General features: G+C 36.5%; 4 protein-coding genes across 6 annotated transcripts; 2 read left to right on the plus strand and 2 right to left on the minus strand.

The window, feature by feature from the left end:
- Positions 1–36141: 36141 nt before the first annotated feature.
- Positions 36142–54960, minus strand: znfx1 (zinc finger NFX1-type containing 1). Of its 3 annotated transcripts, none has more exons than XM_023325110.1 (19): positions 54819–54960; positions 53218–53314; positions 50924–51648; positions 50559–50793; positions 50125–50474; positions 49852–50031; positions 49524–49630; positions 47833–48071; positions 47445–47573; positions 47078–47226; positions 46801–46944; positions 46556–46673; positions 45908–46137; positions 43865–44004; positions 41992–42124; positions 41666–41833; positions 39575–39685; positions 39333–39428; positions 36142–39138 (listed from the first exon to the last, which is right to left on the minus strand). In XM_023325110.1, the coding sequence occupies exons 2-19, from the start codon at positions 53261–53263 to the stop codon at positions 36691–36693; spliced, it is 5748 nt and encodes a 1915-aa protein (XP_023180878.1). In that variant the 5' UTR covers positions 53264–53314; positions 54819–54960; the 3' UTR covers positions 36142–36690. The 3 variants fall into 3 exon arrangements, with proteins under 3 accessions (XP_023180878.1, XP_005805326.2, XP_023180877.1); XM_005805269.3 differs by having other exon boundaries at positions 45908–46140; positions 54819–54959; XM_023325109.1 differs by lacking the exon at positions 54819–54960 and adding an exon at positions 53565–53583 and having other exon boundaries at positions 45908–46140.
- A 1608-nt stretch (positions 54961–56568) lies between these two features.
- On the plus strand, positions 56569–63794 carry tbc1d20 (TBC1 domain family member 20). The gene is made up of 8 exons (XM_014471095.2): positions 56569–56993; positions 57167–57352; positions 57563–57643; positions 58670–58856; positions 58963–59064; positions 59947–60088; positions 60880–61058; positions 61275–63794. Exons 1-8 carry the CDS (start codon positions 56942–56944, stop codon positions 61537–61539), a joined length of 1194 nt encoding a protein of 397 aa, XP_014326581.1. The 5' UTR covers positions 56569–56941; the 3' UTR covers positions 61540–63794.
- Positions 63795–65560: 1766 nt separating this feature from the next.
- On the minus strand, positions 65561–73008 carry rbck1 (RANBP2-type and C3HC4-type zinc finger containing 1). Its single transcript, XM_005805249.2, has 12 exons — positions 72708–73008; positions 72221–72365; positions 71931–72027; positions 70016–70214; positions 69600–69724; positions 68035–68208; positions 67681–67841; positions 67480–67579; positions 67022–67201; positions 66828–66926; positions 66180–66323; positions 65561–66050 (listed from the first exon to the last, which is right to left on the minus strand). The coding sequence occupies exons 1-12, from the start codon at positions 72748–72750 to the stop codon at positions 65970–65972; spliced, it is 1548 nt and encodes a 515-aa protein (XP_005805306.2). The 5' UTR covers positions 72751–73008; the 3' UTR covers positions 65561–65969.
- A 1122-nt stretch (positions 73009–74130) lies between these two features.
- Positions 74131–107907, plus strand: LOC102235229 (N-terminal EF-hand calcium-binding protein 1-like). Its single transcript, XM_005805250.2, has 13 exons — positions 74131–74460; positions 82729–82753; positions 87661–87769; positions 89137–89162; positions 90191–90288; positions 93124–93260; positions 95465–95586; positions 96732–96811; positions 98711–98764; positions 100652–100764; positions 101518–101595; positions 101950–102041; positions 106891–107907. The coding sequence occupies exons 1-13, from the start codon at positions 74338–74340 to the stop codon at positions 106917–106919; spliced, it is 1086 nt and encodes a 361-aa protein (XP_005805307.1). The 5' UTR covers positions 74131–74337; the 3' UTR covers positions 106920–107907.
- Positions 107908–116193: the final 8286 nt, after the last annotated feature.

The raw sequence follows: 116193 nt of genomic DNA on the forward strand, positions 1-116193 counted from the left end.
CATGAAAAGTGGTCTAAAGGCAATGATTTATTATAATATGGAAGATGTGACAAACATTGCACAAAACAAAAACATTTCTCTTAGGCTTATAAGACTTCAGTTCATTGAAGTGAATTGTTGAATTATTGACGTCATATCCCAGAAAATAAAAATAAAAATCTAGATTCCTCAGTATATTGTTACATTGTGCAAGCTCTGCTGTCAGCAAACAATTTAAATCATGTACTGCGCAATGAATCAGACCAAAGACTTCCAATATAGTTGCTTAATATGATTAATATGGAGATATTTCACACGAGTTTAATTTGCTATAATCCACACCCATATCTGATCTGATATTAAAGGTTTCACAATTATTGTTAAAATATTTGATTTTATAGACCTTACATCTTGACGTCCATTTTTATTTTTTACCTTGTAGTATTTGTTACACAAAAAGAACATTCTTTGCATCATGTGTTTTATATACCCTGCCTTTGGCAGATGGAGGTAGATCTCTAGACTCTGCAAGAATAAGCAAGTTAACTAGATGGATGATCTTTACTGTTTTAAAATTAGTGTGTGGCCATCTCCAGCTACAGTTGGAGTGTTGGAATGTTTGTAATCTGGAGGACTCAGATGTATGCTGACACAATAAAAAAAAAAAAAAAAACTTTTAAGAAGCATTTTTTTTTAATTTCCAAAACCCTGTGAAGAGTTTGAAGGCCTTTCTTCTTAAAAGAAGATTTTTCAAAGGCTGAAAACATTATATACAGTTACCAATCTTCCCAGAGGTTGGCACAGTAAATATTAAAGTAGAGGTATTATGTAATATCAACTTTTTTGAGATTTGTATCATGTTATAATGTCATTTCCTCATCATAATCATATGTGCAGTGTTGCTTTGATTCTTCCACGCATGTTTAAAGAAAGTTTTAAATCTCTCATTGCAGTCATTTGCTTAAGCATTTGCTCTGATAAAGCGCCATCTTTTTTCACAAATCTCCTCTCTGGGGCTGCAGTCTCCAGCTCAGTTTCTGCTGATATCCTTCAGTGTGATCATCAACACAGTACTGTAGGAGCACTGTTTGTGGGCTAAAATTAAATAAATAAATAAAAAAATAAAAATACTATTACAGAAACAACAGCAAGATTCGTTTTGTGTAACACCTCACTGCTATTGTTCAGAACATGTATTTTGAAGCAAAAAAGCATTAAGCAAAATATGTTTTCTCTGACTTAAATAGAAAGTCAGAAAATTGTTATCTGTTATCTGCATAACAGATAATTGGAATTCTGATGTATTATGATAGAAAAAAATATATTGAAAAAAGGTTGTTTCCAACTATTATCTGCACAGCACATTTTAACTTCACAATGGGAAACCCACAAAGCATTACTGACAGGGTGCAACTGCAGCAGACAAAGTGGCATTGATTTTAATAACTTTAATGTACTTAAAGTTTACAATTGAGTGCTGCTGGAAAATGCAAGTATAAAGCTGAGTCTCAGTATAGGCTGATACTTTAATGCTAACTGAATCCACTGAGTGTGATGTGTATTTGGGGCTCATGTAGTTTGATGGGGATATCTCTAATTGAAACAATATGTCAATACCAATTAAGTTAGGTTTAAAGAATTGAAGTTAAAGGTACATATCTACAATTTAAGATAACATAAATTACAGACCATATAGTCCCTAAAAACTACATAATTCATGATCACCATTTTTTTTTGACAAAAAAATGACCAGAAAAACCTTGTAATGTCAAAGTGAAAACAGATTTCTAGAAAAGAATGTCTAAATCCTCTTTTTTTAAGAATGTAGTTGATCTGTGTTCATTTAGATCAGTCACTTCAAAGGGTTTGAATTTATGCAGTCACGTGTTTTATGTTGAATATTTGCATTTAATTGTCAGTTTTCACTTTTACATTAAAGAAGGCATTAATTTCTTGTGTCATAAAAACCTACTTTTTTATTGATTTGTCAATCAATTAAAGGGTAAAACATCCAAGGGGGTAAGCACTTTTATAGTCACCATGTGTCATGTAAGAAGTAAAACTTCATATATTGAAACAACAGACTTATTTCACACAGGTTCCGAAGGTTAGGCGTCTTTAGACAGGGCTTAACACTTTGGACAACGGCCTAATTAAATGTTACCTGACTGAATACAGAGGGATATCTAACAACAGTGGGCTTAACAATTTATAGAAGTAGATTTTCCATGGTCAAAAAATAAAACATCTAAAATAATCCAAAGCTGCATGGAAACTCTGTGAAGTGAATCAGTTGATCTGTTTCTTCAGTATTGATTTCCCTCACAGGATTTATTTGCAGCTCTTATAAAGGTTTACAAATAAAACCATTTTATATATAAAGTACATGCTCATTGCAGTCATTTGCCTACGCAGGTATTTTATTATTGTGGCATCAGTGAATAAATTAGATGAAAGGCTGAATCAATTCAAAATTATGTATTGCACTGAATTGTACAGACATTTTAATTTTACATTGCATTACTCAACAGGTTTAATTTTATCAACCCAGGCCCTTGTTTTGCACTTTGCTTCTTATCCTTCAAAACTCCTCCCATGGTTCGCTGATTGGCCCAACTCGGACTGCTATTCTGCTGAGCTTATATTAACTACTTTTCAGTCCAAAGCTCCTAAGAGCTTGGCATTGGCAATGTTTGGCATTGTGGAGGAACACTATTGTGACTAAGTCCTGAAAGAAGCATGACAGAAAAAGCAAGAGTTTCTTAAAGAGACAGATGTCAGGTTAAAGGCTCAAATTGGAAAGTCAAACTTATTTTAAGCTATCTTTGATATATATAAAACATTTTATACCAACTGAAGGTAGCAGTTACTTGATTATGTTACAAAATGGCACTATGTGCCTGGAAAATACATAGCACTTTTTAAAATATTTCTCATTTAAATGATTCTGTGTTGTCTTAGATGTAGATTTTCAGAAGAGCATTTTTTTGCCCTGGATCAAAAAGGGTACAGGACACCCTGTTCTGGTGTGAGAAACGTTAGGCCCAAAGACCGTTCCTCCTTTGAATCTCACTTCTATCTTCCGCCCACTTTTGCCTCCTTAAATTATCCTTTGGTATTGGAACTCCAAATTAAACTGTAATTTATTCTTAAAATGCCAGAGAACAATCAAGTAAGCCTTTGATAAACCTTTAATAAGTTTAGTTTTAAATGCTCAAAATCTTTTCACTTCTTTGAATGTCTAAAGGAACTGTTCTATTCATCCAAGATTCATCCTTCAGACAAATTCATGATTGAGTATGTAATAAAGTCTAAATAAGACCATTGTTTTACTTACATCAATAAAGCAACATATCAATCTGTCACATTTACATGTCAAAACAATTGTTATTACAGCAGTGATGTTTTTTTGAAGTTATTCGAAAGTCCTTTAATTTTGTCAATATTTATGAACGATTTTTGTGATGTTCAAAACAAGAATAAGAGCAAGAGCAAAACCTTTTTCAGAGCTTAACGATAACTCAGCTTGCTTTCATAGGACCACAAACATGAAATAGAGGTTGAAGAATCCCCCTCTCCCTTTAAACGAGAGCAAGCAGAGTAGTATGGATGGCCATGTCAATACAACTAGCTCCTTGTTTTATGGGCATAACAGCCTCCCATCCATCCTTAGCTTACAGGTTATTGATTACAGCAGGCGCAACATCATGTGAATTCTATTTGTGCCATTGACTGTGATGTATTGTAAAAGCATAACTACCCATTAAATCTTTTTTTTTTTGAAGTCCAGAAAAATCTTACAGTGCCTTTGTACTATCTTCAATAAGACTATTTATTTAATTCTCAATTTACAACACAAAGAGCTGCAGAAAGCATTTATGCAGAGGGTATTACAGATTACATTTTAAGCATAAAATGCAAGAAAAATATATCAAAATGTATCATTTTTAAAGTGCTACAGCACTAAGCCACCACACTGTCATTAATGTGCAAAATATATTTAAATTAGAACTAATTGTAGACAACAGACAATTTGTACAGAAGGTAGAGCTCCTAACACATCTGATCTTCTCTTATAAAAATATCCTACATAGATAATGCTGCATCACATTTTCTGTGAAACTGATTTGCATGCCTGCAAATGGAATTAATATACTACATTCATCTAAAGTCTATGGGCCCACTAAAAGCCAAGACATTTTCTGGTGAACATCTTTTAAGGTATATATATATATATATATATATATATATATATATATATATATATATATGAAATCTTTTTTTATATTTTGTAACCAAACACATGCACATGACCTACTAAAGCAACAGTTGGCCATTCTTTGGATACTTTTTCTGGGTACCTTTTTCTTGGGGCGATGTGAGGTGGAGGAGGGGTGACAAGAAGACCATTTGCCAGCACTGTGGCATAGTTGCACATTCAGCAGCAACACAAAACCATGCACCAATAATTCACAACATACACAGATGCATCATCATGTCAACTAAGTCCCACACCCAGTGAAAAATATGCCACTGGAGGTGTAGAATCATTAAATATACTGCACTGCATGTGCATACATGCATACTATTAACATCTGCCAGTCTGCAGCCCCGCCCCCACACCCCTGAAAAGCAAACAACCTGCAAGAGAGCAAACAGATTTCCATACATCTGCACACATCATTGTAATGCCACGCGATGCCGGGCAGCCAGATGGCAGCGGGCGGCTGCATCCGAACATGAGAGATCAGGTTTTGAACCATAGCTCCTTCCTGTCTCACTAAGAATGGCAACATGGAGGCTCATGGGAAATCTCAGAGGCAATGGGGGCAGGCGAGTTTCTCATGAGGTTAGGAGCAGACCACCTGTGCCTGTGGGGTGAACAAATGGAGGCAGCAAGAGTGCATGTGGGTGCCTGTGTGGGTGGGTGCCTTTGTATGTGTGGGTTTGTTATATAAGGGGGAGAACGGGGTGATGGATGAGAAGATCTTACAGAATGTGGGAATACAGCCAACAAAACAGGAAATAAAATGATCTTTCCTTTTATTTATGCAGAGGACAGCAAGAAAATACAAGCAGAATTAAGATGACTTTTTTACACTTTTCTGTGCACAGCATGTTTTTGAGTGCACTACATCTCACGAGATTAACACACAAGAGATATCCACTACATTAAGAACTGCTGAATAAATTTAACAGGAAGCTATTTGATGTTAAGTCCAAGGGGGCTCTATGGTTCAAGGACCGCAGAGATTTATAATGTTATCAAGTGAGCAGGAGGTGTGTCTCACTTAATATTTGCGTATTCATGGAAGTAAGAGGTAATTTGGCACAACACACTCACACGCACAAGCTTAAACACATTCAGCAAATGCTTCATTAAACTGCATCCATCATCCCAAAAGACCCATGCCTTTCTGTGGAAGCTTATCTCAGAGTAAAGATGGAGACCCTTCAGGGAGATGAGAACAGAGGGGAAAGAGAAGAGGAGTTGGCATAGAAGAGTGAAGTTACCAGAAAGTGATGGTGTAGATGTTGAAAGAGAAAGAAGAGTGGCGAAGCAGGGAATAGGGACTTTAATCCAGCCAGTAAGAATAAGAGGAAAAAATATAACAGTGAGGGATATTTGAGATACTGGACCTTAAGCGACTTTCTGTCAGTCTCTTTAGCCTATGCCGTTTCTTTTATTTGGTGGTTTAAGTGGGAAGATTAGAGCTGTGAATCACAAATGTAAATCAGCTGGCGGGAAGATCAAATACTTTTAGCTTATTTTGCCCTTCGGTCTGCACACCAGCCTCTTATCAGAGCAGGATTTTTTATATTTCTCACTCAGTAAACCCTGGGAGAATAAAAAGGAGAGTTCTGCAGACTCCAGGAGACTCTAAATACGGCAAACTTTCTTCTTCTCCTCCACAGCTAAACTTTAACCTCAGACTTAAAAGGATGTTATGAGAATCTAAAAAATTAATATTGATATATTTAGCCATGGTGAATGTTTAGTTCTCCTTGTGAGCACAGTGTAGATATTAGTTATCAGTTATTTGTCTTTAAGATACTGGCAGAGGTGGCAGAGTGCAAAATAATACCATAACATAAATGATTGCAAAATATCCACTCCTTTGAGTCAGCATTTAGTAAATGCATCTTTGGCTGTAATCACAGGGACAGAGTTTGTGTGATTAGGTCTCAATCAGCTTGCACATCTGGACGCTGCAATTTTACTCCATTATTCCTCGCAAAACTTTTCAAGCTCTGTCAAGTTGTGTGGGGATCAGCTGTGCACATCATTTTCAAGTCCAGCTACAATCTCTCTATGGGACTGAGGTCTGAGTTTTTACTCAACCGCTCCAGAGCATCCGCCTTGCTGTCTTCAAACCATTTCTGTATACCTTTAGCTGGATGCTCCAGGTTGTTTTCTTGCTGGAAAATAAATGTTCTCAGAACCTGGAGTTCTCTGGCAGATGGAAATACATTCTTCTCCAGAATTTCCTGATATTTTGCTGACTTAATTTTACCTTCTAGTTTTACAAGCCTTCCATGGCTGAGAAGTGTCCCCACAGCATTATGCTGCTACCATTGTGCTTCACAGTGGTCTGTTTGCAGTGATGTCCACCAGATTTTGGTGACCACCAAACATATCTTCTTGTTTGAACACTTTTCCAAAATGTTTTGACTGGCAAATCACCTGTTGTATGCAGAGTCTCTCCATCTCAGCTGCTGAAGTTTATAACTCCTTTGGAGTAGTCATAGGTCTCCTGGTGGTCTCTCTCACACTGGTCACACTACTTTCTCGGTCACTCAGTTTGTGAGGACAGACTGATCGAGGCAGATTTACACATGTGGCATTTTCCTTATATTTCTCAATGGTATAGACATCCCATGCAGTTCAATGATATTTAATTGAATTGCATGGGATGCTTAGTGCCGTAGAGATGTTTTGTATCCATCCCCTGACTGTTTTTTTGTTTTGCCGAGAGTCTTCTTTTGTCTTCATGCTGTAATGGGAACCAGGAGTACTGATTAACCAGTGAACAGACCTTCTAGACACAGGTGTTTTATGCTACAGTCATTTGAAACACAGGCACTCAGATACCCTCTATGCCACTATTTGTGAGACTGCAAGCACCAATTGACTGGACCTCTGCTGTGGAAGGTCAGCCACTTAAAATTGGGGGTACATATATTAATGCATATTTTTATTTAATTGTCGTTTTATCAAAGTCAGGACATGAAGGTATTCAAACCTGCATGTCCCCAAAATACCATTAAAAATTAAGGTAACACTTTATTTGACATGGTGTACATAAAATTGGCATGACACTGTCATAAACATGACATAACACCTGTCATGAACATGAAGGAGTCTTTCTGAATGTCTATGACTGTTGTCATGAAGTGTCATTCGGTAAATAATGACATTTTTAATACAAAGTTGCTCTAAAGGTTGCATTGAAAGTCCATTATGGTCAACTTTGCACTAAAGTGTCATTGTTTGCAAAATCATGCAAAGTTGGGACTTTTAATGCAACTTTTAAATCAACTTTGCATTAAAAGTCTCATTATTTACCCACTGACACTTCATGACAACAGTTATAACCATTCATAAAGACTCATTCATGTTCATGACAGGTGTTATGTCATGTTTATGACAGTGTCATGTCAGTCTTATCCACACCCCGTCAAATAAAGTGTTACTGAAAATTTGAATATTACCTTTAAAAATTAGGCCAATTTAAAAAAAGGGAGTTAATATAGAATTACCTATTCCCTATTTGACAGTGTACAGATTAAATACTTGAAAATAGCAGGGAAATATTAAAGCTAGAGAAAATTTGTAGAGCCAAGCATTAGTAAAATTTTGGCAATTTTTAATTTTTAAAGTATCTTTCTCAAGCATAAACATCTTCCTTGAACATACACATATGCATGCAGTTAGAAATAAGCACATTTTAAAATAGTTACTTTTGGGTTCTGGTTTGGTTTCTCTATACAAGCACAGCTTAGGTTGTATATTAAAGCAGTTGCCTTCTTTCTGCCTGGATGGTTCTTTGAACGTAGTCTGCAGCATACATATTATTTTTTAGTTCCTCTTCAGGAACAATGTAATGGGATGGACCTGCACCTTTGGATCCTTCTTGTGTGTTTCCACTTGTCTTCAGTAGTTAATGTAATCTCACTTGTGCCCATTTGGCACCACAGGAGGTTCCAGTGTTGTATCACAAAGTAATGATTTGCCAGGATCATTTTTGGTGGCATGAAAGGACACATATTCAAGAAAAAATACAAAAAGCAGTACAAATGGGTTACAGTTGGCTACTGATTTTCAGAATCTTTTCAGAAAAGCATTTCTAAATTTCCAATTAGTTAGATATGTCAGGCCTGCTGTCAGAGTCTTAAGTTATGGGGTGGGACGTTATCCATTTGTTCTCTAAGGGGGCACAGCTCTCCTGCACATTCAAAACCCAGTACAATTGCAGTATTTTACAATACATATGTTAGAAATCCATATGGCAGGATATAAAAAACAAAAAGGCTGAATGTGTTCTATTTTTGTTAAGTGTGGTTAAATATATCTTTTTTCATCCAGGTAACCTTAACTATTTTTTTTTAATTCTGAATGTTTACATTTCATAGAAATTGGTTTATGTTTCTCAATAATCTAACAGTGCTCTATTTAAACATACACAAACAAATTATGGAAAGAAAATAAAATCTAAAGTCTTGTGTCAGTTGACAAGTTTGTTTTTAGTCTGTACGATTTCTTTGGACACAGATCCACCAGGTCAAGTAAAAGCAATATCACAAGGTGAGCTGTCATTTCTGAGAGTGGTGTGAGCACACCTATTTCATATGTTGTGTCCAATGGAACCTTTTCCCTCTGGCTGTTCCTGAATATACTTTATGGAAGACTAACAATAGGTCAGAGACAGGATTTATTTTACCAAATTTGGCACTTTTTAATGAAGTGATGCATAACAAATAATTTACTTAAACACTTCTGTGGTTATTATGTCCACTGTTCAAATGAAATCTCCATTCTGGTATGGAGCACATTTAGAAGAACATTAACTTGGACCAAAAACATCTGCCACTTATTATTTTAGAAGCAAACAAAGCATATTTTTGTCTTTTTTTTCTGCACATTTGCAACACTTTAAAAACTGAAAAGAACAGTGCCTTCACATTTTTAATCCCTCCCATTCTTACTCTTAAATTGGGAGATGAGAAGTTGCAACCTTTTGATTGTCTTTTACTAAGTTAAAGTTGTGGCAGACAACTTTAAAATAATCTGTGCAAAAAGCTCCTATCTGCAGATATACATCTCTCAGTCAGAAACATCCAATCAGAGCTAGAAAGAGAGTCTTAGTATTTTCAGTCACACTTGTGTACATGCTGCTCACACCTTCCCCTTTTTCCTGTATCAATGGTTTTTCCTCCACCTTTTGGGGCAACTGCAGCACCTACTTGAGCCATGCTGAGAAAAAAAAAATCCTCAATGGGGTTAAGAAATGAAGATAAGGGTGGGAGGAACTCCATCACTATTGCCTGATGATTTTAGAACAATGGAAACTGGCATGTCTTTGGACTGCCGCTTTCTCTGTTTGACCTTGTCCAATTCCTTGTCCTTTCCATTGTTTGAAATGTAACAGTGTTTTGTGCTCTCCCTATATAAGATATATACTTACCACTTGATAGTTCATGAGCTGCACCTTTGAGCTATTTTAGAAAACTGGTTGATCGTTGGTTCCCACGCCAGATGAGAGTGAGCATAGCAATTGTCAGAATGAATAAATACACACTTTGGTCCTCATATTCAGCAGATAACAGTTCTTTCCCTTTGTTCACATATTTTGCTGCAGTCAAAAAAAAGATGCCTTGTGAGAATCCCTGCCTCACCCTCCTCTTTAAATTTTAAATAATAAATGATTCCTCCTTCCTGAACCTCTACTGTGGGTCAAAGCCTGATATATGGAAGCCCCCGGGGGACATATGGAAATAATAGCTTGGTCCAAGCCTGCACAAATAGGAGGTGAGTAGAGGCATAGAATGTTAACATCTTTTGACATCTCAAACAGAAAAACAAGGCACTGACATTTAAGCCATTGTAAACTGGAAACCGAGACAGTTCATGCTAAAAGAAAGGAGAGACTACAACAGGGAAATACAGGCCAGAGCTCTTACCATGATACTATTTCTTGTTAAACTTTGGGCAAGCAGTGAGATGTTTTTACAATCACTAATCACCTCCTCTAAATATTGAATTTCTGTTCAATTGTTCCCTCTTTGCATAGTGTGGGCCAATTAATCCAACTTGACTGCTCCCACTTTGAGTGCTAATTCGAATAATGGGATTGTGACTGAACCTAACAGAAGGTGGGTGATCATGCTATTGCCAGGGGATAGAAGTTGTGCATAAAATACATCTTGTATATGTATGTACATTGCTTAGGTGCAATTTTGTTTGCCCTTTTTCCAAAATAACCACTTTCAAATCTTGAAGATGCTTTTCATGCACTATGATATTCAGTTCTTTCCATAGACATCAACTTGACATTTTAGCAGCTTTATTTTCTCGCTCTGAAACCAGTTGCGTTTCCTTTTTCTGTTACTCTGAAATCATTGTCTGATTGAAATATCAACACATGTTTCACGCCCAGATTCTGACATGGAATGTTCCAGTAAGTTTCTCTTTGAATCTTTCCTTCAGTTACATGAGTCCCTCAGTATCACTTCCTGTTGGGGCAACATGTTCTTCTCATCTCCAAGCATCAGTGCTTTGTACAGTGCCATTTTTCCTCTACACAAAGTGTGTGAAATGACATTCCAAAGAGACATTCACTTCCAGTTTCTGACCAGGGTAGTCTTTCAGTATTTCCGAAGCTTGTCCAAACTTTGGCAGAAGACTATAAATAAGCTTTATTTTCTTTGTCAGTAGAGTCTCATGTGCTTCACTGGATCCAATAGTCATTGCTTTCAGGTTTTCCTACAGGCCCTTACTTCTTGGACAATTCTTTTCATATTATTTTCAGATTTCCTCATCAGATCTCTTTCGAAGAAACTCTTGCTGTAGCTGGTTTATAGTTAAATGATGTTCTTTCCACTTCTAGATTATGAACCTAATGATGTCTGAAAACAATCAGTATGCTTTGCAACAATAAGTCTGCAAAGCTCTTGAGAGAGCCCTTTGCTTGAAGATGCTTGGTAATAAGAGACATTTTCACTGGTATGAAATCGAACTCAACCAGCTAATATCCATTCACACTAAGAAGGGAATGATTTTTTTTTTCTCATTTACTAAACAGTTTCAGCATTTTGTTGGCTAATTTGTTTTAATTTCTCTGTATATGTGACTTACCTTATCGACATCTTTTGTGAGTTTCATGTCCAGAAATGTTTAATGAAATATATGCTTGTGTTCAATACTTATCACTGTTGCATAAGGCGTCAGTTAAAGTCACTATAATTAAAAATTACATAACTTTGATGTTTGTATGTCAAATGTGTTCTTTTGAAATTTATAATGTAAAATATATGTTAATCTCTGCAGGAAAAGTGATGAAACAAATCTCCACTATGTCTTCCTTCTATGTGGTCAGTTCAGCAACCAAACACATCCTTCCCTCAGTGAACTTCAATGTTCAGAGGCCATTGCTCGAGGATCTGCAAAGCGGCTGAAAGTGTTTCAAAAATACGGAGACAAAAGGCAAGCAAAAGTGAGCAATTTAATGTTGGCTGCTTTGTGAAGGACCTCACAGCCCACACAGCAATATTCAGAGGGCTAAAACACAAGCCAGGATTACGCTTATCAAGCATCAACTGTTTGGTCGCACAGACAAAGGCTTATTGCTGTGGGACAACTTAATGGCCTGTGGCTGAGTGCAAAGAGTGCCTCTTATAACAGAGAAAGAAGAGCTGCGGGTGAAAATAGGGAGGAGGGGGCCACAGCAGCACAATCACTACTTTCGATAATGATGAGAGCAAATGAAGGGATGAGCAGTTAGGGTTTGTTGAGTGGTATTATCTCTTTGGACCATAATGAAAAAGAAGCAGCACATGAACCATAGAGTGAGAGACAGAACAATGGAAATCCCTCATCATCCAGGGGTCCCTGCGAGTTTTCAGAGCTAATAATAGCTGTGTGGATAAAAAGTCAGCTGGAAGCTTGCTATGAAGTATTGAGATATTGTTGGCATGTCAGCAACACACTACAAACAACACAAGGAGCTCTTGAACTTGGGTTACAAATGGTAGCTAAAAGTGGTACAAACCTTAGGAATCTTTGGAAACTGGTGACTGTCTTGCTTTCATTTAAATTATTTTTCATCTAAATTAACTTTTCCTCCAGACTTCAAATTTCTAACCTCTTTAAAGCTATTTTATCACTTTCTCTGTTTTCTTTTGAAGTTTATTTCATGTACCTTTTGAAGTTTGGCACTGAAACAACTTTATTTAGAAGTCTTTGTTTCACTTTTCAGTTCTACAGAGACATTTTCATGCTCATTAGAGGGTGCCTCACGTTGTTTTATAAAGAGTTAAAGGAAAAGTGTGTTGAATTTATTTACATCTGTTTTCATAGCTGCAAAAGACTTAATCCTCACAATTTCTTGTATTCCTCACCTTGCATTTGTTTTTCACAAGAACAGTAGGAGGTTGTTGAGGACCCAAATGTAAGCAAAAGGAGGCTGTGGAGCAAAAATAAAGCTGTTTAAATATATAAAACCCCAACTCATAAAAACAAAGTCCAAGGTTTTAAAATATGAACTGAATATCATGAAGAAATAATTAAATAAACAAAAACAGAAACATGGTGGGAAGGACAGACTGCACATGATTGAGGAGTTCCAACCGTGTAGAGGAGATGAACAAGTCAAAAACAATGAAAACTGGAGAGTTTGCATAGGGAAGAGTGGAGAATAACCTAACATAATAATAATAATAATAATAATAATAATAATAATAATAATAATAATAATAATAATAATAATAATAATAATAATAATAATCCTGGTTTGGGTGCTTTACAATCACCACGCATGTCAAGTAGCATAGCACCTGTTTTGTCGACCTGAATTTTATTTTATTTTAAATATTTGAGATATGTTCCATACAAAAAAAATCTGTGAATATGCAAATTTTCCCTGAATTATTTGAGGTTACATTCCACAGGGGAATCCACAAATAGGTGAATCTGCAAATACTGTATTTCTAAAAGGCTCAAATTACATCATATTTTTATTTCTAATGGTAACTAATATCCTGTTTGGAACTGAAGGTGTGAGTCATTTGTTCATGCTATAAAATATGACCTAAGATCATGACTCTTTGGGGTAACCCTGTTTTATACTCCACCATTACATTAAAAAAGTATTATTTATTTATTTCTTCCAGAGTTGACATACTGTATATTGTCAACTGTGGATTATTGTCAATCTATGAAGGTTAAAAAAAATACTGCAATGGCACTGAGAATTTTCTTTCTTTGTAATATATAAACATAACAGCTCATTTTTGTCATACGCAAACACAATACATCTAGATAACTGTGTAAGAGGCAAACATTTTGGTTTTATTGTAATGCACTTGGTGCTTTTGTTGTCAATAACTTCCAGTTAGCAGTTATAACATCCCACCACATTTTATATCTGTTGTTTTCATTTCTGCCTCTCCCTGCAGACAAGAAAGATCTCATAATCATCCACCTACCAGGAAAACCTAAATGGAATCATGTTTCAACTATGTTGATCTCATAAGGTATGTTCAAGGACATTATTGATGAAGTTATAAGATTTCTTGTATGTGCACGTCTCAGGTTCAGTGGCAATTCTGTGAAAAACAGTATTGCTCTACATAACAGTATTGCATAAAATATGCAAGACACTTTGTATAGCTTGCAAGGCGCCTTGTCATTAGTAGTTTGGTATAGTCAGAAAGCATGATAATTGTGGTTCAACTGATTGTATTTTATAAGATATTCAATCCCATTGCTTCATTTTGGAATATAGCCAAATTCATGTATTACATTTATCCTAGGATCAACATTACTCTGAATTCACCTATGTATTCTTCTAACAACCTAGGCGTGCTTCCAAATCCATCAGATATGGTCCCTCTTTGAAATCCATTCAAAACTGCAGTCTATGCAAATCCTCTTCCTCTCTTTTTTCTGTCAGTCTTATTTCTATAATCCTCAGGTCTATCTGTAGTATGCTCTCTCTGAATTTGTAAGTGCCACTTTCTCTCTTCTCCATATACTCTTCTGACTGGCAGTGGTTGCCAATGGAGCTGAAGAATGCTGAGAGAAGGACAATGAATTTGATACTGTTGCGTTGAGAACTCTGCATAGGTCATGGCCATGAATGTTAGAGGGTGTACTGATCAACACTGAGTACAAATATAAAGAATAAGGTTTACAAATGTGAATTTCTTTATCCTGAGACTACATTCAGACTCAAATTATCTCCTGATTATGATATTAAGACCAGAAGAAATTATAAGAAATTGCATTTCATTCAGAGGGATAATAACCGTAGTGTAAATCGAATAAAATAGATTAGGCCAATTATTGAAAACTTAAATAGATTGTACATGAGTTGATCAAAAGTCCAAGATCATAACTGTAAGATGTCTTATATATGTCTAAGTTTGGCTTTGTGTCATTTTTAATCAAGCATTTATATTTTCATGAACTCCTCATGATAAAGAAAAAAAGACTTTCTGTCTTTATGTGACAGGGATGCACGAGTAGCTCCCTTTGCAATAAGCTATTGATATTGAGGTTTGATATGGTAAGATAGTTATTTTAAATTTATTAAAATACCCTGATCCAATTGTGTTTTGGATCCAAAACAGAACTGAATAGAGGAAGCTTATGAAAATGCTCTTCACTTCTTTTGGGCAAAACAGCTAAACTGTTTAAGATCTTAAAATCAAATAAAATACTTAAAATGTTGGTGATGATTTCCTGTAAACTGCTGAAATCATCTCAATAGAAGTGTTACGACCTGACTCGTGAGCCGTAACAAAAGCCAGAGAAACACGGCCATCAAATAAAGAATATGTTCTTTATTGAACGACCCAAACAAATGAACAGAGCCAAACAGCGACAAGCGGGTATCCCCTTCGGTGGTCGACGGCATCTCTGAAGTCAGTAATAACCGAAGAAGTTCTGCAAAAGAAAAGAAAGGTCAAACAAACGAAACATAACCAGAACAGGGTGGCCAGACAGGTAAGGGAAGGGCCACCTCTGTAGAGCCTTATCCGGGTAGAGAAGCCGACTCCCTTTTATAGCGATGACGCGCTGGTCCTGGCGAATCCTGGTCCCGCCCACTCTGCTCCACCTCAGGACAAACACAATAACTGACGGATCTCTCCACATTAAGTGGAGGGGGACGTCACAAGAAGACATAAAAAGTCTTATTCATAATACCAGTTGAAATTTTGGTGACCTTCCAGACAACACTGCTGATCTTACTAGACTCTCTACCTGAATGTTTCCTAAAATAGTGTACATCTGGTCTTGGGTTTATTACAGTTTCCTTCCTTATGTCTACACTCTTATTGACACTGGAAATGGGTTAAACAAAGCATGCACAGCACAGTACATCCATATTATTGCAAAGCCACATACACAAATGAAAACTGATTAATTGTAAGTTTGTGCACACCAGTTTTCAAACTAAGGGAACATTTGCAGTCTTGTGTTTTTTCCTCATGTACCCTTGAGGGGTTACAGCAACTTGTTTGCGGTTATCACAAAAGCAAACTAAATGAAGTTAAAATATATATATAAAAATATTAACATGCTGTTAGAATGCAATAAGCAAAATAGATATGACGGGCAAATATGAGATAATGAAATTAAAAGCTCGTCTCAGTGCAAAGTCACACAAAAAAAGCTATTTTAAAACAAGGCCCCTCTCAGGGGGGCCCCCTCTCAGATTCCAGATTAAATCTTCAAGTCCTGATATGTGGATATATGGAGTTGATGTGTAACTTTCGTATAAAGTCTTTAATTTAATCTTTTTATAGATCTAGGTAGAAATACACACACACACAAAAACCCAAGTACATGCATATTTTCACATAATGAGAAAAGTAAGCTTGACTCAAAGTAGCACTATGTCATTCTGGTATGAGACAGATAATCTGTGAATAAGTCCAACCGTATGGACCTGCTGTCATCTGAACAAATACACCGCTCCATCAGAAACAACTAATCAGAGCCAGGAGAAGCACTCCTCACAACCTCCCCCTTGCTCTCTGCTATGCTACAGCTGGTTTCCTACAACAGAGGCTGCCCTGAATGCTCAGGCTAGTTAGCATGGCCACCAATGACAGCAAATAAATGGCTTGCCTGGAACCGTAAGTTATTTCTCCACCATTAACACATTTTCTCGTTGACAGCAATATGGCATTCCTCCTGGTTATGATTGGTTGTTTATGCCTCAAGAGCAAGGCAGAGCATTTTTTCAGGTACCTCAGGGAAGGGGAGGAGACGCTCAATATTTTCACAGATTATCTGTCTTATACTATATTGTCACAACATGGCGACAGTTTTAACGAATATGTAAAAACATATTTGTTGGGAAGTGAACCGGGGTTTTTGGTCCTCTTTTGTGGGGGTTTTCTGTTGCCTTGTCCCTGGACCAATTGGTACCGGGCCGCGGAAGAAATAATTAAATACTTCCTTCTCGGCGCGCAACCGAGACGGAAGTCTGTGCAAATTGTTGTTAAATAATAAGGAGATTATTCAGTGGTTTTCTCATATACTAATAAGCAGAATGGATATTCACAAGGCTAACACAGGTAAGTAGTTGTCAGTTTTTGTTGCAAATATGCAATGAACCAAAACCTTCCCAAAAACAAGCCATTACTCTGTATATTGATATTCAATTTTTAGTTCAAATTCTAATGTTTCTTCTTTTTTGGATCATGGCCCCTGACTCTTAGGTAAAAATCCTTACATGCACAACAGTAAAGACAAAAGAACCAACAAAGCATTGCATAACACAATGTAGTTCCACACAGAAACACTCAAAAGGAGGCAGGTTGATCAGCCATGCTTGATTTGTGTTTGTTCCCAACGTGACAGACTTTCCTGTGGAGTCTGTGGCAGCTGAATACTAAAGAGGCAGAAAGGCTGTGATCTGGAGAAGGCGCATAGGTCTAAGTCACCTCCTCAGAGACACCAGGTGCTTCGACGAACAAGGGATGAAACACAGACTTAGACGTTATTCATTGATACCGCCCACTGAGCTAAAGAGTTTCAAATGGGGGGGAATTACAGGATCAATAGTGTGATTAGCAGAGGCCTTGTAGCTATAGTGTGTTGTTGGCAATCCATTGCATCATGCTAAACCCAGGGGACAGGACAGCTGCTGCTCTTTCCAAGCATGAGAGCCTGAGGAGGAGGAGAGATAGGTGAGAAAGAGACTGAAGCAAGTCAAACTAGTGAAACCAGCAAGGCAAAGCATTTAAATCAGATGAACAGAAGATGTTTGCCCAAAAACTCTTTTAGTGTTCACAACTTCTTGTGATTCTGATGTTTATTTAATCTAAGGTTTAATGCTAAAATTGCCTGTTGCTATAAAGGGCTATTCAATTAAAAATAGACAAATGTCATTTATGTCTGTGATCTACTTAACCATTAGTACAACATAATGCAACTGGGTTTAGGACAGTCTTCTTCTTTACTCTCATCACCCTGATCATTACCTGAGTAAGAACCTTCTTTTTATTTATGAAGAAAAAATGCATGGATTCTAAAACACAAATGTTGGAATTCTTTATGGAAAAGCTCAGTATGTATGATTCAAAAATACATTTCTAACTGAGGTGATCAAGCAATGTGCTGAATCATTTCACTGTATTTCAACAATTTTAAGATGTGCTTCAGAAATATCAACAAGCTCCTTTGAGAAATGTCATGCTGAACATCACTGTTCCCTCATACAGTGATATGGTGTTAGAGTTTTGTGGAGCACCTTAGGATTTCCTATGTAAAGAGCAGTTTCTTTAAGGATACAATTTTCTCTTTCTCTATGTCACTTTTGTGACAGTGTTCTGTGGATAACCGTCATTTGATGCAAAGGTATGCAAATTGCTTACACCTGCTTAACTTGACAGGCAGTTGTGCAGTGGCATATAATTAGTGCTATATGCTTTTATAAATGATATGCTGAGATGGAGTAGACTGGGCAGCAAATGATGTGAAAACGTTTTGAGCCAGCAGTGGGATCAGAGACACTGTAATTTAGGGTGAGTGTGCAAGTAAGTAACATAAGCATATTCATCATTATTGTTAGCTGTAATCAATGCGAAGTCAAAATATAATTGTGTTAATGCAATAATGACACAAAATAAAAGATTTCACATTAAAGCTCGTATGTATATACGTTAAAAATATCGCTATGTCCTGACAGTAGAATATGACTGAGAAAATTAAGCTTCCCTGCCTCCTCCCTTGCAAGTGGTCTTACTGCCACTTGCAAAAATACCCTACAACACGGCACCATGTGCAAACAACCAATCATAGCCAGCAGGAGTGTCTTTGTACTGTCAGTCACAATTGTGTAGGTACTGCTCACATCATTTTTCTCTCAGAGTGCCCAACCAGCATTCAAAATGCAGATACCGCTGTGCTGCCGCTGTGGTAATGGCAGAGAAATATCAAATTTACTGGGAAACTGCTAATTTCCTGACAGGTAAACAAAATGCAGCAGAGCACAAGGTGGTATGACTTGTAAGATGTACTTGTTCAAATTTTCTATGTTTTTTCAAAATTCTCTACTGCAGTTTTAACTGGGCTGCATCAATAGATCAGTAAACACTACTGTCTTATAGCAGAAAGGTGATGAGTTTGAAACCAGGCCAAAGCCTTTCTTCATGAAGTCTGTGTTCTCTCTGGGTACTCTTCTTCACAGAGTCCAAAGGCATCCATCTGTATGCATGCATATGAGTGCATGTGTAGGTGTGTGAAGGCGTGCACGTGCATGTGTGTGTTTGAGCTTCTGTTTGTCCTGCCTGTCTTTGTATTGCTCTGTGATAGACTGTTGACCTGTCCTTGGTGTTTCCAACATTTCTCTCACTGACTGCTGAGGAGAGCTACACCAGCCACTCTGCAGTCCTACAAGAATTAAGTGGGTAGAGAAAATGGACTTTCATAATGCCAAAAATATTGGATTTTTGACATTCAAACAACTGCACATAGATTTAAAAAGAATTGTTTGGGAAGTTGAACATATTTTATTCATGGATCTCCAAGCATAAATAATGCTAGGTGAATCAAAGGTGAATCAAACATCTGCATTCACTTAGATTGCAGTTGCAAAGTATTGTTCCAACAAAGAGAACAGGTCCAGGAACAGCTTCCCTTAATAGGTTGTTGCTTGAAACATTTATGAGAAGGATGATAAGGCTGGACAAATCCATGCAAAGGCCAATTTTAATAACTGTGTTGCATGGGAAACTACTTGATGGAAAACTGTGTTTACAGTAATGTGTTTTCTGACAGATTAGTGTAAACACACTGAGCTGATGAAGCTGAGAGTCGGCGCCATCTTGTGAACAAAATGGAGTCAAATTGACAGAAAACTTTTAGAAATACAGAAACTTGTATGCTACATCAATATGGAAATAGAAAGACTTTGAGGGAACAAAAAATATGTTGGAGGAAATAACTCAGACTCTGTAAAGATAACATACTCTGCTGAGCAAAGTGGAAATACCTCAGGGAACATTTGAAATGAGAATTGTTGGAAGTCAGTATGCTATAAAATCTCAACCGCCCTTGGACAGTTTGTGCGGAGTTTGCCCGCCTGACAGAAAACCTACAGTTTTCCTGAGTATGTAGGAGCCTTCAGAGTTGGTTGTCACCAATTTTCTTAGTTTACAAAAGTGAAAGTAAACTATTAATGTTACAATGAAAAGTGTAAAGAAATCCAAAATAATTTTTCTTCTGGCTTAAAGCTAACTCTTTAATCATATATATTAAACCATTTTCTAACTTCGCAAACTTTACAGGTAATTTTTTTTTTTTTTATAAAATTTTAATTATATGATGTCCTAGTTCAGTGAGGTGCTGGATCCAAACACTGGGACATGGCAGACAGAAGCATTAACAGGGGAATCTATTGAAAGTAAAAATATTAAGCTACAAGTCGAAAAACATTGGTAGCAAAAAGGAGAGGTGAAGCAACAAACTATTACGGCACATGGAAAGTAAAAGTGTTGGAGTAAACAGACATAGCAACAGGTGAAGGAAGAGGTAAAGGAAATCTATCAGAGTTATGAGAAGAACTAAGAAGAAATTAATGAAAACTAGGAGCCATCCTGGGGTGGTGATTGTAAGTTGTAATACAGATATATTACTATATGAGGCGTCAACTGTGAGAGTGTGGAAGACTAGAGGCAACTGAAGAAATGTTTCAGAGGAGATGACAACATATTTTTGTGAAATAGCATTTTAGATTGTGTTCCAGGTACCATAGGTGGTGGTGTGCACTTTAAAATGAAAACGTAATTTGCCACTAAAGACATGAAAATAAAAAAAATGACTGAATTCATACAAGAAAATATAGGGAACCAAAGAAGAACCACTGCATTACAAATCGACCCCAAGAGAGATTCAACCTCAAAATATAAGGACTCACTCAGAGTACAAAACAAACACAAAATGAGCAAATCAGCAAGTGAGCCATATAATCACTACTATAAACAGTTTGTAATATGTTGTATTTTATATTTTAAAGAGAAAATTTGAGATCCCTCTCCAGTAGAAAAAGTAATTTCCACAATGTTTCGCACATACTGTATATTTACACTGAAAGTAAAATCATTGTAGTATTTTTAGATTCCACATTGCTGCATTGCTGGTGTTTGCTAAGTATTCTCTGAACCAAGCTGCTGAAAAATTTAGTTTGTCATGTTGCACCTGTCCTGGCTGAGAGTGCCAAAAAGTCCTATAAGACACAATGTGTGCAGTAATCAATTTGTATGCAGCATAGGACTTCTATGAATTGAAAGAATGGATGAGGAGAATAAACATGATGGTACATTAGTTTTAATTAAAGCTTCTCACTATCCCTTGTAAATTAAAAAAAAATAGTTGCCTCTGATGCACGTTGTTTTCATGTGAATCATCTGTATGTACAATGCCTAGAAAGATAGATAATTTTCCCCCTGTGTTTCCCTTTAAAATAGTGTTTGGCAATATTTTAAGGTCACAACTTTTATGTATGCCAGACCATCATCAATCTTAATTCTAAATGTGATATCAGAGTACTATGACATAAATCTTTAGTGTCAGGTTCAATGAGGCATAGGCACTTTCCACCTTTATCAAACTCCAAAATTAAAAGACACCTTTTAGACAACTTTTAGAGCCAAACACTAAATGGCTTTGGCCTTGGAAACCCAGGGAATAAGCCTCAGAGTAAGTGCGTCAGATATTTTCATATGTAGATATATAACTTTTTTGGGGGTCTAGTTTGGCTTCAGGACCATGCTTCCATTTGACTGCCAAAGTAAAATCCCAAACAAACAACGCTAAAACACAAGTTCATGACATTACATTAACTATAAAAAAATATCCTTGATGGGTCCAAACAGAGAGCGGTTTTACACCTCAGCAAATTTGCACCACTGTGGACAAGCACATATTTAAAGTGCTGAAGCATAGAAGCTAAGCTCCACTTAAATTGCACACCAGCAACGCTCTCTCCCCTACCCTGTCAGTATGGCACTATAGCATTGCCAGTGTACCTCAATTCACTCCAGTCTTTATGCATTTAGTGCTGCTGTCTCTGTCTCACTGACTGAATTTCATTATAGCGTACTATTACACAAGCAGGCTGCTGGGCTGGCCTCGGGATGAGAGGACCAATCAATACAGTCAGTGTGTGCCCCCTCTAATCTCTGTCGTCTGTGTCAGTTTGGCTATCTGTAATAGATCTTAAGGATTAAGGGGACCCTTCTTAAGACACTTCTTCACTGAGCACTGGCCGGTCAGCAGAACCCATAGGGGGTAGCCCCAGTCAACCTCATCCACTCCTTATGCAGCATGAGCTACATAAGAAATGCCGGGAAAATGGTAAAAGTGGCATACTAACATAAAGAGGAGGAGATGAGAAAACATGGACAAGGTTATGCCACTATTGATGGGGGTGGAGGAGGGCAAAAGAGCAGCTGTGACACAGAGTGACAGCCAAAGAGGAGGGGATAGGACGTCAGAGTGCAGAAAAACTGTGGATAAACAGAGAGTGAAGCGAAGTGCAGCAAATAAAGATAGAGGAAGAGGAAGGGAGAGAGATGAGCAGAAAGGAGGATAAGCAGCAGGCAGCAAACGCAAGAGCCTATGTAATTTCTCTAATCCTCCTGGCATTTATACTTTCACCAGACAGATAATAAAAATGAAAAATAAAATGGAAAACCTTCACCCTCAGACTGGGCACAGGATTTTTTAATCTGTTGCACTGCTTAACTTTTTTTCCCCCTTCTTCCACAATGCCTCAGTGGCTCTGTGCTGAGTCAGCAGAATTCTATTTGGGATATTACTTCATGTCAAGGCAGATGGCAGCGGTGACTCAGTACAGGCTTGCTACATTAATGACAACAGACAGACGTGTGGATAAATGGAAAGATATTATTCAAGCCCCTTTAGTAAATGAGTTTTTTGAGGGGACTGGGGTTAAAATAAACTAACTAGAATTTTAATATCTTAACATAACTATGGTTACAAATGGTTTCTCATAATGAAAAACAAAATGCTACTTTTACTATTGTAGTCTCAACATTATTCGGCCAGTGCATGGCAAGTGTCTTGGATTTGTCATAGCAACATCTCCATTTTCCTGTTAGGCTCTGCTGCAGAAGTAATGCATACTGTTGCTATACCCAGCAATTTGGTACTCCAGTTTCTTAGTATTCTTGTGTTTGCATCCTGTAATTACCTTTTTCCAATCCCACCAGATATTGTCAGTCAAGTTCAAGCAAGATGAGTATATGATAACAACTTTTCAGTTGCTTGTCTGACACCAAGCATAGGAAAGTTTCAACTTGCTTATAGGTGTCATGTCATTTTGTCCCAGATTTTCTGATCTTTGACTGAATCTAACTGTCCCTGTATGTTTTTAGAGACAGAGGAAGCAAAGCAGCTCTAGAGCATTACTGACCCACTGGCATAATCTACTGAGAGAGAGAGAGAGAGATAGAAAGAAATAAAAAATCCTGGAAAGTGACATATTTTATGTATTGTTCATCTCTTTACTTTAAGATCCTTTTTATGCCTGAATGATTGATAGGTCGGGGTAAAGTGGTTTAAAAGGGACAGCTGCTTGACTGAAAATAACTATAGTTAAATAGAGAACTAAAAACAAAGTTCAACCAACCTTCAGCAAACCAGGAATCATGTTGATCAAGATTTAGATGCAAATTATAATGCAATCTGACTTCTCTGAAGCCAAATATAGAAAAAGTTGGTACTTTGCAGAGTGTTTTGGTTTGGGGTTTGTCAGGTGTGACCAGCCCAAATTATTTTTAACACAGTTTTATGCAAAGGGAATTTAGTCTTTATGCTTACAGCTTGTAATAATCTTCTAAAAAATTTGTTGACATGTTCATTAATAATTTGCTAACTATTCAAGAGAAAGTTAATATTTTCAACTTCTTGTGAGGATTTAAATTCAGCTGTGTGCCGTGCCAATGGATCAAAAGGGCTTTTCCCTGTTGAGGGAAAAATTAAGATGAGAGAAAATTGAAGTACTTTTTAGGTGGTACATAAAGCCCTTCACAGCTACTTCTGGACTCAAACAAATGTGGCCCTCTTTTTTTCTAAGCACATCACAATTAACCCAGAGTACAAGGAGGTCAGAAAGAAGTTATTTCAGTCATTTTCTGCTGTTTCTACACCTCTGATGATGCCAGTGCCCTTAAATCTTCTTGAATACCCTTTGAGTGATTGGATGAGCAGAGAGCCAAATTAATGTGGGTGTATCTGGCCGCAGGCATGCAAATCTAATTGGAAAGAATAAATGCATTTAAGGTAAATGTACTCATTAGAATTTCATTCATATAAACTGGATGAAAAGCTGCAGCACTACACTCCATATTGTTCTGACCAAAATATATATATAAAAAATTCACAAGTATTGCAGTAATACTGAAAAAAGTAATTTGCTTATTTTTCAGATATTTGTCTGATTTGAGTAATTGTTTTTCTACTGCAGTGCAAGTTGCTCTCATATCCAAAAACAGAGTACTCAGCAAAAGAGCAGGACATTTCATCCAAAGTTTAATTTAGGGCACACTTTAAACTTAGACATCATTTTAACTAAAACAAGAAGGTGGAGGCCCTATTAAAGTAATTTTTCTAGGGCCAAGATCATCATATTTTAAAGCCATAAAAAAATATTTTTAAAGCAATAAAAGATAATAAAATAACAACCAATCAATTGTTCTTTAAAGCTGACACTTAATTTTAAAAGTACTTTTTAACAATATAAAGGCCTTAGGCACATTTCTCTATGAAATAAGAACCATATATGGACATTGATGTGTAATCTGGATCAACAGATATGCAACAGTGACTTTGACTTGAAATTCAAGCTGGAGAATATGCTGGGGATATATACTGTCATGCACAGATGCCTGAGTTTGACATTCAAAACTACTTGACAAAAACCTAATGTCTATGGAGTAACTAAAAATGTGACATTATTTCCACCTTCAAATTATTTTCTATTGCAAATGCTTTAAGTTAACACACAATGGTTACACAAGACAAAAAGTACAAAAAATAAGCACTGAGTTCAATGATTAAGTAAACTAAATGTAGCACTACAACTTGTACTATAAAATTTTTAAAATTCAGGGAAAGATTTTCAACTTTCCCAGAACCACTCTTTTCACCCTTTAAATTCATGTTGATTTGGTCACATAAAAACAATTTCACTGAGTTCAGGGATGATGTTGACAAAAGCAAAATTCTCAGCTTTGAATTAAAATAAGCAAGAAAGTCACATCACATTTTTTAAATCTTTCAATACAACTGGAATCTAATAGGAACAGTATGTCACCTTGATGGTGTTCCAGTAGCGATCAGGAGAGTGCAAGCTTCTTGTCCCTGTGGGGGCTGTACTGTCACTAAAAGCCCTGACAGAGTTTGTTTTTTTCATGACTTTTGCCCCCATTTTGCTGTTGCAGCATAATGCCTTTACAGCTATCCAAATCAGTCCTATCCAGCTATCCAGTTTGTTTATCCAGGGAGTAGAAAGATTTTCAATTCTAAGATTGAAGTTCATACTACCATCATGGATGTTAAATAATTCACTGCTCTTCTTTCTGTAACAGTAGCCACCCAGTGAAAGTAAAGAAAGCCCACTGCTTTCCATTGACAGAAGGTTTTTAGGGTATGCTCTGAGGCTTTTCTCATCTCTTCATTCAAGCTCTGTAGTCTTCTTTTATTCTGATTATGAGGAATAAATTCTAAACCACTTCCAACTCATGAAGCTCCATCAGGTGCTTATAAATAACTTCCAATTGGTCAATCATCCTTGGGTCATGCAGGTTTTCTAAGGGTGCATTCACACCAGCCCTCCTTAATCTGCATTAATCAAACTGTAGATCATTTGCCTAGGAAGTCTGCTACAGTTGGTTAGGAGTGCAATCAAACTCTGCTGCGGACCAACAAAGCTAACACTGGTCCACCTAAAAACTTAGATCATGGTTTGGTTCAACCAAACTAGTGTGGTTCAAATACATATGTAAACATCAAACGGACCACAGACTGCTCCAAAAGCAGGAAGTGGACTACAGCACCGGGTATTCTTATTTATATAACCCAAAGAAATTACTCATAGTTAAAATGTGAAAATGTAACAAATAGGAGTTTCTTTTGCATTGGAGAGGACATTGTATGATCATCCCCTGCTTTCTGTCATTCTTTTATTTATATGACATATGAGTTAAACAAAATGCAATTGGCTGAAATATATATCTATAACGTCATTGACTGACTGACCTGAAATGGTCAGAAAATTATATTCTCCGTGGTCTTATACGTCACAAATACATATTGAAAGAAAATTCATTTTGAAGAAGTCATGAGTTTATGAGAAGTTCAAAACATAAACTGTCATTTTCTGTTTTGAAAATGACAGTATAGTACAGTTGCAGAATGGAAATGTACATATTTTGCAGAGTTTGGCCTTCATTTCTGAAATGCTCAGACACATACAGTATGAACAGTACCAGTTGAGGTGCATGCTATTTGGCAAGAGAAATTAGTCTAGAAGATGTTTTCCAGTCCTAGACTGAGGTTTGAATATTTAGATTTTCTGGCGAGACTGAGTGCTCAGTTGGGTGAGCTAACACTTTGGAGTTCAGCAGCTGAAAGTATCCATGAGCTTTATTGAAAGCATTTCATCCTGATTAGCTGTAACAAATCAGTGAAAAGTCAGATGCACACAATACTTCCAATTCCATACATTCCTTCCTAAATTAAAAAAGGCTTTCTGACTGTGCATTTGCACACCTATATTTGACATGATCTGAATCACTGCTATCCTAGACATCTAGACAAATATGATGCAATATAGCACATTTGTTTGCCTCAACGTATGTTGTCATATCAAATTGTTTTTGAACAGAAAGAAAAAATAATTTTAAAAATCTCTATAGCTTAGCCATCAACATAACTCCAGCGGTATTCAGTTTTGCCATTATGTTGACAGTTTGCAATTTAACCACATGATTTTTTTAAAGGATGCCTTGGAATATTAGCCTCAAAGCTGGGCCACCATGAACAATGAACCAAGACACACATATCAAATCTTGTCTGTTGTAGCTGAAAGTTGAAAAAATGGGCTAAATGTGTTCAGCGGTCAAGCTGACTACTATGAGTACAACAAGGTACTTTCTCCCTTCTATGGATTGAAATGACAAAGCATAAACAGAAATTTTATATGACTTTGATTTAATATTACACATAAACATTGTACTTCTGCAATTTCCACTCTTTGATAAATGAGCAGCAGCTTTTCTTCAATTTGAGCTCAGAGTTTGTTGAGGAAGAAGATGTCTGACTTTTGTTTATGGAATTTTTCTTTGGATGTTTTCTTTGATTTTTCCCAACTCCAAGTTGCATGTTTACAAAAACTGTTTGACAGGAGGGTGTGTTTTCTGTAAAGGATGATGGAAAGATCTGTCACACTTTTAATCTGAATTAACCTAACTCCAAAAATCCTTATTTTGGCCAGAAAGTAGGCTTGCTGAAGTGCATCTTGAGCTTCTGTGAGAGCACTGGGAGATGGCCACTATCGCTGGCATCATGTTCAACTGCTGAGAGTAATTGCAGAAGTCATTATCAGGGCCTCCTCACATTAACTATGAGATTGACAGCTAGAGGTTGATCTAGGTAGATGGCTCCAATTTCCAGAAAACATTGTAATCACTCGTAGGCCAGATCAGTTTGAGTGACAGAAACGACAAAGCAAGTGTTAATGTTGGTATAGACTGTTCCCTGAGAAGAGCGATGGAGGTGGCCCTTGAGAGGAAGAGGGCAAGATAGAAGGAGCTGGTAGACAAATGCCAAATCAAGAGGTGGAGGACCTGGTGCTATCCTACGGAGGTGGTAACACACAAGCTACTGATCTGGAAATGTTGGCGACCCAGCCAGTGTCAGATCAACTCTGACTGAGTCACCTGGGAGCGTATGTGATGTTGTGAGATTTAAAACACTCAATGATCCTAGAGTACATCACTGACGACATGTCTGAGTGGCACTGTAGGTGCACCTTACAAACAAATCATTACTTATTTGTCCACAGGAATATCTCCTTTAAAAAGTGTTTCAATTGTGTCTAGTGTCATTGAACAGTCACTAGTCCTGGAACAATGCAGGGTGCAATAACAAAAATTTGGATAACTGCTGAAACACAATATATCCCAAGACTCTAGGCAGTGTGCTAATTAAGCACTGTGGGATTGGGCTGAAACACTGGACCTAAAATAACACGACATGTAATTACAGTAAACTGGAGGTAAAATATTATTTGTGACAACAGTCTGCCATGTTGTTAAATTATGCTGGAATAAATACATACTCAAACTTCCATTTTCACAGTTGCTGTAAGCATACATATAAAAACGTTCCATGCAATGTCACAAGTCAATACATTTACAGTCAAATGAGTTGCTTGGTGTCCTGGAAATCTGTAGTCAGCTATTCAATTTTTGGTTTTGCAGATCAGAGAAAATTATGCCCCTTGTGGTCTAAAAGTCAAGTACTTATTGGCAGCCATTCAGCAGGCTGCCATGTGATATGTTTTAGTGAAAAATGCATTTCAAATGAGCACTCCAAGTTCCAAATGAATGACTGTCAGTTTGCAGGTAAAAAATGTAGCTGATTTAACTTGTTTGCTGCCTCCATAATGATGTAATCAGTATGGGATAAAGGATATTTACGATATCCTATATATACTGTTTCTTTATCTTTTTTTATGCCCATTACAGTAGACTCTCAAAATGTAATTTTGAAATAAAGTGAAATAATTAAAAGCTTGGTCTGTTAAGATGAGATGTTAAAATTTTACATTTATTTGAACAATCCATCAACCTACATTGTCAATTATAAGATTCAAGTATTTCATATGGGTCTGTTTTTGGGCATGCAGTCTCTTCTGACATCTGTTGGAGCAGCAGAAACTGAACAAGGTGATAAACAAGGCAGTTTTTAGAAATGCTCTGGAGCTGGAGCAGAGTTTCATCAGTCAGATCCACAGACAAAAACAGGCAAGTAAGACTTTTGAAAGAAACTTGAATAGTTTAAGATACAAAAATAGTCCTCTGGGATTAATAAAGTTTTGAATTAAATTACTCATTTTTATTTTATATTTTTACTCTATAACCAAAATTATCTTATGTTATAAAGAGGACTTCATAATGGGAACCCAGCAAACTATTTTGGCTTAGCTTTGGTTAAAAAACTAAATAAAAATACAAAATAAATACAAAAACATTGAGTGGTTTGAATGTTATTTTCCAGACTGCAATCAGTCAATTCCCCCCTACTGGACATCAGACAAAATGCAGCATAAAGGCACTCGGATGGATTGTAATTTACAGTTGTACTGTGTATTTTTGTTATATGTTCATATTGGGCTGTGAAGCAAAGAATAAGCATCTTATTGCATTCTTTAATTTAATTTTATTCATACATCTCTTATCTCAAATACACATTTATTAAAATATGTGCCTTCCATTTGTGTCAGTTCTACTTTTCATTTACACTTGGATTAAAGTATATTATGTTATGACAACTAATGCAGTAAAACCTGCAGCTTTGTCTGCCCTAATACTGTTTCTTTGAATAAAAGTGGCTCAATTAACTTGGCCTTTCACAGATGATCTCCACAGGTCAACAAAAAGCTGAGGGGGAAGTAAGAGTGTCAGTCTGTGCTCACACAAATTCCTCTTCAGCTTTGCTGGCAGCTTCAGTTGTGTTGGGTTTGTGCCTAGGGGGAAGTACATCTTTGCTTAATGTCTTCCCTCGATGGAGCAGGAAGATAGTTTGTTTTACTCCTGTCATGGCCAGTTGGGGCTGTGCTCGATGTTGAGATGCCATAACACATAGCGATAATAATATAGTGATGGTAATAGCAATAAAACACCTTTGTCACACCACTCAGGCACATTAAAGTAGAATGGATTAGCCTGGGTATTATTTTTCCTTTTTTTGGCCATACTTCATTGCTTCTCTGAACTAAGCCAGGCTCATTGCATATTCTGCAACACGCATATGGTCTTGCATTAAAAATTTGGAGGTAAATCCAGAGTTATGAAGCAGCAAGAGCAGCACTTGGAGGCCCAGTGCAGCAAAACAACTTAATGTCAGTCACTAATCTAGTTGCAGGTGTTCATAGAAGCAGAGCTCAATTAAAGCAAATTGGCTTCCACACAGTTATTTAAATTAGTTTAGAATCAAACCCCCATAAACTAAATATGCTTACCTTGGCAAACCCCCCTTTCCCCCTCACTTACCAAGACACTGTCGAGAAGGGAGGAGCTGAAATAAAAATGAATTGACATTTAAATCAGTCTGGAATGTGAGCAAAAATGTGATCAGAGTCTGTACTCTCCCTGCTGCCTTAATCAAAGCTTGGATATGATGACACCCACTCCATACGGAGGTTCCTGGCTAGTATCTCAAGAGAACCCCAAGGTAATAAGGTATTAAATCACTACCCACACTGCAATTAGACATCAATTAAAAGCACCAGCAGTATCCTATCCAGATGGACTTTAAAACTTTTTTCAAGACTTCTAAACTTCATTTAGAAGTCTTGTCCTTAATGGATCACTGACCATTAAGGACAATCTTTTAATCTTAAGAAACTGGCAGAATCTGGGCATCGAGCATGTTACCATCAAGATCTACACTCTTAAAACTACTATGTGAAAAACAGTCCAGGTTGAGTAATTTATGGAATGTATAGAGTTCTGGAATGGTTCAACGCAACAGTCTTGGGTTATGAATTTCAAAAAGTGGGTTAATTTGTATCATGTATAACTAAATTATTATACATAAATAACTCATAAATTTGATTAAAATTATTTTATCCTCATGAGATAGCAAGGATGGGGTTAGGTTACAATGGGAAAGAGCACACCCTGGACAGAGCAATATATCCATAGACCCACACATAAAAGGTCTTTCAGAGCAGCTAATAGACTTAACATTGCATGTGAAATGCAAGAGAAAGCTTAGGGGAAGGTAATGGACCTAATTATAGCTGTTCAGATCTTTATTTTGATTGATTTTTATTTTGATTATTAAAGTGTTGCACAATTTTGTATACTTTGGGCAGACAGTTTAGCGCTTCTCATTTAGAGTATTTGTAGATCAGGCCATTAGCTAAAATGTTGCTGTTATATCAACAGACTCTTTCTCTTGTGTGCACTAAGATTATTAACACATGCCATTGTTTTATTATTTATAATTATATAAGACATTTTACTATTTTTCTGTTCTGTTTTCATCCTTTGGAAAGTTTTTACTGAAGGTATATCAAAATGTAAAAAAAAAATCTTTATTTTCCCACTGAAATACTGTAAAACAAAATTTGAAGTGCCATCCTGAGATCAAAGCCAGGTACTTGTAGTTGGAAATGGTGGTCAGTGAAAAATGAGTCTCTCCTCTACCACTACAAACTGGGTCACTATTTTTGACTAAAACTGTCTAACTTCTGTCCAGACAGAATGAACCCAGCATTCTGGGTAAAGAAATAAGCCAGAGTTTAGAACAAAAGACTACATTTTGCTGCTTTGTGATGACTAGTACATTCTTTACTTCATCCCACTGTTATTTAAAGTAAGCTTAGAGGTGAGGAAGCATGGTCTTCATTGCCAAAGTGATGAGGCGTGGTGATCTCAGGATCCAGCAGGTCTGAAAATCTTAACAGGAAAATGGCATGTTTTCCTGTCAAGCTTGAATGAATAATACAACCTGCAGTAGCAAATAATCAAATCACTTTAAAACCCATTGAATTGCACGTGCTTCTGTTGAAATATGAATTTTAATTCAGTTGTCCATGTTATGAATGTTCCCCAATGAATAATTTGTCTTTGCACAGCCAAGGCTGTAAAAGTATGAAGGAAGACTGACAATGTAGTCGAATCTGACAACTTGAAACTGAAATGTCACGCTTACTTCTTTTCTTTTCAATTCTTTTTTGTTTACTTGCTTTAACCTTCTCTTACATTTTATCTCCCATTCACTTTGTTTTTCTTTGGATATTGATTTTTCTCCTTTTGTCTGCTTGAATATCTCTCACCACATCAAATTCACTGGTCCAGTGGAGAGGAGGATCAGTCAAAGTACTCTATTCACATCATATCAAATCTGGCTTATTTTCTCTTCATATCATCTCTCTCAAACTCTGGACTTCTTCCCTATATCGCCAGAGTCTCTTGTGGCCTGAAAACAGATCAGTCAATCATACTACCACATCCCCTGCCCTCCCAATCTCTCTATTTTGCCCATGATTTTATCTCAGTCTCTGCAGACTCTGTCTTCTGAATGCCGGTGTGCCTATAGTTTCTGCTTGTTTTGTCTGTATGTCTCTTTGTGTGGCTCGCAATGTCTCTCTGTTTAAGTTGATCAGAGGATCAGTCAAATCCAGTGGGAAATGAACAGTGTGTTAACAGGCCAAAGCACCTGTGGGAACAATGACCACAGCCAACACAGGAGGCCAATTGTGTCTAAATGATGTCCACTGTTGGTTATGAAGGAAAAATAAAACAAGAGATCTGTGCAGTCAGAAACTAGCTCCTGAGGTTGCAGACAAATTTAGGAGAAAATTACAGCCGGTGGGAGTGTTGTGATATTTAATGAAGCTGTGATTGCTGTCTTTTCTTTCATCACAACTTGTGTTGAGCAAAGTTTTAGTTCCAAGAATAGTAGTGGCCCCAAACGAAGCTCCAGGTCGAATCAGAGCTTGTTGAATTATTGTGCTTACTAGAAAAAAAGAAGTGCAATGTGCTGTGCAGACTTCAAAGTACATATCTTGAAAGAGCAGTTTTTGTCTGAAATGATAAGATGAGATAAGGGAAGCTGCAATTGGTAAACTTATTTAAAGAAAACATCTAATTCCCTTCATTTGTAAAACATATCTTATAATTTTCATGCCGAGCCGAGCTGCAATTATTGCAGCGCAATAACTAAGTTAAAAGATAACTTCTCTGGAGGACAACCATGTAAACAACCTCTCATTTATAATTTAACATAGAGACATGGTTCGTAGCACATGAAGAAGCTTCAAGGTATTGCATGATACAAGAAGCTAATGTTTTTGTAACTTTGCTTCAGATCTTTTGGCAAACCAAAGGACAAAAAAGAAAAAAGAAAAAAAAAACAAAGTTGTTGTTTTATTTAGCTACAGTAAGACATATCAAATGCAGTTTCTGTTACAAAGAAAACTGGGCTGCAAACTGCTGTGCTGATAAAAATCCTCTAAGAGAAAATTAATGAGCAATTTTCTGATAGTAGAAACCTATTATCCTTAGCCAGCAAAATACCAACATTTCAGTTTATACATTGGTGATTTTTTTCCACAAAGAAAGCAGTACAGACCATTTTCACCTTTGGCTGAAACTTTCGATGAAAACAAGTGAAACTGACAAAATCTAAAATAGTTGGAAAGGAAATTATTACTTTATTTATTTATCTTTTAATAATTTAGTACCATGGCAACATGATTAAAAACATAAACACAAAATTGATAAAAGACATGAATGCACCACTAGAAGTAGGGAATCTGGTGGTTATGTAACACAGACATAACTTTTCTTGTTATTAGTCCTTGAAAATTTGACTTTTAAAAAGTTTTATAAAGAAACTTTTTTTTCTGTTTGTTCTCATGTTTACATGTAACCTTAAAGATTGTTTTCTGGCCATTGTCAATACTCTAGGTTGTCAAAAGAGACACACTTTATAACTTTTAGCCATCCATTTGAGAATACGTTTATGCATACATTAACTTGTTATTCAGACTGAGCTGAACCGTTTCACCAGCCACTGTTATTTCCCAATGTGATCAGGAGACAGAAAAAAATGCATAGTGGAAACCATATTATATTTTCACGTTACTGCATAAAGTTATATTCAACTCATTTTTGCCACAGCTTGATAATAAGTGACACTAAAAAAAAAAATCCTGTTTTAGGTCAGTTACAATTAACCCAAATTATTTACAGTATATCTCCTGTAAGCCAGAATAATGGGAGAGAATGTTTTTTGTTTTTGAAACATACGTAATAGAGTAGTAATGGTGCACAAAAATCTCTGGTTTGATATGTACTTAGATTTTAGCTTTAGGAAAGAAAACCGAATAAAAATAAGTGGGATTTGTTTTTTTTTAACTTCAATCTGAATTAAGTTTATTTTAAGTGTGATGGAAACCAGGGGTTCCATCCCTAATAAATGATGATTGGTATTATATTATGTTTAATTTATTTAGAGAACAAGTGCTTTATTTCAGTTCTTTATTTCAGTTACATTGTGACATTTAGTTAATCATTCTTTCAGGCTGAGGGACTGGCCATCCTTCCTGTACAGGGGAGAATGTGTGGGAAATGTCCATTTGTTTCTGATCATTTCTATTGGTTTAATTTGAGGCTAATTGTTTGAGTACTTACCTCTCTGGGTGTGTCTCCTCAGCAGGGTGGAGCAGCAAAGGGAGATAAATGTTCCAAGTGCTGCTAAAAAGCTCCTGGAGCATAGGGGTAATATTCTGAGGAGTTATATTAAGTTAAATTTATTATTTGACTGATCTTATTTTAGTCCTAAAGATTTGCATGCATGTAAATATTTATTGGTACCATTTATTGTTTTGTTAGGTTTGTGTAAATAATACTTTTTGTTTGTTTGTTTGTTTTTATCACCCCTTTACCTGGTATGAGTGTTGGAATTGCCCAAAGTATAAAAGCCGGCTTCTTCATCTGCGAAAATTGGTGTTGGTGTGATCTGCAGCTTCAAATAAAGCTACCGCGACTGCATTTTGTTGCCTTGCCTCCTTCCTAAACACAGAGCCTCTGCCGGTCAAAGTGACAGTAAGGTGTTTTAAGTGTAACAATAAGAACTGACTGGAAATTTGGTTGGATTGTTTTTAGTGAATAAAATTATTCCTGTGTGGGTGCCCCAAAATGGCTCTCAAGGACTCGTGTGGTTTCTGCAGCCTCAGGGCAGAACTCCAGAGTCAGTACCTGGGTACCCCTGGGTACTTGGCCTTTACTGGATTCCTGTTGCCACTTGGTCTCCCTCCAGACAAGCTCCAGTTCTGGGTGGTTGTGGCTTAGCAAGAAAGATTCTTAAAAAACATAATTATTGTGACTATATTAAAAGCAGGAACAAGCCTCCCTTGTGGCATTTTGAGTTATTTACACTTTTTTTCAATCCAAAGAAGGCCCACTACAGCCTATGCCTAGTTTGTTTAACCTGCATTTAACTGTATCTCATCAACCAACTCTACTACCTTGTCTCTGTTGTAATGGCTTTCTTCTTGCCATTTACATGAAGGCTGGATTTGTGAATACATCAGTAAAAGACGGCCAGTCAACAAATTCTCCCTTCTGAGCTGTGAGCACAACTCCTGCAGACTTACCCTGGGCCTTTCGGCTTCTTCTCAGAATAATACAATTCTGTAGGTACAGAGCAAGTTTGCAGTTCTGTCATTTCCTTTTGATTTTTACAGAATTTAAGAATGCTCGAAAGAATGATCAAAACTTAGAATTGTTTATATAAGTTATCATGAGTTTCATTTAGAAATATTGAATGCTCATCACACTTTTCAGTTTATTATTTACAAAATGGTTTTGAAAATGTATAATTTTCCTTTCAAATCTTTCTACTTAGCACATAAAATCCTGAGAAAATTAATATAACCTTTTGGTTGTGACATGAGAAAATGTAAAAAAAAAAAAAAAAGTACGGTATAACAATTTTACCAAAGGACAAACATTATGAGTGCGTTCCTAATGGTGCTTTTTCATATCTCAAAATTCTGTTATTTCACTTTTTAAAAAAAAAAGTATAATGTGAATCCTACCTATTTTGCTTTAAAATTGTAGATTTAGAGTAACTTGATAGTTATTATTGGAGAAGCACACCCATGGACACTGACAGCAGCATATTTAAGGCCACATGGCATGATAAATGAGTCAGTCCACCTTGTAGGATATTACCCTTTTCCTCCAGCGTCGCCTTTCATCCAGCTTTCCTTCAACTCTGTGCTTGAACACTATAAATACTAAAAGAGTGGCCAGCTTTTAAAGTTTATTCACTGTTAACGCTACCCTGACAGAACATTTTTGTTGTCCCCCACCTTCAGATAGCAAAGTTTGCACCAGAGCTGTGCCTGTGACAGGGACACATTCATCATATAATAAAGTGATGCAAGCTGGTACAAGACACCAAAATGAAACTCAGCGAATATGAGTCGTGCATAGTGAAGAGGAACGGTAGTTATTTCAGGGTTATTTCTTTGGCTTCATTGCCAATGATATCGAGGCAAAGACACAAATGTTTTACCCCTTGTTGGAACTAGTTCACGGAAATATTGGAAAAAGGATGAAGAAAAAATTACTCTTGTTGGGAATTGCGTTACCTACATCTCAGAAAATAATTTTTATTCAAGAACATAATACATAGAAAAGAAAACAGAAATCACATGAATCATTTTTTTTTCATATGAACAAACATGCTTAACAACTCCTCTATGTATAATTTTTTTGTTGTACAGTATTCTGCTGCCACCTATTGTTTGGGTACATGACAGATGTTACTGACATAATAAAAATCATCCTTTACACTCCGGCATTAAATGTTTCATTCATCTCTTTTTAAGCAACTTATATAGATGCATATTCTTAAAACAAAACAACTTGTGATTTTGCAGGAGCAAATGTTAAAATGCTACCCCATTTCACCTTAATGCTACCGTGGCATTTTAAACTTAATTTCTTTCGGTTAAAAAAATTAAAACCTAAAGACATATTTTTTTCAGAAATAAATTCTATGCAAGAGTAATGTTAGATTGTGAATTATTCATTGACTTTTGTGAAGACTATTTACTACCTTATCTAACATAGATCTTAATACAAGTATTAAGTTTTTCTCATTTGGGCAAATGCAATATCTGAAGTTTACGTCACTGCTTTTTAGAAGGCAAGTGGGTCAAAGTTGAGTAGATTATTAGCTTCAGACCAGGCAGTATGCTGGGAGCCATCCATTTCTGTGGCAACTGTGTTGCCACTGTCCAATGTATGGTTTTCTCCACCAATAGATGCTTTGCAGTCAGGACATTTTGCTCTCTGATTAGCTCCTCCACATTCTGTAATGACATAGACATGACCATTGGGACATTTGTTCCAGTGGCCTGGAGGCATTCGCATTGCTGAGACGATCATCTTTCGCTCTTCCTCACTGATCCCTAAGCCTGTGGCTGGAAATTTTTCATCCAGACTCTTCAGGACTTCTTTCACATTTAGCTGATCTTGATCAGTGAACTGGCCAGGCATTTCCAAAGCATGTCTGATTTCTTGAACTTCAGACTGCATTTTCCTCATCTGGTCTTTTGTGTCTGCAATGTGACAGCGGACATTGAGTTCAGCCAGTAAGTTGAGTCTCTGTAGCTCTCTCTGCAAATCAAAGACTTGTTGATCTGTGAACTTCTGGCTTGTGTTATTGAGCCATGACATGAACTGATTGACACACTGTCGAAACTTGGAACCATCTGTGAATAACATTTTTCCTTTTTCAACTTTTAGAAGTTTTGCAATTCTTATCAGAAAATCAATCTTGTTCTCCAGGATCCACAGATCACTTGCCGTGAGGTAAGTTTTTTCAAGGTTTTTTTGGATCTCCTTATCCTCCTTTGGCATATATATTTGACAAATGTTCAGATTTTCAACCCACTGATTTTTAAGAATCCTTCTTTTTTCCTCAATATCAGACTCTCTTCCATTTATTTTCTTCTTTACCATCTCTATCTCAGCCAGACTGCGGTTGACATGTGATCCATAGCGCAGATTCTTACGTATTGGAGTTTTACACCTGGGACATTCTTTTAGCTTTATTGCTACCTGCTGCTCTTCAGGTCCCTGGTTGACTTCAGACATCCACTGGTCCATAGCTGTGGATTCAAAGATGTGTCCACAGTCCTCCAGCTGAATAAACCGAGCATCGGGTTCATCTTCAGTGCCAAAGAAAATCTCTGCGACGTCATCATGGTCGCATAGGCGACATTTGGTTGGACATTTGTCTCCGCAAAGACCAATGCATGGGTGGCTACAATTTAGGGTCTTTTTACAAGGTTCAGTGCATGGTGGACGATCGCATGGCTCGTGGCAAAGCTTACTGCACCTTTGGTGAGGGCATTGCCAGTTACAGGGCTCAATGCAAGGAGCACATGATTGCCCACACTCCCTCATACACTTACTGTGAACACAGCAGTTCTCACAGGGTTTCTGACAGGGTGGGCAATCACGGGTACAAGGTTCTGTACACTTGTGAGAGCAGATCAGAAGACGTTCACATCGTCGAGGGCAGGGGGCGTGGAAGCGCCCCTGGTAACACTTGCTACACGTACCGCGACAGTCATGCCCACATTTTAACTGGTGCTTACATGGTACCCTGCATTCAGGCTGCTCTTTGCTTGATTTGTAAAAGCATGGCCCTGGCTGGTTGTGTCCACAACGAAGCTTTAATGGGACTGTCACTATGCACCTAGTGCTGCAAGAGCTTCCGCAGACTGAATCGCAGTGATGTCCACAGGGAAGCAGCTTCTGACAAGGCTTCTCACATATAAATGTCCCTGGATCCTGGTGGCAAGGAACCATTTGTGTGTGCTGACACTGAGGTATGATCTTCTCAACCTTCACCAGACATTTCTTTGGACATTTTTCATGACATGTGAGTGTGCACCTGTGTCCCTCATCACATAAGATCTTCTCACACTTCTTCGTACATTTAAACTCCTTGTGCTCTGGGTCATAAGGATGACAGGCTCTAGTACAAACATGGCCACAATCCAAACGAAACTCGCAAGGTTGGGTGCATCCCCCCTCAGGTGCATCATTGAAATCACCCGCGTTAGAAGCCTTGATCTGTCGATTTGGATGATTCTGGCAGCACAGCGTCAGAGCTCTCCCAATCTGCTCCTTCTCCCTCAAGGTGTGGAAGATGTTGCTCCACAGTTCAACTCTGCTAAGGATCTCACTGTTGCCAATACAGTAAAGTCCTTTCTTAGCACGTGACAAAGCTACACAGACCCGATTGGGAATGTTCAAAAAGCCAACTTTTCCTCGTGGGTTGCTACGTACAAGAGACAACAAAATAATGTCATTTTCTTCGCCCTGATACTTGTCTACCACGTGTACTTTGACCCCCGAGAAGTCACTGGCAGGCATTTGTTTCCGCAAGCAGTGAAGCTGGCCGGTATAGGTTGTAAGTATTGTGATTTGTTCTGGTTTGTACTCTTGGAGGAGGAGGTACCGACACAGAGCAACAACAAACTTTGCCTCATGAATATTCTGATGGCTTCTTCCATCTTTGATCTCTTCCTCTAGGTGGTTGTGTTCCAAAAAGAATAGATTTGTGTTCAGGCCCTGTTAAATTAAAAGCAAAGCAAATTTTATGATACAACCCAGTATACAGCACATTGCATGTCAGTTTCACTCAACTTAAAATTGTAGAAAATGCCTAAAAATTACAGATATCTTTATTCATGAGGATGAGAGATCATATGTTTATGGGTTCAACTAAGCATAAATATTAATGCAAGTGAAAAATGCTTCAGTACCTTGATGTTTTCATACTCAAATACAGAGGGATGGTTCTCCAATGCAGAGTAAATGTGTGGGGTCAGAAGACGAGCAATATCCGGCCTCATACGATGCTGAAGAATAAAATACAAACAAAAATTCAGATCACACTGCAACTGGTATTGAAAACTGTTTCAAAATCAAGTTCAGCTAGCTTTCTTCAGCTAGTTTTTTGTTTCATTTACATCAGAAATGAGATAATAAAGTGAGAAAAACAAACCTGATAGTTGAGTCTCACGTATGGCAGTCCCATGTTCACCAGTCTCTCAAACATAGACATTTCCAGGTTGAAGTTTTTAGCAAGCTCAAAAACTGTGGCACTGGGTCTCAGCTAGAAAAAGATAAAGAAAATAACTTGTAAATTTTTTCTTGAACACTTTTTAGTTCCTGATATTTCAAGGGTTTTTCTATATCTTTCCTACTTAGATTTTAGTTAAACTTGACAAGTTCTGTATTATTTCCATTCATATATCTCCTCTTGATCTGCTTATCAAATTTAAGACTTTTTTTTTTTCAGTGGGCTCTGTTCCACATTTAATTTATTTTTCATCCCATTATCACTACTTATATTTTATATTTGATATATACAGATATTCTAGAGTTTGTCTGAAGCCAAATATAATTTTATGTTTTACTTTATTGATTTGTTTTTTGTTAAAATACATTTTTAAAGTAGAATTTAAATATTTTTACCATTCTTATTTTTTCACTCCATTCCTTGTTCATAGTAATGATTGCCTTAAGATTTAGAGTTTATAAGACAATTATAAATCATTTGTCAAATCCATTTTTTTTATTTTTACGTAGTATTGTGTTTTCTCGCATGATTGTTAAATTATCTGTTTTCTTGTGCCTTTGTATTTTTGTTTTACAGATTTTTGTTGGCACCAATGGCCTTTATTTGACAATAATCTGACAGGAAAGGGGCAGAGAGAAGGGAGAAAAAACATGTAGCAAAGGAAGAAAGAACGGGAGTCGAAGTCTGGATGAACACATTGAGGTCTGTAGCCTCTGTATGGGGTGTCTGCTCTAACCACTGAGCCATGCAATGTCCCGTGCCTTTGTTTTTTCTGAGAACTATTCTTTGAATAAAATTGGATCAATTTATCTGATTGCTTAAACTGATTTTGTTTAAATCAAGTTAAGCCTCTCGTGTCAGCTGTGATAAGATCCGCATGAACAATTTTATTTACTCAGCTGGCATCTTCAGTTGAACCTTACACATAACTCCATCCATCCATAACTTTTATAATTGGTCGATCACATTACATCGTTTACGTGGTTTTTAGTGAGGACTTGTTTGAAGCTTTCTGAATACAAGTGAAAAGATCACTAATCCTAGAGTTGATATTATTAGTATTTTGTGTGTTGGATTGACAGCAAAAGCAATATAAAAAGTATTAAAGTGTATTTCAACTCTTTCTTTTCTCCGCTGTTTTGCCTGTGAGTGTTAATCTAAGTGTCTGTATAAGCAATCGCAACCTAATTTAGCTAGAGGACAGCGTGTGATTGTGCCAGTACAGTATGTGGGAGGGGTGTGGAGGAGGCAAGACAAATTCTAGTAAAAATGTGAAGCATTGTGTTCTGCTCGATTCAACACCAAACCTGTGATTAATGAATAGCACAACAATGCCAAAACTTATTTTACTGGGAAAGTGTGAGCCAGCTACTTCCATTACATGCATGGATTCAGGTTTGGTTTCTGCAAAACCAAGAGTCCAAACACAAAGTTGCAGATGATGTCAGATAGTTTAAACCCATGGACAGAGAAGATAAACTCCAATTCGGAAAAAAAATATATCCATGAATAAACTGGGTAATATATGCAAGTATTGGTTTACAGCCGACTGAAGTTACACAGCAAGATGAGATCTGGACAGAATAGTTAGACGTGATAGAACTGTGTGTAGTTGTGATCACATGCCACAGATTGCTAGACAGGCTGCCTGTCCATATGTGCTTGGCAGGCCTTGACAAGTTGTTGTATAATAGTCTACTGATGTCCAGAATATCACTCCTCACAAATCTCTTCTGTCTCCAGTAACGGTTTGCTCAATTTTCTTTTCTTTTTTTTTCCACTGGAATTTCATTTCTGACATATCCTCAAGGAACAAAGAACATAGGGAGCAGAACAAACACAGTAAGTCATTTACAGCAATGCCATGAATAAAAATTTTATCCAGACATCTAAGTGGGACAACTTCAATTATGTAACAGCACCTTGGTAGAACTGTGCATCAGCAAATACAAATCTGTGGTGGTGAGATTAATTAGAAACAAGATCACTAATTGTTTGGGAAATTGCTTGTACCTGCTGGTGGTCTCCAATGAGGATGAGGTGTTGGCAGGCTTTGCTCAGTGTAGTGATGGTGTGGGCTTCCAGAACCTCTGCAGCCTCTTCAACAATCACAAGACACGGACGTACTTCCTGCAGAGCTTTACGGAACTTGGCTGCCCCAGTTGTTGTCATGCCAATAACCTAGAATGAAAATTGTTTAAGCCTGTTAAATCACACAGCTAAACAGAATTAACTTCTGTGGTCATAAAAACATTTATTTCGATAACCTTCATATGGTGTGTCAGCATTTCTACAGAAGAAACGTGTTTCAGCTATTTCATAATCAAGTGGTTCTGTACCGTTGCTTCCCTTAGGACATGAAGGTTCTCCTGTCGTTTAACATCAGCCATTCTGTCCACTGCATTTTGATATGCCTCCTCAGACTCCAGGGCTTTGGTACGGACCTCTATTCTGTAGCGCGAAATCCACAAGCTGCAAACACAGGTAAACACAATATAAAACATCTGAAAACATTAAACTTTCAAGTTGTACCAGTGTTTAATGTGTTAGTTAAAATAATATGGCTATTTTTTGAACTACTCCTGCAGTTTAATTTAGATTATACAAAAAGGCAACAAAGTACACTGCTTAATTTAAGAAGATAAATAATAATGATGCCATGTTTTTAGAATAGTTATGTATATTTAAAATAAAAAGATAGTTATTTTGTGCTTTTTGTATGAGATTTCGATACTGAAAGAAAAATGTTAAGAGAAACATCAGAAGCCATTTTAGTATTCATAGTTCATAGAATGATGTTTATTTTTAGCTGAATTAAAACATCAGAACTCAAAATTACAGAAATGATGCAGGAACATAATAACTGTTTTGAAGGAGTTCATGTCAAACCAAAGATGACTTGATACCACTGACAATTACTGAAGAAACTGAAAAATAGGAGATCCAGGATATTGTAATTATGGACAAAAATATTTACAATATCAACAACTTCACAAATATCAAGATTTAGGGAGATAAACTTTGGAATACAAGAAGTACTTTTTTTTCTTCTGACTGAGGGAGATTTAAAATGGTATGAGAAATGTCTAAGTTTGCTGTACAACAAGCTAAAAAAAAAAAAAAAAAACAGGTATCAAAAAGAAATCCAAATGGGAGTAAAATTATGTATTGAAGCAGGTACAAATGAATAAGCTTTTGATTTTCAAAAGACTGCCCAGAAAAGTCATTTTTGATGATTAAAGCTGTAAATTATCTTTTGTTAGGTTTTCTGTCCTCCTGGATTGTATTTGTTAGTAATGAGGAAGTAGGTTAGACACATTTAAATAAGCATCTGATCCTCCCTAAGCCTTTTCATTCATTCCATTATACATACCTAAATAATGGACACATAATGATGATACAGTAATAATATTTATTATAAGATGACTGAATTCAAATCCTGTTAATTGTTAATAATAATACATATTTTTTTCAGGCTCACTTTAGTTGCTTTTTAACTAAATACTTACCACAGAAGATCAGATCAATAGATTTTGAAAGCAAACTATAGAGGTAGCTTGTAGCCGTTTTTTGTCTACATAAAAAAGTGTTCACTGTTTGTAATTAAAAATGAAAATCAAAAAATGAAAACAGAAGATGTGATCCCTGTTCATTGTTTTTGTGAATAATTCCAAATCAATCCACTGGGAATCATATCAACTTGAACTATGAAATGTGGCCTTGATGAAAAGTTAGACTATGACTATGCAATTAAGTCGGGTTGTTTCTTTTATACTGTAAAAACTAGTTGCAATGTGGGCAAAAATCATTGTATAAGAATAAAATATTTTTTAATGGATTATGCATGGATTTTATGCACTCTCAATTACAAAAAAAATAGTAGTTAAACAATTACAAAATAATGCGGGATTTAATGAGCATTATGACCCCAAAGTCATTTTTTCTTAATAATTAAAAGCTTGCCAAGTTACAACTTGAATCTGTGGGATCATTTTTTTTACATATTATTTGACTTAATTATACACTCTGGGAACATAATTCTTCCACACGTTTGGTCAGAAAGTAATGGAAGCAAAGCTGGACATTGAACAAATTGAAAGAGAGGGCAGTTAAAATAAAAATAAATAAATAAACAATTACAGAAACAGGTGATTAAAAATAAATAAAGTTACATGGTGAACAAAAGAAATTTAATTAGAAATGCAGATTTACCGGTAAAGTCTCCATCTGTCTTTCAGATTAAGACTCCAAACGTCAAAAACATTCTCCTCCTGCTGGTCAGTCATAGCCGAGCTCTTCCCAAGCTCGTATCTGACTTTTTGCTTCATCTTTTTCCTGTGGTGCTTTTGCACCTGGACAGATAAGGAGAGGGTAAACTTTTATCATCATACTTTCAGTTCATTACAGTTAAGTTATTAACTTGATTCTGTGGCTGTTTTTATCGATTAACTGAAATAGCATTGTGATGAACCGTTTCAAAAGCTATAGTTAATAACTTTGAAGAGATAAAATTACACATAGGAATCTTCTTGACAGAGGGAAACCTATTTGGAGTACTTGGAATAATAAAGTTGCTCTAGTAAATCATGCAACAACAGTAATTTCCATTAATAACCACACTTAAGTGATGTACTCAATTAAAGCAAATAAACTTTCAAATTAAACATAATGATTAGTTTTGCAGCTTGAAGAATGATGGTTAAACTCTTAAGAAATCCTTTGAGTGGTTTGTAACTGCTGGGATTGCTAGAGAGCAGGATAGCACATACAATAATGCACACCTCTAAAGCATCCGAAAGGGTTCATACCTATGCTAATTGCTTTTATTATTGTTTTTTTTTTCCATTGGGCAATATATTTTACATATAAAGCCACAGTTGGGTATGTTTTTGTTGTTATTTTTTATTTATTTTTAATTAATTTGATTTATTATGCTGTAAAACTTAAAACAGTACAACGTTAAGAATTACCTGGTTATTTGATTGATTTTTTTTTTTTATTTTGTTAATGAATAAAGAAGTATAAGAAGACCTAGCCAATGCCTTTATAGATGATTGTAAATTGAAAAAACAAAAATAAATAAAAACAAAAATATAAAGAAAAGAGTTTACCCTTATTAACTGTAAATCTTAGTTACCAAGCAGAGATAGGCGACTTTCACTCAGACAGCACTTTGTAAAATCTTGTAAGAATGAGAACAGCTGATATATCACTACTGGGTCGCAGGTCTCCTGTATTCTAATTAAACAGTCACTACCTTCTTATACTCAGTGTTTCTCACAAAGAGTGTAGGATCAAACATTTCTGGTTTGAATCAGTGGCATTGTAACTCATAGGATGTTGACAAGACCTTGAACATAGGGGAGGGCTTCATTCTTATCTCTAAACCCGCCCTAAGTTCCAGCAGAATGAAAATACAATGAACTTCACATAAATGGAGTCACTCCTACAAGAGGCTTTTTTTCAAAGAGAAGATCCTTTCAAAATACCACTAACAAGAACGCAACCCATAGATAACCATGGGAAGAAATTGATAATGCTTAAAAAACAAGGATATATGCCCATAGCTAAAAATAAAACATGTTTAAATGACTGGAGTTGTTTTGATATTTTGACTTCCCAGTGTACCTGCTGTACCTGAATGCAGCATGAGCAGCTGTTTGGGCTGATCGGATGCTACAGGAAGCCATTTAGACATCAGCAGATTTTTGCAGTATCTGCAATGCTTACATTGAGGTTAGGTGGGAAAATCGGTAGAGCGTACAATACCGGTATAGAGTGAATGGTAGAGCGTACCCTGTAATGTACAGTACAGACCAAAAGTTTGGACACACCTTCTAATTCAATAGGTTTTCTTTATTTTCATGACTATTTATAAGGCAAGAAATCCCACTTATTAACCTGACAGCGCACACCTATGAAGTGAAAACCATTTCAGGTGACTACCTCTTGAAGCTCATCAAGAAAATGCAGAGTGTGTGCAAAGCAGTAATCACAGCAGAAGGTTGCTACTTTGAAGAAACTAGAATATAAGGGGTATTTTCAATTGTTTTACACTTTTTTGTTTAGTGCATATTTCTACATGTGTTATTCATAGTTTTGATGCCTTCAGTGTGAATCTACAATGTCAATAGTCATGAAAATAAAGGAAACTTATTGAATTAAAAGGTGTGTCCAAACTTTTGGTCTGTACTGTATATTATAATAAATGTATATATACAGTATATGTACAGTATGCATGTATGGCATTGTTACCTGCCATTCTTCTTCTTTCTGCTCAGCCCTTATGTCGACGTTGTCCAGGTTCATAGCCAGCATCAGTTCTTCCACTTCCCTGACATCCTCCTCCATGTTCCTTTTCTTCTTGTCATCTCTGCCAGCTCTGGGACCAATTGTCCAGCCATCTTCAATCATCCGCTCTGCTTGGATCAACTCAGCCTCCTCTTCAATTTCAATGAGGTCTTCTTCCTCCTCCATTGCTTCCTCTGCTATACAGGATACAATAATAACATATTGGATGAGAATCAGGAAAACAATATTCGGTTTGGGCAGCAATGTAATGCTATAAAATAATAGGTATTTATTAATGACTTATATTGCTGAACAAAGCAATATAATGCAAATGACAAGGCTCCACCACAAAAGTACTTAAAGAGCAAGAGAAAACTGTTATAAATTAAAAATATTATAAACATATATTTTCATATTTATGTGTTGTATATTTTATTATGCAGACATTGTCAGATTTCCCAGCTTACTTATTTTGTTTTGCTGCCAAACGGAATTCTTCTGATGCCTTTATGATCATTTTAATATTATGGAACTCATATAGATTTAATTTAGCAGGTTGTAATGCCAGTTACCAAAAACCTATGTGCTATTTTCACAGTTTAAAAGATCTACCTTCATTTCCATTTGCAGTCTCTGGCTCCCTCTGCTGGAAGTGAGTCGATCCCAAACCCAACCACTCTATCATCAGATTGGGGGTCTTTTTACTCCACATCTCAAAGCCGTCCTCCATCTGCAAATCATTACAAGAAAGACATTTGTAACTCATTCTCATATGGGTTTCCAGTTTGTTTCAGTTTTCACACGAGTAAAAGAAAAACAACAACAACAACAAAAGTTTTCACTTTCTATTGACTCACAGGCGGGGAGTTGAGATTGATCCAATGTCTTTCTAACATAAATCTCTGGAGGAAGGTTTCACGCATCACACCTTTGAGAGAACACTCTAACTTCAAGCTTTGGCTTTTGATTACTATTTCCTCTTCACACAGTTGCCTGTAGATCTTTAAAAATAAATAAGAAGTACAAATTATTGCAAAAAATAACAAAAATCAACAACAACTAAAATATGTTATTTCTTTAGCTCAATCGCCATACCTCCTCACACAACAGTTCAGAGGATATTTGAAAACTCACCTGATTGTATGCAGTACGAAGGTGTGTCGGTAGCGTGCGTTTGAAATGTTGTGAGTGGCTCAGCTCACGCAGATTAAACTTTTTCAGAATCTCACTGTTGCTGCGACCTCCTACTCGCACAATGCCATCCTTCAGAAATTTGTGAATTCCTAAGGTGCAAAGGCAAACCAGATGAATTATTCTTAAACATTGTTTGACCTAAGGTGTGATTCAAATGTCAATTTCTCATTGATTATTATTATTTTTTTTTTTTTGAAATAAATGTCAAGTATATTTGCATTATTTTATTTGTTATATTGACATTAGTCTTTACAGGTAGATTTAAGCAGTCTGGAAAAATATATCTGAATCCATTATGACTGCTTACCTTCTAGGAATTGATCCAGAGCATGGTTAGTATAGCATACAACCAGCATTGGAGCTGAATGGAGGTTGTTCCACAGATCCTTATTGGTCAACAGAGCCTGAGCAATCTTTAGGCCAACATAAGTTTTTCCTGAAAGGAAGAAAAGACACAAAATGCACCAATTTAGATACACGATTGTGTTTCAGTATTAATTAGCACAGCAAAGCAGCATCCTGAGAACTTCTGTAACAAGAATGTAGCATTTTTCCAGTAAGATAAAACCAGAGCCTTTAATGGATTTTTTTTTGTTTTTTTTTTTTGGTTTATACAAAACCAGCAAATTAAGTCCTAGAATTAAAAAAATGGCTGTATAGATTATGACTCAAGCAAAATGTTTTAGGTTTCTCACCAGTGCCAGGTGGTCCTTGTATGATTGCCAACTCCTTGGTGAGGGCAAGCTGAAAGGCTTTCATCTGAGATTCATCCAAGCCCAATTCTTCCATGTCAGGCCAGGCATCTACATTCAGGCTGTTGAAGGGCCTTATGCTGTTCTTGTGTTCAGGTTTGGCAACATGTGAGAGGTCATAAACACCCTGTCTTCGTAGGTATGCTGGTGGTTGCACATCAGTTGAACACTCCACAATGTATCTGAAAGCAAGCACATCCATATTAACTGGATAATGCTAAGAGACTGGCTCATTTGAAATATTAGGCCTTTTGGTAAGTGTAGCAAGATGTTGTAAATTTTCTATAAATCTGTTGTTAAGAGAAGAGTCTCCTTTGCAGCTATCAGTTTGGGTAGCAGCTTAAGAACAATGATTTTAAAAGTTAAACAAGGGACTATTCAGGAGATTATTGTGCTAAGAAGGATTCTTCATAAAATGAAAAGCAACACCGATAAGCCTAAGCATTCCTCTTAGTCTCCTTTAAATCTGCTAGAGCATAGACCTCAAAAGGAGATCCATCTTGACCACAACTATAACCCTTCTATGAAAGCAATAGCTACTAAAACACTTTAGCACTCATTTAGAAATATGCTCTTATTGTTAGTTCTCTCACTTTGTTTATCTGCAGGTGCAGTATTGGCTAATTTTAAGTAATATTATTCATCTATCTTAGGTTTTAGAGCTCTTTCCCAGGAGAAAGTTGTAATTACTAAACATGTAATATACTGAAATGGAGGATTAAATTGGTTTGTGAGAAAAGCTATTTAGTGATATGTCCCCCAAATGGTTCAAAGATTTGTTTGCACTCAATGACCTAAACAATAAAGTCCATATACCATCCAGAGAACTAATGGATATTTATACATTTAACATGAAATAGTAGTGATGTTTGCAAAAAAAACAGATAAATAGCCTGAATTGAAAAAGCCTTTGCTCTTGTAAGCTCTTGTAATTTAAGAATTACAACGGCCAATGAATTTAATACCTGGGGGGCAAGCAACATTATATGATTTCATATGTCATAGAGGTCAACATATGTTGTAACTGATGTGGTAGTTAATACATTGAATCACAATTATCATTACACCATCAAGGTGTGCAATTTCAAATGTGCAAAAAAATGGTTGGATGCAACTCTGTTTGCAAATGGTATTTTCAACCACTTTAATGAACTTCTAGTGTTATTTATGCTCATACCTTATATAGATCCTAGAGCCCAAGATACAATGGGCTATAACACTCTCCAGTGGTATAGAGTGGTATAGTTTGTATGATGGAAAGAAAGTTATGAATGGGGAAAATTTGTGTAATCAGATGTTATAGAATAAAACTGCAATGTAAAGTTTTCTTATTACTGTACAATCCTAGCTAGTAGAGTTGTTGAATACATAGCTGAACCAAGACTATTACAGAAGCTTTTTAAATTTAAGATGGTATTAAATTCCATTTAAAAGGTTTGCAAACAACAGCTTCCACAAAGTTTCAGGTTACATTCAGGGCACTTGAGAACTAGTGTTACCAAAGAGTTAATTTGCAAAGCATGACAAATGTACTTTCTTCTTCACGTAACATTCTCAAACATATTCCACGTATCCTAGCTGCTTTAAAAGTACAATGAAATTCAAAACTCTTCCGCATACACAAACAGCATTACCTCTGAAAGGGCAAATCATCCTCAGTCTGCTCCTGTAAGCCTTCCAAAACATACCGATAAGCCTCAAAGTATGCAGTTGTCTCAACCATCAGAAACAACTGATTTGTCTGTTAACAATAACAACAAAGAAGACATGATGTAGTATATCTATATTACAGATACTAACCCTGTGTGTGTGTGTGTGTGTGTGTGTATATATATATATATATATATATATATATATATATATATATATATATATATATATATATATATATATATATATATATATATATACACAGAAGTATATATGGGAAGTTATGTTGTTCCTAGTGTCTTTCTGCCTCACCTGTATTCTGGCCAACTTCACCCTACTTTCCTCTGTAAAGGTAATCTGGACCTGCCCTTTCTCCAAGTATTTTGGATCCCGATCGGACACTGTGGCAAACAAGAAGCTCTCAAAGTTGTCATATGACAGACAGACCAGGGAACCAAAGATCAGCCTCTTAGAGTTCTGCCAGCGCACAAACTGCAAGAACAAAAATAAAAGCATTTTTAACAGCCTTGTTTATAAATGTCTTCATTTTGGTGTGAGACTGATGAAATCTATCCAGAGCCTCACCTTAAGTGGCTGAACATCAAACTGGACAATGTAGGCGAGACCAGTCTGTGTGCACTTGGGCACCACTAGGTGTGTGGCAAAATACACACGAATGTCATCAAAGTGCTTCATCTTCAATGGGTTATCGTTCCTTCCCATGGCCATCTGGTTCTGGAGCAACTGTTGAATTCCCTCACGAAGCGGTCGCACAAAGTCCTCTCTAAGCAGCCGGAAGTGTGTATCGAGGTAAAGGTGGGTGTTTGTGTATCTTTGGGAAGTAAGATTAGGTCTGAGAAATGGTTTGTGGTTCTGATGGAACTCCTCAGGAGTTGGGTAGAGTGGTATGTTTCTGAAATCTTCCTGTTCTTCACCTGTGGCAGAAATGTAAGCACTTAAACACAGAGAAATATTTTGCAGCTAATCATGTGACTAGAAATATCTTAAGGAGGCCTTACCTTCGTTATCATCAGCATTAGTCAGAAGACCATAAGTGTCTTTGTCTGTACGGAGGGTACCTTTCCTCGATCTCTCCTGGAGATGAGCTATTAGACCCCTGAGATTTTCCATTTTTTCCTCTACTTTAGGCAGAAAGTCTATACCTGATGCCCTCAGGGTGTTTATAGAGGCTTGGAGCAAAGTCACTAACATATTCACTTTATTGACAGAGCTTGCGGGGAAGATACTAAGCACCTAACAAGCATAGATGATAAACATTTTATTAGGTAACAGTATTTTATTCTGTTAAATACACTGGAGAATTTCCTATTGCTAAAAATGATTTTTCTTAAGCAAGTGGCACATTGTTTCAAGCAATAGTTACCTCTAAAAGAATGGCTGTGATGTATTCCATATGCTGTGGGAATTGTGCTCTGCGGGTCTGGTTGGAGTCAGACATCATGTCTCCCACATAGTGAAGCAGGGTGATGCTTAAGAACTTTGACTCTTTTATGATGTCAGCCAGGTGCTGCAGGGTGCCTCTGTCTGTCCTTGAAGTGAAGGCTTTGCTCACCACCAAGCAGATTAGTTGGACAAGGTCTGGTCTCATTGGTGTCTCACCAAGCAGCACTCGAAAGCCAGGATTTGAGGAGAGCGTAATGGCCACAACAGAGGGTTCCTGTTTGGAGAGGTCTTCCAGTGTTTTATAACCCAGTTTACGGGGACTTGGATCTGTCCCATCTCTGCCTTCCCTTCTCACTCCATTGTGTCCTCCTCTCCTTGCACCTGTTCCTGCTGCCTCTGCTCTCATTACTTGTCTTTCAGCACCACCTGGCTGTTCATTTCTGCCTCCTCCTAGTCTCAGCCTTTCAGCACCTCCCCCTCTCCCTCCCCCTCCCCCTCTCCCTCTCCCTCTCCCTCCTCCTCTCGTTCCTCCTCTCGCTCCTCCTCTCGCTCCTCCTCTCTGTCTGTCTACATCTCTTTGACTGGGCCCCTGACTTTGTGCTCTTCTTCTGGCCTCTTGCTCTCTCACTCTGTCTCCCTGCAGCCCTCCTCGTCCTCGTCCTCTTTGTCCATCTCCATTTTCATATTGGCCATTTTCATATTGACCTTAGAGAAGAATAATAATAACATAGTGAATGTTTTTTTGTTTTTTTACAATTAACAGGGGTCTATGCATCATGCATTGCAAACATGTTCATTCTCCCTGAATCTCTCATTAACCTACAAGCATAGAACACAATTTTGAAACAGATGGAAAATACAGTTTTCAATAATATTCTCTATAATCAGAAAATGTAGGCATGTACAGTATTTGTATTAATCCTCTTTTACTCTGATACTCATAAATCAAACTGTATGGAACAAAATCTAATTACCTGATGAAATCTACTTTTTTATCACTAAGACTAAGACTGTTCCGTATAGACCTCAAAGATTTGTTAGAGTATAAGCAATAAAGTATCATAACAATCAAAATACCCTAATGATTTGACAGATAAAGTTGTGAAGAAGTTTTAAGCCTTGTAAAACACTATCTAGAGCAGGAGTGCCCAAAGTCGGTCCTCGAGGGCCGGCATTCTGCATGTTTTAGTTCTCTCCCTGGTTTATGATGGCTCGTTAGAAGGCCTAAGAAGAACATTGACATGCTGAAAAGGTTGTTACTACCACCAGGGATGGAAATAAAATATGCAGGATGCCGGCCCTCGAGGACCGACTTTGGGCACCCCTGATCTAGAGCTTTCAACATCTCACAGAGCACTGCACAATTCATCACATCAACCTGGAAAGAATATAATACAACTGTAAACCTACTAACAAAACAACAACAACAAGGACCACCAAGGCCTATGGTGGCTTTGGAGGAGTGGCCCAAATCCACATCTCAGGTGGGAGAATTTATTGACAAGCGGACTAATATGTGCACACTCCATAAATATTGCCTTAATGACTGAAGAGCAAGAAGAAAGCTGCTGTTAAAAGAAGGCCACGCAATATCTCATTTGCAGTTTGCCATAGGGAAAACAACAAACATGTGGTAGACCAGGTGTGACTAATAATTAACTTTATGGCCTTCATGCAAAACTCAATGTGAGCAAAAAAAAACACATTGATTGTGACTCTAATCGCACCATTCTCTACTGAGAATGGTGTGATCACTACATCAGACTGTTGTGATGTTTGTTTTTTCGACAAGGAAAGGCAGATGGGTCAGAGGCGATGGACAGCTGGATGGAGGTAAACACAGGGAAATCTTGAAAATAAAAAAACTCTCAACAAGATGGCAGCACGCGTAGAGCCTGAATTGCAATGAAACAGTTAAGAGCAATCCGTGGCAATGTGTTAGAATAGTCCAGTCAAAGTCCAGGCTTAAGACCAATTGAGAATCTGTGCAAAAGCAATAAAACTGATGGTGACGGACTTTACACATTGAATATGACTAAATTTTACAACTATAAATGAGCCAACCATTTCAGAGTAAAATATTTTGGAAACCACATATTGTTTTCCAACGACTCCACACTACTTTGAGTTTGAACATTAAAATCCAAATAGATACTTTAAAGTTTGTGCTTTTAACAAGACAAAATGTGAAATTCTTGAGGGAGTGTTAATAGTGCTTCAATGCACTGCACTGTATGTGTTATTCTGACAGGTATATTGATGGAAATAACTAACCATTATGAGTCCCTCTTCTGCCTGACCTAAAAGTCAGCTTTTCCATGGTATTTCATGTGGTAGTTGTTGATTTCTATGCAGGTTGTACAGGATATTTCTGAAACAGAAAATAAAGTGGAAACAGATATGAACGCCACATCCAAGTGAATATCTAAAAACAATTAAATACCTGAGCATGCCCAAAAGTAAAATTCAAAGAAATACAGATAACATGTGTTTTTTCACTCTCAGAATCAACAGGAATTTGAAAGGTCAAAATAATGTTGCAGTCAGATAAGATAATTCAGATAACTTGCTTTAATAGGAAATTAAAGCAAACTTTCTAATAGCTTGTCCTTCTCAGTTACCTGGGAGTTGTAATCGGCAACAGGCTGGACTGGGCGTCTAACACTGACGCTGTGTGCAAGAAGGGGATAAGCAGACTCTATTTTTTAAGGAAGCTGAGATCCTTCAATGTGTGCAGTAAGATGTTGGAGACGTTTTATCACAGTGTTGTTGCCGGTGCCATCTTCTTTGCTGCTGTGTGTTGGGGAAGCAGCATCAGAGCCAGCGACTCTAATAGACTGGACAAAATCATCAGGAAAGCTGGCTCTGTACTGGGACTAAGGCTGGAGTCCCTGGAAACTGTGGTGGAGAGGAGGACGCTGAAGAAGATTCTGTCTATTATGGACAATAAACAGCACCCTCTCCACCACATAGTGGACAGACAGCAGAGCACCTTCTCACATAGGCTGCTCCAGCTCCGCTGTCGTAGGGACAGATACAGGAAATCCTTCCTGCCACATGCCATCTCACTGTACAATAAAAGCTAAATCATTGTTCTGCACTAATCAGTCCAATTTTGCACAACTGCACTGTGGCACACTTGCTGTACATATATTTACATATACAGTACATACTGTATCTGCATTTTTTTGAATCTTTGCAAGAACTGCTCTAAGTTGCTTTTTATATTAACAGCATTTTATATTTTATTTTTATTTTTTATTTTATCTACAACTACTACTCAGTGGTAGTTGTTATTGTGTCTTGTATCTATGCTGTAACTGCGAAGTAATTTCCCTACTGGGATGAATAAAGTACTTCTATTCTATTCTATTCTATTCTATTCTATTCTATTCTATTCTATTCTATTCTATTCTATTCTATTATTAGAGCAAAGTGCATGTGTATATTTCAGTCCCGCACAATACTGAAGTAATTAAAATCAATCTAAAAGGTCTTTGCAGAACATTTTCTTTGCAATAATTTCAATTTGAGTCCTTGTGTTGAATTAATATGAACTTCAGTCAGAGGAAAGTGCGCCCTCTTTAGGAGTCACTTCATTTTCGCATTGGCGTAAGTTTCCTTTCTCTCGAAACGGCGATGACTTTGACAACAACAAAGCATGTTATGTTAGCAACCCCCAGCACAAACGTCTCCCCAAATAAGTATTAACTTAACAATCTATATGTATTAATAAAGAACCAACCTCAGTTCTTGGTATACCTGTGACTGAGTTTAGGATATTACTTTATACCGAAAATGAAATGAAACATTTATTAAGTGATAATTTAGAAATATTTCCAATAGATATACAGAATAAAATTAAAATTACTCACCTTTATTCAAATGTCCTCAATAATACATTACAGTACTATAATACTGAAGTTGTCGAAATGTAAAAAGGTTCAGACAGCTCTGCCGGTCGCTAGACGTCCAATATCTGACTACGCCAGCTGTCGGAGGCTTTATAAATACGGTTTAGTTTCCGTTTTCGTTTCATCAGAACTACACCACGCCTAGAAGACACTGCAGGGGAAGAAACTGTGACTCATCTGAGTCAAATGGTACTGACTGGATCCTGGTGACTGACTGGTTGAAAGTTTGTTTAAGGACAGGTTGGAGAGTGTTGATTATTAAGACGACGGAATTTCTAGAGAAGCTGCGGTGGACTCTGCTGACCTGTTTATCTCAAACTGGTGCTATTTACAGAATGATTGTAATTTTATTTTAGAATAAGCATCGTAAAACATCCATAAATTTGCAATGTGACATTTGAGGATACGAAATGTAAAATAAAACCTACAAAAAGACTTTCCTTGCTGCAATTTTACACTTATCCTTATTGTCACCGTAGCCGGAGAGCAGAGCAGCGGTCCTTTATTTAACATCACAAAGTTGAGCTTCTTCTGAACATGACTAAGCCCTGGTCTTGCAGCAGGTGGTCTGGGGTTTTTGTATGTTTTTCATATGCTAATTTACATGATCAGTCATTACATGGCTTGATCAGTTTGCCCTTGATTTAATATTGCTCCTCCCCTTTGTCCAACAAAGATATCCGCTCCAAATGCACAGTATGGATAAAATGAATGTAAGGATGAATGTCGCCCAGAAGTCACGAGCACACATTTCCCAGCATTATCAGCCTTGCAGTAGAGGAAGTGATCTGCATTGAGATCCTCGAAGCATGAAAATCTGATAATCTCATCTGACTGAATAACACCACGGGGATAGAGAAACAGAGTACGGCAGAAACTGTTTCTGAGGAAACTGAAACAAACATCACTTCCTGTTGACATTCTCACAACAATGAGCTGTGAGTGTTGAGATCCTGCACCTTGTGTCACTTTAGCAGCAGCATAACTGAGAATAGGGTCCTGCAGATTTAGAGGAACTAAGTGCATTTAGTTTCTCTAAATAATGGAGGAACTAGCGATGCTCCACTCTGAGTTTTTGTTTTGGTGTCACTGCAGGAACATTGCCAGAAACTCCTCACAACGTCGGGCCAATGGTACCACAACATCCGGGCCAATGGTACCACAACATCAAAAACGAAACCAGTAGACTGTTGCATAACTTCCTGCTACAAGATTCTAAAGTTACCATCTCTTTACTAGACAATCTATTATTTACATGCCTACTGAAATGCAGTTTGTCACCGAAGAACAACATGTGATGGCTAGTGTTCCTATGTGTTTTCCTATGTTGTTATCAAATAATAATAATACAAAAATCAACTTCCTAAAACAAATAAAGATTTTAATGGTGAAAATCTATGGTGAAATTACATTCAGGGTAAGGAAACTGATTATGTGTTTTTGTCATGTTTTTAATAATTTTCCACTTTTAAATGACTTTACTTGCATTCTATTACAGCAAACCCTTGATCAGTATTTGAGAGCAAAGTATGGATATCAGAAGAATTAGGCATTTTTGTTTGTTTGTTTTGTATTTAGTTGTGGCCTTATTTTGCATAACATGTAATGGAACTGAAATACATTCGTTTTGTTTTGAAAAAAAAAGAGAACGCTCTCCGCCCTACTTTTAGCTGGGTCATTCGCCGGCTGACTGGTAAGGAGCTGACTCCGCCACTCAGCTGGAGCAGACGTCATCATTCAGTCTTAGCAGGGAAGCTAACGCTGATGCAGATCACTTCCGCCAGTGTAAACATGTAGCTGTTTCTGCGGTTCTTACGTTATATTCCTTTCAGCCAGCGGTCTAAAGAACTGATGGCTCTTTTAGTGGAAGTATCGTTTATAGAACCCGACCAGTGCGGTGCCAGCTTGGTTACTAGCTAACACAATAGCAAGACTGTCAGGGGCCGTGTCTTTATGAAGGCTACCGTTGCTAATTAAAACAACGGCTATCTTACTACAGCAGGCGTAAAAACTGTAACAGGGGGTTAGTCAGCCGAGAAATGTCAAGAGATGATTTGCAATAAGAACTCACCAAGAAGAGCGAAATGAGGACGAGTAGAAGTGATCGCTCGTCGTCGCCGATGAATGGAAGGCAAGGTACGTGGAAAACAGTGCATCATGTAAAGTTTATTAAAAGACTGCCAGTCTCACGAAAGCAATCATCGGTTTCATAACTTTTTAAAACGTAATCTCTCAATTCTGCTTGCAGTTTTTTACTATTGATTTTTAACTGTAGCGTTGAGAATATACATTTTTTCCCCCCCTGGTAGACTGGGAAACCAAACGGAAACGGAAAATTGCAGACATCACCCAGGCCCTGAGTGTGGATCCAGTGGACATAGCAACGCTGAGGAGGATGGCAATCAGCGAGGGGGGACTGCTGACTGATGAGATTCGCTGTCAGGTTTGGCCCTGGCTCCTCAACATCCCCCCTCACCTTTTGGATCAAGAACCTGGTACCGTTTCTTGCGTAGCTCTTTATTTTTTATATATATACAAATGCATATAAAAAGCAATTTTGGATATATATATATTTTTTTTTCCCTGCATCTGAACAAACTTCCGCTTTTTTTTAATTTAGCATGATGGCAGTTATTTTCACACTCTGATCAGGTGCAACTTCTCCTCGCATACACTGTTTGCTAATGGCAATTTGTCCTGTCCAGAAAAAGTAGAACGGGAAAACAATAAAGATTACAACCAGGTCTTGCTGGATGTTCAGCGTTCTCTACGAAGGTTTCCACCTGGTGAGTAGTTTGCATAACAAACTGCTGTTATTCACTTCTTTGCAGTATGTCCAAGATGTGAGGTGCTTTTATTAGGAAGATGTCATAATCTCATGCAAATTACTGTTAAGGTGCTGGAAATTTTTGGTTTTTATATTAAAGAGACAAGACGTTTTATTCCTATTAATTTAGAGTATCATATTAGAATTTGATTGTGGGATGCTGGAAAGGTTTTCAAAATTTTATATTCTGCTAAATAAATAAATAAATAAATAAAATAAACATTCTCTTGAAATTAATGCAGTCTTACAAATTTTTGACCCTTACTTGCTGACCTGAAGGGTTCAGCTGGCAGTCAACACTGATGTCGTTTTTATTGGATGCACTTTGCACTACAAAAAAAATTGTCAAGCCCTCTCACAAGTGATTTTCCAAGTAATAACTGGTTGTGAAATGCTGTGCTTATGTTAGTTGGTCTTGCAGAGGATTGTCTAATATCCACCAGTCTGAGTTTGTGGCATTGTTGATCACATACCAAACTTTAATATCTGTCATTAGTTGTATTTGTTGGTATGCAAGTGAAAGTTTCATTTTTAAATAAGAATGTGTCTTCAAGTAAATGTATTAATATAGCACCTGCTCACAACAATGTTGTCTCAAGGCACGTTTACAAAAACAACTGATTTAATCAATGGTACAGTCAAATTCCAAGTCAATTACATACATTTCAAATTGATCCTAGTTAATAAACTAAGTTTTTATTTATGAACAGCCCTGTTTAGATTAAGTTGTTTTTTCAGCATTAAAGTTAATACGCTTCATTTTTTATGCAGCCTCAAAATCCATTTCAAAAATGCAATTTTTTATTATATAAATCGAATATTATTAAAACATATTTGTTTCTCTTAAAAAATTGCTGATAAAAGTTAGCTTTAACAGATTTTGACTGGTCTGTTGCCCTGATGTTTTAAATATATTAAGATATTAAAAAGCAGCAAGACTGAAAACGTATAACGGCAACATTTTATCTTCAATGCGCTTCTGCAGGTATGCCAGATGAGCAGAGAGAGGGTCTTCAGGAAGAACTAATTGACATAATCCTGAGAGTTCTGCAACGTAATCCCCAGCTGCACTATTACCAGGGATACCATGACATTGTTGTCACCTTTTTGTTAGTCGTGGGGGAGCGCCTGGCAACTGTTCTAGTGGAAAAACTCTCCACACATCACCTCAGGTACATGCCAAAAGCAAATTGGTCAGCAGTTTGTCTTCTGTTAAGTTTATCTTTTAAGGTTAGATTAGACGTAAATCTGAATTCTTTGTTTTGGCCTCTATCACAGGGACTTCATGGACCCCACCATGGACAACACAAAACACATTCTTAACTATCTGATGCCTATTATTGAAAGGGTCAACCCTGAGGTGCAGGACTTCATGCAGCAGTAGGATTCCTTGTTATTTTATACACAGCTATGATTGATGATGCTGGCTCTGGTAGATATTCAAAAAGCAAAATCCTCCAAAACGTTCATGTTATATAAAAAAGGATGGGCAGAAAGAGAAGGACGATGCATGCGTCACTTAAGAGAAAAGAAAACATGGAGAATGTATACACTTCACTTTAGACAGGCACAACAGTTTTGCAGGGACATAAATCTATAAGCATTGAATGGAATTTTGCAATCCCTGAATATTAATTCTTATTGACATGTTCTGTTGTGAAAAATCCAGAAGCAATGTTCTATTTTTCAAAAAAGTTCACATAAATATTACACATTAATATACAGAGACATTGCAGATAAAAGATTTTAAATGCAGTCTCTGTGCTCTTTAACAGAACACTGATCCTATTATGATAGCTTAACTTTGGACTGTAAGCAGCACGTCATTAAGTCCTTTGCTTGGCGCGCTGATTCCATTGATGGCCTTTTGAACTGACTTGCTCTGTCTGGTCTCCTCATGTAACCTAAGATTTCTCATCATATCTTAGTTTTTTTTTTAAAATGAATGTATGAATATAATTGGTAAAACAAATTAGTGCAGGGGTGCCCAAAGTCTGTCCCCGAGGGCCAGCATTCTGCATGTTTTAGTTCCCTCCCTGATGGTACCAACAACCTTTTCAGCATGTCAGTATTCTTCTTAGGCCTTCTAACGAGTCATCATTTGATCCAGGTGCGTTAAACCAGGGAGAGAACTAAAACATGGAGGATGCCGGCCCTTGAGGACCAACTTTCGGCACTCCTGAATTAGTGGTTAAGAAGCTGTGAATTATCTCAGGCTTGTTTGTAAGTTAATCTCATTGTAAGTCTGTTATTAATTCTCAGGGCTGAAGTGGGCACAGTCTTTGCTCTCAGCTGGCTGATAACCTGGTTTGGCCATGTGCTCTCTGATTTCCGTCATGTTGTACGGTTGTATGACTTTTTCCTGGCCTGCCATCCACTGATGCCAATCTATTTTGCGGCTGTGGTAAGTTTCCTCTCATGTCTACTTAATTGAATATTTCATCAGAGAAAATATTTTTGATACAGAAATATGAAAGAAATAGGAATGTACTGTACAGTATATGCACTCAGTACTTAGTTTGGGTTGTTATGTATGCATTACTACATCTGTGCAGCGTGGCATGAAGGCAGTCTGCCCATGGTACTGCTGAGGTTTTATTGCTATTTTTTTTCTTGTTTCTCTTTTCTCATCACATTTTTTCCTTCCACTTAACTTTCCACTATTATTCTTAGGTACAGCAATTACTTTTCGCATCTTATCACTCATGTTTAAGATGTCAGTGGTTGTCTGCTGAACAACTGTCAGATTTGCCGTCTTCTCCAGGATTTTGTAGGAATTTGGGATATTCTAATTTGATAAACATATTTTTTATTAGGAATAAGCCATAAACTACATACATTTACAAGGGAAAAAATTCTACTCTACTGAGATGCTGCTGTGGCTTAATCAGATTTACAAATTAGCACATTCCCACCCCCATCTTTGATAGAAAGCGAAATAGTCGAATGCCGATGTGATTGATCCCTTAGGAGTAGGGTCACTTTAGCTGTGTCACATCTTGATGTTCGACATGTTTTTTTTTTGTTGTTGTTTTTTCCTCGAGATTGCAACTAGTTTGGCAAGCCCGATTTTTCTCTGAAATGTTCCAGCTTGTTGCACCCCTGACAGCAGACTCTCTCACTCAATGATACTCACAGTAAATGCTTACACTTGTCATGATGGCCCTTGAGAAATGGGTGTGTTATTTGTTGCAGATTGTGCTGCACAGGGAGGAGGAGGTGTTGGACTGTGAATGTGATATGGCAATGGTCCATCACCTGCTGTCTCAGATTCCCCAGGATCTGCCATACGAGACACTGATAAGCCGAGCTGGAGACCTCTTTGTCCAGTTTCCTCCCTCTGAACTGGCCAGAGAGGCAGCTGCACATGAAAGGTACTTAAGTCCTTAGGACTGATGCTTGTAAACACGTTACCCTTACAGGCTGTTTGTGCCATCTTTTATTTCTTTCCCTCGCATCCCCTTTTAATATAAAGCACAAATAAAATTTTCCTTTGCTTTTCACCAACAAGCGTAACTTACTGTTCTTCTATTAACTTCTTCAATGTCCTTTTTTTCTCCCCCCTTTTCCATCTCTATTTTCCTCCTAAGCATGGCGACTTCTACCTTTAAGGACTTTGAGCTTGCATCTACTCAGCAACGGCCGGACACAGTTCTCCGTCGCAGACGCAGACAAAAGCAGGGTTCTCCAGAGAGCTCGACAGCGAGCCCTGTCATGACTGTGGCACAGCCTTCAACTGCCCGACGCTTCGTCAGATTGGCAGTCATGGGTCTGACTGTGGCTTTAGGGGCAGCAGCTCTTGCTGTGGTTAACACAGCTCTGGAGTGGGCCCCCAAGCTGGACTTGTTTCCTTGAACTATCCTAAAACCAACATGACATCTTTTTTCTCCTTGACTGGTGGATCCTTTCCTAGAACCCTCTGAACATTTTTGGAGTCTAACACTGTCTGGAGAGTGGTAACTAAGCTGAACATCTTAACACTCCTCTGTTGTCGTCAAGGATGCGACCAAACATCCCGCTCTGAGAGGAGTTCATAAGTCTGTGGCACTTTTGAATCCTTAAAAGGGCGTGTAGGTTTAAAAGCTGCTGGCGCTCCTAAATGAAGAAATTCTCCATGTTAAAATGAAGAAAATATTTCCAAGAACTGTTGTTAATTGTGTCATAATTAAAGTTTATTTATATTTTGTAATAGGATGTCTGATTTAGTGTTTCGCTCACTGAGATTTATGCTGAAAGCCTGACTCACTACACTTGAAACTCGCTGCCAAGAATGAGAGAATGTGTGTTTGTGTGCATGTGTGTGTTTGATTGCAACTCATTTGTTATACGCATTTTATACCTGTACTGAGACCAACTTGAGGATCCCCTGTATTTAAACAACTGTAAAATTTGAGGGATGTCAGTAATTTGACTGGAACATGAAGCCATTTTAGGGTAATAATTTTATGGGTTTTAGTTTCTTCATCCTCTCTGATTGTTTTTCAGTTGTAGAATTTGGATCTTTTTCTGTAAATGGAGCATCTTCTAGAAATGTCAATCTTCATTGTGCATTTTAATTGAGGATTGTGGCTAAGATTATCTATTTTTCATATAAAAATGAGTACAAATGGGTATAAGCAAAGTAGTCTAATTAACATACGTCAATAATTTTAATGAAGGTTAACTCTGGAATCATAGAAATGGCTTTTACAATCTGGAAATAAACAGTGACTTAGCAAAGTCACCCAAATACTTAGTAAAACAGTCTTTAAAATGGTTCCTCTGAGACATGCCCTATAATAGCTATTCAGTCTTCTGTCTCTCTTTTTTTCTGGTTAAGTGTACACTAAGGAGAATAAATCTTTGCAAGGTCTCTTTAAATCCTCTGTAAATAAGGTTAATTTCTTAAAGTGGCTAGAGCAATCAAGCTGGTCTACCTGTAAAGTGCCACTCTTTCCTTGTTCTTTGTAATGGAATAAAATGCTCGAATCATGTTGCAGAAATGCAGATGACAAAATCGTAGCACATTTAGATCCTGACCAGAACAGCATTTTAATCCCTACATTTAAGCTTTGTACTATATTGACTGAATTACATCTGTCCAACTTTATTAGAGAAAGCTTACACACTTGATAACTTTTTTTTTGCAGAACGCAGTATTACATTTTAAATTGTAACCAGCTGAGCAGCACACTTTGCTATTAAGAGGGATTTACATTTAAAGTAGCTATAAAGCAAACATTAAGCTTTGGTTAAGATCTTAGAACAATTGTTGTTCTGCCTATGATCTCTAAGAGGATTTTTTTGATATCTTTTGGAAAGTCTGGCTATGAGCAGTATGCTGCTCTTTGGCTATGGGTCTGAAACTTGCTTAAGTGTGTGCCTGAACACAGAAGGGTGTGACAAATATATGCCAAATTATAGGCAGACTGTACTGACATTTCAAAAATGGCTCATGCCCTGAAAAAAAATACTACCTGCCTGATCTCTGGTTTGTCAGAACAGATTTTCTTCTGATTTCTGGTATGTCATTTCACTTTCCGTAAGCTTTATTTAAACACATGACACTTGGTAAATTTTGTTTCTGAGTGTACAATGCATTCATGCTGTCCAACCTTTTCTATTCACCTTTTTAAATAGTGAGTCTCCATGGTTTGGAAATCACATAAAAACTTGTCTTAACAGAAAATTAGAATGTTTTTTTTTTTTTTCTTTAATTATAAAAATTATGGTTGCAGAGTAATGCGTCACCTACATACTTATGATGGCATATTGTTCTTTTAATTAAGTTTCAGTAAAGCAACTTACAAGAGAACTCAACATTTATCACTCTGTATCTGCATTGTATTTAAAAGATTAAGAACCCATATTATGAACCACAACTGGAAATGGCTCTAAATTCCTAAATCATACTGAAGGTGACCTGACACAAATGAATCTCTTCATGAAAACACCTGGTGATCAATATCACAAAGGATCACTTGGTAACATAAGATGCCACTCAGTGGAATTTATTTTTATTGCACTAAATGATGTATCTGCCTTTTGATTATTTTGTTATAATAAAACTGGTATACTAATGTTAAGTTGTACTATAGATTGATAATAAACTTGAGTGAAAGTGTTTGCTATATTTGTTTGAATTCTTTATTCAGTTAAAATATATGCTTCTTTGATGCTGGAATAGTTTTTCATTTTAAAACTTGTAGAGCATGAAACGTTTTAAAAGTTTTGTTTATTTTAGATAGTTGTGCAGCATCATTTCAAAACAAAAGTAATCTCAGGGCCCTTATGCTAAAAGTCTACAAGTTTAATTTATTAATACAAATGAAAAGAGTTATGAACGGTCAGAAATAGTGAAGTATGCTTAAAGATCTTTTCTGATTAGATTAATACCACCCTATGTTCTACTGGAGTCTAAGAGTAGTTGAACGATACTAGATTCTAGCAAGATTATAAACCTAGTTGGTCATAATATTGTCATACACCTTCATTGCACTGATTTGTCTCACAATATGTGAATCTGACCTCCAAATAAGAGAGGCTTCTGCACCTTGCTGTAGGAGACTCCACAAATGTTTGAATAAGACTACGATTTTTTTTTCTCTCAGCATGCCATTGGATGCAGAAATATTTTATAGCACAGTGCTGTGCACATATATTTGCAATGAAAACCATACATTAAACAAATCTCTATTTTTAAATTATTCACAAATGTTTTTATTGCAAATTGTACACATATCACAATGTTGTGAAATGCTACTTGTGTGTGTTTATCCATATTACTAAATATTATTTTCTTTGATAGTGAGACCAACCTATGTTGCAGCTGACTGAACTTAAAATCTTCCGTAATCTCTGAACAAACATGCACAATTTGGAGGTGTGTGTGCTTCTCTTCCTCTTGAGCTCTCTAGTCCCACCTGATAAATTTTAAGCATATCAGGTTGTTTTGAGCTTGCATTTTGATGCATTTGTAACCTTGTTCAAATTCTCTGACTGAACCAAAGTTGTGCAAGCTCATCCACATTCTGCATTTATTTCTCATTTTCAATGTCATTAAGCAGGTATAGTGTAATGTAAAGTGGACCTATGTGTGAATCTGAGTTTATAAGCCTCTGTGAGTGTGATCAAAGTTCAATTTACAACAAACACATTTTTCAAGTGATTCCAGTTTTATTGGAATTAGAGTACATATTCTGCAGTATATTTGTTTTCAATATAAACTTGGCAAGGCATATTTAGATGTTGGAAAATGTCTTTGGAAGTTGTAAGGCAGCACAATTCTGCAGTACAGCTGCAAGAGCACAAAACTTTTATAATTATAACAACATTTTTGTAAGGTAATTAATTACTTGAAAATCCTAAGTCTTTGTAAAAATACAATGATACAATTACTTTAAATTTCAATTATTGAATGTGTGCTTCCTGCCTGAGTAAAGAGATCTAAATCACCATCAAAGTAAACATCAAGACCAACACCTAAAGATACAGATCACATAATGCAATACATTTTATCCTGCACTTATTCAGGAGTGAACACTTAAGATGAAGAAATTCTTATACATTTTCATTACTTCCTTCTCCCCAAGAGCATTAAAATAAGGAGATTTACATTTTAAAAAATGCAATTAATGTAAACAGTACACACAGCATCCTTCACCCTATTCTGGACAGAAGACTGAATAATCCTAACAATTCCCGAAAAATTGTGTAGTCGGCAAAACGGAACAACATACATGAATTACAGCTTCAAAATACTTTGATCTCAGTTAAACTTTGATTGCATCACGTTGGTTCCCGTAATTGCAGTCTTCATTGTTCAATTATTCTGGTGCTTTTTTGAGAAGTGCTGAGTTGGAAAGTGACAAAGAGAAGTTATTGAATTGTTAAGACATAGTTACAAATTACCTTGGAGAAACATAAAGGGAGGTTCATATATTGAAGCCTTTTTAGGTGTTTAGGTGTTATGGCTTTTTGTTTTAGTTTTGTTAGACAGCACAAACTCACTAGTTGATCAAAGGGACTGCATTGAAAGAACCTGGAGATTAGATATAACATGACTTTATCACCAGATTTATCACAAGAACTCTGAGGTATTTTTTCCTAGAGTTGACAGTGTGACATCTTTAGTTGTAGATAGATGTAAAAATTACATTTTCTCCTATTTTGGCTAATGTGCTATCAAGGTTTACACATGAGTGTAAAATGTAATGTGTTCAAGAGTTTAATGCATTAGATTCTTAATACAATCGAAACAGTTCACAGTGATAGAGCGGATTGTTGAGCTTATGAGTTTGTTTGCCTCAGTGACAGTTTTGGCAATTGGGATGACAAGGTTGATTGTTGACCCGACATTTACAGCCACCGGATGTATCGCCAGCTCCCTGCAAAAAGAAAAAAAAAAAAGAGTTAGTGCATAACTCAAATAACACCAACACAGTCCTTTCTTTTAATATTGAACTACACAAGTTTGTGTAGTTTCATTTTCTTATGTATTGTGCAATGATATTTACTTTTGGTCCCCATCGGGCTTGTTTGGTGACCCAGCAGATTTCCGTCTTGCACATCAGACAACAGATCCAATCGCAGCCATCCTTTTTCTGGACAATGATGTCACACCGTGGACATTTCATGGCTTCTCCATTCTGCAGCATGTTCTACAGTCACAGTATTATGCAACATTCAATAAAGCCCAAACAAAAAACATAAGACATGTACTAAATGCCACTTTCTAAAGTTTTGTATCACAAGCGTTTCTGACACAATAGCCAAATTGTGTGGATTAAGTGAAATTACACACAATGTGGAGGACTGAATTAATCATCAAATATTCATCCAACTTAACAAAGACCAATAGTTCAAAATGAGAAAATATAATAGTAGAATATTCCACCCCAAAAACGGAACATCTTGCCTCAAAAATTGCAATATTGCACACTATCGTGGCATATTGGATGTGTTAGTTTTAGTCTGTGTATGTGCAGTCATGATTAGAAATTTTTAATCTTGAAAACAGACTGAAACATATTTCTCTCTGTTTGCAAGTACTTTTTCAAAGCACTGCACATTCAAATAAGATTTTGAAAGTGATTAAAAATAGCTATAAAAAAAAAACAACAACAAAAATAACAGTTACCACACTCAGCTCTAGGCTATCCTACCTCCAGCATCTGCTTTGTCTTCTGAGCTGCTTCATCGTTCTCTGCTCGGATGCGCAGGTCGTCCTGGTAGTCCTTGCAATTCATGTCTTTGTGGATGGCCTAAAACAAAGTTAGCAAAATCAATTATTTATTATACTTTTAATATTACAATGTATAAAAAAAAAGATCTATTATTCCTCTGAGTCAAAATTTACTCGGCAGAGAATGCAATTGGTCTCATTGCAGAGGTCGCAGGGGAACTCGTTGACATCATCCTCATAGACGCACCACCCTCGACAGTTGGGGGTCTGGCAGTGAAAACTGTGCTCAGAGCGACTCTCTGCAATGCTCAAGCGCAGCTCCAAAAATCGCTGGTGCTCCTCCTCTGTGAGCAGCTGACCAAGGAATTGCAGCAGAATTACAGGTTACGTATTTCCCCAGGATAAAAGAAGATCAATTAGAAATTACATAGCGCACTAACACTTGAGCAAACGTCTAAAGCTGCGTGTGCTTTGCAACAATGATTATTCCAAGTGTGGGTTATGACTGCAGCAGCAATGTTACTAAATTTAGATTCAATAATTTGTTGAAAAGTTGAAACAGAGCTCCTTATTTATTATAAATAGTTTACATGCGTCATTGGGTTTTCTGCATTTAATGTTTTTTAGCTCACCTCTTTAATTTCTCGATCCAATAACTTGCTCTCGCAATCCGTATCTGCACAAGATACCTCCGCATCCTGGCTGTTTATGACTGTCCCTTTAAGACACTCCCTGAAGGAAGACAACATGTTCAATTGTTCAATTCAAACATTCTGTGATTTTAGTAGTCTGTTTTTATCTCTTAAGCTACGAAAAAAAAAGTCATTTCTAACCTGCAGAAGGTGTGCAGACATTCTCTGAGTACAACCCCATCCCCTGGCTCCAGAGTAGAGAAACAGATGGGGCAATCTGTCTCTGTGGTGTTAGTGATGAGGTTGTGGTCATCTGTGGCCAACAGGTACAAATAGTTCTGCTCACGTTCCAGCTGCTGAGCCTTCATTACAAGATCAAAGAGGAGAAGGTGAACAAAACATGGATTTAGATCAGCAAGTACACGTAATTTATATCAACCATTACTGTCGCAATTTACTTGATTTAACAAAAGTTAACTGGCTGTAATTCAGACCAGTTAGTCCCTTTAAATCATATAGTGGGTATTGCTTAGACTGTTAATCAGCATTGCGTACCTGTTCATATTGCAGTAAAGCCAGCTGTTCTTGCTGAATGCGTAAGACTTCGTCCTGGTCTGGCTGATAGACATCTGGTACCTCATAGTCCTGAGGTCTTTCCGCTCCACATATCTCACAGCCGGGGCGTGTTGGTTTGTTGAGAAAAGTGCACATTGTGCAGGCCCAGCCCAACTAAACACAAATACACAAAATAACTCCACTGCTAAAAATTTAATAAGGGTTAGCATATCCAAAATAATTTCAGAATTTGTCTCGTCATTAGATCATTCTCAGAATGACGAAAACGTCACTTTAAGCAAGATTCAAATGTAGTTTCTTTGGGAAATTAATACAGACTTTACATGGGCATGGAATTAATTCATTTTAGGATTTTGATGGGTATTTTTAAGCTACCCATCAAATTTATCAGATTGCTTAGTTGAATTGAAGTTTTAATTTATTGTGGATGTAACCTAATTCAAACAGGATCAAAATTATAAAGGCAGGTGCAAAAATCAACCAAAAAAAAACCAAAACAAAACCAAAAAAACTTTATTAATACCTTATTTAAAAATGTTCTACTGGTCTTTTGGAATAATTCTGACATATTTTACCACTCTTTTCCTGGACTGGGAGGTTTCTTGACATGGATGTGACTTTTGGTCATATTTACCAACTCATTAATAAGCTTGAGGTCAGGGTTTAAATGTTTGCCTTGGTTTAGTCTGAAACAAATTTTCATGTGTATCTAGCATCACTAGAATATTCAGGAAGAACCAAAGATCAAGGCTTAAGTAAGTAAAGTTGAAACTGCAAGAACTCCAGGCTCCCCGATTACAGAGAAGCAAGTTCCACATTACTGCTGATTTTTTCCAACTAAGAAATCTTTGCTTCAAAATCAGAAACTTTGAGCTTCAGCTCAGCTGAAGCTTGCAGCTGCCCAAATGGACAAGCTGAAAGCCTCACAAAGAAGATTTTCATGGCTAGCCTAAACATCAACTGGCTATTTGACCACAATTACAACTGCATTGTACAACTTAGATGGAAATAAATAGGGCTACCTTTAAATTACTACCAATTACCCTAAATAAATTATAATGGTTGAAACGTAGAAACTACTGTATGTTCTAAGAGAATAAAGATTACATACAAATATAAAAAATGGAGTAGAAACAATAAAGTAGCATAACAGTGGGTTTCTGAAATGGCTTTCATAAAAGCCCTGAACTCGAGCCTTCTTGGACTGTGCTTAAAAGTCAGGCTTGTGCAAGAAAACCATCTGAATTAAGTTAAGTATCAGCCAAAATGATCCCAAATTTTTTGTTGATAACTTCAAAGAGTAGTGTAGTCAATGTCCAACTTGCAAAGCGATGTTTGTTAAATATTAGTACGGCTGAATGTGTATCTGGTTGAGCCCGTATGTGTTTAAATAAGGTTAATCAGAAAAAGCATGGTTGAGTTAAATATTAAATTGTTAGTATTATGTCAATCATGTCCATGAACTGTGTATGTAAAAATTTCAACAGAAGTGTATTTGTCAGTCATTATCAAGCCTATGATTTTTACATTATCTACGTTCTCACCTGAGGTTTAGGAGCAGGTTTGGGAGGAGTCACGTTTTTAGGAGGAACAGGAGGAGGAACTGTTTTGTCGCCACTGCCTACGCCTCTAGGGCAAAGCTGCAATGACGGCAAAGATTCCACAATACCTAAAGACAGAAATTCAGTGTAAGTCAAAGCACAAAGAAATTAAAGCTATGTCTTTTTTTTTTAGCAATATTTGGTTGGATAATTTTTCTTTTTCTTGTTTAATTACTTGACGGAAGTCTCCACAGAAACTGCATATATAGTTTGCCATTCCAATCAATAACCAAAAGCTAGAAAAGATCAGTGATGCACCTATAATTTGCCTGTTTGGCCACATTATTGTCAACACCACTGACAAAAAAAAGAAATTTCATTAACAATAAGACACCATTTTCTATAAATGCGGTACCGACCAGCTATGCGCTGTTGTTCCTGATCCTGATTGTGTTGCTGCCGTGTAAGCTGGGCTGCATTGGCAGAGAGGATAAACAGGAAAGCCTGATCTCCGCTCTTGCGGATGCCGTGGCTATATAATGTCTCTTGATCTTGGGCCAAGCGTTTACCGATTACCCAGCGCTGGAGTGTAGGGTGGAACCCAAAGTCCTGACTGATCTGGAAATGTCAAAAAAAAAAAAAAACTGCATGAAATGTAGAAAAACAAAATAAATGTGAATGGAAAGATACAATGATGTCAGGGAAAATATGGAATTGTGATACTATATTGGTTACGATTAATACATTTATTTCAGACTTTTTGATTCATTACACTGTGTCCATTTTTTTCTTTTAGCTATAACATGTCCAGCCAGGTCAGTTTCAGACCATTCAACAGGCTAAGTATATTACTGGTACGCATAATGTGAATGCATAGCACTTAGAACAGGGGTGTCAAACTCCAGTCCTCAAGAGCCACTGTCCTGCAACTTTTAGATGTGCCTCTGCTGCACCACAGCTGAATAGAATAATTAGGCCATTAAGGCTCTGGAGAACTTATCTACACAAGGAGGAGGAAATTAAGCCATTTACCTGTGGCACATCTAAGTACTGCAGGACACCGGCCCTTGAGGACTGGAGTTTGACACCCGTGACTTAGAATATGATATTTAACCAAATACTGCATCTGCTTCTATTACAATACTGCAAACACTGATACTGTGATGATGGATTTGAGTATATATGTTGTTTTCAAATCAGAATGGTGTGGCATGCATTTGTAGTCAGTCCTATACAAATGCATGCCACAAAATCCAGTGCAACTAGTACCCAGTAGAGAGTGCTTTTGGGTAATTTAACTCAGCATAGATCCAGCTGTTCTATGAAGGCTTCAGAATTTAATGGAGGACATCAGTATCATGAGGACAAGAAGGTCACCAGATACATTAGGAGTAAAGTTGTGAAGAAATTTTAAGATCAGCCACGAGGCCTGGTGTAACTCTGGAGAAGCTGGAGAGAAATCCACAACTTGGGTGGAAAAATCTGGGGATAGGGTAGTTATCAGTGGTGCCTTGTATAAATCTGACCTGCATTGAAAAGTGATAATAGGAGAGGCATTACTGATTGAAAGCCATACAATGCTCTGATTGCAGTTTGCCATAAATGATGGAGGAGACAGAAAACAAGGAAGTAAGATGCTCTGTTCAGATGAGACCAAAATTTAACCTTTTAAGCCAAAACATGACAGGTATGGGAGGAAAACTATTTCACACCAGCTTAAACACACTATCCTCACTGTGAAACATCATAGTGGTGGAAGCATCCAGCAGGTAGAGTGGCTGGTTTAAGTCGATTAGAAAATGGATGGAACTAAATACAGTAAAACTGTCAGAAGCTCCATAAGACTTAAGACAAGATATTTCACTAAAAGCAGTTCTGGCTTAAACATAAGGACAGACCTGGAAACACTAAAGCTCAGTATCCAAACTTAAACCTTACCAACTTAATTAATAATCTGTAGAAAGGTTGAAAATTGCTGTTCAGATGTTCCCCATCCAGAGAGCTTAGGCTATTTTGCAATGAATATGCAAAATCCCAGTCTCTTGAGCTTTAAAGCTATTATGAACACATCCAAAAAGACATCCAACTGAAATAGTTGCAGAATTCAGTTCTCCTCTGAGGACTGATTCAACCTGATGTCACAACCCTGCTTTGCTTTACCCTATCACATAATAATACCAGGGTATAGGTTGCATTGAGACAATTAACAAAATACCTCAAGAAATATGAATGCCATGCAGCATTGTGTAGATCATATGGTAATATTGCTATGTTTTTGTGCAGTCTTGGACTACTGCAGTTAAAAAAAATAATAAGGAAAAAGCTTTACTGCACCTTATCTTTTACTTCTGCAATTGTCATGCCAGTGGAAACAATAAGGGTTACTGGGATATAGTCTTCTGACTCCGCATCCTGTACACCAACCATCAATCTACAAACAAGAAAACAGCATACTCTATGAGATGAACGTAATTTTCTATCTATTTAGTGTTATTCAAACATTTTTTTTTCTTTGTCCAATTACAGAGAAAACACAAGGCAAGGCATGATGTTAATATCCAAATTAAATTCTAAGAACAAGCAATAAAGTGAATGTCCTTTGCCTGAACTCCTGCAGCCCCCACCTGAAGGAGTCCTGAGGGTAGACATGGCTCTTGATGTTGACTGACACTTCAACAGAGAGCTGGGAAAGTTTCTTGCACAGCTCAGCTGCCTCTTCAGAGTCTCCACTGCTGATGGCTTCACCCAAGGAGAGGGCCAGCGCCTCTGCTGCAGGATCAGGAAGAGTTTAACACGTTACGTGACTGATTTATGTTTAAATGAGTTTCTGAAATATGGCTTTGTCCAAATGTTCTCTGTGAGCATAGGTTTCACTTTCACATCCCTTCATGAACACTGCCTAAAAAATAAAAAAAAAGCTGAATATGTAAGGGCTGGCTAAGCTATAGAGATCAGTTTGTAGCGACTGATTTGTCATACTTACGCAAACTGCAGTGAAAATAAGTAGATAATCATAAACTGACACCAAGCAAGGACAGCAACAACACGGAGAGTAAGAATTTAAATAAATCAAGATTTAAATAAACAAAGGAAAATCAAAACAAAACTCACCTTCTTTTATGTTCCCTTTGGGTGAAATTTCAGAAGCCATCATTGTCCCCCAGACGCCAGGTAACGCATGAATGACGCACACTTCACAAGCCGAACAGAAACTTATAAATAGTGTCCAACCTTAAGAGTTTGAGTTGTTGCTGTTAGCTCCGCGTCCAAAGTCTCCTCCACTTGTCCACTTTCAGGTCACAGAGGAAGCAAATATAAGGGGGTTACATGAGTAGCTTCCTGCCTGATTTTGAGTTTATGACGATCTTACTTCTAAGCGCTTGTCATCTGAACGGAAAGTGAAACTGGATCAAATTCAGGAAGAGAATATTTAAAGGGATCTGCCTTTCTCCCACGGATCACTCTTTAAGCTCTCTCTTTGGTTTGAGTTTTTATTATAAAGACAGTAATAACAACAACAGAACTTCAAAACCGTACAGACAATGAAAGCAGAACCTGTGTTATGTTATTTACATTAGATTTTTTTAAAAAAAGAAAGTCAAAGCAATGATACCAAAAATCCAGCAGATGGCAGCATCCTTCTAAATTGGAAAGTACTGGACAACAATTGCTGAACTTTTATATTGTATGATAAATGAAGGTAAAACAAAACAACAACAAAAACGTTAAAAGGATTGAGATGCAGCTATGATCGCTAAAAAAAATTGAAAATTATAGAGATTAAATTATGGCATAAAATGATACATTTTGAGGAAAAATTGAAAACTCAAAATGAAAACAAACCGATAAAGCAAGCAAAATTCTTTTTGGTATTTTGAGAAATACCAAAAAGGGATGTTAAGGAAACCACAAACCTAGGTATACACATTGTTGGAATTTTATATTGTTCAATGCAATGTTATTCACTTATTTTGTTTTCTTTTTTAATAAAACCGGAACAAATGTGTTATATTTTATAAGGATATTCCCTTTAGTTACAACTGCAAGTGCACATCGTGAGAATGAAATGCTTCAACAGTCCTCTGCAAAGTAATCTCAGTCACATTTCTTAAGTGATTCACATGCTTGTTCCTCCTTATTTTTTTATGTGTTTATGTGTATCAATGTACTTACGTGATTTTGTATTTTTACCTTTAAGGACCCATTGGTCAGGTCATGTGTTTGTCTGTTATATAAAGTCCCAATACAATGATGTTCATGGTTATGTGAAAAGTTCAAGGTTCCTAAAATATACTGCTCAAAAAAATAAAGGGAACACTTTAAGTGTTAAACGCCTGTTTAAGTGTTCCCTTTATTTTTTTGAGCAGTGTACATTTTCAAAACAATCTGTGATTGAGCTTAACTTTTTCAAAAGAAGAGAAAACCAGGAGGGTATTTGCTTTGTTTTTTTGTCTTTTCTTTTTTTCAATTATTTTATTACTGAAGATATCAAATCCAGATGCACGGCGCACTTAAGCTGGCCAATCACCGCGGCTCCAGCAGGAGGGGCTGGCGACTCATTTCGCCGGCTCATCTCAAAGTTGCATAGCATCCTTTAGTCCCCGCCTGCCTCTCTGTCTGACTCCTCTCTTACCTGCCCGTTCTTCCGCCGCTGCATCTCCTCCACTTCTCTCCAGCCTGCGAGACTTTTTACTGAAGCCTTCACCCCGTTAAAGAAGTGCGTCTCGAAGCGTTTGGAAAGATGTTAGCTTGCGCCGAGATGATCACCATGTGCCTGCAGTCGGCCAAACAGAAGCATCTTCGGGCTCAGCAGCAACAGCAGCCGCTCCACAGCTCCGGACAGGGGCTTACTATCTTTCACGATGTAAGTGGAGATTTACTCGAGAACAGTAAAAAGTCAAATTTTTTGCACCATGTTCCATGTTTTCTAATTTGTAGTAGAGTAACATATATATATAGAAACAGGAGGGTCTTGTATGGGTGTGTGCGCGAGCGTCTGTGTGTTATTTTAAATAGGAAGGAAGGAAGAGCTGCAGCTGCTGCCTCTGCATGATAAATTAAGCTCTCAGTTGGACAGTTTTAGGGGCTGCTGGAGGTTCTCCCCTTTTGACACGGTCACACTTGTGCTTTCTGCAAGGCTTTACCCAAATTACCTCAAAATGAAGTTGCTTAAGTTATAAACTATGTTTCATAAAATTCTTTTGGGAAGAAGTCTTCTGACCAAATCTAATGGTTGCCTGGAGGATGTTGTCATATGTCCAATGCTATACAATCATCACCTGAAGAGCTTAGACCTGTTTCTGCTCTTCCCAGGAGCCCTCAGCTAAAGCCATGCACAGACATGCTCATAGACAATCCTGCTTCAAATGCTGCTTAAACAAATATTGCCTGCTGCCAGATTAACCTGCAATGCTGCCATAGAAACCGTCTATCTTGTTGAAGGTTTTCGGGCCAGGGATGTTTCCAGATTTGAACTCTTATTGACTGACAGCTTTGAGACGAGTCTATCATTATGACATTACCCATGGCAGCTTTTGGACAGTCACAGTACTTATCAGGCATTTTCCTCTCTGTAAATTGGATGACATCAGCTTCTTTTAGTCCTCTGTGATTTAATTATCTCTGGAGGTTGAGTCTGCTGGATGTGTCGCTGATAAAACATTGTGCTTGAAGTGTTTGACACCAGCTTGTGAAGGATATAATGCAAAACAAAAAAACATGAAAATATCTTAATTCTTCACTGAAAATTAGATTTATTGGGAAAGTATACAAACTAGCAAATAAAGTAAGTGCTATTACATTGGTCTACATACCTCTGATTAAAAGATTTCTTATAATCCAACACAAAGTGCCACTTTTAATGACTGCTGCAGTCCCAACTTTATTCAACCCTTTCCATATAAGGGGCTTGGTGGAGCATCCTTCTGTTAGGACTTGCTGCAAATGCATTGCCAAACCTAAGCTTCTGGCAGCATTTGTGGAAAGTCTTATCAAATCTTCATGGGCAAAGGTCTCCGGGTCATTATTTTTCTCATATTCATTTGTATGTTGCTGTTCAAGTCATGCAACTATGATTGCCCAGTCAAGTTGCTACCAGGACATCCTCTTATAGTCCACCAGGCCTTACTGATGGACAATAAAGAATACCTTTGATCACTGCCCTGTTGCAAGGGTCGTTGATGTTCAAGCTTCAGCTTCCTCACAGACACCATGTCATTTTCTTGTTGAGTTTTCTGATACTTGATTGAATTCATCTTGCCTTTGACACAGCACAGATTTCTAGTGCCAGGGAAAGCAAAACAGCACCAGAACATGGTTATTGGGTGGAAGTGATGTAATACTGGGAGTTATGAAATGGAACCCTTTATTGTTTACTATGATCCCAATGCTCTCTGACCCTTCTGGAGAATTAGCTTGACTCTGTGAGGCTATTTCACTGTTCTTTTGTGAGTTATTGCAAAAAAAAAAAAAAAACAACCAAAAACTGCTGTAATTGTCTTGGTTTTGATCATAATATTTCCCTGTTCCTAGCTTAGCCCATCTTATTTGTTGTAGGGTTTGATGCATTAATTTCTAATGGTGTGCTTTTTTGTGACAAGAAACAATTTCTCTAGAGTGGAAATATTTTTGACTGTTGGGTACCCAATTATTTTAAATTAACCACAGTCATATTTTGATTCGAGAGAGGGTTTTTGCTTTGAAAGCATATTGTGCAGTCTTTTGCTGTTGTACCTATCAAATTGCTCACTGTGAGACAGACTCTCACCTGACGGTTATATATGCTGAGGGTATAATTCCTTTTATCCCTTGAGTAAAAGCAGCAAAAAAGTCTCTGATGATAAATTATTGTGATAATTCATTTTTACTGAAGCCTTCACTCCGATAAAGAAGTGCATCTCGAAGCACTTCTTTATTGAACAAATCCAACATGTTTGGATTTGTTGTGAGGGTGACACAAACTTTTTTTTTTTGCTACTGGGAATGATTGAACCACAGAACATACTGGTGTAAATGAAGGGACAATTAAACACGTTTTCCCCAGAAAGCATTTTGATTGTGAGGATGATTGACTCTGTATTACACAAATATTTATTCCCCCAAATAAAAATGTGATAAGAGCATCTGCATATATCTGTCCATGGTGAGTCCTAATTACAGGATAATGAGCAATTACTAATGTCAAGGATGCAAGAATTATAGCATCTTAGAGATCATGCTTAGCTTCAAATATGCCATATTTGAAGGCCAGAAACAATAAATGATGCTGGTGTGCGTAGGCTGTTTAGTCATTCTTAATCATTCTCTGCATCAAGAGGTTTGTTTCTGAGGTTTGCTGCAGATTGCCATCTCTTTTTTCCCCTCACTTGTCCTTCACATCCCTTTTCCCACCCCCTTCTGATGTTCATCTTTCCTGCTGTGCTGGAGAAACAGTAAAACTATTACAGTTGGTGATTTTTCATGGTGGTTTAGGAGCATATCAGTCACGGAGTCCTTGTTATAATCACTTTTTGCTCAGAACTGTTTATTTTTCATAAGCCATGTACAGACAGAAGAACCTGTGAGAAGCCGCTGTTTTAATTCCTGCCACCATGGCATCAAACCAGCAGCGCGCTGGGAAGCAGGTCTGACCTTTTCCTGGGTTTGCTGTAAATGATGCAGTATCTACTTCTGACACTGGAAAGCCCAAAGACACAGGCCACAACAAACAAGTTTAAAGGGTCCTGTTCTGCACTTAATTGAGCAAGAGAAAGCAACACTTTGATGATATAAAGAAAAAAAACTATCAATCAAATCAATCAATCAAATTTTATTTGTATAGCACATTTCAGCAGCAAGGCATTTCAAAGTGCTTTACATCATTACAAACACAGCAACACAATGCAAGATAGAATCAACAATCAAAACACAGCATTAAGTAAAGTTCCATCAATAAATTTGTAATTGATTACATTTCAAATACAATTCTAAACAGGTGGGTTTTTAGTCGAGATTTAAAGGAAGTCAGTGTTTCAGCTGTTTTACAGTTTTCTGGAAGTTTGTTCCAAATTTGTGGTGCATAGATGCTGAATGCTGCTTCTCCTCGTTTGGTTCTGATTCTGAGGATGCAGAGCAGACCAGAACCGGAAGACCTGAGAGGTCTGGAAGGTTGATACAATAACTGCAGATCTTTAATGTCTTGTGGTGCTAAGCCATTCAGTGATTTGTAAACTAACAACAGTATTTAAAAGTCTATTCTTTGAGCTACAGGGAGCCAGTGTAGGGACTTTAAAACTGGTGTTATGTGCTCCATCTTCCTGGTTTTAGTGAGAACGCAAGCAGCAGCATTCTGGATCATCTGCAGCTGTTTAATTGATTTGTTGGACAGACCTGTGAAGACGCTGTTGCAATAATCAATACGACTGAAGATGAACGCATGGATGAGTTTCTCTAGATCTGGCTGAGACATTAGTCCTTTAATCCTGGAAATGTTCTTCAAGTGATAGAAGGCCAACTTTGTAACTGTCTATATGTGGCTTTGGAGGTTCAGGTCAGAGTCCATCACTACTCCTAGGTTTCGAGAAGAGAAAAAAATTATTCACACACCAGAACTGGATGCCCAAAGGAAAAGTACTTAAAGTTATGTAATAACTGAAGAGGGATCACATTATCCAAATTTTGTTGTTTAAACAATAACTTTGATTAAATAAAAGAGAGCTGCTTTGAAGGCACCTTTCTGTCTAGACAGATAAGTAAAAAATAGTGAGATTAGTGTGTTGGGAAGAGGTTGTAAATTACCTGAATCTTGTTATAAGTCAGGAATTGACATACGAAGGGCAGAAGTGCAGAGTTTGAGCTTGTTGACCTATAGAGAGTGAAAGAGAAGTGCAGGTTTGGCAGTTATTAATAACTTACAGGTCATGCCTGGCATGCTTGACAGGCATGACCTCTGGCACAATCAATAGCTGAGAAAATATCAAATACACTGTGATCTGTATAGTCAGAATGTTTGGAGCAAGACCTCTTCTAAATGAACTGGTCTGATGGTATAAGATCATTGAAAGCATTGTCTCATTTATTTATGACAGTCCTGCTCTACTTCTTCAATCTTGACTGAAGTACAATCTCATTTGCAGTGATGTAAAATGGTAAGATTTTAGAGCAACATAGCTTGTTTTTATTTTTTGTGAATAAATTAATCTCTATATTTATTTATTTTTTTTTAAATGTTTTTGTTTCTTCTTGAATATTTTCCCCTCATAGTGCCTATTGCACTGTGGTCATTGCTTTCAATTCTGTTTTCTGCACCATATAGTTTAAACAAGCACAAAGACAGTATCAAACTCATTTGGAAACAAAATGAAAACTGATTTATGTAGATCTGTGAAAGGAAGCTAGACTCACTGGTGACCTGGATACCGACTGACTAATTTGGAAATTGGATGCACACATGCTGAAAAAATTCAGAAAATTGAGAGAAAAATTACAGGGAGCCTTTGGCTGAAGGGACAATGACAAAATGGATAGGGAGGGGAAATTAAGCAACAGATGACTGAAACTGACTAAATTCAACATGGGCAGCATCAGTTGTTGTTCCTAAGGCTTTTCTGTAAGCAGCTACCTAACACCTTTTACAAGATCAGGAGTGAGGCATATTGTTAGTCTTCTTTTGGGAGCCAATAAGTGGCTTTCCCAGAGTTGGTGACTCATCTGTTCTGGAGCCGTTTGGCTGATTTGTGCTGATATGTGTCAAGCAAGTTTGTTCAATCTTTAAAAAGCCTTACTTATTCAGATGCTGCAATGGGTGGAGGTGTTTAAAGAAGAGGATATTATACATTTCATGGAACATTACATTTGTTTATGTATTTATAGTGTAAATTCACTCTCCTGGCAAGACTCAGCATTTTATTGAATACACCTTTCTAGTCCTCATTTGGACCCCCTTTTTGCCTTCAGAACTTCCTTAATTATTTGATATAAATTCAACATTTGGACATAATAGCAAAAAAAAAAAATACTTTTAAAGACATGGACTTAAAAAACAAAATAATACATTGTATTATTATTTTGTTATTATTTATTCTGGCCAAACAAAACAGGACAATGTGGTTGACAGAGTAATTATTTCTTTTGGCATGTGCTTCTTCAAACTGAACTGGCCTTGGTATTCTATAAATTCCCCCCAGCAGAGGTTTTAGCCCAAAGGTAACTGCAGAAGTCAGCAGACAAGAGAGGCAAAAATCACTTCGCCACCATGCTACTATTTGCTATTTATAAGTCAACTAGAAAAAAAATCCCAATGCTAAAATCCTAGGAGTTGGGGCACTGCATTATTACTGTTGCCAAATTGGACAAGCTTTGGCCAATAAGTCAAACTTTTATGCTGGAACAAAAACAACAGTCCAGACAAATAGCATTGTCATGTTGGAACTGTAGCTCTGCTTAACTATGCATAGATAGATGCAATAATTGCTGCCAATCTCTGACCAGCAAAAGAGAGGTTACATTGACAGTCTCTTTTTAGTAACAAATATCTTGAAAGACTAAGTGTATGCAAATATCACTCAGTTCTGCCTTACTGCCTTACTCTAAGTATAAATCCATGCATAAATGGACCTTGAAAGTAAAAAACAAAGGCATTCAAAAAAGTTTTTTATGTGCATGTTCTATGATTTTTTAAGATGACAGATCTCTTTAAGTGACACTCATTCTACTCTTTAAAAAGCCTTTTTTTCTGTTACAAAAAAAGCACTCAACTGAAGGATTGCACATGCTGCTGCTAATTATAAGCATTGCATCACTGAGTCCCCCAATGGGAACAGAGTGAAGAGAAACTAAGGCATCTGGAATACAATTACATATACTTTTAGACAGTTACTTACTTAGATTACATACACTGTGCAAGACTGTTTTATTTACAAGGTTATTTCTTAATTCAGAAAATCCCCCAAAATAGCACATCATATGGTTACTAACATTAAGATATTAAATTAAGAAGAATAGAAACAAAATGACAATCTCCCAGATCATGATATTACCAATATGCAGGTCCCTTTCGGTTTGTTTTGTGGAAAATACCAAAGAAATTCTGATACTCAACTACATTTAGTTAAAGTAAAAATGTAAATATTGTATTAATCATCCTTTTGTGAATGTGATCTGGATTTTCACAAACAATTTCAGTATATTTCACTCTTTACATTGATGATATTATGAAATATGAAAGAGCAGTAAAACAGAGACTGTGTTGGCTGCTACAGCTTCCCAGTTGCCAGTGAAATATAAGCAGTTTACTAATATTATTGAAGAGTTTGTCGCCATAATAAGTCATGGAGTCCTTTAGAAATAAATGATAAAGCTACGAAGGATCAAAGGGTAAAGCAGTGCTAAGACATTACATAATTTTAAGTTAATATATGAAGAGATTATATTGTATGGCCTAAATGAATTGTTGCATGTTTTTTAAGAGCTTTGATTCAATGTGGAGGATTCTTAGTAAAATGTGATGACAATTTTACAGTAACAATAAGAAGGATAATCTGATATTTTTTGTCAAAAACACCATTTGTCTATTAACATTTGAGTCAGACAGTAGCACAGTCCACAGACAGAAAAGCGTCTGACTTCACCAACACTTCCTTTGGACCTTTTTCAAAGCTAACAATTTGGAGTTCCACCTCAGAAAAAACACATTTGTGTAATTGGTAAAACCAATGATGCCGCTGTTGAATTTATTTGTAACACTTGAGGAAACAGTGTGCACGGTCTCATGGTTCCGGAACTGACATACAGCCTGTGTTCTTCCAGTATACAAGTGCTTTTGTAACCATGTGGCATTTGCTCTAAGAAGCAGAAGGCTTACTAAAGCATACACTGTATGTATAGAATAATAACATGTCCAATTATCAAATTCCCCTGGCTAAAGCTACTCTTTTATATTAAAATGTATGCCTGCAGCATGTGGGAACAGAGGGATGTGTTTCTGACAGGCTAGTCTGCTGTAAAAAGAACCTGCAGGGATATGTGCTGGCACCATTCCTGTTCCCCCTCTACACTGCAGACTTCTCCCTGAACTCCCCAGGCTACCATCTACAAAAGTTTTGTGATAACTTTGCCATAGATAGCTTCATCATCGGTGAGGAGAACTCAGAGTACAGCCAGTGGACACAGAACTTGTGGACTCCTGCCACCTTAAGGGAGCCTAAAGGAGCTTGTGATAGATTTCTGCAGGCACAGACCCAACACACTGACAGGTGAACATCTATGGAAGGGTTATGGAATCCTTCCATAGATGCATCTTATATAAAATCTCAACACCGATCCTCTTTGGGGTGCATAGTGTGCACTTTTTGGTGGCACCAGCCTTCTTATATGGTGTATTACAGTGGAGCAGCAGCTTATGTACATTTGAGAGGACATTGATAGATAAGCTTGCATAAAGACCAGCTCTCTGAGCTAGGTTGCCTCTTTGACTTAGTTCAGGTGGTGGGAGTCATAAAGAGATTGCTATTGAAAATATATCCCATCCCATACTTGAAGCTATTGCGGAAATGAGAGCTGCATCAGTGACAAACAGCTACATCCAGGTGCACAAAGGAGCATTCTCACAGACCCTTCTTCCCAGCAGCTGTTGCACTCAATTACTATAATTTCTCCCAATTAACTCAAATTTAATGTTTTTTTTATGTCCCTGCTGTTATTTCAACAGTTTTCCCAGGTGGTAAAGTACTGCTGCATTTTGTGCGAGGTTGAATATGAGCAGTTAAGGCTGAGGCACCAGCAGGACAAAAGCAAATGGCCCCTTTGCTGCACTGTGGCCTTGTGCTGCCCCTGAAATGACTGTTTACTCCAGATGCGATGATTGTTAGTCCCATTTAAAGCAAGATTCTCCGTTTCAGCTGCCATTGCCATTAAATATGACTCACTCACTCTCACACATTCACATGCACAGTCATTATAAAAGCTTATGTAAATGTTCCTATTTTGGAAATTCTTCTAATGAATGCATAAATGATTTAGATGTTTAAATGGCAAATTTTTTGTTGATATCAAACATTGCATTATATTTTTCCAGATTATTTATAACTGTTTAGTGGACAAATTCCTTATAGGGCCTTGACTAAAACTAATGGCTTTATCCTTTCTGCTTTTTCAGATTTTCCGCAGAGCTGACAAAAATGGTGAGTAAATATGCTTAGTGAGGATTTGAATTGCCTCAATTGCTTTTGGAGATGTTTAATCTGTGAGATAGCTTCAGTGATAAGTTGGAGAAAAACAAGCAGTTTGCATGAATGACACACAGAAACTTTTTTTATTCATCTCATGCTTCAATCAGCTATCTAATCCAATTAAAATTTAGCTAAGGCTGTGGATTTAAGCCTATAGTGGAAAAAATTGAAGCATTGTCTCATAAAATAAAATACCTCCAGATGTGTTTATAGAATATTAATCTATTAATCTAATATATAATTTTGCTGCAGAAAGTAGATGGCATATTTAGCGTTCTTTTCAGATTCTTCATGCTAAATCCAGTGATGTAGTTTTACTATGAACCCCCCCCCACACACACACACACACACATATAATTTACTCCAAGCCTTGCCTCCAGTCTCACTCTGCTGTTACCACAACCTAAAAAAATTCTAATCTTATGTCCAACCAGCCTAAAACTGTAAGCTGTCTCCATCTAGACACCCGCTTGAACATTTTCTGGAGGCGTCTCTGGCAAAATCTGGTGCTACTTAATGTCAAATCCCATGCTGAGATCAAAATAAATATTAAACATCGTAAAAGCTTTTACCCAACCAAAGATCCTTCAGTAAGTTTTTAAGACAGCACTTTTTGCACAGCTTACAGACCTGACATTTTACTTTCTTGCAATCACATCAAAGTGTACAGAAGTTTCCAACCATTTTGTCTCAGTAAACAGTGTAAATTATTTCACCGCCTTACATCATAAGTCTGAGAGTTTTCGTGAAATAACATTACTTTTTGTTATATCGTTCTCTCACACTTTTAAATTGTTTTCCATGAAGTTGCATTTACTGAACACAATAGATCACAGTAAATTGCATTAACTTGTTTGTTTGTTATTGGGTCATGCACTTTATATATTTTTTCTTGCTTTGATATGTGACGCATGAGATATCAAATCAGACTGTGACTAAATCAGGAGAAATTGTGGCATCATTTTTATCTTAGCATTCAGTTTAAATAGGTAGACTAATCTCTTGCTGCAATAAGAGCCATTCTGTTTCCCATGCTTTTGTTGTGCAATATTGGCTCACCCAGAAAAATATTTATTCATCTCTAATAACTGATGAAATAGGGTGCCAAAGCAAATCAAGGGGAGGGAAGTGTAGCCGTCATCACGGGACATTGTTTTGTTCACACTTCAAAGAGTCTGTAATCATTGTGCCTCTAAACAACAATTGCTTCTCGACAGTATTAGCAATGTTTAAGAAAGACATCCTGAATGATACATTGCTCTAATTCTTTCAAATAAAAATACATTCAATGTTCGATTTTTTATTATAATGAACTCAGCAGAGATGACTGTCATTTCTAAACCAGCTGCACAAAAAGAAAAGGGAAGGAGGACCATAAATGCTAAAAGCAAAACACACAAAAAATGTACCGTCCTACATTCAGTGGTCCATATTCCTCAGTATTAAATACGACTGGGAATAGGCTAAAAATATAATGTAAAAGAAAATGATTGACTTTGTTTTCCCTCAAAACTGTGATCCAATCAACTATCTGTGAGATTGACAGATTTGTTTGTTTGTGGTTCTTGAATATGCTTTTTTTAGTATTGAAGAAACTGCATGCATAACTTTTGTGAGCCCATAAGAAGAAGATGTTGATATGTTACAATAATTTTGCAAAAAAATTGAGATACAATTAAGTTCCTCCTCTTTAGGTAATAGAATGGTCTTAATTTTCTATATTATGCTTCATGGTTTTATCAGTTCATGCATAATATATATTTTAAAATTTTTGTTCAGAATTATGGAAAGTAAAACTTTACCAGTAACTACGTTTGCAGAGGGGCAGCTGTTGAGAGCATGCAACTCAGTAAACAGCATCTGTCACAGCCTATCATTCAACACACTCACTCGTTAATTCAAGTAATTTATTTGCATACCAGTTCAGTAATTGATTTAGCTTTAGTACTAATATGACGTATGTTATTGTTTGTAAATTAACTACTTTAAAGGATTCTCAGTATAAGAATCTCATATAGATTCCTGACCAGAGAATCAGCTTTCATCAGTCAATGTTCGGCCCAAAATTATTAAATGGTCAAGGATCAGTAAACTGATATAGTTTTAAGATTTTTTGCATCCTTGTGCTCTCAAGCAGGTAGTAGGGCTCAACAGACAGATATATATGACAGCTGAAATTTATTCTCACCTCACATTTTCTCTTATCTGAAGAAAAATGGCCAGTCAGCTTCAGACCACAGGTATAAAAGATTGCTGAAAACAGAATGTAAAAGTAGCACACGGGTGTAAGTGAGGCTTTGGAAAGTAAAAATTTGCCTCAGATTTTCTAACAGATGGGCTTGTGAAACACCCCAAGTAGGACATTGATGCTAAGAATACCAGTAATAGCTTGAGTATGCAGAGATCCATAGAAGCTTACCATAACAAAACCAAAGCCATCTCTCTTAGCAATGCTGGTTGCTACTGAAGCATTTGTGGGGAATTTATAAACCACTTAGGAGAGCCTGCATTGGGACTAACCTTTGAAGGGATACCAGCGTGGCCTACTTTGTGCCCTACTTTGCAGGACATCACAACTTTCTTATTTTGTTTCTTGTTTACTCTAAACGTTTTGAGACATTTTAACTTTAGGAGTGCAAATGCCACACAAGGACTCTGCTTAAAAACCAACAGAGCATTGCAGATTCCTGTTTTGGATTATTACTAGGATGCTTAGATGGTGCTTCATATAGATTTTGCACAGCTGTGATGCACAGTGAAAACTCCCAGCCACATTCATGATCAGAGCATCTTTGTTTTAAAAAAGACTGCTATACCATTTTTTTTTACTTTAAGTTACTATGAATTGTGATATTTAGTTCTATGGCTGATTTTTTTTTTTAATTCCTTGACCAATCTTCTCCATCCTAACTCAAATTGAGAATGTTTGCTTCTTAGGAAGTCTTGTGTTGTGGATGCATAAATAAATATCACATTCAGTGGAGGGTGATAATGACCTCAACATGACAAAAGCCATGTTGAGGTCTGCCTGTGAGTGTTTTTGGACCGGGTGAGCTCATGTGTCAATGGGTCATGCATGAATGATTTATTCATTTCAAGGCATCAGCTGGCATTTGAAATGTGAATCTGTTCCCTGCCCGAATCTGCTTTAACCAGATTTAATATGATGGAAGCAAAGAACATTTTAGTGAACTTATCTTTTTCAGTATTTAAAAATAATTTTAGTTCTTCTCTTTGGGCTGTTATAGAAGAAATACAGGATTTCATCTGGATGTGACAACTGAATACTACATCAAGTACAAAGATTATTTGATTTAACTGAAAATAATTTTCAAAATCTTTATTTATGTACTGTAATCTGAGATTCTCTGCTACCTTTGGACCTTCCTTCCAAATGTCATTTAAGATCATGTAATTATGTGGCCAGTTTCATTGTGGATGGTGACACTCTTCAGTTGTTATCCTCAAGCATATTTAAAAGCATGATTTTTCCTCAGGTTGATACGGACATTTCTCACCAGAACATATTCACAATCCACTTTTTATTCCAGTTTAATTGCTGTACCCTGGGAGAAGGCTTGTACCAAATCATAGACTTATAAAAAAAAAGACTAATTCTGAAGAGTGGTGCTTTTACATATTTTCCTTACTGGAAACCTCCCCCTTTTGACATATGAAGACATATATCCTAGAAATGTCAAGGGTTCCTGTGAGTGTCACTTTTGAGAATCCTGCTGTCTGTCTGTCTTGGCACTCCAAATATAGGAGTCTTTCCAAATATGACACAAGGTGAGACATGTGGAGAGATCTTTGGTTTCACAGTCTGTAAGCCACAGTACAGATGGTGTAAAGATATAAGTAATGAGCACAAGCTGTGCATAAATAGTGGCAAAAAAAAAAAGCTAGACAGGGAAGTTAGAAAGTAATGTGTGAAAGTATTCTACTGAAAATGTCCAGTGCTAAATATTTATCTAAGAAGGAGGGGCTTTGAGAAAGCCCCTCCAGTGTTTTTGCTGAGATTTCTTTATGTTAATATAATTTTCTGTTCAACACTGTCAAGTTCATTTTTGGTTTATTTTGACTCTAATCTTGACATGTTCTTTACTCACAATGATTAACAGAGAATCCAACTCCCACTGGCGTAATTCCAAGTGCTTGAGTGTCATTGCTGAGTACTGCTTGCTGCAGACACAATCTGTTCATCTCTACTAATTCGTAAGGCTTAAAAATCTCTCATAGTTTTTCACCGGTATAAGCTTACTCTTGGCCACCCTGATTTGTTTGTACTAGCAGAGAGATTGATAGTTTGCTCACGAAGGAGCTCTTCTTCACAGATGACAATCCAGCCATTCATCCTCTGCTATTGATTTTTCGGTGCAATGTCTGCCACAACAAACTGTGCTCACAATTAACTAGCTGAAGTAGGAAATAATTCCAAACTGCTGAACAAGTATCTTTTTTCATATTCTATATATTATATTAATAGTTGCATATCATTTATCAGTAACTTTCTGTGGCCTTGTGCAGTTTTGTGCAAGACCACAGAAATAAATGTTTTGATTCATTAAAATGTGATGAGTGGTATGTTGACAAGTCTAGAATACAGTGAAAAGTGTTCTTACAGGATTTTCCAAGTGACTGATTTATTCCCTCAGACCTGAATTAGTTAATTGTTACAAAAACATGTAGATATTAGATACTTAGGGCAGCAGAGCCACAACTTCATAGAAAATGTAAAGTTAAATGGAAATAAGAAGACACATTAAGTCTGAAATCAATTGGGAAAAGGAACCATCTTGTGGCAGGTTAGGAAACCTTGAGTAATTCTGTCATAAATCTGTTCCTTCACTTCTTTTCAGATGATGGCAAGTTGTCATTTGAGGAGTTCAATGCTTACTTTGCTGATGGGATCCTGACAACTGAAGAGCTTCAGGAACTTTTTTACTCCATAGACGGACGACAGAATAAGTGAGTGTTTATTTAGGTTTTAGTTACTTGAAGAAGAATATAATGAGGAGACATTATCAAATTTGGTCTTTCATCAAGTCATCAGTTGCAGGTCAAACAAAATACATTTGGAGAGAAGTTTTTAGTAAATAAAATGGCCCCTGAAACCAAACTTCATAAGGTAACAGTTCACATCCTCTGAATATAAATATCATTAAATGCACCAGGAACATCAAAAAACTCAATCAGTTTGACCAGCCTGAGGGTTTCTGTGGAAGTCCGTGCACTGTACTGTACAGTGCACTTTTCGTAGTGGAAATTTAACTCGCGCCAGCTGCTAATGAAAAAAAAAAATCCTGTTATTGGGTCTTTTAGAAAGTCTTTATTGGCATTATGTTTTATCTTTTTTATAAGCTTATTTTCTTAATATTTTTTGCAGATTAAGAATTTGCCTTTATGAGGAAACCACATTCTTACAAAATACTAATTTTCCAATCTCATTGTTAAATTATGTGCTTAAGCCCAGGCAGAAAGACAAAATGATAGTCCAATAAACAGCAATCAGACTGATTTGATGAGATTTTGTTACGCTGACTTAGCAAGGACTTTTTCATTATTGAGAATCACTGGGGTATTGAGCCGCAGTAGAAGCTCACCACAGTTTTTTCCTCACCCTTTTTCTTCGAAGCAGCTGGCATGAGATTTGCTTCAATGGCAGATTAAATGTATTGTGTCCTGCAAAATATTGCCAGAAAAATTTAATTACTTGGTGATGGTAAAAATCTTTAAGAAAATAATTTACAATTTTAGGTAATGAAGCTATATTCAGTGTGATGGTAAACACTCTCTCAACATCAGGCAATAACTGGCTTGATTTTCCACTAAGCAATGAAAATAACCCTTAACACTCCATTAAAGCAAAAGGTTAATGTTCTGAGCTGTACAGTACAGTGCTGTTGTTTTAAATTGTGACACCAAAAGCTGTTTACAGCACCCAGTGTGATGACATCTTCTGTGAGTGGTAAACAAAGATAAAGGGATTTTCCTACAGTGTGTTAAATATAAAAAGGAAATATAAAAGAAAGCAATATCACAGTTGAATGCATGAGTATTTCTGAAAAACAGATTTACAAAAAAGACATATTCACAATTTCTAAGGACAAATGCTGTACAATCTTCCATGTCAGTCAAAAAACTATAGGATTTGCAAACTCATATGATCTTTTCTTTGTAGTTTTAATGCAATCTTCATGTGTTCTTTAGGATAACTGTTCAATATTACCATTTATAAAACGCAACAAAAAATCTCAAGGAATTAAGTGCAACACCTCTTTGCATATGCCTAATTAACTCTTCTCATTTTTCTCCTCTTACATTTTGCCCTGCAGCAATCTGGACACTGACAAGTTATCAGGTTGGCAACAAAGTACATTGTCTGTTTTAAGTACTGAATTTTTGTCAAACTTCTGTTTCTTTCAAGATTATGACCATATGCATTTTGATGTCTCATAATGTCATCAGGCAAGATCTTGAATCTGCAAATTAAGGCAGGTTTTATGTGCCTTTAAAAGACTTGAACAGCTTTTTCAAAAAAAAGCGTTTTCATAAATAAATATTTATGTCCACTCCTTCAATTTTTTACTGTTGAAATCACTAATAATGTCCCCTATTGAACTCCTAACCATTGGATAACCATTTACCTACACTAAATCTGAAAGCAATTGTCCTCTTTTGTCATCTTTGAAAGGATTGTGTGCCCTGAATAAAGCTAAGAAATGGGGCACGCAGACGGGTAAACACCAGTTTTACCCAGAATAAAACTTCTGCATAATTGATCAAATGGGAATGGCTTACTTTCCATTTGACGTCAAGGGAGGTTGACTGTTTTCCACATCAGAGGCCAACTTTTGTCGCAGACTAAGTTTTATAAACATTTAGCATTTATTGAGCAAGACCTCATTTGACGATTTGGAGAGACAGTGTTAGCAGGAATGAGCAAAAATGTTTGAGACCTAAGATCCATTAACCTTGGATCAGTGTTGACTATGTGTTGAACTATATGCTGAATAAAATTAGACTTTTTATTAAGACAAGTGCCATTTAATTTCACATTTGATCAATTGTTTCAGCTTGTTAAAGATTTTTTAAAAATGTTTTTCCTTTAAGAAAATTTTTACAAAAAAATGTGTAGGAGCTTTCTTCCTTAAATTTGTATGCATCATCCTTCATGTCCGCTATTAGGGATTTCAGTCATTTAAACACGGCCAACAATTTTAAAATTGCCAGTTCTTCTTACATCAACATTTCTATTGAACTGTATTATGAATCTCACTAGTCATGGTTTAACTTTTTTAGAATCTTAGAACATGTAGGAGCATTACTTATTTATTTGTCTTTCACTGCAATAACTGTTCAAATATTTATTCTTCTTTTCTCTATTAGATTATTTTTTTGAGCACCTCGGAGAATATGTAAATGTTCTCTCAGCTCTGGAGAGCCTGAACATTGCCATTTTAAAAGCAATGGATAAAACTAAAGAGGTAAGATTTCCGCACATTGCATGAAAAACTTTATCTATGTATTTGTTCATGTTAAGAAAAGTTGGATGTGTGATATTTTCTCCGGAATTAACCAGGAAGTTCAGTGCTGTGAAAAAGTACACCTACTTCTGTTTTTGCCTTTTTGTTTTTGCTGGTCAAAAACAACGCAAAGGTCCACTTCACGTTTGGAAAAATAACCCAAAAATACACATGACCCTAGACTTTCAGCAGTGGACTGATGAAACAAAATAAAAATTTTTTTGAAAGGTGTGTGTCCAGTTAAAAGTGGTGTGAAACTAATTGCAGAAAAATCATGTCATACACAGTAATGATAATGTTTGAGGCTGCTTTTTTGCTTCTGAACCTGGAAAATTTTCCTTAGTTGATGGAACCATGAATTTTGAAGTACATTTGGCAAATCCACTACTGAATGACTTAAAAATACCAAAAACAAAATTTTTGGTGTGGCTTAGTCTATGTTTGAACTTGAATCTGATCAAAATGCTGTGGTTTGACCGCTTACCTATTGTTCATGCTCCACTATCCAATGTGAGGATTTCTTCTCTGCAGTGAAGAGTGGGCATAAAAAAATTCTCCACAGCAGTGAAAAAGACTCTTTACAATTTATCCTAAATACTTGATGTCCATTGTTCTCACCAGGTACAATCAGTTACTAGGTTTAGAGGTGTCATCACTTTTACATGGTGTCATATGCCTTGACATGATTCAAGTACCATGCTGAATGTATATCTCCTGTATACACTCTTAGATTTTCAGAGCAATCACATGAACTTCTTCATTATACATAGACCAAGTCATTCCTTCAGTGCATAAAATAGAAAAAGAAAAATAGATTTCTTATTTTATCATAGCAAGTTTATATTGCATTAAATGTTCCAGCACTATTATGTAGCCAGGTCTGGTTTCCTGACCTTTGCCTTCTGCCCCCTGCTCATCTGGGAAACATTTCCAGATCCTCTCCTCTCCCTCCTCTGCAGCTGAGCCACTTCTGACTTCTCTGCTGTTGAAACTGCTGTTCATCTTGCTGCAGATGGACAAAGATGGTGATTAGTATAACAGCCAGTGGCTGCCACTCAATCTGCTCCCTTTACTTCAAAGGTTCCACTGTGTTCAGTCCAGAGTATATGCAGATTAGGATTCCACCAGTGACTACATTTTTCCACGGCAGATGAGCTGCTCTAAGAAAGCTGCTTTGTAGCTGAGAGTTAAATAAAATGTTCCCATATGCGAAACTGCCACCAAACCAACAGATAGTTCATTTAACTTAGTCAAAAACACCATGTTGTTTAACATTTGATGCAAAAATGTAACCCTTTTCTTAATATATAAATGTTAATATTACTATTACTTGTCTAAGTTTATACAGTGTTTTTTTTTTTAATCAGTAGCATAAGACTCACATATATTTTTGAAAAGGTAAATGCAGTTTTTAAACATATTATGTTTAGGAACGTAATGCCTTATGTATGAACTCTTTCCATCAGTCATTACATAATGTATATCAAGAAGTACAGGACTTGGTGCTTGTCATTGGAGCTTATTACATCACTTTTAAGCCACTGCCAAAGGCTGTGTCAACTTTACCTGGATCCAGAATCAGAAATACATTGATGCAAATTTTAATAATGCCATTGTTTTTTTTTTAACTTTGGCTAAAGACTGAAATAGTAAATATTAGAGAAAATACTATAAATATGAACCAAAATAAAATCTTAGAGAATAAGAAAATAAAAATAGGACCTGATTTAATATTGATCTAGGTAGTTTCCAATAGTTAGAAACATCCGATTTCTGTTTGGTTTCTGTAGTCAGAACAATTGAGCAGAGTTTGAACTGCTTGAATGACATCTATGTTAACTGTTTTGAAAAACGGTGAGGGAAAATGTGCCAAACGAATGAGAAATCATTTTTAAGAGGTGTCTTCTGCTCTGTTGAGAAAGTAACAATGAAAACTGAGTGCATCCCAGTTCCTTTAAGCAGGTCAAAGCACTCAAGAAAAACTGTATTATAAACCAGGTTGAGGAGTACCGGTATATGTATAAATATCCAAAGCTGTTAGAATATTCTGTTTAGATTAGGCTTGTAAAGGCTTTAAACATCTATATGCAATTAATCTAAACATTGTTTTTAACATTTTGATTTGAGTTACCAAAATAAGTAAACTTCTCAATAATATTCAGATTTATTCAGTGGGTCTGTATATATGTAACTCTATCCTTATTAGAACCAAAATGATCTAGGACAGTCAACTTAAATCTCAGTGTGCAAACATTTTCCTTTTTTACTCTGCAAGAATGACAATTCAATCTCTTAACTGAATTGATTGAAGCTACTTTGAGAGAACAACCTTAAATCGGGGATTTGAATTACATGCATGTTAAATGAGAAGGAGGGAGAGGATTTGTTCTGAAACATTATGCATCCTGTCTTAATTAGATCGCCTTTCTCCACTGTTCTTGCTCCTGCTAAGGTGAGGCAATCCTCAAAGGATTGTTCAGTCCTAGTTAGCAGCTGTGGTCTGTTATTGCTCTGGACTGATAATCCCAAGATGCTTATTCTGCAGAGATTACAAATCAGTCTCACCGTTTTGGCAAACAGCTCTGCAGAATTGCTTCAAGAGTCCTCTGGGAATATCTAATCACATTCATGTTTGGAGACTCAAGCAGCAATAATAACTCTTGTTTAAGTTCTTTCTCCCTGGAATCTGAATACACAGGTCAGAATACCTTAGTGTATCCATTAACCCAGTTAACTACAATGTATTTGCTCTAGAGCTTGGATGCATTTTGATGTTGAAATCTGTCTTTCTCTCAGGAGTACCAAGGTGCCAGTGTGTTGGGTCAGTTTGTCACCAGGTTCATGCTAAGAGAGACATCCAGTCAGCTGTTTTCCCTACAGAGCTCCCTTCAGTGTGCCATGGAGGCTGTGGAGGAGCAGAGCAGCCCCGCTCCGTGAGTTCTACAATATGGCTCCACTTATATCTGCTTATGTCTTATTTGTGGGGTCTGTTTTAACCATTTGCAACACATTGTCCACACAGTAGCGAAAACAATATTTTTATGAGCACCTTCCTGAGAAGCAAGGTTCTTTTTACTTGCAAAAAAAATTTTGGTTTCCCCTTTTCTGACTAAAAAATAGGCATTAAACCTTCTGCTTAATGTGGAAAAGAATTGCTTGATGTGGGAGAGCAGACTGAGCATAGCCCTCTTCTGACCTTGTCAAAAACCCTTAAACCCTGTGTGCTCCCTGTACAGAATAAGAACCACTGGAGAATGATAATGATTATAATCAGAGGGGTAAAGGAGGAGATCAGTAAAAGATTCACTGCACTCCAGAACTACTAATAAGCTCTAAAATACAAAAAAAAAAACATTGACAGTGAAGTCTTTTTAGTGATTTTCTAAATTAAAAAAGATAATTAATTTACTTGTAGCAACAAGATTTTTTCTTTCAAACAGAACAAATTTTGTTATCAAAATGCTTTAAATTGGAGTTATTTTGATTTCTTTTTAATAATCTATTGAATTTAAAAATGTTTAAACGCCACCATTTCTTTCAGTAATTTTTATACTTTTATAAAATTGTCCTTATGAGTCTTAAATAGTCCAAGAGGGTGACTACAAAGAGGCTAGGGAACATGGGACATCAGCGGAGAGGAAAACACGAAGATAGAAAAAACAGAAGGAGCTGGAGAAGACGATTGAAACCAAAAAATAATATACTGAGGAAAAGATGAAGAATAGGAGAGGGAAACCAGAGGATCTAATCAGAGAGAAATGGGAACAGCACAGGTAGAGGAGAATGAGGTGATGGACAAAAGCTGTCAGCTCATAGTTTATTATTTAAAAGTTCATAAACAATTTGATCAACTTGAAAGAATAAAGTATTAACCCTCCAGTTACATGTATTTTATAGAACAGTTTTTGGGTGCCAATATGTGTGGCACCCATGATTCAATAATGAACATTTTAGCAAAAGAGAAAACATTTAATCTTATCAAAGGCTTTTTTTTTTTTTAAATCAAGGTGTGAGATTATACTACAGCAAATAGTCATGAATTTATATTTATCGACTGCAGGCTCTTTTTACATTTTGTATATAAATAGTAAGCGTCTGCCTGTTGAACTGTGGTTTTCTTGGCTCAGCAGAACTCTGCTCATCCCTCTGGGTGCCACACTGGTATTATTGGAAATAGCAAACCGATTATAGCCAAGGTGAATTATAGAGAGGAGAGACCAGGAGGCAGAGAAGGAGCTAAAGCAGAATGGATGACAAAGCATTCACCACAGATTCACACAGATAAATAACACAACAACGAGTTCAAAAGAGAAAAGAAGAACCACCAGAGAGACTTTAAAAGCAACAAATACCAGTTCACAACTTTGAGCTGATGGTAGACAGTGTGCAATTTTCAGAAACAAAGGTAAAGAAAAATTGAGACAGGTATAGAAACTTCTTTCCGTATGTTGACTGGTAGATTTGTGGCTTTTCCTGTGGCCTTTGGATTGCAGGTTCTCAGCAGGAGAATCTCCTGGCAATATGCTCCCTCTGCGCCGTCAGCAGGATGCTGAATACACACACATGAAATTACCAGCATGCACAAAGGTCCAACAAAGGAAAGCAAAATGGGAACACTATAACAAAGCCTCACAAATGTGCAGAGGTGTTTTTGTTTTCACCTGCAGAGAAATACACAAATGAAATTATAGCATTCACACTCATTTGTTATAAAGTGTGAGTGTTTAAAATTTCACATTGTAAGTGCCTTTGACACATATTTTTCACTGCGTCCAACACACATTCCCAGTTATACTGAAATGTGTCTGTATAAGTGTGATAATTTGAGCTTGGAAGAGCACTTCACAAAGTTTTCTATTCTGTCCACTCACTGTTCATCTCTCACTCTTGAATTGCATATTAACCTATCCTCCCTCTTGATTTCTCTCCGCTATCGTTCTCTCTGCATTGCTCTGATACTTCTTTTCCCAGTCTCCTCATTTAGCCCCTAATTTCATTCTATATCAGCTTCTCCTTGCTCCCTTGTGACTACCTCTGTCTGCCATATCTTTAGTTTGTTTCCTCTACAATCCTCTGACAGTTGCTGTCTTTCTCTCTGATGTTTGTCTCCCTGGGTCTCCAATCGCTGTCATGGCAGGAGGGAGGCAAAGGCTCCCGAGCTGACAGTGGTACAGCAAAATGGCAGGCGGTGTGGTCGTAGGGTCCATAACAACCTGTGTGTGTCTTCATCAGATCCCTGCACTGGGATGCCAAACACAGGTACAGAGAATATATAATTAGACTTTTTATATTTAAACATATGAGGTAATCCAAGTCAAATGGACATTTACTCAACTTTTTCAGGGTTTTTTTTCCCCTTCAAAGGTTATATTCATATATATGTCTTTATATTGAGTCTCATTTGTTTCTTATTAAATATTAATCCTTATCACACTGTTTATCTTTACCCCTCAATCTTCTATCTGATACTTGTGTGGGTTTCAGCCTCAAGTACTGGTAACATTTTTTTGTATTTTATTTATCTTGTTTAAAATTGGGTTTAATGTTCAAAACTACTAATAGCGCTAGGAATCACTAAAACAATAAGACAAGCTGACAGTCAGAGTGTGATTCTTAATGGAGAGTTTTTCTTGAAATCCATTTTTTTCCTGTCTCTTGTGTATTACTTTGACACACGCCACCCACTCAAACATGGTTGCTGACCAAGCACACTGTTCAAGAATGTAGAAGTCCCTAATGGCAGCTGCCTGTTTTGGCACAATAAAGGGAACTGTCACTCTGACAAACTGGTTTATAAAAGGTTTTAGTCGCACAGCAACAAAATAAAGATTAATTTTGCCTCACAATCTACATTATGTTGAACTGACTGGCACATTCACCCAGCTATTTGCAAGTGCTAAATATTTGCTAAGCTGAAATTGCTTGTTCTTTTAATTCTAAAATTAGACAATAATGCCACCAAGCAAACAGCCTTTCAGAGCACTGATGCAGCTTGTCAACATTTGAAGGAAGCATTATTCATGCATTTAGAGGACAGCTGGGCCATATTTATGCATGAATACCCCTGCACTTGTCAGTTTTAGCCAGAGCAAAAAAACTCATGTATGCTGGTGAATTTTCAAATAATATAATTCATTTTAATCACACAAACTGTAATCTAAAAGGATCCTCCTCTCTGAAGATTTGGAATAAATTGCTCTTTAATGGCTGCAGTTTCTTTAAACCCTCTCTGGTTGTCCGATAAGAGGAATACAGAGTTTTACTGATGCAATGGTGGAATCCATAATCTATCTGATTAGTTGGAAAGACAGAAACCTGCTTATTAGAGAATTATTGTTTGTGGATTTTAAAGCATGAACTAGATACTTGTTTAATTGATTAATTGGTCCATCGATTGTCTACAGGCGTCAACATAGAAGATGAAGAAAACTGGTGCTCTCAGATCAACCGACTGCAGCAACTTTTGGATAAACTGGAGTGTCAGGTATGGTGCAAAGATTTATTTATTTTTTGTCATGTCCTTCTTTAATATTCACCACTTTATTATTTATCTTTTTGACTCCATGACTTTAAATCTCATCCATGAACTTGTATGTCTATAATTCTCTGTTGTGTCTTTAAGACTTAAATTCCTCTTCATCAAGCCATCGTAATCCAATTACAGAGTTGAGACACGAACAACATCCAAGCTATGTAGATTTATGCATGAAAATCGACATCATATAGTGGCTGGTTCTGTTAGCAGTCACTTTAGAGGTAACAATTATATTAAACACTCTGGGCTAAAGAGAAGGCAAAGGCAGTTAAAATTTGTTTCCCTGTACTTTAATGCAAAAGGTCAATGACAGTTTATCCATAATTGCTGAGGGCAGAAAGCTTTCATGTTGCATCAGTGAAAAAAAAAAAAATCCCACAGTTCATTCTTCAAAGTGTACCTGCAGATATGTTCTGTTCATATTTGCTTGTTTTCTTTTTGAACTTTGCTTCAAACATTGTGGAGCAGCAAATTCATTTCAAGCATTAATTAGCTTTCTGAGTATGCCTTGGTGACCCCCTGCTGTTAAGATTATATATATTTTCTTCATATATATATATATATTTTTTTTTTTCATTAATAGAAAAAATCACATATTATTTTACCAGCAGGGAATCATCAGGGCATGTTCTTTCTTTAATTTCAATAGTGACTCCGAAAACAAGTCTTAAGTTTATTCTGCATATCTTCACAGAGCAGTGTCTGAAGAATTGGGCTGTATGTTTTATTTCTCTCTGGGTTCAGAATATATTTGGGGGGGAGGGGAGTGGGCGCTGTTTCAAATGGAGCGCTGCAGATCTGTGGTTCTGTCAAACACCAAGCGCAGTCACCTCTCCTGCTCTCATGCCGTGGCCAATTCTCACCACACATCCCCGAGCCTCTTTCACGCTCTCCTGCTCTTTCTTCTTCCCTCTGTCTGCTCTTCCCTTTATTAACTTTGGTTACTTCCACCTTTTGAGGCTCATTCTTTTTCCTCCTTTCAGTTGATCTGAAAGCATTTTTTTTGCTCTCTCCATCCATCTGTTTTGTCAAACCAGAGGGACTCAGAGTGCAATATCAAAGCAATTCATAACCTGCAGGATATTCAGAGTGCAATATCCATCCCTGCACCTCAACGCCGACATCATCAGCACGTACTGCCTGTCTATCTCTGTTTGCTGCTCTCTCAATTACAACACAATGAGTTTATGACCTGAAAGAGAAAAGGCTGGCTCTATGTTTTCACTTTGATTTGGTTTTATGATAAGCAATTTCTATATAGAAAAGAGTATTAAAAAACTGGTTGCAAAACTGAAAAGAAATCTATGCTTTCAACATGTTTTTCATTACAGAAGTCCTATCTCATTTCCAAACAGTGTGTTTGTGACTGACTCATCACATTTTAGTTCTGCTGTTTTGAACATTTTGAGTAGTCATTTCTAATGACTCAATGTTGCCATTGTTATTTTTCTATGATAAACCATATTTTACGTTCAGAGGCTTTAGAAAAACTGGAACAAACTACACAGAGAAAATCATCAGGTCATAAACACATGATTAATATTATGTAAAAATGGACACATACAAATATAGAAATATTGTCATGAAATTTATGTTTATAAGTTCATAATTTAGAATTCCTGGAATTTCTATAATTAACTTTTGTTTAAACATGGACATACTGTATAGCATTTGGAATATAAATAATTCAAAGTGGAAAATGATGAAAATTAAATTAAGCTGCGTGTAGATTTTCTATTTTTAAGTAGACATGGACTCTCGTGCAACAACGCATCTCCAATCCTCTGATATTGCGCACTTTTGCTCAGCCAACAGGTCTTCCCCATATTTCTTACTTTCCTGTTTTAGGGTCCCAAGTTGGAGCCACTCAAGGAGGATACGCTCGCCAGCACATACAAGTCTGTAAGTGAGCACTGTCATCTGGAACACAAACATATAAAAATAAAGTTTCATTTTTCTGTTGTTTGGTGTTGTTTTATTTATTTATTTAAATTGTACAACATGTCACTCTAGTAGTCATGAAATCTTGAAAAAAACTTTATATTGTAAGTGATTTTTATTTTTTTAGACAAACAGAAGCAGTTAAAGCTTAAGCCCAAATATTTACTTGGTGTAACCTACTTCAAAATTTCTGTTACTTTTTTTTTTTTTTAATTCCTGTGCTCATAATTTTAGGTCTAAAAAGCTATATAAAGCTAGCCATGTTTTATTTGGCGTTTAGGAGCAAAAACCAAAACTAGTTACTTTCCGCCCTTAAGAATATGACTGTAAAATTATTTCTGATGTGCTCACATGCTCCGCTAAGCAAATAGACATAAAATGATAAACACACAGAAGCACTACAGCTGTGAATACATTGTGTTTGCCTGTTCTTTAGAAGGTTTCTAAAGTTCACATAAAAAGAATTCCCAGTGATGAACTGACACAATATTTCCTTCTGTGAACTGGTACAATTTCAGTCAGGAAATAAATAAATATAAGCCATGTAGATTAAGCTTCAATCAAAGTATATATTAAAATGTGATACTTATAATCTGTATTTTGTTTCAATGCGACAAATATAAATGTAGATACACTGTTGCAAAGAGGGTTTGACATAAAAGGTAGGTTTTTGTTGAGATTTAGACCTGGTGGCTGGACTTTTAAATCTTCTTTTCAAAAGCTGATATTTCAAGGACTTTCTCATAAGGAGCATCCCCTCGCTCTCATATATGTTTCCCTACCCTTCTTGACATGATTGGAAATTTAAGGTCTTACAATCCTCCTTTTTACTTTTTCTCTCTGTGCTCACATTTGTCTGAGCTTTTGAGATGGCAGTGATATTCACAACAAAACATGAGAAGCTTTATAATGAGCCAGCACTGAAATTTTCTCAGTGATCAAAGTCCAGTCTCAGCTCAATGTTTCTTTTCAAAGTTCTCAAGAGTTCTCACACATTCAAATCAGTCTGTCTTGCCACATCACTCTCAGAATGGATTACTGATACATTTTCAAAAGCTCTGAAATCTTGTGTAATTATTACAAGACACATTGTGGGAGATCAGCTTAAACTTTTCCTGTTTGAATTTCATTGACCTTATCACCAGAAAGGTAGATGCCTTTTTCAGTGTTTTTCCTTTTTTTAAAGTTCAGATATTAGTGGACCTGAATGCAAATTAACTCTAAATCTTATTTAAACAATTTCTGGCATGTTTTTTGTTTAGTGACACATAAAACATGTGATTTATCATTTGCTACTAAACCCACTGATACTATGTTCCCTTCCAGGTTGCTGGATTTGCTCATTTTGTAATGTGATATATGTTTATTTGTTTGTTATTAAAAGTTTAGTTATTACCACATAACCTGTATTAGCATTATAACTGTGTTGTAATAAATCACCAAGAATAGAACATTTTATAACTCCGATCTTAAGTGTTTTATTTAGGAATTAGGAAGGGTTTCCATCTGCCCACATATATAGAGAAGAAATTGTGTGCCTTCTCTTACACATGTTTTTGTTTTACTTTGGTCATTTCAGGAGCACCTATTCCTTAATGTATTACCTTGTCCCTGAATCTCACCATTGTCTATAAATGTCTTTTATAGACCCTTGTCCATTTTCAATGAATCATTTCAAAACATCATCTGGACATGCTCCAGAAGGTGAAGTCTCACTAAATCATCAGTACCCGCAAATGTGCCGTGTGAAAATCAGATCCATGCTCGCAAGGATCCATTCTCCAAAGTACACACAGAGTTCTGTTTTCATCACATTCTCCCTTCTGTCTCTTGTCTCACTGCCAACAGAACATCCTGCTAGTTCAGAGGCAGATGTCCGTGATAGACGAAGAACTAGATAACTTCCGGAAAGTTCTCAACAGCTACATCGATGCCACTTCAGCTCACTCTGACAACTTGCAGTGAGTATCTTGCTTGCTTCTAAATCAATCGTTTTAAACACAGCTTCTGATTTTGCTACAGAAGCAGCTTTAAAATTCTTGCATAATGCTAAATAAGCAGTTGACATTGCCAGAGGTCCCAAAGATGGATGTATATAAAAAGAGATTTATACTACTATTAACTGATTAATTTTCTTAGGATGAGATATAGTATCTTTGAGAGTGCACACATATGCAGTCTTTTGATATGTCAAAAATGAGATGATGATAAACATTTTTCCACATCATTGTTGTCTTCATCTCATTCAATTCAACTGAAAAATTAACATGCATTTTTCAGTACCGATCTTTATTTCTTTGCTTTTTCAGAAGCAAAGAAATAAAATCATCAAGATGCATAAGTGTATGCACCTGCAAGTTATAGGGATTTTTTTTGGTATAAAAATGTTGCTTTTCACTTGATTTACGTAGAATATACTGTATATCACATTATATGTGGAAAGTTTTTAAAAAACGTTTAATGATCTAATTTTTTTATATGACAAAAATTGGCAGATAAAAGTATCTTAGTTTACAAATGATTCTGTATACTTCATAACTGTACAGATCTGCAACTGATTTTTTTATAAAAATGTTTTCCATTTCAGTTGATGTCTTGCCTTTTACATTACCTTCAGCAAGCTAATCTCTCTTCCAAGATGAAAAACTTTTTTCCTTGCAACTTCCTTTTTTGTTATTTTCTGCTTGTTGACCCACTCTACTTTTTTGCTCCAGTGTGTCTGTTCAGAAGCTCCCGGGAAAGTCGTGTTACATAATGTATGAGTTCTGGCAAGACCGCATCTCCTGGATGAGGTTAGTACAGTGTACATAAGCGTGTTTGTGTTTTTGTGTGTGTGTGTGTGCGTGTGTGTGTGACAGAGCGAGAGTGTTTGTGTTTTTGCAATAGATATTGGCTCGTAATTTGGCACCGCTAATTTCTTGATGGAAATGTTCCTTCGCCAGAGAGGATGAACAGATGGCCAATCACTCTGTTCTCACACAAACTCAAACACACAGACAGTCACAAAGGTGATCCTTAAATGGTGCTAAATGGTGTCAATAGATATATAACAGATAACATTGATGTGTTGAACTTTGATGCATATTTAATTAAGTTACTTGCAAGCAGGCTTTTACCAGTGCTTTATCTTTTTGATGTCATTGTAGCTATCTTCAGACCAACAGCAGCAAAGATTTCCAACGCTGTATCATTGACATAATGGAGGATGCTGAGATAGTTTCTACCATGTTGCTGCCAGGTCTGTGACATTTCCTGAAAGTGATTGTATGCTATTTAAAATATCTTTGAAAGCTTTTTTCGCTTTTAATTGGATTGATTTGCTTGGACATGACTATATACATAAAATCTGTGTACAATGGGCCTCATTTCTCAACTGATGTTCATATGGGTATAGGAATTATCAGATAACAAGTTCAGCGTGTGATTCGCAGTCTAGCCTATTCCAGCATACAAACAATAGATTGTGGATAAATCCTATCGGTTGAAAGAAAAACATTTAAATACCATCCTGGCAGTGGTACATACCACTCTATTCATTTATACTTTGGTGACCTGGTCCACAAAATCTGTGTCTTGTATAACCAAAAATAGGTAATAAGATTTTAAAGAAGCAGCATTGCAACCGAACAATAGACAAATATTGAACCTGAATCGTACTTGTCATACAAACTCATTTAAACGTCTTTGTAATATCTTATTTCAAAAGCAAACTCTCCAGAAATAAATATTTATTGTTCACCTAGTAGAACAATTGGATAAAGTCATACTTCTTTCTGACATCCTGAGCTCATTAGGGTTGGGAACACTAAGTGTAAAGACAACTGGCCCTTGCAAAATGGTGAAGGTGTATACTTTATTATGGACAAATATGGTCAGATACAGCTTGATTTTCTCTGCTGCTCCACAAGACCTCACTGACACAATCCTGTGTACACAGCCTACAGCCTGGCATGACAATTAAACTTATTCTGGAATCGCAGTCCAATTGATGTAGTGTGACATGAGCATGAAAATGTTTGAGCACCCCTTGTTCCACTGCACAGTAGAGAGGGCATACACAGCAACATATAAAATAAAATTTTACAATAGATTATCCAGGCTTGAGGACGCCTCGAGTCGTTAAAAACAATCAACCACAGGTTCTGTAAAGACTTAGAATCGCTTTGGGAACATTTCGCACCCACTTTAACATATAATGAGTTATGATAATCTCTTTTGACAGTTTACTGTCTTCCCGCTGAAAATATATCACAGTTATAAGAAGTTAATAAGAGTTGACCCTCCCAAGGGGAGATCCATAGAAATATGACCTAGTATGAAGTCCTTAGAAAATAAGGAATGCTAACATTTTAAAGACCTTGAAAAGAAATTTTCAAGTTTTACTGTTCTGTAAAATTAAGAAAACAAATGCTGAAAGAGCATTAGATTCACATAAGAATTAGATTCAACAAAGTCACACTGAAGGCATTATGTGCTCGGATGAACACACAGGATATTTTTTATATTAATGTCCATATATAGTATGACAACCCAAACAGATTAAATATCAGACATTTACCTTTCCCCTTTTAATTATACTCTCCAATGTAAACATGATCTGTTAACACTGCTTTGGGTGACTTCAAGACATATAAAACAGCCCTGAAACCTCTGATGATATTTTTTCTTCTCAGACATGGTGACATTTCTATGTGCTTATTGGTATGACTCATATGTCCAGTGCTGTCATGTAAGGTTCTTTTAAAGTGATTCCACATTAGACTCCAGCTCTAGTTTTCAGAGAGAAGAAGCTAGCCGCTCTGTCTTCATTATCAGCTAATTTGCTCATTACTTCTTAGATCAGTCACATTTCTGGTGCTTTCAGAGTTGCTTCCCACCATGCAAGCAGGGTTGTTTTTCCTCCTGTGTGTCCAGCACTAACTCTATTGAAGTGAATTTTAAAAAATAAATAAATAAAAAAACAAGATGCCTGAATAACAAAATTAATATAGCTGTAAATATTCTCCCTAATTTAGTCAACTCTGTTTATGCACAGAGCTAAGTGAAGTATGTTGTACAAGTGTTGAAGAAAACTTTAAACAAACACATCTGTTTAAAAAACAACTGATGTCAACCCTAAATTGAGTAATTTGATTTTTCTTTTCTACATTTCCTGAAGAAGAAAAATAAGTTGACACCAGTATTTATAACCCTTTAAACTTTTACATTTTGTGGAAATGTTTAAAGTAGGATTAGTTTTTGAAACAAGCTGTGGCACAACAGTAAACACGATTTCTACCTAAACTCACACACTGAGTGTTTCTGAGTAGGGGATTCCCATGGTAACATCTGGAGGAGATGCAGAAAGGCACAACTCAAGTGGGAGAATGGATAGAAATCACAAACAGTTATTCATGTCCTCCACACATCTGACTGAAGAAAAAGTAGCAGGAAGAAAACCATAAGAAGCCCAGGGCAACATTGTGCTCTTGTTTGTAGTAGCACATTTTTCAGACTGTTATGTGCCAAACATTTTGAAAACAATGTAGTATTTTCCTTCTGCTTCAAACTTGAGAGTCACCACTTAAATGGAGATTGTGGTTGTCATACAAAAAATATTAATATGAATACTTAATACTTTCACAAGCAATTTAATAAAAGACAGACTATCTTTGGCTGTCATACTTTCATATGGGGCTACCTCACCGTCAGTTAATTAACACAAATGTACTTTGATAAGATGCCAATGATGTATTAAGGTAAAGCAATAAAATAATTTTGAAAATCGGTGGTATTCAAATACCAAACAGCAACATAGATAATTATAATAACAAATAAATAACTTAAAGAACAGCATGAGAGATATTTTAAAAAACAAACATATTTTTTCAGTTTTATATAACTTTCGACTGTGCTAAGTAGAGATGCTTCCCTCTTGATTTGGTATGATGAGATCATAACAATAAGGCCCTTCATTTTTAAATGGTGGCGTGGTTTTTATTTTGTTTTTGATCTAAATGTTTCATTGGAATCTTGCAAACTTCTCATTTATTATTAATTTACTTTGAAGAAAACACTTTTGTCCTAACAAAACTTATAATTTACTGCATTCTGGAACAACAAACTCAAACATCTCTCCACATTCTAATATTTTTTTAAAATTAATTATATTTCGCAAACTGACTTCTACATGACGCACCCTTCTACATGACTGCACTCTGCTCATTATCACATCATTGACTTCACAGTAACCAGAGTAGCATGATTCACAGCGAGCCCAGGCCACTGCCGTGACTCTCCCATCTTGACATTTGATTAACTTGTCATTGGCGAGACTGAACTCCATGTACCTATGTCTTAGTTAACGTGTCTACCTCTGGTAATCAACATCACCATTGGGTGATGTTGATTTAGCTGCGTGGGTGGTGTAAGTTTTGCCAGTTGCTAGGTTACTTTACGTGGTTGTTTACTTCCACATCTGTGATTTCCCCATGTATGGATGCTGACTGCTTCAAGCATAAACTCAATAGTCTTGCACCTTCCAGGGTACAGTAGGAACAACATACATTATATTATGAAATTCTAAACAATGTAAAACCATTTTTTTTCAAGTGGCTATTAAACAAACATCAGTCAGATATTCATTACAGCTGCATTCTTTCGATGAATCTGTTGTTACGCTACATCAGAAAGATATTTGGTTGCCAAGGATTCTTGTGCTCACTGTGAGGAAGAGAGAGGCTGGTATATTTATCCACATCACAAAGGTAGGACCAGATCAACTCTGTGGTCAGTAATAGAAAAATAAATACACTGTGTTCCAAATTATTATGCAAGTGATATTTTCTCAGATTTTCTTAAATGGTCAATGCAAATGATGGTCAGTATAATTTTCAAGTCATGAACTAATACAGTATAAATCAAATTTTGCTGAACAAAGCTACCCATGAGAACAGTATTTTTTTTCAAAAATAGCTCACCAGACAAACTAATCAACCCAGCTCTCTGAAATTAATTATAGTGATTCAAAGAGCCCTGACACACAATACCATCTATTTATTTAATAGCACAACAAAAAATTTAATCTTTATGACACTTAAATCCAATTTGCATAATAGTTTGGAACACGGTGTAAAACACACCTTTGTGATGCTCTTGGGAGGAGCTGCAAGATATTCCATCTTGATTTGAAAGATCTAAACTCTGCCTTTATGAGAGAGGAGCTGTATACCAACCAGCCTTTGTGATTTTTTGTTGTTGTTGATTACCAATTCTAATTTTAAATCTTCAATTGTAGATCATATATTGGATTTTTTTTTTCCAGGTGCAGAATTCACAAACTAATTTATTTGAAGAAGAGATTAAAAGGCCCAATAAACTAGTTGCAAATCTCACATGTTGAATGTGTCCTTTATTTCAAAAAATACTTTACACTGACTTTTTAAAAGCATTTCAATCTTCTATTGTTGCCAGATGACTTTGTGTGTTTGGAAACAATTTTCCTCTATAAAGTGCTATTTTTTATTGTGTAAGTTCTGGGAATTGAAAGTCTCCTTTGCCTACATTAAATGAAACCTTTACAGCTTCTAAATAGTAATACTTACTTTTTAACACACCGCTCTTATGTAGAAATCCAAATTAGGTCCAGTGGGTTTTGCTGTGTACCACCGCTCTGTACCATCATTAATATGCATTAAAATTAGGAGAATAATTGAGGAAAGCTCTTGGGAACTAACTAACAAAAATTATTCTGAGACTGTACACTCAAATGGTGACCTATGAACACATATTAGCTCATTGTATCTATTTGAAATTCACTTGAAAGTACTGTGACGTATACATTTTCAGAACTGACAACATAGATTTTTTTTATGTGTATATACACTTTAATGTATAATCACTTGTCACTGTTATCATTTAACTGTCAAAGATTTAATTAAGAACCTAAGCTGGAAAATTGTTGCTGTTGCTTAATGAAATGTAAACTAGATGATTGATTAGCCAATTAGATTAATGGGTCGTACCGGTGATGTAAACACAAGTTGTACAACATAGTTTTGTTCCATGCCTGGATCTAACTTTCTGTTTCTGTATATATGTTTCTTCAGCTTCCTGGTGGATTATGACTAACAATTGAATCTGGAATGTCACATCGACTACCTACATGGTCTCACCGAGAAAGACACACTGGCACATCAGTCCCACCTACCCACATGCACTCTAACACACACGCACAAAGCAAAAGCATTTTTATGTTTTAAAGCACAAGAAAGAAAAAAAGCCCTATCTGCACATTTTCGGCTGCTTTCTCTAATGTTCCAGTCTTCAGCCGTTCATTATTTTTGCCACTTGCATCCAAAGGCATATCTGCATTCAGTGGCCTGTAAACTCAAATGTAACTGGCTCTCTGCAATTGAAAAGCAATTTAATGATTTCATAACCCTTCTCCTTTGCCATATGGCCACCTTTCTCCTGCAGTGTTTGCCTGATATATTATTCCAAACAAGAACAAGCTACAACACAGGGAGAGATGGAACACTATTTAGTATGAAAACCCGTCTTGCAATGTAATATGTGTACGTATGAAGATCTTTTCAAACACTAAACACATATTTAATGAATACTATGTGGAGATAAAGGATAGTTGCATCTTAAACATGCATGCCGATGTGGCTTCCTCCCACTGTACATGATGTAAGATATTGCTGCTTTCATTTATCTAACCTGCTGTTATGTGCACAGAATGCCAAACAAGCTGTTGATATAGTTGCTATACTCTATCTACTCCTAACTATACTAGTGTTTGCGTACTCTATTAGTTAACCTTCAACTGTCCATATGAGTCATATTCTGTCTTAAAATGAAAAAAATATATATTTAAAATGCAGAAAAATATATTTACAAATGTGCATATAAACAAGATGAAATGCTAAGATTGCACTGTATTGTTGAGTTAAACAAAGCAACAAATATATCATGTATTTATTTTGATCATGGTGGACCTTACTGTATCTGTATATACAGACTTCTTGAACTGTACTGTATGAGTCCCCCTTTATTTGATTTAGAAATCTACAAAGTGAAACGACTGAAATGCTACTTTAATAAAAGTATTAAAATTTCAAGATGTTTTCTGAAAAGAATTAAAAAGGTTTTCACCCTAATTTTGTCTTTGATGTTGGCTGCGACACATTAATAGTGCACTTTTTGTTGAACTATTAATGGACTTTGGAGATTTTCCACATTCCTTATTATTTTAGTCTAATCGTTGTACTTCAGAGCACAATAATAGTAATCTCTATTAAAATATATAAGTGAAAAAAAATAAAATTCAAATCTAGTTCAATGTGGTGAAATACAATCCAATCAGAAGACAACAATATTTTCAAATCACTGACAATTTAAAAATAAAATTGATTTACCAAAGCAAAAACGATAGAATAGTCCACTATATCAGCCATAACCTCTCCAAGGATAAATTGGATATTGTGTTGCAGCTTTGCTTCACATCATAACAGAAAGAGATGGTATTCAAAAATAAAGCTCCAAAGATCTCAATCCACCTATCTTCCTTTGCTCCAACACAAAACTAATTCAAGAGAGTTAAGAACTATGAAAATGATTTGAGTTTGTTTTCATTGCATATTGCTGGAGACTGACAATATTTGAAGACAGTGATTACAATTCTGAGTGAAAAAAAAAACAAATATGTTTTTGCACTGATAAAGGTTCCTACTTGGGATACCTGAAAATGAAAATGAATACCTGATTCCATAACCGACTTTCTTTAAAAAAGCTAATAATAATCTCTAGGGATTACATATTGAGAATTAAAATATAATTCCCAGCGATAATTGGAAATTAAGTTAATACTTAAATAAGGAAGATAAAGATGCAACAAGATCATGACATCAAGGCAAATATAAGTGAAGCAGTTGAACACTTTATATTACACACACTTAGTCCCAATTCACATGCACTATTCCTACGGGGGTCAAATCAAAAGCAATACACAAGACTTGATGTTTGCCTAATTACTCGCCCTAACCCTAATTTCCTCACAATTAAATCTATTTGGCCTGCATTTTTTTTTTTTTTTGTCAGTATACCAAAAAGCACCTTCAATGAGCAAAATAGTTCTTTGTATCAAACTATTTTTAATAGTTTTAATCTGTTAATTGTGTGGTGCCATATACTCATAAACATATATAAATTAAAATAAAGTAGTGTAACAACATCCTTTGGCAAATCAAGTTTTTGACCATCCCATTACTAATACATTTCTGCTACCACTGCGGGCAGCTATACAACATATTGTTTACAAACTGCCATGAAATGCCTGAAAAATACTTGTTCTGCCAGGTTCCAGGGAAATATAGCCGAGCATTAGACTGAGCTGGTAAAATCCTTAGCTAAAGAGAGAAGTGTGGGAAACCAAATAGGTCTCAATGAATCTGTGGGCGAACTACCCAGTGTCTCAAATCAAGAATATCATATCTCTGAATTATTGCTGAGATATCAGTAGCTCCAGCATTGGGCCATATTTCACATCTTTCTCTTAACATCACACTCAAGCTCAGAATTTTCCAGTTGCAAATTGGAAAACAAGTGATCTTTGCTCATTTTATGGTGCTAATTGGTACTTGCACTACAAGCTGATGACATTGTTTTTTAAACAATATATTTTATTTGTTTCAACACTAAAGAAACGTGTTAATAGAAGTTTCAGAGAATTACAAGTTTTGTAAGTGCAAAACAACATGTTACAATCTTCAATGATTTTCATTTGTGATTTTGATACTTCACATTGAAGTCGAGATTGCTCAGAGATCAGCAAGCTGTTTCTAAGTCAATCAGCTGACACTGAAAAAAAAGTCTCTATTTTCTTGGACCACAACACAAAGGCTTGGTTACAAACTAATTATCCAGATTTGTTGATGTCGTTGGAGCTTTGCTGACAAATGTGGAGAGAACAAGTACTTACAATGCTGAGCAAAATGAGAGTACTGTTTTACTCTGTCAGCTTTGTTGCATTATCTTCTTTAGTGAAGATGTCAGTGGCTCTGTTTGATAACTTTTTTTACATATGGCGAATTCATCATTCATCACAAGTGCAATCTATCTTTGTTTATTTGTGTTAATGTATAAATATGATGCACTCTACTTAGAATAACCAGTTAAAAATTTGTGCTATGAGCTGCAGTTATCCAAGCAACAAAGTAGCATATGCTAGATTTTGTTTTTTACTAAAATGATGCTGTCTTTGTATCTTCCTAATTGAGACAATGTAGCAACTTGGGGAATATATGAATGAGAAATATGAGTAAGAGTGAAATGAAAGAAAGGTGATACTAAAAGGGAGATGCATCTTTTATCTCCATTACACTATCTGCCTTGCCTGTTTTAAGTGTTGATCTTACTTAAGACCAGCCTCTGCATCCAGCAAGCCTCTAGAGAAAAAAATGTGGAAATGCGGTCAGCAATATTATTAGAGTACACAAGAAGCAATCCAAATTTGTTATAAATTTAGTTCAAGGTTTGCCAAGAAAAAGCAGAAAAAAAAAAAACGAACTAACCTCACACCCTGCGAAATATCTGGCTTTTCACCTCTGTCAATGTTTGCTGACTCCACAGCTCCCTTTTGGCACAAGAGACGCAAACTCAAAAATAGCAAGGGAAATGTAGAACTGAAAAGGAAAAACAACACACAAAACAAAGGTCACATCACAGAAAAAATATCAACTACACACCCAACAAAGAAAGCTCACAAGACCTTTGCATATAAAGGCAGGTGTAATCAGACTCCAATGAAAACATACACAGATAACAGATGAGTAATGCGTCACTCGTAGACCAATTTGTGATGAAGACTTCCTTCACTTTGTATTTACGAGGAGAACAGCAGTAGAAGACAACCACAGGTAAAACTCTGTAGGTACATTGTGGTAAAGTGTACCAAGAGAAAGAGCTATGATTTTTTTGTTTGTTTGTTTGTTTTGCCCACTTACATACTTGATTTCTTCTTTTTCCCTTTTTGTCACATATGTTTCACATCACCAATTTCTTTTTTAATCAGTCAAAGAAAATCTGCAAAGATAGCACAAAAGCAGTTTCTAAAAATATATATTTTATGTATTAAAGGAAAACAGCTATCCAAACCAACAGTGAAAGTTTGCAATAACAATGAGTATGTTTGATTCACAAATAAGTTGCACTGAAACTTCTTATTGATCTCCTGCCCTTAAGGTAAGTCATCAGTAATTTGTTTGGTTTTTATTATGTACTGTGCTGTTTAGTAAAGGCAACTTTGGATTGCTGTCTAAATCAGACTGGATGTTCCTGCTGCTCCAAGATTATCACCCTACGGAGAAGTTTGGGTTTTTTTTTAACTTTTTTCAGGTGCCTTTTAATTTTAATCATATTGATTAAGATACGACTGTAAATTAACTTCAGACTGTGTTACATTTACACAATTATGGTTGTTTAACACTGTGAGAACACTTTAATCCACTGATAAACAGAATTGGACATTTCTCATAGGTGCAATGCCAGTGCAAATGGCATTGCACTGACATGTGTGCAGTGAGAATTGTGATGTTTGTATTGTTACCTCAACTATGGTGACACAAAGATTTCATTTGAACTGCATGCTGTACACTTCTTTGTGCCTCGGCTGTGAGAGCAGAACAAGCTCTGAATTTCAATGAAGGTCCTCTTTCATCCACACAGTGAGTTTGTTATGATGAAAATGCATAATACTAAAGCTGCTCAAATGTTTTGCTCAAATTTGCAATTACTCACAAACAGTGTGCACAGGAAATGGACAGGCAAATAATTACACTGATTGGCATGGCAAGACTACTTGATGGCATAATTAATACAAGCTACTAAAATCCACGCACCTCCTCTCTCAGACTGGCTTTTGGCTCAGCAAGGAAAAAATTAGACTCTGTAATTGTGTCCACAGGTTTTAGAAAGCTAAATCGATTCCAAGAAACACAGGACTGTGAATGAGGAATATGTTTTTTTTTTTTAAATTAAGAATATCAAAGGAAATAAATAATTACTTTTAAGGATCATAAAATATTTAATATCAAGTTCTGCATGTCAGAGACATAGTGTTGTAAAAAGGATTTGTTCCTTTGCAAATTTTTTTGGGTTTTGCTTAAATGTTTCAGATCATCAAACAAATGCTATTATCTTAAAAGGACGAGTAGGGTGAAATGAAAAAAATATGACTTCATTTATAAGAGAAATATAAGCTATCCAAACCAAACTTACTCTATTTGAAAATGTAATTGACCCATTCATCAGGTACTAACTGGGATTAACTACATTCTTTGAAAAGCTGAGTTTAATTTCTCTTGCCACATCCAGGCATGATTACTGCCTGACATAAAGAGTAAAAAATAATTTAACCATGAACTGTCTGACAGAATGAAGTAGGATAAAATGATGTTAAAAAGCAGCCTATGTTCCTATATAAAAGGAATTAAAGAACAGATGAGAAAGAAAGTCAGTGAAATCCATCAGTCTGAAAAGGGTTGCAAGGCCATTTCTAAAGCTCCAGCTAACCACAGAGACATTAACTAAAAATAGAGAAAACAAGGAACAATGGGGAATCTTTCAGGGTATGACCTACCAAAATTATTTTAACAACTCATCTAGCATGTCACAAGCAACAAAAAAAGCAGAGAACAACTTCTAAAGCACATGAGGCCTGACTTAATCATCACTAGTTAAGGTGATGATTTAACAATTAGAAATCATCCGGTCTAAAATAGCATCCACAGCATAGTTACAGGGACGATATTTACAGTCTCCAAGGCTATTGGGAAAATATCCTGCAGAATGATGACACGAAGATGAATCTTATTGAAGGTGTCCACCCTGTTGTATTTAATAAACAAATAGCATGGTATTTCAGAAAAAATAATTTCTGACAGACAAAACTTTACTAGATATTCCAGAACCTGATTGTCCAGCCAACAATCCCGTCCTGACCTTAAGCTGAAACAAACTTGAATTATGCAATTACAAATGACTTTTTTTAAGTGGTCTCATCAGTCTTGTCACAAATTGTTATTGTTAAACAAGCCATTCTATTTCAAAAACTGCCCAACATGGCTGAATATTAAAATAAATCACAACACTGAAATTTCAACACTTAAATAATATCAGCATTTTGTTTTCTATGTATAAACTTTCCACTCTTATCTTTTGTTCAAATTCCAAATGCATTTTTTCCAGTTGCATTATTAGAACACCTATCCAGTAACTCAAAGTTGATTTACAGTTACTGCATTAAATGCTGCTGCAAAAAACAAACAAACAAAAATAACCTCAAAAACACTGGTTTACTTCCTATGCATATTTAAAACTTGATATAACATTATGGAAAACTGCATTGTGTTTTTCTTATGATGGTAAGATTACAACTCAAAATTCAAACCACTGATGTTTTCCAATATCCAGACTGTAGATACAGTTTCACCTGATTTATTCTCTGTGCTGCAGATATAGCAGGGATTGACTCAGTCTTTACTCCATTTTTATGAAGTAAAGCAGGGGCTTTGTGTGTTGTGCTAGAGGAGAGATGGGTGAAACCACTGTGGAATGTATTATTCTCTGAGGGTACTGACTCTAGAGGTTTTGATTTTTATTGAAATTCTAATTTCTGAAAGAATATACCTCCTTTCTTTTTTGGTCCCACACAGTTATGAACGGATGGGCATCTGATGTTGAATTTTAATTAAGCTATTCTTTATTTCTTGGTTTAATATCTTACATTTCACTACTGTGTTTTTTTCTTCTTCTTTGAGTTAGAAAAGAGACAGGTATGAATAGCCAAGGTTACCCTGCCTTGCTTATATCAAATCACAGACTTCTCAAAACACCAACAAAAAGGTTCTCTGCACCGTCCCTCTAGGTAACAGAGAGAGAGAAAGCATAAGCACTTTTTTCTTCCACGTTCAGGTAGGTGTCCTTGACCATGACACATGAAAACACAGGACATCACTTCAGTAAGCCAACACACAGGGTGACCCAACTGCATCTGGTGTGCTATTACATTCTCAGCAAGCCATTTTTTTTATTCTAACCTCATCAAACTGGTAAATGTTCTGATGTTGAATAAGTAAGAGAAGCTTGAAAAACAAAGCAAAAGTTGAGCGAGGTACACAAAACTAATCTCAATGTTCAGATGAAGTCAGATATTCAGCCGTCAGTATTTGAAGATGATATAAAATTAAAGATTATTTGTTTCTTTGCAGAGATAATACAGGTCTGCTTTGTTTTCCTGGTGTGACTCTAAAGGCAGAGGTCAAAGGTGAGAAAAGCAACAGCTGTTGTCTTGTTCCATGCCTCAGTATCTGTATTTTTGTAAAGTCGGAGCCTCAGTTGTGTGGGAGGTGACATGCTTAGAGGGCATCTTGTGTCTGAAATACTGAGTCACTTGTCCTTGCTGGTTTACAGACTCATACAGACAGAGGCTTGGCTGTATTGGTATTAAAATATATTACTTTCCTACAACTATTCCTTTTGAAATTGTATAGTTTACATCTGTATGTGGTGTGAATGTTGCTTTTTATATCTTTTCTTTGAAATAAAGGACATAAATGTTTCATGTAGCTGCTGCTCCAGGTTATAAAAGGCTCCTGTCAAATAAGATTTGTTAATTTTGTCCTGGGTGAAGTAGGGTGAGATATGAAGCAGACTTTCATCATCTCAAGAGGATTTAATGTCATATGAAGTCCTAACAGGAAAATCTCTTCCTTTCCTCTCTGTGACAGATCCTGGCATACTATCAGATAGTGAGTGCTGACAGTGATAGTGACAGTGCAATAAAATATGCCAAGAGAAAGGCATACTGGCTCTTCTCTGATGTGAGATTATGACGTAAGTGAGGCAAATTGACTACTTTTGACTGTCTTGACAGCTGACATAAAAAAAAAAGATCAGCTTTGAGATGTAATGATGAAAACCCATGGATTTTATTCAGCGTTATAAAGTTTAAATCATTAAAAAGTTGATAATTCTCATATTATTTACAATGCCGATGTGACAATATGAAGAAAAAGAAAAGTTACCATGGTAAACATATGCCTGCTAAAAACATCAGAGACTGCTGTTCTTCTACTGGAGGAAAGCTTTTGGTGCACGTAGATTCTATGAGACTCTGTGGGTGGCAAGATTGGTTTTCAACCAGATATTTGCTGAGAACTATGCAGACATGCATCTTGTTTCATTCCAGCAGTGACAGCGGAGCCCTTAGACGGAAGGTGGAGGACAGATGGGAATGTTGGTGTACCTCAAACAGATGAGAGAAAGAAGAAAAACACAATGAAGGACATAATGCGATGTCACATGAGAGAAGTATTACTCCAGATGGAAGGACAGACAGACGGACGGACAGACAAATAGATCAAAAGAAAACAAAGATAGCTACATTTCTTAAGTTGTTGGCAAAAAACAAAACAAAACAAACCAAAAAAAACAACCAAACAAAAAGTACTTCCATGTTAAGTTTTGGGTGGTAGACTCTTGACTTAAAATCATTTTATTCTGTGATCATGTATTATCCTTCAACATTCAAACAGCTTCTGCCTGGAGATATTTTACCTTTAATTGTTGATGTCAAGTCTGACGAATGTGCTAGAAAAACAACTGTAAGTAAAGTCTTTTCATTTATTTTTTATCTTGCTGGACTTTGATACGTGTTCACCAGTGTCCCCCTCAGGTTGGCTGAAGAAACGTTTCATTTCCTGGAAACTGCCAGCTCCTGATCTAGCCGACTTCAGAGGCCCATGTGGAAACATGAAAAAGAACCATCAAAATCCCAAGTCAGAACCAGGACTGATCACTGGGCTAGATATGGATGTGATCTTTTTTTTGTTTGTTTGTTGTATGCTTTGCCTTGATCATCTAAATTTCAGTACTTTACTCAGCATCACTCAGGAATTAAAAATAAAAGTACTAAAGATGGTTCAAAGTTAAAGAATTCATAGATATTTTGTAGAATAGTCTACATTTGTTTTTGACGGTATTTTTTTCTGACCACACAATCTTTGGCTTTTAGACACAACCCCATTATTTGAGATTTTCACATCATTTATATTTATCTCTGTTTTTAAGAAAAAGTTTTACTGCTGTGTGGGCAAGGAATGACTCAAACCATGACCCAATTACTTGCCACCACAGAACAAAGTAAACTAAGAATACACAAGATAGAACCAGAAAAGCTTTAAAACCACATCATTTTCTGTCTTTTCTCTTTGAAATGACTCATTCCTTTAGCCTCTCAGTCGTGATACCATAGGAACATAGAAAATACATGAGAAAAAGAGGACAAGGAATGAAATGAAAGAAAGAGGTGAAAAGGGAGAGACTTGTTTTATACAGTGCTGCTGGTA

Source organism: Xiphophorus maculatus, chromosome 20 (assembly GCF_002775205.1).
Source record: "Xiphophorus maculatus strain JP 163 A chromosome 20, X_maculatus-5.0-male, whole genome shotgun sequence".
Lineage (NCBI taxonomy): Eukaryota > Metazoa > Chordata > Actinopteri > Cyprinodontiformes > Poeciliidae > Xiphophorus > Xiphophorus maculatus.

What these genes read in the sequence shown, in the direction of transcription:
- znfx1 (XM_005805269.3), bottom strand. Translation starts at nt 53,263, where the DNA reads ATGGAAAAGCTGACTTTTAGGTCAGGCAGAAGAGGGACTCATAATG. An exon ending in TAATGCTGATGATAACGAAG is followed by an intron (nt 50,475 to 50,558) that starts GTAAGGCCTCCT and finishes TTTCTGCCACAG; the next exon opens with GTGAAGAACAGGAAGATTTC. An exon ending in GATGATTTGCCCTTTCAGAG is followed by an intron (nt 48,072 to 49,523) that starts GTAATGCTGTTT and finishes GCTTGCTTTCAG; the next exon opens with ATACATTGTGGAGTGTTCAA.
- tbc1d20 (XM_014471095.2), top strand. Translation starts at nt 56,942, where the DNA reads ATGAGGACGAGTAGAAGTGATCGCTCGTCGTCGCCGATGAATGGAAGG. An exon ending in TCTACGAAGGTTTCCACCTG is followed by an intron (nt 57,644 to 58,669) that starts GTGAGTAGTTTG and finishes GCGCTTCTGCAG; the next exon opens with GTATGCCAGATGAGCAGAGA. An exon ending in CTCTCCACACATCACCTCAG is followed by an intron (nt 58,857 to 58,962) that starts GTACATGCCAAA and finishes CCTCTATCACAG; the next exon opens with GGACTTCATGGACCCCACCA.
- rbck1 (XM_005805249.2), bottom strand. Translation starts at nt 72,750, where the DNA reads ATGATGGCTTCTGAAATTTCACCCAAAGGGAACATAAAAGAAG. An exon ending in TACCCTCAGGACTCCTTCAG is followed by an intron (nt 72,028 to 72,220) that starts GTGGGGGCTGCA and finishes TCTTGTTTGTAG; the next exon opens with ATTGATGGTTGGTGTACAGG. An exon ending in AAGCCCGATGGGGACCAAAA is followed by an intron (nt 66,051 to 66,179) that starts GTAAATATCATT and finishes TTCTTTTTGCAG; the next exon opens with GGAGCTGGCGATACATCCGG.
- LOC102235229 (XM_005805250.2), top strand. Translation starts at nt 74,338, where the DNA reads ATGTTAGCTTGCGCCGAGATGATCACCATGTGCCTGCAGTCGGCCAAA. An exon ending in GGACACTGACAAGTTATCAG is followed by an intron (nt 89,163 to 90,190) that starts GTTGGCAACAAA and finishes TTTCTCTATTAG; the next exon opens with ATTATTTTTTTGAGCACCTC. An exon ending in TCGCCAGCACATACAAGTCT is followed by an intron (nt 98,765 to 100,651) that starts GTAAGTGAGCAC and finishes CACTGCCAACAG; the next exon opens with AACATCCTGCTAGTTCAGAG.